Consider the following 142,716-nt stretch of genomic DNA (forward strand, 5'->3'; position numbering starts at 1 on the left):
GACAATTTTTCTAGGGGAACCACCTTAATATTTTCATAGAAATTGTCGATTCTATACAAATTTACAACTTTAAAATTTGTAATTTTTGTGACTATGTCCCGAAAGCTAAATAAAAGGATAATGTGTTGTTGTTGTTTTTTTGTGAATACGATAGTTGGTTTAGAATTGGTTTAAAAATTAAAAAGTCTTCGTTTATAATAAAAATTGACATAGTAAACAACAGCATCAAAAGCCTTTATAATGTTTTAGTTCAAAATTAGTCCAAAACTTGAAAATGCTTTTTTTATATAAATTTTAACACACTGAACAAATAAAGCATGCTGAACACGATGATGACAATAAATAAATTTTATTTTTGTTATTTATAGAATTTCTATGCTGAAACTACTCAAAAAGGCTTTGTTTTCGACTATGGCACAACATCACCCCTTTTCACTTTCTCGCGCCATCCATAAAAAACAGGGCCCTAGGGGGGCGAAATCAAACAGGAATGTAAAAAATTAAAATTAAAATTTTGATCCACAGTCCAAAAAAAGGTGGTGAACAAGACGGCTGTATTATAAACTGCTTCATATTGAAAAAAATTGACATAAACAATATAAAGAATGCTGATAATTATAATCAAGATGTCGATTTTGTGTCACCTAAGAAAAAAAAACTTTATCAGACCGAATAAATGTTTTATATTTTTTAGGCTAAAGTACACTATTTCCTCCTTTAAACTAGGCCATGTCCCCAGGGGTTCTTTACTTTTGACATCAAGATCGGCGGCGAAGGCAACCTCGTCCCAAGGGTCTTGTGCCCCCTAAACGGAGGGGACAACTATCAACTTCATCAACAATGCAAAATGCCCTGGGAACAAAGTTGCGGCGAAGGGTCTTGTTAGCCGCGTAAGCGCTAGCGGCTTATAAATCCAGGCAACAATCCCTGGAGAGGCGTGAATGCCTCCAAATCTTATTTTTATAAGTAAGAATAATAAAAAACAGTTTACTATTATAAATATTCCTAAATCTTATCAATTTTTTTCGCTGAAATTATTCTTCGAGTATTCTTTATATATGTGTATTGTATTAAAGAAGACGACACGTTTTTCAAGCCTCGTCTCCAGCAGTTCTCCTTTTCACTATTTGATACCGGAACCCCAATATCAAAAATTAAAATAAGAGCCTTGGGGGACGAGGTTGTTTTTTTTTTTGTTTTGTTTTTTATGTTTAGCTACGCAGAAAACAACAGAAGTGTGATCATAATAATGAGTCATTTTGTTCTCCCTTCTGTGGAAAATAAGTCTGAGGGTTATTCCTAGTTCTTAAGTACATTCTACAGCGCAAAATTAAACCTTACGTTCCACACCGGCTCATATATATTCCGTTTGATCAACAAAGTCCAAGTTCTCGGACCGATATAGCCGATGCGCGAAGATTTCATTTGAATTGGAGTGGTCCGAATTAAGGTGCATACTAATTTTAAAATGGCCAATGTCTGACCCCTGAAGACAAACTTGGTTTGGTGCTCTACTTTTTAGTGGTGAAAAATTATGAGTAAATTTAAATATTATTATAATAATAACATTATGGTAGCATTACATGCGTTGAAACTAGCTAGCTAGCTATAATTTGAAGGCTAAAGTAACTTGAGCGGTTGGAAGACATGTTGCTACTACTAGATCTAGTAGCAACCATGTGCTATCAATAGCCTGTCTATAGACAGGCTATTGATAGCACTCTAGCTATTATTCTTAAATCCGGGGTTAACATGCTTAAAATTTTCTGAACCTTTCAACAAAAATACCAACATATTTTAGTTAAGCACTAAAATTTATGGAAACATACAAATTTTTAAGTTTATACATTAACTTAGTATAGTACAACTGCCTCTATTAGCCAAACTTTTGTGTATACTTTTGTTTATGAAGAAATGACCACACAAATCAACTACAGTGGAAATGTTTCACTGCAGGTTAATATTATAGTTAAACTCTAAGAAAATTTGAAAACTCTAAATTATAATAAATCCTGTCTAATAATCGTATGGTATCTTATATAATTTTTGCTGGTAATCCAAAAATGCTATATACGCTGTTTTTGTTTTATTTTTCAAAATTTGTTTTGCTTTATTAACATATTGCCTATACTCTAATTGCCTCAAGAAATAGCCATTGACCATTTCTTTCTCAACTTACCCACCCAGTCTCTCGCAATGACCACTTATGGCAATAAAACTAAAGCTAAGGGCCTTATGGAGATGTTTGGTTGTTTCAAAGGTTCATTGATAAAAGATGTTCCTTGCCCAGATATTGTTGTTTTCTGGCTAGATTGCTTTTTCGCCTTCGTTCTCTTTCTCTAAAAATGTGAATATCTCCACAAAGCTGTTGTCAGGTGATATTGTTTCATGCTCATATTTAATGGGGTAAATTGCCTTTTTACGATCAAACCTTAAATTGGAATTGGAATTTTGAATATTTATGCCACAAAAGAAACGACTAACGAAAAAAACCACATACAAACGGCCAATGGTTGTTTGACTTGTCAAGTTGAGTATGAACATCACCCCTAATGTCAGGTCTTAAAATTAGAATTTTTTACATCGAATGCAATTATTTTGTAGTCACAATAAGTAGGAGTAGCTCAAACAAAACCAAAAAGTTGTTATTTAAAAATTTCACAACAAAATTACGTTGGTAATTTTTTTGCCGATGCAACTACAGTATCTTCGTATTTTATACGTCAGCAATTGCGTTGGCAGTGCCGAATGCCAACGGCAATTTTAAGGGCTGAATGTTAAGGTTGCTGACAAATTTTAAAAGTAATGAGCTAGTTAATCTAAGTAGTTATTCAAATTGGTCTCAGTATACCTGAATAATGTTACTGTACTAGTAATTTTGTGAGTAAAAAATTATATTTCTTGAGTAGCAATTTTCCTGTTTTATTTTAGATACTCATCTGTATTCAATTTTACAATTTTAACACTATTAAGCAGATGCTAATACAGGCTGGGTAACAAAAAATTAAAATATTTAACTAATCTTTAATTTTTTTTTTTCTTTTTAAAAAACAAGAAAATAACTGTTAGATTTTTATTTTTTTATTATCTTGTTGCTATTGTGGTAATTGCAAGTAAAGTTCTCTGTACAAGGATTAATAAATGTAGAGTGCAAGTGTGGGTATATTAAACAAAAGTATATATATATTTGTTTAAATTAAAAATATTTTATAAATAAAATTTGGTATTTTTGTGCCCAACTGCTTTTATAAGAAAGCAATGTTTCAGATTATTATATACTTTCAACAGCTATAAGTTGCAAAGTAAAATATTAAAAAAAGTGAATTGATGGGTCTGTCTAAAAAAATTTAAGGTATAAAACACCATCTATATTTTTTCAGAACATCTCTTTTAAAGTTAGGAAACCTGTTGTTTTTTTTTTTGAAAACAAGAAGTGTTGGTAAATATATAATATTGCTAAAATCTCCTAGTGTGCTCTGTACCTTTCCTTCAAGAGGTTTTAAAAAGAGAAGGAGATTATATTATTATATTACAACTCAGCTGTTCCTAATAAAATCATCTGTTGACAACAGGTTGCTGTATTGTTTTCAGATTGAATTTTAAAAACAAAAAAGTAACTGTTGCTTTCTGTTAGATTTGTTAGATAAATTTTACCACAACAGTACCTTCTGGTGATATATATGCAAGAAATAAGTAAAATCAACTGAATGCTAGGGGTATTTGAAATACAGTAAAAGAAAATAAAAATGCAGAAAAACATAAACTGTACACATTCCCTCATGGATCTCTTGTGCTGCCTTGCTCGGCTGTTATAGTATGAAGTAATATCATTTCTTTGAGAGGAGGTATATTACCGTGATTATATAGGTTATAATAACAAGTTATATCACATGCAAGGGCTCTAAAAACGAGCTGATTCCTTTTGTAAATGGGAAAAGAAACTTCACTAGCATTAAATTCTGGAGCTTAACAAAGCCACCTGTTTTACTTGTCTTCAACATTAGTTTTTAATATGTTTTCCGAAAGTTCTGTTTTGTTGTTAAAGCGCTTGTCTCATTGTTGGTATGTTAAAATACAGCAAAAGCAGGAGGACAGATGGTTTTGAAATATCTTCTGTTAAGACAACATGACAAACATTTTGACAAACATGACAAGATTGAGCGTACACAAAATATATTTTCTGTTTCTGGAACCAATGACCATCTAACAGCACTTTCTAATTTTTAAAACACCAATTTTTTTCTGCCTAGAATTATCAAGTCTTTAGTATTTTAGTATCTTTAGTATTTTTATTATGGTTTGATATTGATGTAGGAAAAATTTAAAAAAATAATTTTAGTGCTGGTTGGGGAATTAAGAACCAAAAATGAACACAGGAAAAATAGTAGAAGTGTTGTGTCCAAATGGAAGACGTCAAAAAGTTAAAGTAAATCCATCAATGACAATTTTGCAAGTAATATGATACATCTTTTTATTTTTTAGGAAAATTATCAGTTGCCACACCTACCTAAAACCTTTCAATTTACCTCAATTTTAAAAAGTTTCCTCTAAACTAAAAAGGATCATTATGTTTATAATCTTAAATTTGATTGGTCCTAAATGTTTTTCAAAAAAAATTACATTGGGGGAGAAGTATTGAGTTTTCAATTGTATTTGTTATACTTAATTAAGAAAAGCATCGTTTTTTCTTCTCCAAGTTTAGATAAGATACGAAACGTCTTCTCAAATAAAAATCCCCTAAAAAGTATTCAATCCCTCTGAATTTGTAGCAACCATATTGTATTTGAAGGTATAATTTTCTAAAGAATAACCTTATTTCTTTGTTTAGGTTCTGCAAACAGTGTGTGAGAAACAAGGCTATGATCATGCTGAGTATGACTTAAAGTAGGTATTTCCGCAATTTTTGCTAAGTATATATTGTTCTTTAATCCATTTTGAAAAGAAATTAGAATAAGTTAAAGCCTACATTTATAGTGTTTATCTTTAGACATTTGCAAAAAGTACTGAATGTAACATCAATGATGAGGTTTTTGAATCTTGCTAACAATGCCAAGCTTGAGATGATCAAATGTATCAAAACAAGGCCAGGTGTGTAACAAATTAAGTAATATCAGTGAGAATATTGTGCACATTCTAAACACAGTAACATTAATATTCCGAAGTCTGTTTGATTCGATTAAGTAGACGAACTAATAAAGCTTATACATAAGCTGGAATATTTTTAACATGGCTTTTTTGTTTTCCCTAGGGTGTTAGTGATATAACTCTGCTTTTTATATAACTATTTTCTGTTTCGACTATATTTAGCTTCTAGTGTAACTGTAGCTTTGCAGTTAGAAGATGGTTCTCGTCTTCAACATCAATTTAATCCAAATACTACTCTATGGAATCTCTTAAATCACTTTCAACAAAAAAGGTAGGAAATTTAAAGAAATGTAGCAATATGCAGTAAATATGTAATTGTTAACAATTATTAACGTTCAACAAATCAATTAATTCAACCACAGGTAGATAAAAACATCATTTAAATGAATGCAGCTTTTTTAAAAAAATAATTTAAACACAAGTGGTTTAAACTTATTTTGATAATGCAATTGAATTCAGAATGTGCAATAAATTGCCTGCCTGGACTACTATTGCAGTGCAGACTGCTAATGTGTGGGCATGTGTCTGTGCAATCACACATATCTCATCGAATTCCCTGCATAAACAACTTGGATAATTCAACAATTTCCTGTTGTTTTCTTTTTTAGCAAGAATGATACCACCAAAGAAGAAGCAGTGTGTGTATATATGGGAAATGAGGTAATCAATGTTTACTACTAAAAGGAGTTTTGTATTTTACCTTATTCCAACTTCTATGAAAATTCCATCTCTCTAGTAATCCCTGCTTTTAGGCAAAGATTGAAAATCTATTTTTCCCTGTCTATCATCCTACATGCTTAATTGCTATCTATTTCTGTCACGTTTTGCCTACATAAAATACCCCCAATCACATAAAGTCACCAGACTTGGAGTCATAGAAGTTTTGGAATTATCTAGAAGGAATTTACATCTTGGGTTGGCTTTTTCAGCTATTTCTCAGCTCTATAAGAAACAAAAATTTCAGCAGAATCAGAAAAGCAAGTTAAAAACATGACATAGTAAAATATGTTTTACGAATGATATGACTATTCGTGTATCCATCAATGTTTGTCACTGTTATCTAAAAAATAATAATTTGATCTTCTTTTTAATGCCAGTCCTTTTTAAAACATTTCAGCATAATTTAATTTAGCAGCACTGGTGCAACAAGTTTCATAATTAATGTTTCATAATTCGTATAATTCAAATTGGTGTTTTGCAAAAAAAATGTATTAATAATTTAACATTATATATTTAGAATGTTATTATAATTTTATTTAAATAAAAAATTTATCTACGGACATTTCAATTATATATCTTAAAATCAATTTATTTAATAAGAAACTGAAGTGGTTTAATGCTAAGTAAGTCTCATACAATATAATATGACAGTATCAGCATAATTCATCCTAACCTCGTTTTGCCAGGGCCTTGTTTAACAACTTCATATTTCAAAGTTATTCCATCAGTCTTTTGCGAAACAGTGTCTTTATACTCACAAAAATTTCTTATAGTCATTAAATGTCCCCGAAAGTCAATTTCTGTGACTAGCTGGATTAGTAAAAAGGCATAGTACTCACAAGGAACGTAAAATCTTTTGAAATACAGAGCACCCTTCAAACACTTTGGCAAGTTTCTTTTCACCATCAGTCATCTCACAGCATTCTTTGCATCTGCCCTCAACTTTCGAAGATTTTCACTACACATACCCTTATAAAAAAACTCTTTTTTCCGTCTGTCATCCATAAATCATACTATGTAACTACTTGTCAAAATCATCATTAGACATAAGTTCATGCGACGACAACTTTATTAACAAATGCTCTACCCAAATTGTAATTATGAAATTTAAAGACAGCCTTGACGTACCAGGAACAACAACATCATTACATCATTACTAGATATTTTGTCAAAAGCTCATTGTAAGCAATCGTGCTTTGATTATAAGTAACCAAAATATATCGATTTAAACCTTTAATTCCATGTTGTAATAACTTATTCCCATACATCTTCTATTCTCCAGATTTGTTCTCAAATGTAAAACAACAAATTTTATTTCTATCTGTCAACAATACTAACATTCAAAAATAAATACACTACCACATATATAACACCTTCACCTTACGCCATCAACCAAATTTTTCACAACTATTCAACTTTTTTATTTTAAAAGTTAATGACCTAAAACCTTTAAAAGTATCTAACCACCAATCATTATCGTAATCACACCACCACCTCTAAATTCAACAGCAATAACCTCAGCTGGCGTGGTGGCGTTTGCGGCATTGAGATATTTTTTGAATTTGAGAAAGTGGTTGATGTCCTGCGCCAGGCAAATAATGGTACAAATTCCTCTTCTCAGAAGGGACCTGAGACCAGTAAAAATAAATTTTGTCAGTTTATAAAGTTTAACAGAAACCCTTTTGTACCGCTTTTGTTTTATCGCACTTAAAATTTTAATTATTTTACTTACCAGCATGTCAAAGTTGCTATAGTTTTCCCTTTATTTTTGAAATGTATTCCTGGTTTGGTTGATTTGTTAAATTTAAGCTCAGTAATAAAATGTCAAAACTCGGATGGCCTTTTTAAAGCTCCTGTAGATATGCATTCAATTTTATTTGTCAACTTCTAATTTTACTCCTAATATTTGTTTTATAGTACAAAGGCGCTCAAACAATGGAATCTACTACTTTAAAATCTATGGGTATCTCTGGTGGTAGGGCAGCTATCAGGTATATAATTATTTTATCAGTATGAAACCGAACCTATATAAAAAGATAAAAGTATACCATATTCCCATATTTAGAAAGTCTGCTTTTTGAGTTTGCAGTGAAAATGCTCTATACATCAGCAGTAGGAATAATTAGTTATATGAATATAACGAAAACCATGTTTCAAATGCACTTTAAGTGAGGAGTATACGTTCTGTGTGAATGTTGATTTTTTTGTGCCTTTGTTGTGGTTTTGTTTTGCAGAGTTCTTATTTCTCTGCAGACTTTTTTACCGTAAAATTGAAGAGACAGAAGTAAATTTATCCGTAAAAGCAAAACAGACAAGCAGTTCGCTAACGGATGATATAAAATTCACTTCTGACATAGCAGGTAATCCAATATTTTTAATTTAAACAAACGCCTTGTTTTAGCACCTTTCATAGAAGCACATGAAGTGGGTGTTCTATGTAAACTAAAGACCTCTTACAAAGTTTATGTGTTTATTATTATAGATACAGGCGTATACTAAGAATGTTTTAATTGAAATTTTGTTGGGGTTTGACCTGTACTTAAATTTCAGAACCTAATGAAAAAAAGATCAAACTGGAAGTCGTTTCTAGTGTTAAATCGGATGAGAGGGAGTTATCAAGTTCATCTACATTGCAACAAGCAGCATTGGGTCCTCCACCACGGAGTATATTTCCTGAAAATGAGACAGTGCCTGACAGATCAAGTATATTTCCAGCAAATACAGCTGAACCAGTTGAACCTAAGAGTGCAGCAGTTAAAAACGAGTTTGCTGACTTTCAGGTATACATAAGTTCTAAGCTGATAGCATTTTGTGAATTGATTTCAATGTATTCAAATTAACATTGGAATTGGTTTCAATGTATCCACTTTAAATCCAAAAGTTACTACTGCTGGTGAAATTTTGGAACACTCGTGAAATGTGTCGTTGAAGATTTATTAAAAGTTCGTCCAGTTACATTTTTTTTGACATAACTGACTACGTCACTGGCAGGTTAGCTTTCTTATTGCAAGATAGTTTGAATCCATAAATAAATAAACTTGACTATTAAAATATTAAGGATTATTTTATTATTTTATTTTTTAGTTTCCAGAAACCTCCAACGGTAACATGGAGGAAGAAGATCCAGCAATTGATCCAAAATTAATGTTTGTGTTTTTCTATCTGTTTCTTGTTTTCATACCTATCTAGATTCTCAGTGCTAAATTTATTTTTTTCACTATTAATAACATAGTTGTGACTTATGTCTCATCCTAAAATCAATGTTATAAAATAAAATCGTTAGAACAAGCAAGTGAAACTTTTACATGCACTAGTAAGGCATCAAATCAGCTGCAAGCGATTGTATGTTAGGAGCTGTAATTTGTACTATGCCTTCTTTATAAACTTTGTTAAATTCATCAAACGAGCTGAGATAGGATAGAAGATAAATTTATTCTTTTAGGCGAACAGAAGTAAAACTTTCAATGCCGTGTGAAAGGAGAGCTATCTTGTACAGTATAAATTCATCTGATTTGACAACAAGTTCAACAGAAGGTACGTTTCCTCACTCTTCTCTCTATTCATTTACGTAAGACCTTTTGTGTACAATCACTTTATAAAATATGAGTTGTCTTGCACATTGTGTTAACCAAAGCTACCTGTTGTCTGAGGTACCTAAAAATTTAGTTCGTTATCTCGAAAATTTTGCTATCTGAAACTTCTTTTCTGGAAACCATTGCTACAGCGCGCCCTCCCTACCTGCCTATACTGCAACAACCACACCCCTTTGCAAAGCTCTTTTTTTTGCCTTGGAGGGTAGCAGGTCAGATATATTGACCCTCTCCTGAGGAAACCAGCCTAAATGAGGGTAGGGTCATATCTATTTCTATATTTACACATATTTCTGTCTAAATATCTCCCTTCAACTAACCTTTTTTCATTAAAGCATCACGAAAATAAAGTCTGCAAACCTCTAACAAGGTTGGTTGTCATCTCGCCATCTTGTCATCTTAGATTTCTGATCGATAATAATTATACCTTTAGAACTAGACGACAATTTTTTTGAGGTGACGATAGATGACTTAAGAAAACGTTTAACTGATTTAAAATCTGACAAGTAAGTGAACTAATTACATTTTGCTTTGTTTGTTTGTTGTTTTATTTTGTTGTTTGTTTGTTTGTTTGTTTGTTCCCTATTTTGTTTGTTATATTTTTTCTCATTGCCTTACTTAAATAAGCACGCAAACTTTGATTTTTGTGTTGGATTTATCAAAACATCAAATGCACATGTTTTTTGTAAGCAACAAGTTGCTGCGGACTGAGGTTAAGAATCCGGCGGAAACTTTAGCAACGGCTGGCCAGACTGGAATGAAAGGTCTTTAAAACAATAACATTAAAATTAAAAAATAGCAAGTGTAAATTGACCTCTTAAAAAAACTTATACTATACGAATACCTACCAACTTCTTTGCAACTATGAGATTGGAATAAAAAAATTACCCTTAGCAACCGAGACTGAAATGAAAAATGGGGTATCTTATAAAAAATGTGGAACGTTTGCTTAGAGTCACTATCTCTAAATGGCACCTTAATCCACCTACAAATGAGGAACTAATTAGAAAAGAAGAGACCAAGCAAAGAATATGCGTGTGGATAGAGGTTTAATAATTGACTGAAGGAAAAGGATATTTAAGTCATAAAAATGTTTATTTTTTCTTATTGATTTATTTATTTATATACAAACAAGTAAAGCGAAGGAGGAAGCTATGTTGTTAACAAAGACAAGTCGACAACGTCTAGAATTAGAAAAACTCGCCAACTTTCAAAAGGTATAACTTGATTTTATCTTACAACGGGTTTTTAGGAGTACCTCACCTTACTTTGCTTTTAAAAAAATGCTCGACATATACTGGCGACTGGTCTCTCTCCATCTGTTAAACACGTAATCTGCATATGAAGCTTCTTTTTAGCTGTTACAAAACCTTGGCCTTCCCCATTTAAGTGATAGCTCCTAATTACTTTGACATAGTGTTCTGTCAAATTTTTATTAAGACTTTTTGAGAAGTACAGGAAAGAACTGTTACCAATCCTAATATTTGATATTCTCTCGCTCTTTTATCTTTTTCATTTGCATATACTTATTTTTAGATTCCAATCCGATTTCAGTTTCCGGATAAAACGGTGTTGCAAGCATTTTTTCGTCCGTTGGAAACAGGTATTACTCGTGATTGCGTACTGTTGTACTATGCGCTTCTTTACAACACTGGTAGAGAATTTGAATTTGCACACCCTTTCAAAACCTTTCCATCTTTTTTTCTATTTTAGTTAAAAGCGTAGATGAATTCCTTTTGGAATATTTATCGGATGAAATTAGAGTTTATGAAATATGTAAGATGTAATTTGCTGTTATTTATTTGTTTTTCTTTATTTGTTTTTTACTTAAAGCTCGTTTCCATTTGACTTTTTTTTCCGCTAAAGCGCAAAAAGCTCATTCGTGCGCACTTTGATTTTGTCCAAGTGCGCATGTGCTCACAAGAAAAGCTCGTGAGCAAGTAGCAGTAGTGAAAAGCAGTAGCAGTAGTGAATTGGAAACGAGACTGTCAATCATTTTTTTTTTTATTGTTTGTGTTAGAAGTTTATATTTCTTTCATTCTTTTCAGTCACTACCCCTCCAAAATTCATTCTAAACGATCGCCAGCAGACTTTACATAAGGTATCTACAGAATTATGTTAACAATAAAGTACTATTTCATGTTCTTTTATTTTTGAAATTTCGGATAGGAGTCAATTCTATCCGTGAAAGCATGTAAAAGAAGGCAAAAATCTAAGTGGCATTGATAGCTATAGAAAAATATGATTCGGATATAAAAATCTTGCTTCGCCAAAAATTTACGACGATGTTTTGCGTGTATTCTCGGCCGTTGTATTCATCCCGCGAGTTTTCCGCGAACATAAAAATGAAACTTAAACTTATTAAAGAAATATTGTTTCATCAAACCCATTTTTTGTATAAAAAGCTATTTTATTATACCTATCGTTGTTGCGCCCTAAACCGTATCAATCTAAAACAGGATTCGAAATTGCACTTCATGTTACGTAATGGAATTCGCCGAACCGTTACCAAGGCATTTTCCAATCTGAACCGTGTCAGATAATATGACGTCATGAAGGGAAACCAGTATAAAATAAATTTAACGTCATAAAAAATCAGTCTTCGCAAGATTTATGTCGCGCGCAAGACTTTCAAAGTGAATTCTAACTTTGATAAATTTTAAGTGAAACTTGAAGATATTATAAAATATAAAGTATGGATGATTTAGAAGTAGATGACGTTCGTTATCTGTTATACACCAAAGGATTTGTGGTGAAAGAACCGCAAGAAACAAAGCAGTTGAAAGCACGGTTATTTGAAATGGAAGAAGAGTGTGCAGAAAATGAAAACGAGAAAGAAAAACAGGTACTTGCATGCGCTAAAGAGAGAGACGAAATTCAAGATTATTTAGAGAAAGAATGCATCGAGGTAGCCCGATCATACCGTTTGGAATGCCTGAAATTTGAACGATTAGAGAACCAGTTACGACTTCGTAATGCATGCAATAGAGGCTTCATGACAGCCCTAAAAGCAAGAGAGAAGAGACTTATCGCATTGGATCAAAAGTTCAACGAGACAAAGCGAGCAACTGAGTTGTATAAGAAAGAAGTTTCTAGATTACGCAAAAGTATTAAGAAGCTGCAGGATGGTACCAAAGGTGGTCGAAAGGAGGTGGTGAGTAAAAGAAGTGATGCAAAGAAAATTGGTACAACTCCAAAAGCAGTTAAGACTCAGAGTCCATTTAACAATGCTCATCCCATCCTGCCGCCTATCAAATCAAAACAAAACACAAGTTATTTTATCCCTAACTCACCACCGCCCACTAAAGATACCCTTCCACCGCCCACCAAAGACGCCCTCCCATTACTTCCTACCCCTCCAACATCAAGTAAGCCAGAAGCTCGATATGTGCGAAAATTTCGAACACCATCGAGCAAGAAACCGCTACCACCAATTGGACAACAGAAAGAAGTTCTACTCCCTCTGAGAAAACGCTTGCCGTAAGCAGTAGACAAGCGTTAACTAGATAGAGAAGGCTGGAGGTGTGCTAGCCTATGGACCACGGAACAAATTCTTTCGCCTGCGGTTAAACGATTGGAATAAACATTGGAAGAATAAGTATAGCGGCAGATAGCTGTAAAAGGTATGCTAGCCCATGGATGACGGAATAAAGTCCTGTTGTCTTGGGTAAAACGATTGGAATAAACATTGGAAGAATAAGTAGCTTCAGAAGATATATCTTCTGAAGCTACTTATTCATATATGGTAGCCCATGGATGACGAAAGGCCACCCTGGCTCGTCTAAAAAACGATCGCTATAAGCAGTTGAGGAGCGGTTAGTAACAAGAGATGGGCGAGAAATGGAAATCCTGCCGCCTCCGAATAAATGATTACGACAAACAGCGGAAAAACATTGATAGCAAGAGATGGTTACAGAAAATCTGTTTTGGAACCACTTCATTTTAATATTCTTGTTTGCTATTGTATAGTAACTTCATTTTACCAGGGTGGGAAACCGTGGAATTTATTTGCTAAAAAATCATCATAGCTACTTGCAACAATGTACAACTGTTACTATTAAGTTCGAGAAAGCTAGCTGAGTGGCTGACATCCATATGTAGACAACCAGAAGTTCAAGTACACTTGAATTGACCAAGTACTGTCGCCCTAGCCCATATTTGAACTAGGCGTAGCGGAGTTTCTACTGGTACACACAAGACTGAAACAGCATTAAGAAGCTTGATAAACCATGTACATATTTGTCTCTCTGATTTTAGGCCAAACTTTTCCCGGCTGCACTAATACATGTATCAACAAAAAATAAATTCAGTAAGTATGAATTAACTTTTTCTTGAAAATCTTATACGAGTTCGGGTTTTTACGGAATATCTTTTAGTGTTTTGTCAAATTTCTCAAGGAGTAATTTCAAATGGTGGGTGGTTAAAATCTGGAGTATTGGTTAAAATGGGTTTTGTTTTAACTTGTTAATATATCAATTACGAAGAGGTACACTATGTCGCTAAATTGTAGTGTCAAAATTATTAATAATTTGTCTTATGCTAATTTTGCGCAACGAACAATTTCGCGCGCATCTCATGTTTTTCCATGTTTGATTTTTATTTACAGATATAAAGGAGGTAATTTTAGGGTGTGTTTTGTGAAAAGTTTTTCTGTATGTTGACTTAAACTTTCGCCCCTTAGAAAAATACGTTAAAGACAAATATATGGACGACTTAAAAACATACGAGGAAGCAGAGGCTATTTTAAAACATGATCTTGAAAGGTATGATATGAAATGAAAATTGTGCTTGATGATAGTGTTGTCAAAAATAATAATCGCTCCATTTTAGAAGTCACGGTACACAAAAGAAAACCAACCATGTAAACAACATAGCAACGACCACCCCCGCTACAACTGCTAGTGCCGTAACATCAAAAACCTCCGGTGCCAAAAAAAGGAATGTGCCCAAATGGTTTAAAACAGGAAGGTAAGGCTTAGAGTCTGTAAAACTGTAAAATTTCGAGAAGATCGAAAGTAGTTAATCACAGAGAAAATCAATTCCCTTAAAATGTACTCCAAAAATTTGGGTATTGTGGATTTTTTTTACTCATTTTTTCACTCATATCCACTGTACCAAAATTTGTTTGCACATTACCTTTTTTTACCGTATAGCCACTTCTTCCATATAAACTCCCAGCGCAAAACTTAAATTTTCTTAAGCTCAGGACCACACATTTTCTTAGAAGACCAGCTGGAAGTGACATGGAAGTGAGCAAATGGACATGTTTGCGTAAAACGTCAATACAATACATTAACAAGATCAACGTTTAAAATTTAACGCCCCCCCCCCACCCCACTTAACTTCCCCTCCCTCTCTCCCCCCCCGTAACTTCAACGATAAAATGTGTCGTCTTTCTGAGTTTTACCGTACACTTTTTGATTTGTGAGTTACCACCTGAAGATATAACTTTTTGCATGCTTATATTTCACAAATGTGTATTTAGTGCCCTTTCAGCAAATAAACAACTTTTCTTTTCGTCAGGAACATTAGTCACATCACATCGTGCAAAATGAAAGTAAAATTGCGCTTTTTAACATGGACAGATGATCTTTATGGCAATTACAACTTGGGAGCCACCTTTAGATAAGATATTTTGTGTATTTTGCAGACCGGAACAGGGCTTTTTTTTAAAAGCATACTTTGTTTGACGCTGGAATGGTTAAAAATGGAAAAAGAATACTTGGGTTTTAAATTACATAAAGAAAGATAAAAGATTTCGAGATCTTAGGTGGTTTTACATAACAAAGTTTTGTCAATTTTAATAATCGAAATATTGACGTCACTTGGGACAACTTCACTATTTTTTTTCTTTTTTAGGTAGCATGATGATCGTGATATGTTGTTCAATGTTACTAAGAATATTGGTTCATCAAAGCAGATTCAAGAACGCACTCCTTCAAAGACCTAAAGAAGTTGAATACAGGATTTCGTTGCGCCTTCAAAGTGTGCTCGGTTGATTGAAAATAAAGTTTCTTGAATTTCCTATTCGGACGATGCGGGATCTTTTGGATAATTAAAATTATGAAGATCAGTTTAAAAAACTTCACTTTCCCAATACATTTGTTATTTATCTTGTGGTTAACTTTTTGCTCTGGAAACTCGGATATTGAATTTACGGATCGGATAAATTTTCTTCTAAAAATTTTTATATATTATATTTATTTAATAGTGTATCTTCAAATGTTGTTCCTAAATTTCCTTTCCCCTAAAAGTTAATTTGTTGTTCCTAAAATTCTTTTCCAATTAAAGTTTTAATTTTAAATTATTTGACGTAACTGAATCATTTTCTGTGCTGGTAAACCGCTGACTTATTGACATGCTACATTAACAACGGGTTAGCAATAGCCCTAGCTTTAGAACACTTCGCATGAAACGCCCAGTTGCAGGTGTGATGGGACGTCGGCCTTTACTTAAAAATTAGTGGGACTAACTTTCTACAAACAAATTAAATAACTAAGACTCCAATATGTAAAGACAAAATGTACATACTCGCGTTTTTATAAGCAATATGTAAGTAAAATTCTTTAAAAAAAACAAAGCAACTGACCAGCAGCAACCAGCCAGCCAGGAGTGAGTAACGAGAAGAAGAAAAAGAAAATATAACAGGGATTATAAAAACAAATATAGTTTCTAACAGAATCCTTATTAAAATTGTAAATTACATATGAGCAAGAAACGCGAAATTTTGGTCTTCAAATAGCTTTTTGCCTGATTCGCGAAAATTACAGGAAAGGCGTGTTCGCGAGAATATATTTCCGCGAAATATCTGAATTTAATCGACTCGCGTAAATGAAGTGGCGATTTTACAACATCTCGCGAATAGTGTGGTTTGCGATAAAAAGAGCGTATAAAAATCAATTCGATGGTTGTATAAATCCCGCATTTCGTTTCGTTTTGCTAACTTGCTGTGTGGCTTTTGCTTCCACTATCGTTATCCTAAACAAAACTATTTTTAGTGCGTTCATTTTAAAATTAATGGCGTTTTTAAATCGAAAGTTGGAGAAAGTTTATCATAACGCACAAGCATAATGCTGCTTCACAACCAAATAGCATGCTAATTTAGATATTGTGTATGTTAACCCCTTTGCAACTTCTTCCTGCCTTTAAAACATTTATTTTCCAAAGAAACATTCAAAAGTTTGATCTGATAAAGAACAAGACAATTTCACAATCCAATTTTTTTATATCCAAAAAAATCCTAATTTACAAAATAATACACCTGACAAGACCTACATATGTTGTGCAAAAATGTACTACTAATACGAGAACATTCGCTTATTTTGATACATTATGATACTGCTCTTCGTCATCATCAAAAGACTGCTCAACATCTCCGTCATCTTCACCGTCGTCGTCACCGTCGTCGTCTTCCAACTCGTCGACGTCATTTACGCCTTCTTCATCGTCAACGTCATCATTTTCCGTCTCTCCTTCTGGTTCCGCCTCTTCTTCATCATCGCTATCAATAATGTCGTTATCAATACCGTCATCATTACCGCCATCAGTCATTTCTTCATCGTTATCGTCGCCATTGGGAGCTACTTCGTCGCTGTCGTCGACACTGTCCATTTCTTCTTCACCATCTTCATCGTCATTAACATCTTCTGTCAACTCTTCATCGCTATCGTGAACGTTTTTTATTGGCTCGATTAAGTCTTCGTCACTGTCATCCAACTCGTCTTCGTCATTAGCTTCAACGGCGTCGGATTTATCTAGAATGAAAGTTCTTATGAAACAACTATTTTCAATAAAGAAGAATATTGTCTAAAATCTTGGAACAATAAACTCCTCAAGAGAACAGAATAAAACTTTGAAACCTCAAACATCACTTAACTCTAGAACAAAATTTAGAGCGAAAGTACAGCGATTAGTTCAACCAACCTCGTCCCCAGGGCATCTTGTATCTAATGGCTGTCCCAGTGACAAAATGATACAACATGTCCAGGGGCGAGGTTGAGTTACCATCTACTAACAAAAGCTTAAGAAATACACTTCCTAACTTGAAAGACATTTCCTGAAAAATTATAGCTTTCTAACCCTTTTTTAAGCCTAAGAAATTTTGACGACATTAATTTTTGAGTTTAATGCACATACCTAAAGATGTCACGTTTACACGAATCAATGTTTTGTTGTTCGTCCGAGGAAGAACAGCATAACTAAAGAAGTTGTTTAGTTTAAGTGGTGAGACTGACGATTCTTTGATATCTAACGCAGAAAAAGTAATCGCCTTTGCAACTCCAGTGTTTAACTCTTCATAATAAAATTGTCTCGATTGCCCAGCCGGAATTTCGAGTTCACTGGCGTCTGATTTTGACGGAACGATTGTGGCGTTAGTTTCTGCAAAATTTTGAAACATAACATTAACAAATCGGAGTTCCTCTTTAACGGGGACTGTCGGTTTTCCACCGCCACCGCCAGTTTGTCCTCCGCCACCGCCAGTTTCGCCTCCACCACCGCCAGTTTGTCCTCCGCCACCGCCAGTTTCGCCACCGCCTCCGCCAGTTTCACCTCCAGTACCTCCACCTATTCCACCTTCAACAAGATAAATAGAATAAAACATTAAATTTTAATCTCAACCTAGTTCCTAGGAAATTTTGCCTTCTGTGAAAACGAATTAAGGGGGAAAGGCCCTGGGAAAAATGATGTTCCCTTTCCATTGCATGTTGTCTATAACTGAAAGTAAATAACAAATAAATACAAAATGCTTATCGAATAATGGAAAATGATGCTTCATAACTTTTTTCAGGGAAATAAAGAAGTCCTTGAAATCTCTTGTAACCAGCCTTGTTTCTAAGGTCTAACGGAGACAACTGACACATTGGGTACTAGGTTCTCTGGTAACAAGATGTATGGACATGACGTATATGTGAGCAGACAGTTATTTTAATAATGTTTGAGTTAATTGCATGCTGGAATAATAACAGGGAGTTCATCTAACATTTGAGCATATATTTAAACTTTGTAACGCCCAGTTGCCCCTCTGCCCCTCTTCCCCAACTCATTTTGTTTTGTAAAAAAATAACTTACCTTTCAATAACTCCCCTAATACTTTACCGATCACCCGTCCGTCTAAAAATAAAAGTGAAGTGCGTAGTAATTGAATCGACTGCACAGTTTTTTCAAGTGCCGTAAATTATAATGTATAAATATATATATACTATAATCTTTACTTTATTTTAACTTTTATGTTCAGGAGGAGAAACATTTGTACAAATAATAGGACTCAATTTTATGATTAATAATAATAATAATAATAATAATAATAATAATAATAATAATAATAATAATAATAATAATAATAATAATAATAATAATAATAATAATAATAATAATAATAATAATAATAATAATAATAATAATAATAATAATAATAATAATAATAATAATAATAATAATAATAATAATAATAATAATAATAATAATAATAATAATAATAATAATAATAATAATAATAATAATAATAATAATAATAATAAATTAGTATAATATTTTATAATGAAGACGAAACCTTAGTAGAGCCAAAATATCGAACAAAATTAAATGTTGAAAAAAAATTGTTTTTTTTTTTAAAAAAAAATTCTTGCTAATTTTTTGCACCACCAAAAGAAGTTGGCTAGCACTACCGCGCAAATTGATTGGCGTGCCAGAGTTCGACGTTGCCGTAATCTAGCCGTAATACGTTTGACGTCATTTTTTGAAATATTTATTAAAGGCAATCACAATTGTGCACTTACATTTTTTTAACCAACTTTTTTTGCTCGTTGTCGGTTTTTTCTTTAACCAAAACCCTTTTCGTTCCCCTCCTCTCTTTCTCTTCAGCCATTGTCTAAAACTTTTTCTTCTTATTCTTTTAAGAAAACTTCTTGTTTTACGAGTAATTTGCCTAAATTTGCGACCTATTCTTTTTCCGATCCGTCGTAAACGCGATCCAATTCTTCGAACCAATCGACGTATCGGTTTTCTTTTGATATATCGCCTAACCCGTCTAATCGCTCTTCGAATCGGTTTTCTTTTGATATATCGCCTAACCCGTCTAATCGCCCTTCGAATCGGTTTTCTTTTGATGTATCGCCTGACCCGTCGAAACGCCCTTCGAATCGGTTTTCTTTTGATGTATCGCCTGACCCGTCGAAACGCCCTTCGAATCGGTTTTCTTTTGATGTATCGCCTGACCCGTCTAATTGCTCTTCGAATCGGTTTTCTTTTGATGTATCGCCTGACCCGTCGAAACGCCCTTCGAATCGGTTTTCTTTTGATGTATCGCCTGACACGTCGAAACGCCCTTCGGACTGGTTTTCTTCTGATGTATCGCCTAACCCGTCGAAACGCCCTTCGGATCGGTTTTCTTCTGATGTATCGCCTAACCCGTCGAAATGCCCTTCGGATCGGTCTTCTTATAATGTATCGCCTAACCCCTCGGCGGAATCGTCTAAAACTACGCCTGATACCACGTCGAAAACTTCGAAAGCTACGCCGAAATCCACCTCGAAAGCCCCCTCGGCGTCCTCCAACTGAATAAATGCATACACAATTTATAAATTTAATATAGAAACTTGCAGCGAATTAGAAGCCTAACAAGTCCTAAAAACGAGGTTGGTAGCGAACAAGAACAGCCTTGCACTACTGCTTTTTTGTGGAAGGTAAAAAAAAGAAAATAAAAATTGCGTGCTAAAGAATGCTCTTACACCACGGATCTGATTTTTCTGGTAACGCTTCCTCAATATCGCTGTTTTCTTCTTCATCTAAACAGATAATAAAACTTTAGAAGAAGAACGCACTTCTTATCTTACAATTTGTTTTTTTAAAGAACTCTTTTTAGAACTCTTAAAAGTGCGCTGACAGTTACTATTTTACAGCATTTATATTATCGAATTTTAAGTAATCTTGTTCCCAGAGCTTCTTTTTCGCTTTCTGGATATAGTACTTCTTTCGCGCAGCCACATTTTAGAAAGAGAAAAAAAGCCTTGGAAACGAGATTATTTTTTAGGTAAAAATTCACTTCAACAGAAAACTTACCTAGCAAAGGAACGAATTCCAAGGCATTCTCTTTTTCGCCAATTCTGTCTTTTAGATCTTCTATCTCCGCCAATGAATTTTCTACATCCTACATTAAAATGAAGTTAAACTTATTTTCACGATAACCTCGTTCCCACGATCCCACCTTTTCCACATTGGGACGAAAACGCGTATTTCGCAATGAAAAAAAGGCAAGGGGATCCTGGAAATGAGGTTGTAAAAGTTTTCCACAGCAAGACAAATAACTCAAGATTATTCGTAGTGTCGGTTTGTGATGAAATTTACCAAAAAAAATTAAATGAACGTGCACGCTGAATGTCATATTGATGTTTAGATTTTTACCCATGCTCTGACCGAATATTTAAACACCAAAGGAACTTCTATTTTAATTTATCATTTAATTCATTTTTTAGTTACTGCTAAAATGGTTCAAAGTATAAACTTTCACCTATGTTTTTGTTGTTTCGCAAAAACGTTTCACAACAAAAAACTTCTAAGCCTATAACATACTATTTACACTGTAACACTGAACATTAATTCAACTATAAGTTGCTTGTGCAAAAAAAAGGTATATGTGGCAGAATATTTAATAAAACAAAATTATAGATGGAGTTGGAACACAAAAAAATTACTCACCGAATTGTCGTTAAATGGTGCAGCTTCGATCATAAATATGAGAAGGGCGAAGAACGCAATCCTTCGCAACATGTCTGCGCTTGTTTCGTGAAACAAGCAAGACTGAAATGTTTTATTTTTGTTGGAGATTTTTATTTACAAAATCCTAATGACTTTTATTTATTTTCTCGAGATCTCCATGCTCTCGAACTCGGGGGTTATTAACCGCATGTAATTGTGTATTTAATGTTGTCTTTTATAGCTGCGATGGAGACTGTGATGTTTGTCACATGATATTTAGCTATGACTTCCCAGAAAATCTAATTAGAAAAAAAAGGAATTATGTTGTGGGGGGGGGGGGGGGGTAGGGTGACTTTAGTTAGGTGTCTCAAATCCATGGTTTGCCCGAGGGAAGATATTAAAAAATAAGAACTTCTAGATTGCCAAAACAAATTGAAATCTAAATTTTTTTTCAACTTTTTAGATTTCTTTTACCAAAATTAGTGCTAAGTAAAAAAAAAGCAGCTAGAGATTGTTTCGGTAAATCTTTTAGAATTGATGGTACGTCCAAGTCAAAGGATAAGGACGACACAGCCAAATCGAAACGAATCAGCTAAAAGCGAAACAAAGACCATTTTATTTCACTTTGATTTTTGTTAAGAATACAAAATATATCTTGAAAGTTGAAAGTAAAATGTGGTTTTGCTGATACGAACTGAAACTTTCACATGAAGCTAATTTAGAGAAAAAAATAATCCATTACAACCGCCAAAAGTTATTTGTTATATCAAGAATGGATTAAAACTTCTAAGTCTATAACATACTATTTACACTGTAACACTGAACATTAATTCAACTATAAGTTGCTTGTGCAAAAAAATACAGTCCCGCAATCTCGTTCCCAGCACTTGTTGTTTCTTTACTATAACCGGGACTGTGAGACGAACATGGGCCTCCATTGCACAGTTTTTTGGGTGTAATATTTAATGAGATCGCATCATCGCATGTTAACTTCAATTAATACATCTCTATTATGAGTAATGTTATTTTGTCTCTTCGTGATAAAAAGTCGTGCCATGGACACAGGACATAGCAAATACGACATGTTTTTAACAACGTTGTTGCGACTGTCGAATTCGAATGGATTCTATTATCTGGGAACGGCTAGTCATTTATTAATAGACAATATACAGTTTTTTTATTTATAATATTTTGTAAGTTGTTTGAAACGTTCCTCAATAACATTTTAAGCAATGAGTTTATTGAAAGCAATAAGTCTATTTAATACTTTAATGTTCTTATGTATAATCCATCTCTCATCACAACAGTTTTGCATTATTTATCTTTTCGTGTATATAAGTTGATGAATGTCCCTTTGTTGTTGATAAAAGTATTTTTGTCATATATCATATTTTCAAATCATATTTTTGATTGAATATGCATCTTATGGAAGCTCATCAAAATTATAAATCTTGCAATATGACCTCAGAATTTAAGAAACATTTACTATGACGGCTTGCTTCGTTCTTTATAAAATATAAAACATGTGCTATAAGAATAATATTTCAACATTTGATGCTCTGAACAAAACAAAGGGAATTATGAGACGAGAAGATTTGGCGGACGGTCAATCAGATGGCAAAACGTTCGTTAACTCAAACGAACGGGGCCTTTGACTTGCCAGAAGTTTTGAAATACGTGTTATCTTCTCAACCAGTTGTCCTTTCGAATATAGATGGTTCGATGAGCGAGACTCAAGTCGAAACGCTTTTCTTTCACTTTAAGTCCAATGTAAAGCTCAGCAAATTGCAGGATACAAATAATAAATTAGTTTTTTCATACAAGGTTGGCTAAAGAGTAAAAAATCTACTGCAAATTTCCTCCAACACTCTATGTGAGATCTTGTACTGATGGTTGAAAGTATAACGGTGATGGCGTTCTTGCGAATTGCATTTTTGTAATTAAGAAGAGAAAATACTGACACAATTGTCTGTGTTTGTGAATTATTTGTTGCAGATTAGAAGTACAATTTGTTACAATTGAGTCATGATATTTGAAATTAGTAATGACCTACAAATTTCTTTCGCAAAATACATTTGTTTTTTTGAAATATAATTTCAAATTTCAAAATACTGGTCACCATCGATTTTTTGCCAAAACATCTAATCTTCAAGAGAAAACACACATAAGAACAGTTAAGGATGAAGACTAAATCTTGACGTGGAAAAACACGTGCATTCAACATATAAACTATCAGCTGGAGACTGGTGACACTAACGTATCCTTACGTAGGACTCACAGTTTTAAAGCTTTATTAGAAAGAGATGCATAATATTTCAAAATATCGTTTTTGTGTGATGTATTACGCTAACTTCTAGAATTCTAACAGAACGACAATTTTCTGCTAACATCAACATACTTTCCAACTATGGGGGAAATAACCATGTTTTTTTTTGATACAGCATTGTGTGGAGTTCTACAATATTAATCTTGTAATTCTCACTATCGGCGTCAAAAGCTTTTTTATTTTAAGACCCCAAGTCCCTGCAGTTTTGAGAGAGACCATCCCACCCATCATTGATATCTGCACCATTCCAATACATGTGAAAAGAAACAATACTTTAATTGGATTATGTTCTGCCTGGGTTAAATTTCGCAGTTTTCGCGGTAATTGAAATATTCGCGAAATTATTTCCACGCGAAAATATTTAAAGTAAGGGCTGTCTGGGAATCCGCGTGAAATATTAAGATATTGATCCTCCACATAAATAAATTAACGAGAAATATCATTATATCAAGAGCCCGCTAAATTTAATAAACATTGTGAATCAACCTCGTTTATATGGTTTTCTGTCAACCTCGTCCTAGAGGTCTTATTTCACTTTCTTGATATTCTTGAACGCCATCCCAATACCAAAAAAGAGCCCTGGAGACGAGGTTGGCTTTTTATCCCTTATTTTCATTGGGTTGGCGAATCGAAAAGATGATAAAAACAAGGTCGATTGGAATGCTACCTATATTTTTTTTTAGACAAGATTTTTACCTTCTTACTCGACTACCCGAGCAGAAAACTATATAATATGCAAGATCTGTACGTCTGATGAAGCCCTTGTTTCTTTCATTATTTCCATTCACCCAACATTCTTTCTCTATATACGAATCCTTCAAAGAAGGGACGGCTAGCCCCGACATTGTCCCCAGGGTCCCCTGAGCTGTTGCAAACGAGATCGAGGTTGACCCAACCCGAGAACATATTTAAAGAAAAAAAAACTAGAGGGCACCCACATTCTTTAAATTTTGAAAGGAAAATCATATTCTTGTTGTTCAAGTACTCCACAATTTAAAGCACGTTTTTAGGCGCTCAGCTGTGGACTTCTACGCGAAGAACTTATGAAAGACTTGGTATACATCAAAAATACGGGAGGGACTTTATGCTGGTAAAGAGTTCGACGTGTTGTAAAGGCACAGTTCCACTTCGGTGCTTCGACACAGTTGGCATTGGGCGTATTTGTTGTTACTAGTCGTTAGCCCGTGGAAAAATCCACAGGTTCGCCCGACCTTTTTATACCGCATTGCGTGCGTCTCGCTACTTACGTAGCTAAGCTACCATTTTGTGAGACAGACAGACAGACGTATACGGGTATTATAATATAGATACCACCAATTTTTCCCCTTTCCCTGATCTTACAGACACCAAGCTGGGTGTCTAGCTTCCACATCATCCCATGCATAGTTTTTCTTATGAGCAAAATGTTAAAAAAAAAACTTAAATTGTTTATATATAATCTTACGAAAAAAGTACAAATTTTTCTATTTCTGACAAATCATAATATTTTTGGTATAAACGCCCTCTCGACATTATTTTTTTTTGAGTAGATAGTTGGACTTCGGTTACTTCCCACCACTTTATATGGCGTTTTTTATCCAATCAAAAATGTCGTGGAGGCGTTCATTAACAAACCAACTCGTTAAAAACTTCTTAAAAATTACTTCAAAAATTTCGAGAACTGAACAAATTAACAATGAAAACAAAACTAAACAACAACATACAAACAAAAATCACACAAATTAAGAACAAATAAAAAATGACAGGACAAAAATTGCAAAGGTAATTAAAGTTTCTGGTCTGTAAAATGTTTACGCAAACTTCAATAATTTAAAACGAAACAAAAGATTACAGAATCGCATGAAAAAATTTTGAAAAATATACGTTTTCTATGTTATGAGAATGATTTAGTGAAATCAAATTTTACTCGGCGGCGGCATCATCGTCATCATCGTCATCATCCTTAGCACGACGTCGACTTGTTGTGGTTCGTGCTCCGACTCCACCTCTGAAAAGAAAGAAATATGGAATATTAAAGCGAATTTGTCAGACTTGACGTGAAGAAATTTTCGTGACAAAAGATTATCCAATTTTATTTTTTTTAACAAATCTTACTTCATTCTTTGACGAAGTTGATTAACTTCACGTTGACTTGATTCCAGAGTTTCAATATTTTCGTCCAAATCTCTTTGTAGTTTTCTTTTGGCGCTGTTCAAACGAGTGACTTCTTCTTCCGATTCATCCAACTGTCGTTTCATATTCTTTACACGGGCATTCATTTTATCGACCTGAAAAAGAAATAGATTCAGTATCATAACAAGCTTTGAGATGCTGCACATACAGATGACGTCAGGTAGACCCTACCTGTTGTTTGTACGACTCAGTATGAGCTCGTTCTTCTTCGATCTGCATTTGAAAGTCTTTGTTTCGTTTCTCGCTCTTTCGGAGTGCTTTGTTGAGTTGTTGACGCTCTTTGGCTTCCTGGTCAAGTTGAATTTCGAGGTTGTTGATTTTGCTTTCGAGTGTCGCCACAGTGGTTTTGTTGCGTGATCTCAAGCTTGATTCCAAGTCGGCGAGTTTTCCTTGTAAATCTTTATTTTGTCGTTCAAGTGTCAAACGAGAGTTATCGAGCTGTTGAGCAGCAGCCCTTTCAGAGTTTAATTCAGCTTGAAGTTGCTCCAGTTGAAGATTGCTTCGTTTTACCTAATACAGAAAAAACGTCTTAAATACTGGTTTTAATTTGGACGCTTTTTAAAATCATTCTTTCTCCTCGTACCTCAGTAATTGGTTTGATCGATTGCATTAGTAGTATTGCAAGTTCGGTTTGACAAAAATAAATTTCAATGAGAAAAAAATTGTTTCCTTAAGCTAACCACTAAAAATTAGACCTAAACAAAAAACAAAGATTTCCATAAGTTTTTCAAATTTTTTAACTTTCTTTCCATTTTTCTGGTTTTTCTTTGTGTACTTTTCATTTCCAGGAGTATAATAAGCTGTAATTACCTTGTCTTGCATAAGTTCTGTCTGTGTTTTTTCTTCTTCTAATTCTTCTTCAAGTGCAGCCAATTGTGCCTCGTATCTCTTCCGTTCTTCTGCTACAGCGTTCTTTGCAGCAGTGTTGTTATTCAATTCTTCTAACAACTCATCTCTTTCAGTCTCAATAGCACGTCGCGCTCGTTCTGCTGCACCGAGATCTTCTTGCATTTGCAAGAAGTCAGCTTCCAAGGCCTTAAGTTTCTTTTCATTCTCCTTGACTTGAGCAGCAAGATCATCGCGTGACTGTCTAGCATCATCCAAGTCACGTTGGACGTCTTTCAGTTGGTTCTGGTACTTCTTCAACTGTTTCAAGCCATCCTCCTTGATGCGATTGGCTTGTTCCAATTGGTTCTCCATTTCTTTAAGCTCACCTTCAAGCTTTCTTTTCGCAGCTGCGGCTGCTTGTCGTGCTTTACGCTCTTCTTCGAGCTCTTGCTCTAGTTCACGCAACTAAAAATAAATAAACACTACAACAATAAAAAAACAAACAATCCGAATCCGAATTAAACAATACAAAAGGGGCTAATGTAGCAGAATATTTCGCTTGTAACTTACTTGTTTGACTATACCACGTCGGCCTTCTTCGATGGCGTCATCCTTAGCAGCAATATCTCTTTCGAACTGTGATTTTTGCGCTTGCATGTTTACTTCCAATCTTAACTTGGCGTCCTCAGTTGCTTGCAACTCATCTTCCAACTCTTCAAGAGATGTTTTTAGTTCGGTGAGTTGTTGTTCCAGCATTCGTTTACCTTTTTCAAGGTCGTGTACGTTTTTGCCAACATCGTCTTTGCTTTCGACCAAGTCTTGTAATTCTGCTTGTAACGATTTTCTTTGTCTCTCAGACTATAAGTAAAATAACAATACACAGGTTTATTAAGTTAAAAGGAAACATTAAGTTAAAAGCAAGACCAATGTCAAACTTACTTCTGCTAATCTGTCTTCCAGTTCTTCGTTGGCATTTTGCAACGACAATGCTTTGGTTTCGTTTTGTCGAGCAAGTCTTTCGGCGTTGTCTCGCTCGTTGGACATGGCTTGAAGGTTTGCCTTCTCTTCAGCCAACTGTTGATCGAATTTTTTCTGTTTTTGACCCATCGAGACAGCGTTGTTTCGTTCCCGTTCCATTGAAACGGTGACGTCATCAAGCTCACCCTGCAACTTCTTCTTATTTTTGTCCAATCGTGATACATCGGCTTGAAGTTTCTCGACCTCGGCACGAAGTTCTTCGTTTTCACGTTTCTGTTTTTGCTTTGCTGATTCAGCTTCTTCAAGTTGTCCTTTAGTAATTTCAATTTCTTTCTTCGCAGCGTCTACCTGTATCTGGCACTGCGACAGTACTTTCTGGACAGCTTTTTTCTCGTCCTCTTCTTCTTCAAGTTGTTCTTGCAATCGATTAGCCTCTTCGTTGGCTTCTCGTAATTTCGTTTGAAAGGAGAGCTTTTGACGAGTTTCTTCTTGTAATTGATCTTGGACGTCATCAATTTGTGCATCGGCTTGTTGTTTGGCACGCTACGGAAAAGTAGTGTATTTTCGTTACTGTAGATAAAAACCAACAATAACAATGAAACAGCGATACTTATGGACCTACCTGAATTTGAAAATCATAAAAAAGCCATATTTTTGAACCGCCGTGAATTATTTTGCCCAATAATTCGCCATTATTAGGCCAGTAAAAAAATATTCGCACAAAACTGACTTCATCAATATCAAAAACTAAAGACCCAATTCTTAGAAAAAATAGTAGACAGACGAACGAAGACAGGTGATTTTATAGGACCTCATCTGTATCAGATTTATTTTTTTCCTGATAACCCATCAAAAAAGGAAATTTTTTTTAAAAAAGAAGAAAAAACAAACCTCAAGATTTGCAGCTTTAGTTTCGATATCTTCTAATTGGGAGTTTAATGTATCGCATTCACGTTGCAACTTAGTGCACGTTCCTTCCATCTTGGCAATACTTTCTTCTTGACTATGACGGACAGCGTTTGCTTCGCTCAATTGGGTTTCGAAGTTCTTGGCTTTGCGTTCAACTTCGGCTTTCAATTGGCTGACACGTTGCAAGTCAGCAGCTATCTCAGCATTTTCATTCTCCAATGCAGCTTTATTTTTCTCTGGATAGGATAAGTTGAAATAGTTTCAGTTGCAATTATACAAAATGCAAATCAACAGCAAATAAAACTACCAAATGCTGCTAAACAACACGTATTTCAAGGTTGACCTACCAAGTGAAGACTTGTTGCGTTTAAATTGATCTAATTGATTGTTCAGTTCTTCAGCAAGTTGATTGTGTTTAGCTCGCAGGCTTCCCATCTGTGCTTCATGCTCGCGTGCCTCATCTTCGACCTGTTTCTTCAATTCTGACAAGTCTTCGTCACGCTTTCGCTGGAGCTCCTTCTGCACAACTGTTGCATCAGTTGTCACTTCAAGCTCAGATCTTAACTCTTCCAAATCCTACAGAAACAAACATGTGGAATAATACAAGGATAGGCTATGGGGTCACAATTCACTGAAGTTAACATGATTTAAGTGCATACACGCTCAAGTTCACGTTTAGCTTTTTCGGTTTTATCTTTAGTAGCTTTCTCAGATTCTAAATCTTCTTTAAGTTCATCTAGCTGCTGTTGTAACTCGCGTCTTTGTTTTTCAGACTGGGCAAGTTTGGCTGCTTCTTCGTCGCCCCGCTGAGTTGCTGCAACAAGTTCCTTCTCACGTCGAGCCAAATCATCTTCCAACTCTGCAATGCGCTGTCTTGCTTCCTCCAGTTGATTCTTCAGATCACTTAACTCTTGATCGACCTTACGTTTTTCTTTTTGAAGTTCATGAGAACTCTTGTCACCTTTAGAAATTTCTTCTTCTAATTCTGCAATGAAGGCTTCTTGTTTGGCCTTAGCTTTGGCAAGTTGTTTTGCCTTTTCTTCTTCTTGGGTTAATTTCGTTGTAAACTCTTGTACACGTTCTTCTAATTGTTTTTTCTCGAAGGTCAACTTGGAAGCTGAATCTTCAACTAGTGCTTTCTCGTCTTCAAGTTGTTTCAGCTTAGCATCAACTTGCACCTTTTCTAACTGCAACTTTTGTCGTTGTGCTTCTTCTTCTTCAAGGCTAAAAGCAATTTTTAGTTGAAAGCAAGCATATTTTATAGCCTTTATACATTACAGCCCCGAAGCTGACCAAATTTCAAATTGTGACTATTTGGTTCGTCATTTCGCGAGGATTAGTTTACACGAAAACTAATTTTTGTAAACTTAGTCCCAACATTTCGCGAAAAGAAAAAAATTAAATTTTGAAAATTAATTCCTTTAAAGTCGATTCATTAAGATGCAGCTTTTAAGAATAGTTTTTATTTTTTTTTAAATGGTGATAAGCTTACCTTTCCTCAAGATCCTGTATTCCTTGTTGTAATTTCTTTTTCTCCTCAACATATTTTGCATTTTTTACTTCTTCATCTCCCAGCTTCGTTTCAAAGTCTTGAATAATGTCTTCTAGCTCCTGTTTACGTGTAAGAAGTCTGTTTCTCGCCTCTTCCGCTTCTTGACACAGCTCTATTTCAGCTTGCAACTGCTCTGCTAACGTGTTCTTCTCTTCCGTGAGTTTTTCATGAGATTTTGCAAGTTCTGTATGAGCAGCTTCTATCTTGTCAAATTTATCAACTAGCTAAAGTGAAAGGGTGTTTTTCATAGGTTAAACAATCTTGTTATATTATCAGATTCGAAAAATCGAAATATTTGTCTGTACATATTCGAGTCAAAAATCAATTGCATCAAAAAACATACCTTCTTATGGTCTTCTTCTTTGCTTCGAAGCTCATCCTCCTGTCTTGTGACATTCAACAATGGTTTGACTTTTGTAAACAATCGCCACCATTGCCAATTTCTCAATTTCAACCAGCTGCGACCATTTCTTTGGATGACCCGAATTGCAGACAATTGTTGGATTCTCCTTTTATAATTGCGGCGGGCAATGTTTCCTCTGCAGAATGCTTGAAATTGCACAATAATTTCTGTTAATTTCACATCCCGCTCTTCTTCCAAGTGAGCCAACACACCAGCCCTGAAGAAGATCTTAGACTGACCAATTCTATACAAGTTAGGGTCCATTTCCAAGCAATCAATCTAAAAAAATTCAAACAATAATAAAAACTATTACCAATAAATAGTTAACTAATATACTAGAAGTTTGTGTTTTATTACTACAGAACAGAAACACCAACCATTTGTTTTGCGGCTTTTCTTCCATCCATGAAACCTTTTGGCACAACACCAGGGCATAATATTTCATAGCGCTGACGGAACTCCTGGAACAGGATTCTGTTGGGGAAACCTTGACGACAAATCCTAATACCCTCCAGTACACCATTGCAACGCAGTTGATCAAGAACTAAATGGTTGTTTATCTTGCCAGCTTTCTTCTCATAGTTAGGAATGATACATCTAACAAAGTTTGGTTTTGTGCTATTTAATGTTGTCATCAGGCCAGAAAGTTGTTCCTAAAATAAGTTAGACTTTAGTTACAATTATTGTTAATCAGTCTAAATTAAAATAATAAAATGGTTTTACTTTGAATTTAAAACAGCAAAGCAAAGTAAATAGTTTACCTTGTACAATTGTGACACAGTTCTAAACATTCCCTTTCTTGTCCTTGAGGCACCAAATGTTGTGTCCATTCCTTCAGTAACACTCATACTAACAATGTTTTCTGAAGAAACAAAGTGTAATTGAAATTTTCTTGCAGTTTTTTTATTTTCAAAACAAACAAACAAACAGACTCTTTGCCCTCAAGTTCTAAAATTATTTTTGATGAATTGAGAGTTCACAACTTGTATAAATTGAAACAACTCTTGTCTTTTTATAAAGAAAAAGAATTACACAGGAACAAACCAACTTTTAAAAAACTATGCTTACCCACATCCTTCCACAAAGTGGAAATGAAACCTTCACTTGAGCTGGACATCAAACCAATAATATTATCATTTAATGGATCCATGTTCTTTGTCAGCCACTGTGCTGCAGAATAATCAACACGGCCAGCATAATGGATAACACAAAAGTCAGAGTTGGATCTGAAATCTGGTTTTAAATATTTAGGGTGTTTGGTCTGTTGTTTGTGCAACTTTTCAACAAAACTTTTGTCCGTGGCTTTTGGGAACCAACATTCTTCATCAAGAAGAGCAAGGACACCCATTGGTTTTTCAATAAGATCTATAGTGGGTTGAAGATCAAGACCAAAATCAATGAATTTCCAGTCAATTCCTTCCTTTTGATATTCTTCTTGCTCAAGCACAAACATGGTGTGGTTGAAGAGTTGTTGCAGCTTTTCATTGGTGTAATTAATACACAGTTGCTCAAAGGAATTCAACTGAAAGATCTCAAAACCAGCAATGTCCAAGATACCAATGAAAGAATTACCATCACGTTTACCTTTGTTTAAACTTTTGTTGATGCGTCCTACCAACCATTTAAACATGCGTTCGTATAATGTCTTGGCAAGTGCTTCAATAGCAAATTCTACTTGAGCTTTTGTCTGTGCCTTCTGAGTATATTCTCTTCCTACTTTGACTCTTGGTTTCAACAATGCCTTGGTAAAATCAGTGACAGGCATACCAAGTAAATGACATACCTTTTGAGCAATGGTATTGTCTGGAAGAGTAGCTTGATCTGATTTACGTTCCTGCTTGAACTCCATATTACCAAAAAGCAAAACAGCAGAGATGACCTTAAAAATTGGGTCCAACTCCTCTTGGGAAATACCCATATCTCGCATAGCTTCAAGAGTTGCTTTGAATTCAACACGGTCATCCATATTTGGCAATGTAATATGTCCATTTGAAATGAAGTTATAGCCCTTGGCGTCAAGGAGTAAGAATTGTTCTAAAACACAAAAAATACATCTGTAATTTGCCCTGTCACATGTCACTTGCTTAGAAATTTAAGTTTGGAAAGTTGGCAATAGCGAATAGCATATGTCAGCAGCATATTCTTGGGAAACGCAAGAATTATTTAAAACCACTTTATAGCAATTACTACATAGTTTACCACGCTGCACATTCCAAACATCTATACTGTTCTTGGCAACAGCTATAAATTTAGACTAGAAAATAGAATTTAAAAAAATAGAAAAATCCGAAAGTTCATTTTGCAAAAAGTAAGGTAAATCCTGAACTTGCAAAAGTTATTTCCTGCAAAGTGTGCCAATTCGTAAAATTTTTGTAGAACTGCAAAAAATCTAATTTGGTAGAACTGTACCATGTAAAAAATAGTGTTTCATTTTCTGTGACTAATGCTTAAACTACTGAGTTACTTACTTTTAACTTCTGGGCTCGCACCAAGCAATAACTGATAGAAAACATGGAAGATGCGCTCATCAGGGGCTTGTCTAACAATACGAGCCTTTTCCAACAGGTATGATTCAATGTTAGCACCACAGATAAAACCAGAATTGTCAAAGTTGATGCGAATAAATTTACCCTTAAAAAGATTTGTAAAAAATTAAGTATTGCCTTGTAGTTATATCGATGACATTTTGCACTACGAATATTATAATATTAAATTTGCAGTGTTCCCTTCCTTGTGATTATACAGACTAGTTTAAAACACATGACCAAATTTCAGCTTGGTACTATTTTTTCTTAATAAGGCTACTTTTTTATTTCACTCATACCAAGTGTGGTAACTACAAATTTTATGGTGATGGGATACTTCCACACTGCTGGGATGTTTTTTAAAAATAAATAGTTTAGAAACAAAATATATAGCATTGTCAAAGTTCTGCATAAATTGTAATTTAATTGTTTACACTTAATGATTTAGAATTAAGCACAGCTTTGTGTAAAAACATGCTTATGTAGCACATGGAAAACAATATCTTTTTATTGAAAGTGTTTAAATATTCTAGGAATATTTAAGGATGGAATTTAATCAATGTAGTAAAATTGAATTCTTATATATATTTTATTGATAAGTCAGTTAAGTAAGCAAATAGTATAACTTACAAATCGTGAGGAGTTGTCATTTTTCACTGTTTTTGCATTACCAAATGCTTCTAATATAGGATTAGCTTGCAGCAATTGAACTTCAAGTTTTCCCTAGGAAATGAGCATGTGATTATTAAAGATCAACTTCCTAACTAATAAAGTAATAGGTTGTTATGATGAACTATTAACGACAGCAATTATCTTGTTAAAAGCTGATTAATGAAAGAACAAGAAATGTTATTATTAACAAACTGAATTGCTGTTACTATAACTGGAACTATATAAATTGGACAGTATTTTAAAACTGAATTTACTGCAAAGACAATAGAAAAGAGGTTGAGAATGTAAAAAACATAAAAACAACCATATATATATACAGAAGTTTCTTAAAAGTGGATTTTATTGTATAAGATTGGGTACCTACAAATTAAAAAACCCAAGTTTCAAAACTGTTTACTATTTTAGATAAAGAAAACTAAAAAATAAACATAAAGGCCTTCCAAAAAACCCGAGCTAAGTATCACATGCATATTTGACCTGGTAAGTAATTAAAGAAAATGTGCATTAGAAGGAAATTTGAATTTCGAACAGGAAATATGTGATCATAGGAAATTATAGTATAGAAAATTACTTCCTTCAACATTTCCATTCATTTTCTAAAGAAGCAACAGTGTATTACACATACCTGTGTTTTTTCATCTGCCTTTTGATGACGACCAGCAACAGCTGTCAAGTACTGAATAACTTTTTTTGTGTTTTCTGTCTTTCCTGCACCAGATTCACCACTAAGTTGAAAACAAAAATAGTAAGTAAATTAATTTAAAACAGACTAAATAATGAGTAAAATAGTTATTAAATTTAAGAATTAATGCTTACGTGCAAAGAATAGATTGATTATCACGGTCTAAAAGAATAAAATAGATTTTATGCAAAAAAATATACATCATATAATTTATCTTGATAAAACAAAATTAAGATATTTCTTTACCTTGCAACATGCTTCGGAAGGCAGTATCTGCAATCGAATAAACATGAGGTGGAACTTCATGTCTTTTCTTCCCCTTATACAAGGCCACAACTTTTTCAGTGTAGATAGGTAAGCGCTTGTATGGATTTACAACAACACAAAACAATCCTGAATATGTCTAAAAATATATAACAATTTCACCACATTTTCTTTAAAATTAAATAGTTTCTAAATACAGTGAAATTCATGGTGATTACTAGGGTGCTGATAAGCCACAAAAGTTTGCTTGCAAATTATGAGTGCAAATACAAAAATATTTCTAATGAAATCCATGTCATGATGAGCTGGAAAAAAGTGTGAGCGTTTTCGGGCAAGTTTAGGGTTTTGAAAAAAATTTTACGGTAAGTATTCACCAGAAAAAAACCCTGCACAGACCCAAACAATGCCCGAATAAGCCCTTCCTTCCATGGGTGGTCCACATGGTATGTTACAAGGAATTGCATTTTGGAAATGCTCCAGGCAAGTTCGGTCAAAGTCGGGAATGTGCGGGCGGTTTGAGAAGACAACCGCCAAATTTATTCGAAAAGTCGCCTGAAGTTGCCCTTATATATGCAAGTGTTTTCAGCTTATCGGCACCCACTTGCTCAGAATTTTTCATATAGTGTAGATGAGCCTTTATCTTAATTAAACGCTCAAAAGATGCATACATTAAAAGAAGTAACCAGCTAAATACATGAAGAATCATAGAAACTTACATAAATCAAATCAGAAAAATAACGATCTTTTAGGTTATGTAAAACACTGGCTTCGTTTAAACAAGTTAAATCTGCCATATCTTCAACTTTGTCAAATTTTGGAGGATTCATTCTTTGTATGTCATCTTTATGGAATGTGACCTTTTTGCCACCATCAATTTCGGCAATAATTTTATCCCCCTTTTCTTCTTTAACACTAGCTGATACAAATCCATGTTCCTCGCTTGGTACCCATACCAACTTTTTAGATGCCCATGATGCATGAGCGACTGGATCAGAAACTTGTCTTCGATCCACCATAAGAAACTTTAGGTCTGCATCATCCGCCATGATTTTTACTATATCTTTTTGCTATTAAGTAAGCTATATATGCATATAACAACCCTTCCTTAATCGATAAAAAGTGTACAATAACAAAAAAGCAACGTGAAGTGATAAACTCTTCTCAGCTCCACAGACCGCAGTGGCTATAGATGAAGCTGTGCTCCGAACGCCTTCCAAAATAGCCCAGCCCTTCTCAGCTTTTAATTGGTGGAATAGGCTAAATCACGTGACAAAACAAGAGCGTGGTCATACACAAGATAAAATCATTAAATTGCCCATGTGAATTATGTGCTAGCAACAGCGCTATTTCTCGTATAAGTGCATCTTCTTACAAAAAAAATTAATTCCATTTTGTAAAAAATAAGTCAGAATTTTTCCCATTATTTAGGCCCTTCACTAGCTATAATAATGAAATATAACACAATGTAAACAAAATAATTTTAACTTAGTATATGTGGTCTCGGGGTATTGCTGATATTGCAAACAGGGCGGAGCAGCTACGAGTTGCGACAATTGCTTAAAATTGTCCACACAAAGGCTTTAAATAATTTCTACCTTTTGTATTTGTTTTGAAATTTGTCTGCAGTTTTGATCGAGATTGTTAACATTCCATTTTATGTTATTAAGTGAGTTTGTCCATGTTTCAAATTAAAGCAACTACATTTTCGGTCAAACCGGAATAGCCGTGCCTATTATAATAATATTACCATCATTTTACCATATAAGGTCTATAGTGATGTTGTTTACATTTTTGATCGGTATTGACATTTTGACAATGAACTTTGTTTCGCGACGGAAATATAAACACCAGCTTAAATAACGTTTGCAAAGTTGTCAAGACAAGACAAAACTTCTATTTATTATTAAAGACATGACGTGTTGCCATAAAAATTATTTTTTTTAACGTGTTGATTATTCTTAATTTCGAAAACATAAACTTGTTTTTCGTTTTTCAAACAATTTGTACATGTGTTACGACACAAAAAAAACAAAATGGCTGCAATAATTTCTTGCTTTTCAGCATTTTTTCTATGACATCACCGAAAGCTTGAAAGTTCCAAATACCATTATCTGCTAAAAATTCAATTACTTTTGTTCTAGAGCGAATTTTAAAATTCCTTTTGAAGTTTTTTTCGAAAGCCAAATAAATTTATTTAACATATCTTACAGTTTTTACATAGTTTGTAATAAAAGTTGCCTAAAATTTTGCCCGAATTTATTTGTCTAAAAAGAAATTTATTAATTGGGAAATCGGATTAATCACGTGTGGGAAACAAGCAGAAGGATTCTACTTGATGAAACAAAGTTGTGTTGTAAGTTTCAAGTTCTAAGGATAATCTTAACAAGAATTGTATTTTCCCGATTAAAAGGATTTCACACCCTCGTCCCAGTTTTTTTTGTCTATTTGCTATGATTTTTCGTCGTCTTCTCTCATATAAAAAAAAGAAAAAAAAACCCTGGGGACGAGGTTGAAGGATAACATAGAGATTTTTAGGAGTAGTTTCAACTAATAGCCAATATAAAAAGCCTTCGAGAGGTAGGTATTGTCTATTAGATGAATATTGAAACTCAGTCAGTAATGTTAATAATGCCTGATGTTAATAATCCCAACCAGGAGACACAGCGTAATTTTTTTACCATTAAAAAATCTGAATAGTAAGGTGGGAAAAAAAACTCGTTATAATATTCTCGATAAAAGCTGAGTTAACTAGGCTCATAATCCCCATATTTTTGTCTTTGTGCGCTTTGTGTTTATGGACACGCAAAATATTGATACACGAATAAGCATATAAATATAAGCTTTAGAACAATAGAGGAACCAGCCTTGTTAGAATTTTTTATATTTTTATCAAAAAGCGTGTATATAAAGACGGGCGAACAGTATGGTATAACAACAACACGGCCCGCCAAATAAAGTAAAACGACGCACCTGAATAAACAACATTAAATACACAAACAATAATTTTACGGTTTTCTTCTCCTTCGTATCATATACAAAAAGGTTTAGTCCACACATAAAAAACAAATATTTAAGGAGAAAAATCCGGATACCCAGCGAGGCTTTTTTGAAAAAAAAAAAAACAACGAAAAAAACGTAACTATGAACAAGGCATATATCACACACAGGACTGCGGATTAAACAGCCCTAGTGACAAACATACATGAGAAAATTTCATTAAAACACCCTTAAATATGGTACTACATTGGACCACTTTATGCCGGCTCTTGGGCGTCACGTTGCCTGCGCAGCATAAAAAAATGTTGGTGTTATTTTCGGCCGTCGCAAAATGTTCTAATAAGCTTTCTGGTAATTTGGAAACCATAAAAATATGATTATAAAATAAAGAAATGCAGAAGTTGGAACACACATGCACAAAAATTATTCATTATACAAAATTAAAAAAAAAGAAAGAAAGAAAGAAGGGAATTTATAATTTTACATTCAAATAATAATTGAACATAATCCATTCTCAATCGCTTTAAGAAAAATCACTTTACCAAGACAGTGCTGAATTAAAATTTTAAAAAAAATCCTTTTAACTAGAGAATCAAAGAAAATATATACATCAGAATTCAATTTTAAAAAATTTGAGCATTCTTAAGTGTATACTGCCATTATTATTCCGATAACTGTATAAAAAGACTAGGGATGTTTAATCTATTCGAAGAAAATAATACGGCTATACGACCTTTTTAAATGAGGTAAAACGGGAGAGATAGCATTAAAAAATTATTTTCTACATCGTTTGATATAGTCACACATTTCCCTTATCCATGTGTTCTAAAATTGGTGTAAAGAATTCTGATATTTCAGATAACGGTGTATTCTCGTATTCCAGCACGAATTTATTGGTCTAAAAAGAAATTCAATAATTAACAGAACGGATGAAGCTGAAAACATCACCAAATTCCTATGTCTATAATGGCACAGCATTTGAGAAAAACTAGTCCGTGTGGCCGTGGATAAACCCACGGGTTTGCCCTTCCTTATATATCGCGTTTTGTGTGTCGCGCTACTGTGGTTACTATTTTACGTGACAGACAGACGTATAGGGGTATTATAACATGTAATTATTTTCGACTAAATACTTGCGCTTCAAAAGTTTCGGTCGAATTTTGAAAGACTCTCAAACCTAGTTGCTATGATGCTGAGATAACGAGCAAACAAAAGAACGAAGTGACTGACTGGAAAAACGCGATGGATATAAATGGAAGGCTAGTAGCACATAGCAGTTAGCGGGATTCGATCCGCGGTCCCAAAAACTGCAGAGCTGCAGACGAACCCATTACACTACGTGCATCAAATGTTAGCAAGGTAAACAGATAACTATATGGATAGCGTATATACGAAAATAAAGACTTATCAAGGCACATTCGTGTGTCCATTCTCTACTGAAAATAGTTTATTCAATCGGATTTACGATCATGACGGGTGAGTATAATCGATATATTCAATTTGAAGTAGAGCTACTTACTAAAAGAACATTATATTTTGGACGTCTCTCGCAATCTTTATTTAAACTAAGAATAAAACGTATAGTATAATAAGCAAGCACACACAAAAACAGAGCGTAAAAAATGTAACAACAAGACGCGTACCATAGAGCAACAAACTTATGAAAATCTTCAGAATATCCGACGTTATTAGGAATCGTTGGTGACGGTTCGTTAACAACAGCTTTTAGTTGATCGAAAGGTGTCGTCCATTTACTATAGGGAAACTGCAAACACGTTAACTCCACCTAAAACACAAGCAACAGGTGTGAAACAACATAGTAACACAATAGGATTTTCGCCCCAGTAATAAAAAGTGGGCTGTTTTTAACCTTATTTGCGGTGGCATGGCATTAGAAAGTGTCATTGTTAAAAAAACAAGAACGGTTATGCTCGGTCCGAATTTTTTAAAATGGAACTGCAAATCCTCAAATATTTCCAGACATCAGCTTTTTTTTCGACGCAACAGCCATATTACGCTGGTCAGTGATTACGTCGGCAGTTTGTTTTTACGGGCCGTAGTACATTAATAAAAAATGTCACTATGCAAAAACAAAAACCTTTCACGCAAAGAATTATTACATTTAGTGTATTAATAATTCTCACAAGAAATAATTTAGGCCAAATGCGCAAAAAATAAGTTCCCCCAAAATTAGTCATTCGCAAACATTTTAACGTCAATAATAATAATAGTAAAATATTGAAATACAAACTCACCATAGTAATTCCCAGACTCCATACATCAGACCTGATGTCATAGCCTTGGTGGCCACTGGGAGGATTTATACGTTCTGGCTGAAAACAACACAAAAGTTTTTGAATAACTTATTCAAAACACGGTGTTTTGTTATTAAAAAATTTTAAATTCTCAAAGGTCTCGACAGAGATAAAAATTAAAATTACAGGAATCACTTAATTAAAAAGACAGCACAACTTAGAGTATAGTACAAGACAAACAATGAAACAAAAAATGAAACAAACAAACAAACAACAAAACAATTAGACACAAATTAACAAACAAACTACTTACAGCCATATACGGTTTACACCCTGCACTAAGTGTTTTCGCTAAAGAGTCAACCAATTGACCACTGATGCCAAAATCACACAACTTGATTTGGCCATCGCTATTTATTAGTATATTCGAAGGTTTTACATCTAGTAGGAGAGAGAGAAAATGTCAGTTTAGTAGTGTTATTTGAAGAAGGTTTATGGCATCAATGTCACAGATTACACTGTTTATAACTACATTGCAATAGCAGTCAGAAAATTTCCATGGTGATCATACAGAATTTTGTAGAAATATGTATGATCACTGAGTCCTGTAAAATGTTTTTGAAGATAAGAAATTCAATTGCAAAGGTATCAAAGAAATAAGCATTGAAATAATCGAAGCAACTCGACTTGACGATAGTGTAGTGTATGCAATGTAAATATGAAATCATCAAAATATGAGAAAGTATGATAGGCATTTAAGGCTTACAAGGTCTGCCAGTCTGATTTCAAGGTTTTCCAGGTCCAACAGATACACTGTGTTTTCACCACCAATCATTCATTCGTTTCTTTGTTTAAAGTATTGGTACATTGTTTTTTTGTAAAGTCAAAAGTACAGTTATTTACTTTTGACTGATTTTTTGTTTACAGTAAGTAACACAAAGTTGTAAAGTCGTGAAGTTTATTTTCGTAAAGACAAAAAAATTTTCAGAAAAAAACAATAAATTACATATATGATTTTAGAAGTTGGTAATAAGTACATCTAATCAATGCTTTTCTGGTTTAGAAGACTTAAGTGAGAAAACAAATTTTGTCCAAATCTAATTAACACAGTTTTGTCTCACATACTAATACATGTATTTCGTTGCTTACTGAATCGCTACTTTGTGCTAAGGATATGTACAAAATGGCGTAGAGATACGTAGTATTGGCGAAAATCTAAGTAACAGAATATGTGTGACATGGATTTTTTCACTAACAACTAACAACCTTTTTTTAAATGTCTTTAAAAAGAATCCACAAAAACGTTTTTTCGAATCTATACCAGGAGGAACGCCTTTGTATTTGTTGATATATTGTTATTAATCTTCACCGCACTGTATAACTATTTTTTCCTGGGACTTTTGAGTCCCTCTCACAGAAAATGTTGACCAACAATGAAATTTACTTTCATGATCTCACCTCTTCTACATAATTTCAAGTTGATAATTAGCCAACAAACAACTTTTACTAACCTCTGTGTATCACATTTAACTTTGTATGTAAATATTCTAATGCTGATACAACCTAAATGTATTCGAAGGTTACTAGATTTATTAAGTTACCACAGATAGGGAAAATTTAAAAAAAAAATTAACAACAAAAACATCTGCACTTACAGCAAATGTTATTTTTCCTAAAACCTTTTCAGGTATAATCTGGTGTAACTCAGAAACAGCTTTATAAAATTTATCAAGTGACGTTTTCATCAGTTCCATACAAATCCATACATCACCCTAAAAAACATAATGGCATCATATTAAACAGCAAAAATTAGATACAACAATATACACGCTGACTGAAACTGAATGTATATAAAAAATTTAAGCCAAATTTGAAATCATTTGCGTGATATTTTTTACTACTTCTTTGTTTATTGCTTTTTTGTTGATTTTTCAGATATTTACAAATCAATTGACAAGTAATTAATTTTTAACAACTTTGTTATGCAGGGCAAGAGAAGACTTTTAACTAATTTTTTTCTTCTTCTTTTTTTTCCCAAATAAAAGAAGTTATTAAAAATAATGCCAATATTGGGTTGAGAGTTAAAATTACCTTCCCCCTGATATTCTTTTGTCATGGGATCATAGATTCAGATAAGTAATGTTTAGAAATTTTATTTGATACTTGCTGCTAGCAATATGAATTCCATTGCTGTGTAAGAGACAGAGATATAGAAAGAAAAACAAAATACCTCTTTATATAGAGCTCCATAAAAGTGAACGGTATATGGATAATCACTAAGGCGCATAGAAACATCAAGATCCATAAGCAAACGATGCTGTTCCTGTGTGTTGAATGTGTATCTGATGCGCTATAAATATAAATGGAGTATTAATTTTAAAATATTATTATATTACTATAAAGTTTACTGTTTAGGTTGGAAACCGGATAACTAACAATAAAAATAAAAAATTGAATTCTGTAATTTAGTTCAATACTATCCAATTTGTTAAAGCATATATTAAAAATAAATGACTGGTTAGTTGATTTCTTTGGCATCAATAGTGGACTTTGGTGCAGTATTTTGGACCAATTTATCAGTCTTTGTTTTTCTGTTCCATGTAGAACATTTTTTTATGGAGGAAATTGCCCCTATTGTATTGTATATCTATCCAACAAACATTTTTTAAAACAATTCATTTGAAGGTAGTGTCTGTTAAAAACTGAAAGATATTATAAATAAAGAATACTACTATTATTAACGGTTTTCAGGTTAAAAATAAATTTGAAGTATATGCCAGTTCAATGTTGTTTTTCAAAGTTTCAGAGCTTCCTTCATTGTGTGGCTACTATCGTTCTCCATTTTGTACACACAACGCACACAAAAATGAGGCTTATCTAATATGCTTCTGCCTGCGTCAATGGCAAGGTTCAAAGTCATAACCAAAAAACACAGAGACTGTATAAAGAAGAAATTTAATTTGTAACTCTGTACATCTAAAAATTAGCCCCCGGCTATGAGAGAAACACTTCCAAATAAATAATCTATTGCTGCTGTAAGTATTTTTGGATTGTGTACCTGAAATACTATTCCAACATTAAAAAAAAAAATCACAAACAATGTAAAATTTAGTTAAAAAAAAATTTTTAAAGCATTTTTGTTGGCCTGGATTCTGATCTAGGCAAAACAATGACTATCATGATGGTGGAAACTGAGTCTTAAAGCAAAAAAAAAGTACAGTTCAATTGCAAAGTACGATGTAAAACTGATTTTGACTTTTGAAACGAACAGTGCAGGCAAAAGCGCTCTTAACTATTGTGCAATGTTGAGCACTTTGATGTGTGCACCTTAAACAGACGTGCCAAAAGAGTAAAGTGCACTTTTGGCTTTAAGCATTAACTTACTACCTATCCTGTTTATTATAAGCAAAGCTTGGTGCTTAGCATACAGCATATTAATTTACCCTGGTCGTTTATTCCAGGATTTGTATTAGAGAAAGTTTAAATGTCTTTGAGGATAAACCATGATTTCGCCCAAGGAACATTGATCCTTCTTCGATTTTTAGAGAATGCATTGACATTCAATAAAATTTGTAAAGAACTAGTCTCTATTTAATACCTGCCTTAATAAACACCCCATTTAACTAATGACTAATTATTAACACAGTTATAGAGTTGCATACTGTAAAATATTCTTGCTGTTGTTAGAATGTGTATTAGAAAAAAGAATGTATCTCAAAAAGTATGTGTACCTTAAAAATTTTTTAACACTGACGCTATGGCTAATAACAAAAAAACCCAAATATCTGAAGCGACAACTTTATAGTGATACTACAGCGTATTGAAACGCCAGTGGCTGGGATCATAAAATATGTTATATTAATCTCACGACAGTAAAACACGATATTGCGATTACAAGGTGATGTGATTTTAAATTAAGATGGTTAGTCGTTGCAATGTTATCACAGAAAATCGTCTGATAATGAAGAATTAAGACAACCGAAACAAAATCGTGAAACAAAATGCTCTGAACAGTTCAGCCGTTATTTTAAATTATGAGTATAGATACTCATAATTTTAGTGAAATTAAAGTTTAAAATTCACACATGTATTTGTTTTGAGGTGGGCTGTCATGTTTTTGTATGTATTCTCCTTAGAATCAACCATCCACTGATGTCAAATGCATAATTACACATAATAATTTTTTATCAGCCTTTTTCTGTGGCTAACTAAGTTTTATTTACTTTTACCTTATTTGTGTATTATTATTAGTTAATATAAAAGCTTTCATTTTGTAGCAGACACTACTTTTAAAGCCCTAAATTTATCATGGTAACATACCTTTACTGCCATTTCAATATTTGTCGGTTTGTGGCACATTCTATCAACAACACCGTAAGCTCCACGACCAAGCTCCGAAAGTTGATCCAAATCATTTGTGTTGCAATGATAATCCTAATATAAGTAAAGACCATGGTCAGCTCAAAGATTGCATAAGCATATATTAAGATTGCAATTTCAAAGCAACTGGAAACTTGATTTTTGATTTTTACCAAAATAAAAATGACAATTGTAGTGGGTATGAAAATATGAAAAAAACAAGTCACAATAATTTGAGACATGATTCTTTGTCTATTTTTAAAATTTACATTGCAAACAGAGTGTTCCTCAAAGTATATGACATCCTATGCTCATTGGCCTATCGTTAAATACAAAACAGTTTCTAGGGAAACCTCTGGTTAAAAAATAGAAATGTCAAAAAGGTAAAATACGCATTGTTTATCAGTAAAGTGCTATAAGATACATATGAATTTAGTGATGTAAAGGCAGATATGTAAATATGACTACAAACCTGCCCATTTACAGTGAGGGTGGCATTATCAGACAATCCCTTGGGAGCATTTCTGAAAAAAAAAAAAACAAAACTATTACATGTCATTTAAGTATACACATTTCACTGACGAATATTCAAAAATTTTCTAAGAAATGGTCTATTTCCAAATTTTTTGAAAGTCAATGAATTTTCTTCAAGATGTGAGAACTACTAAAACAAAATAACTTTTCAAATAAAAGCAAACTTACGGAGCAGTTTCCTTTTCTTTCCCAATAACTACAGGAGGAAGTTTTGGACGCTTCTTTTTTTCATTTCCCATATTTCCTAAAATGTTTATATTCATTGAAAAATAAAAATGCAATTTTAAAGAATGGTGCATAAGAAATTGAACAGTTATATTCAAATGTCACCAAAATGTATCATTTTGGTGCCATTTGAATTGGTAATCAAATCATATTTAAGAAAAACTAACTATGGATACACCGCAAAAAAAAGATCAATTTTTTAAGCTGCCTTTATTGCCCCATCAGTTAAATACAATATTTCAGCAAAAACCTCCCATTTAAAAAAACGTGAAAAACTAACAAAGAAACAAATTCCAATTGCAAATTTTGTGATTTTGTTCAACCTTTAGATAACAGAAAAAAACAAAACCTATCTGACTAACCCTGTAAAGTAAAAATTTTAGGCTTTGGATGCTTGTACAAATGATTTGCAATTCTTGATACATTTTGTTTGCTTTGAATGTTACAAAAAGTTGAAGATTATACTTTCCACTTATATTCAGAATATGACTAGAAGGCTGGAAAGACTCGCCCAAAATAGGTTTAGATTTCAAGCTCTGTATTAATATAACAACAAAAGAAAGAATTTGTGTTTTCTAGAATGCAGTTGCCCTGTTTAGGAACGCTTGAAGCAATTAACCATTAAAAGCTTTAAGCAAGACATCGATATTTTTGAGCTTCAACTACATTATTAAAAACAGTTTATAACCACTTATTGTCAAATTAAATTATCATGGAAAACCCAAAAACTTATTTAATGAAATGCAACATTTCTGCACCAAACACTAATATCTACACATTTTTGTTATTGCATATATTTTAATAATTATTTTTTTAAGACTATAATATATGCTATACACTCCTATCAATAAGAAAATAACACAAGAGCTATAAATCGCTCCCCCAAGGGTACAATAATTTAAACTGGGCCAGCAATTTGAATAAATAGAATAAGATTATAAACGCATATTTTATGACAAAGTCTTTTTATTATGTTATGTTATCTTTTTTATGTATTTTGGTTCTATTTTACTGTAAATAATAAGAAAGATAACATTGATTTCCATGTGAGATAATTTAATGTTGCTCAGCAAGAAAACTTTTTTTGGAATTGGGGGAGCAATTAATGGCTCAGCTAGTTTCTCATTGGGGGAGCAATTGCTCCACTCTTTTTGATAGACCTGCTATATATATAGACTATATTATACTGTTTGCCTGTCTGCCTGCCTACCAGTCTGTCTATAACCTGCAAGGTGACTTCAGTTATTTCCCCCCCCCTGCAGAATTCACTTAAAATTATTTGCACATGTTTAGACTTGTACACATGCGATCAATTTGTCTCTTAACTGGCCAAACCTCTTTTTTGATATACAAATGTATACCTGAGGAAACAAAACGCAAAAGATGGATGTGGAATCATTTCTCTACTGCCAATACTATTTTATCGTATTTTGGTTACAGTTGAATGTCCTAAGGAATAATGAAGACTTTTGTAATAGGCTGCTTAATTTTATTTGGGTGACTGGTGCTAAACTTAAACAAAAGAATGTAGAAAATAAATATCATATTCTGCTGGTATAGAGACATTTTCACGAGGTTAGAATCTTGTTAACAGGGAGGAGGAGGGGTTACCTCATCTCTGCTGAAAAAATTTAGCTAAGGGGTGGGCGACGGGGGTCAAATGTTAAGTTAACAGACAAAATCTGCCTCCCTCAGCCGAAAGTGGAACCACATGACATTCCAATTAGAAGATTACACGCAGTTTTGTTCCTACAGTATTGTATTGGTGTTGAGAGAACTTAATATCATAGGTTTCTGTTAGGGCTATAGGAATGGAATCGGTCAGAACCTTTTTAATAAAGAGAATGTTAAAGATTTGTGCAATATCAGGAATATCAGGAATTTAAAAAGACCAAGTTGATAGAGATGGGATCTGTTGTAGCAGTAGATTGAGAAAAAGGCAGCAGTCGGACAACCTTTTTTTACAACACGGGGATGGGTTTAATAAGTTTAAAAACAGGTTGACCCTGATCTTGACAACAAAAAGGTTTGGATAAAAAAGGAAATAGTAGAACTTGGTTACTCTCAGTGGCATATTTTCTCAGCATGGCAATAGCACAATTAGCAGACCTTAGTTTCTTTGCGGTATCATTAATTTAAAGTTTACAGGTTAAGGAAACAAGACAAAGACCAAAATATTTGACATAAGTGGTTTTGGAAATACAGTACTGAAATCAAGACACCACACAACGTGAGTGCATATCATGTGACACAAGAACGATCTGTAATCCAATTGTGACCATTGCAATAGAAAAAATGTTAGAGAACTTTGAGATAGTCGCAACGCATAAAAAATAACTATGCTATCGCGATCATTACCACCGATTGTGATTGTCACGATGGATCGTGAATAACATTAAAAATATTAAAAAATAAATGCGTATAATCTTTTTTCTATGTTTTTTTTAGATTCAAAAATTTTTTTGCATATAATGCATGTTATGTTTTTATTGGAAATTAGATTTTAGAAATAAGTCAACTCCAACTTAATTAGTTGTTCTATGGGTGAAGTCGATAGTAGGTTATGGTTGGTCGGTCAGTGAATTAAAATTATCAAGAATTTATGGTTGAAACAACGAAAAAATCAATTACAAGTAGCCTTACCAATGGTGGTCCTAAAGCAAAATTATTGATTCACCTTGTTTAGTATAATTGTAGATTTATATTTAACCAACAAACAATAACATCATTGATTATCTTTTATGCTCATTATATTTTCATGAGATGGGATAAGAAAATGTTTGTTTGTTTTTCATTTTTTGCTTGATATTATTAGTTTTTTGTTTTCCTGAAAATTAGGGTCAGTCAGGCATATGAAACAACTAATTAAGTTGGAGTCTTCTAAACAAAAAAGAATTTTACGACAAAAAAAAAAATATTTGTGATTTAAAAAAAAAAAAAAATAATATGTATACTTAATAGCGTTATTCTCTCATGACACTAATTAAGTGACCATTATAATGTTTAAAGATGTATCATGATGGTCGCGATGTGGATTGTGAAAATCACAATGCATTATGAAAGTCAACCCCACAATGGATCGCCACTTTCACAATGCTTAAAAATTTTACTATCCTGATAGCATCGCGAGTCGTTGGCCAACGTGCCCCATACGCGGTTCATGAAATTAGATGTCCTGATTCCAGTACTACATCACTCCTTCCATTAACTTTAAATATTTAGAACGTGTGACCCACTTTGATAACAGTGAATTGGCTATATCCTGCATAATACTATATCTGTTTCATGGCCAGGTCAACAGACCTAAAAACGTTTTTGCAGATCAAGAATAATGTTGGTGAACTGGGACGGTTTTTAAAACTTGCCCTTATATATACAGGCATTGTGGCCTAATAGTACCCACACATTCCGATTTGATGATGAAACAAAGGTTGGCAAATGCTAAAAAATGAAAAAAAAGTTAGTTATAGTATTTAGGGTCTAGGAATAAAGGCGGGAGGAGGGGATACTTATTTGTGACAAAAATCTGTTCTTAAGAAATTCATCCTTCTGCCATATTTTGTTTAGAAAAAATACAAGTTGCAGAAAAACAACCAAGGCGTATTTTAATTAAAAAGTGAAAATGGGCTTCCTTAGAGTTCCATAAAACAAACATTTACAAAATTACTGTGTATTTCAGTTAAAATGATTGGTTTGCAGCATTTTAAGAGTTCTTTAAATGTACAATGGTGTCTTTTACACATGAAAGTAATGGGTGAGAAAAAAAATTAGCTAAGGGGGTGGGTGACAGGGGTCAAATGTTAAGTTAACAAACAAATCCACAAGCGTGATAAACCTCTTGTTGCCAGCTCATAGGTAGCAAGCTTGCTAGCTAGTTAGCTATATTCATAAAATCTAGTCTGTCTAGCTAAAAATAAATATAGCTAGACAGAGATAACTAACTATACTACCATGAAATTCTAATTGTTGTGCATAGTTAGCTGGCGAGCTAGCTATTATATCTATAGCTAGCTAACGAACGGCCTTGATGCTTTTAGCCTGCGTGCATCGTAGCCAATTACTAAAAGGCCAGCTAATCATACTGCATACGTTTTATAAATAAGCATGAATTATTATTGCAAGGTTTTAATAGCTTACCTGTTGCAGGCATTATAACGTTTTGGAATTGTCATTGCACAGCTAGGTCGTACATTTTGGTCTTTCCGAATTTTCCTTCCAAAATCAGGGGAATTTTCATAATGGCTCCCCTAAACAATGTTTTGATTGGATATTCAATTTGTGACGTAACGAATTTTGTCTTGTTTTGCTTGAATAGGATTTTTGCATTTATTTTGCTGACCAGATACCGGTGTAGTGATTTTTTAGATTTTTTATTTAAATTCTTAAACCAAAAACATGGAAGACGGAAAGAAGCAATTATGTACCTTTTTGTAATTTTTTCTATAAATAATTTCCTTCAACGTGCATGCCATTTGCACTTGCTAAAAATCGAATTTCACTTGCTAAAAAGCGAATTATTAAAAAGTGAAAAGGAGCCCTGAGGCGAAGTTGCCTAGGGACTTGTAAATTACTATAAAAATTTTCGCCTGCAAACATAGGGGACCTCTTCCCGCTCCGCAACCCTTTATATATTGATTAAAGTTAAGTATTTGAACTATTTACTCTTGGCGCTCATTTGGACTGAACTTGGACTAAATGAAATTATTTGACCACCAAAGCGCTTATTAAAAAGTTTGCAGAATAAGCATTTTAGTACCCAGAGCTATTTGCGATAAACTTTGAAAAAACACTTTTTATGATAAACAATAACAGCCAACATCAAGAACACAATGTGCACATTAACCGCAATGCAGCGTCTTCGGATTTGATAAACATTCGAAACATAACGGATAAGCATCGTTTTGAGTTGACTTCTTTATGTTTTTATTAGATAACGCTAACAACATTAAACTAACCCTGCGTCCGTTGACTTTTGAAAGTTATTAATCAATACAGTAAAAATGGCTTCTATTCTTTTGTTTGCTAAACTAAGCTGAATTCCAAAAAAAAAAGAGTGCAAGAAAAGGGAGTTTGAAACATATTCTTTACTGGCAAGCATATTTAAAGTTCTTTACATTATTTGTTAAAGAATATTTTTATACTAAATCTATCTATTACTATCGCCATCGTTTTGTAGGTACTGGTTGAGTAATATAAAATATAAAAAGACATGGTTTTATTGTAGTGTAAGGAGAAATAAAAGCAGGTTCGGAAGTTTGTTGGAAAAATTCGTTAGCTAGCTAATGATAAATTAAAAGAGAATAGTTTCTTTAGCTAAGAAAGTTAAAGTAATATTGTTACATACAAACCTGAGTTCATTTCTTCTTTTTTCCTCTTTAAAGCACCACCACCAAGGAGCCATTATAAAACACACAAAAAATGATAAACTTTATTAATATTCTTTCATTTCCCTCTGCTAACATGACAAAACTACAGCAGCAGTTTTTAATGTTTGCGTTTTCTTCCACATTTCTTATTTTTGAACATCGTTTGCATGCACTGGATGTTTTTTTTTCATTCGTCTTTGCAATCTAATTTAATCTTTGCTGAAATTAACGGGTTCCTGCTTGTGAATAAATACGATTTTTGAGGGTTCGACACTTGTACCAGGAAGCCATTGAATTGCACACCAGGAAATCGAAGAATTGCGGTTTTGTTTAAGAAGAAGCGAGAACTTGTTTAAAGATTTAAAAGGATTTAATAAAAAGTTTACACACCCAATACACCTTTCCCGAGACTTATTCTTTCGATGTGCCGCAACTTTTTCTGTTGAATTTTATGAAAAACGGCAACAGATTTGAATTTATCAAAAATGTCATAAACAAAGAAAATTTCGAAACAATGCAGCAAGTAAACAACCTGCTATTCTAATTTAATGATTTGTGGCATGTCCAACCTCTTTTTGAAAACGAGGCGGGACATGGTAACTTGAGCATTAAGAAGACTTTAACTGTGATGTATATCTCCTCAAAATAGCACTTTCTGTCGGCGTATCAAGTTAAACTTTTACACATAAATTAAACAAACTATGCTGAATTCAAATATGGTATTTATATTTTACGAGTTTAAAAAAAGTATGACTCGTGGTCTCGGGAAAAGTGTATTGAGAAGCCCCAATTTATTGTGGCGTTGAAAAGTCGATTTATTTGCATGATATAAAGCGTGCTGTATGTTAAATGCAGCGCGGAATTTGATGCCTGATCAGTTGTTTATGTACCCTTAGCCAACTAGACACGCCTTTCTCAGAGTTCAATTAATTGAGTCGCTTTTGTTCGTGATCTATTTGTTGTTTCAACTTTTCGAGAACTGTGTTGCTTCTTCCCTTCTTCTATTTCTTTGTTCTTTGTTTCGTTCTTTATTTTTCTCGCATCGATTTTTCTATGAATCTAACCTAATTATCCGGTTCGGCAAGCTCTGCTTTGATTGTGGGTATCGTTCGCATTGTGTAATCTAATTCACTTTCAAAGACTAACATGAAGCATGTATACACCTGTGGTTCTCGCATCACGATTTTTGTAAACACTTTGATCTCTTTTCCCCTATGTTTTTTTACCTAACATAAGTTCTTTTAAACAACATATCGCCAATCACTGCACCTAGATGTCGCTGAATCACCAAACGCTTTCTATTTTTCGCTGTTTTCCAGAAAACACAACTTTAAACTCGTTTTTTGCCGTTTAACTTCGAAAAGCAGGAGAATAAAGATTTCTCAAGACCAAATTACCCATACTTTACAATTTCCTTTGTCGCTGCAGGTATTAGTACAGCCTAGCGGTGGTATCTCCCGCTTCCCAAATTGAACTTTTGCCCTTCAGTTATTCTGCCGAGAAATTGCCGGTTTCGCCCTGTTAGCCTTTTTGAAGATGTTTGTCCTTTGGAAACGAGTCAAGCTCCAGAATTGTCGTTGCTACCATCCATACACGTGACCCTTAAGAAACATACGCGACCAAAAAGGCGCTTGTAGTAGTGCTCGTTATTCGGTTATTTCGTTTACCGCTGAGCGTCGAAATGTAATATTTTGCTTAGCAACGAGTAACCATAGCAACTAATCGATTAAATTTTTTACTTAATTTTGGTTTACTATAGGTATCCCTATTAAATAACTTTAGAATGGACAGTCCTTTGGAATTTAAGCAACTTTCAAGACAAAAAAAGTTTAAAATGAATAATGCTTATAAAAAACAACTTTTAGCCCTTTTTATTGCTATTGTGGAAGTCATTTTTAATTTTTGAAAATTTTACGAAAGTATACTATGCAAGAGGTGTTATTCTCTATAAAAATAGAAAAGAACAAATCGGAAACTTGTTATTTATTACTAAAATATAACTTGTTAACAAAACATTTTTCTTGATCCCCTTTTGTGTTCTAAGTAAAAGTTAAGAACATTTCAACTTTTATTGCGAATCGAAGGGAAAAAATCATAATCAAATTATTATCAATTAGCAACATAGTCAGTCAAGCAAATTAAAATGTTGTTCTTGTTCAACTGTGAAGAATTTATATAGCAGCAAGTTGTGTAGATTTCCTGGGCGTGTTTGCGTTTTAAATGAAAATCAATTAGATTTTTGTAAATTTATCTGATAATAGTTTTTCTGATTGGCGTCCAAATTTAGCAAAAAATGTACGAAAAATCCCAGGGTAGCTTGTATCTTCTTCACACGGGCTCCTTATAGCTGTCTTGGATATCAGAAAGATACAAGATGCCCTGGGAAAAAGAGGTTGGGAAAATCTATTTTATATGTCCTTCAGGATTCTTTCGTCTTGCCCCCTTCCCCACCCGTGATTCTAACAATTTACTTCCGGTCTGGTGTTTTAACGCAGGAATACTGTCTCGCTTATCTTTTGATAAACAGATAGTAACGCAAAAACAATATGGGAGATTTGTAGTGATAGGTGTTAGAGGAGTAAGTGCAAAACAGAAGAAACCTACTTATTAGTTCCGTATTTAGGGTTTTTTATATTTTCATTAATACCAGGTATATTATTTTATCAAAATCTATTTTACAAAGAAAAAATAATCAAGTATAAATTAACGGTAAAGCTTCTTTTAAAGAGAGATGTGCATATTTTCATGGTGGCTAGCCTCACACAAACTCTGTCTATTATTTTCAGGAGGGGCCATGGCTTAGATGGGGAGTCCTAGAGTATTTAATGCTCATTTTGAGCTATGCAGACCCAATTAGGGTCCAGGCTATACCAGAAAACTTCCTGTGCAACATCCAAAGGGCTAGCGTATACTGTTGCAATTACGTGATTATCTAAACAAACAAACATCTCTAAGCTAGCAACGATCTAGCAACTCTGTTGCCACATAAATTTATGGCTTTGATTATAAGACATCTCCTGAAACAACTTTACAAAAGTGCTAGTTAACAATACATGAGGACTTGTCTTAGATGTAGCTAGTAGTTGCTTCAAACATCCACCTTGTACCTTTACCTGTTCCTCTCAAGAAACCTATGCAACATTAGGAAAACTTGGTGAAGCAAATTTCCAAAAAAAATCTGTTTAGGAAAGCACACATGATGATGAAACGTTTTCTTAAAAATATTCTTCAGCCTGTCTAGTTTCATAATAATAAAAGTTTGATATCCCGAATAGATCAAAATGTTATACTCTCACTGCACAAACATTTTCTCATCTGTGAAATACCCCAGTGATTTTTAGGTTGACTTAATTCCTTAAATTAGGATTCTTTTGCTGGACCCTCAAAAGAAATATTTATGCACTATTAACAGGATATCGCTGTTAAGTGTCAGCCCTTCCTCTGTAATAATGGATCCCCGAAAAAAGAATTTATGCAAGCCTTTTTTTATGCTTATTTTTCTAGAAGAAGCTCTTTGTGTTCAGACCTTTTCGAAATTAAAACAAAAAGAAAATCTAAAACTTGTGGGATACCACAAATGTAGGATGCCATTTTTTAAATACATGTTTTTTCCCCTGAGTATGGTATAGTATCCCTTGTTTGCCAGATATATAGGCTTGACAGAGTGGGAGTGGGAAACAAGCAATTATTTTGCTAGTAAAAGAAACGCATAGGAATTACTCCTACTTCTTATTGCAACATGAATCTTGTGAAATATCGTGTGTTTTTTTCTGAATTTACATAATTACGAAAAGAATAGCAATTGCTTGTACTCCTGATCACCTCCTTAAATTTAGATTATCGTTTTGTGAGTATAACCATATATATAACCTGTTGAACAATTTATTTGATTTTAATTTGGTACCATAGGTGTAATATAATGTATCTTGTTTCAGTTCTTGTTCCAGACATAGATATAGAATACATAATAAGAAGGATTTGACTGGAACAGCTCAACCAAGATGGTAGTCACTTGTTTTGTTTCATCAAATCTTTACACAGAATTCTTGTTATTTTTATTATTTAAAATGAATTCTCTTTTAGATGCTTCAAAGGCAGAAACCTGCCCTTGGTCCTAATTCAGGAAGCCAACAAAAGGACACAAAGAAGAAAAAACGCTTGCCAAAGCTTGAAGATTTTTTACAGGCGCGAGATTATACAGGAGCAATAACACTATTAGAGGTTAATTTCTTTGCTCATACCTTTTACTCAAAGATAAGATTATCTAGTATAAACAGTCTTTATTTTATACTATTATAGTTTACAAGACAGGCCGGCAAAAACAGTGAAGACATTGCTTTGTGGGTTGCATACTGTGCATTTCATTTAGGTGATTACAAAAAGGCTTTTGAGGTAAATTTAGATTCATATTTAGTAAATTCTTTGTCTTTGTGTATCATTATAAAAGCTGTCAAGGTTAGCAAAGCTATTGTGAGTACTTTTATTGATTTGTTCTTGACTTGGAGATAATTATGTGTTGCATGTGTTTTGTATATGAACTTTATTATATATAGTTAGCATCCGTTCCAATTGCTATAGGTAATAGTTTCATAACTGTAGAATTCTTAAACCTGATTTCCATTGGTGATATAGACTAACATGCACATGTGCAGTACATGAATACAGGAAGTGACATGACATTTGGTACCATATGGAGAGAAGACCTAGAAGAAACTCAAGAGAAATATTTAAAAAAAATCACAAACTTTATGAGCTATGATTAGATAATCCCAAATTTTATTTCCAAGAAACTTTTATGGATTTACATGGACGTCTTCACAATCATTTAACTAATTGTTAAATGTGTTTGAATGTTATGCTACAAAAATTATGCTGCATGTCATCACTAGTGATTTTTTATGTTTATGTAGACAATGTTATATAGATAGATGTGCATATTTTACATGGCTAGCCTCACAAATATCGAGGGATATACCCTGTTTATTATTTCCATGAGGCCATGGCTTAGATGGAGAGTCCTGGAGTACTTAATGCTCATTTTGAGCTACGCAAACCCAATTAGGGCCCGCACTCTACTAGACAACTCCCGGCAACATCCAACGGCCCACACAATGTGCCATCTCCCCAGTTTCCCTATTACGGCTTGGGTTAACCCGGGGGCTATGGTAACATTCACTTGCCCATGTTGAATTGTCGTCAGGAGGAATTGAACCCGCACAGAGTACGAAAGCTATAACCACTAATCTACGGCGCCATTGTTCACGCTGGAATTTCTTATGCTTATGTCACAAGGTGTCAGCTGTAGTCTACAATTCAAAGCGATTAGGATTTTTAGAAATATTTTTTAGCTAAATTGACTATCAGCTACTCAATACTCTGATGACATAAAGCGATAAATGTGAAAAAGTAAAAAATTGAAACTAAAAAGTTCCGCATAAATGCTATCTAAAATTAAAGTAGCTTAGACAGTTTAGAATGAACTTTAAAATTTGCACTGATGTCATAATTTTTTAAATAACATATAATTTTAAGGGAAATCACATATTTAGCTGTGTCCATAGTTTCACTTTCTCCTGAACTTATGAAGCAGGAAAATATTTTTTTGTTACTATTAGGAATACCAAGTACTATTGAAACAAGAGAAATGCCATCCTGATGTTCATCCTAATGTCGCTTGCTGTTATTTCATGATGGGAATGTACACTGAATCCCAAAGTATTCTTGATAATGGTATGATATATAGCTATGACAGGCCTTATCATGAGAGGTGTGTGATAGCACGCGTACACGTCCACACACACCTGAAATGATTCAGGCATGCTGTCGATAGCACGCTTAAAATCCTATATTCTATGAGAAATTGACCAGAATAGCACGCCTAAAGCACACGCAAATGCATTTTGGGCCTGTTATTCATCACACACCCACTCAAAATCTCCTGAAAAGGCCTGCTATGAAGTAAATGTTAAAAGTAACTTACACTTTTAACAAAAGAAAGAAGGAGAAATATAAATTGTGTTTTTGACTAAAAAGTCTTAGCACCCTCTCCCAAAAAATACCAAACTATTAATAATTTGTGAGAAACAGCTTTAAATTTGATAAGGTGACTTGATAAGGTTGGTCAATGAAATAAAAATAATCTTATCAAGAATGTATGGTTGAAACAACAACAAAAAAAAATACACATTACATTATTTATTCACCTTGTTTAGTATAATTATTGTGGATTGAAATTTAACCAACCAAAATTGGTTGGTTAACCAAAGCTGTTTCTCACAAAAGTTTTAGGTTTTTTTCTTTTAAACTTTTGCTCGATATTATTTTTTTGTTTTTGTGAAAATTATGGGTGGTTGGGCCCATAGAACTTCTTGATAAAATTATTTTATTTCATTGACCGACCGACCATAACCTACTTTCGTCTTTGCCCATAGAACAACTAATTAAGTTGGAGTATGTATGTGATTATTCTTAGGAACAAATTCAAAGCTTGCAAACAGATTAGCATTTCATCTCTCACATAAGGTATTTCTTAATTTGTGACTTCAGGTATATGTTTTAAAGTTTGTATGACTTTTTTTAATGTCATTATTATACACCTCAATTCAAGTAAACCCTGTGATTTGTAGTTCTGTTCTTATATGTAAGTTTTTTAACTATTTTTTAACAAAACATGATGTTGGGCTGCCTAAGGAAGCTTCTTAACGCTTTTGCAATGAAAAAATATAGTGATGTTTAGGCTGTGTTTTTTAACTATATCGCAACAAAATGTTATAAATAAAGTCCTAGTTTTTTTGTTGTCGTTCTACCTTTAAGAGAAAAAATTTCTTTTAAATTCGCAGATCACTTTTATTGTTTAATAACATGTTTAGTTTAATGATGAACAGAAGTTGATGGGTTTTCACTCAAAGTTGCAAGATGTAGTTGAGGACCAGGTAATTCTTCATCAAACTTTACATTAAATTTATCTCTTATAATTTACAGAAGCAATTGTAATGGTATAGTATGAAGTAGTGTAGTCATTGTACTACAGTTAAACACATTGATATGGAAACAATGTTTTTTATAAAATAACATCACATGTTAGAACATAATTTGATATAAGTAAAATATACATCATCACAGAATACTCTTTTTACCTTCTATCATTGTGAAGTAAAAGCAGAACAGCTGTTCCTTAAAATATGCATGTTTCAAGTTTAGGTAACTGCTTAACAAGAAATCTAACAACTGAATTAAAAGGAGAGAACCAGATTATAACAGTTTACGACTCTAATATTTTACAAGAAGCACAAAATAACTGTGTTCAAAAAGGTTTTAAAAATAAGGACTGGTGGCTTATGCAATGATTTTTTATTATTTTTTGAGTATGACTTTTGAGTTTGAGTTTTCAAGATTATTTAGAAGTGTACTCTAAGTTGATATCATATGTGACTCAACTGCAGGTATTGTACTTCATTTTTCCAGCTAAGTCTTGCATCTATTCATTACCTCCGAAGTCATTTCCAAGAAGCCATAGATATTTACAAAAGAATACTGCTGGATAATAGGTATTTTCATTTCCTTATATTCTGTGATTCTTTTTGTGACTTATGGAGAGCAATATTAAAAGCACTATTAAAAGCAAGGTTATACAGAACAGTTGATTGAATCGAAGTAAAACTTGTCAGAAACTAATTTTATATTTTACACAAAACATTAGATATTGTGAAACTTGGAAACATTGTTGTGTTTGAAAAGATTTTTTTGTGAAAAGCAATTTATTATATGGCAATTTTTTTCCTGACAATTTGCAGGTTGGGTTATGTACCCTGCAATTATTCTTGTCCTGTTGTCGCGTGTAACTTTAGAGGTATTTTCAAACCATCATTGTTCCTCAGGTTGTAGGAACATCACTCTAAAAGTTGCATGACTGGCCAGGCTTTTACAGGGAAAGGGAATACTTTTTTGTTCTTCTTAAGAGTTGATCTAGTTTTCTCAATGTACCCATTCGTTTCTGTACAATTTATTTTATATTTTCATTCACAGGGATTTTTTAGCATTAAATACTTATGTGGCACTGTGTTACTACAAATTGGATTATTTCGATGTGTCGCAAGTAGGTTTTTTTTGGTTTTTTTTGTAACTTTTTCCTAAACTGTTCCAATGTAAACATTGTATTGTTGAGATGGCAAGTTATAATATATTCTACGGCATTGAAACAACTTAAATCCCATAATTCAATTGTAGTTAAATTGTAGGTTTTTATGCCTTTAGTTGTCACTTCTAAACGTTTTACTTCATGTCTATTTCTTAGGAAGTCTTGTCAGTATATCTGCAACATTATCCTGACAGGTACCATAGCTTATTGTTTCTTTGTTTTCTGTGTATATTTTTTTTCCATATGTGAACACACTCCTCCAATCTGGGTTCGATTTAAAATTGTTAAAAATTGTTTTCAGTGCGATCGCAATTAATCTGAAAGCATGCAATCATTTTAAATTGTATAATGGAAAAGCTGCTGAAGTAGGTCTTTTTATATAATTTGTTAGTGTATTTTTAGTTTGCTTTTTCTATATTTTAGACATATTTTGCACCACATTTTCCAACATTATAGACGGTGACTATGTTACAATATTATTATTTTAGGCAGAGCTCAAGTCCTTGCAAGAAATGACAAGTCCTTCATTTAATTATGCCAAAGATTTAATTAAGCACAATTTAGTGAGTGTTTTTATTATTGTATAATCAAGAGTTTTTAGCATATTCACAATCGTTTTCTTGTGGTTCTGACTATTTATTTGGGCACATGTTGATTCAAAAAGTCATTTCAATGCACATTGTATCATACAAAGCAGTTTTAGTGTGTTAAATGCTTAAACCTGCTGAAAAAGATAGGTCATCAAAAATTATCTTCTTATGCATTCAATAATTAAAGTTTTTTTTAAGTTTTTAACTGAGTGAATGTTTGCTCAAATGTTGACTTGTTAGCAAAGCACGAATTTAATTTAATAATTCTTCACCCACAATAAAAATGAAAATGCTTTGTGTCCTTCAAAACGGTACGTTGTTAAAGAATGCTATGTTTTAGGTTGTGTTTCGAAACGGAGAAAGTGCCTTACAAATATTGCCACCACTTCTGGATGCTCTTCCCGAAGCAAGACTAAATTTGGTAAGCATGCTACTTAAAAAATGCTTGTTTGACACTCATAATTTTAAAAAGGCTAAAAATGGAACCCTAATGTTAGGTCATAATATCTTACTTAATGTCTTACTTACCATTTCTGATAATTTTTTTTTTGCAAATTTAAGTTGAATGTGATCTATTAACAGGTAGTTTGCAGTATTAAAAATTTTTAAAATAGAAGAGTTTTTGTTGCTCAAACCCCATGCAATTTTTATGAAACACTCCAATATCCCCAAAAACTCAAGATAAACTTTGGTCACCCTATCTGCCAACAAATCAAAGTTGATGTTAAGAAAACAAAGAAATGCCCAAGTAGTATGAAGATCTTAATTCACTCACTTCACAGTAATTTTAAGGTGAGCACTTATTAAAAAAAAGTTTTTGAAATATCTGGTGCTAACAGTTTTTTTCTCTTTAAAGAGACCCTTGTTCAAAAAAAAAAGATGCATCACGTTATAATTCTTTTTTTTGCAACACGCATATCTTCTTTTCTCTTCACGTTTAAACAAAACAAGTAAAATACCAATTTGAAAAGAAAGTGCACACGAATCATGGACTTTCCATGATAAACATTAGACTTGTGTAGAATTTTGCACCTTTGGATTTTAGATGTTAATATAACTGTCTATGAGAGACTCTACGAAGGAAAGCATGCTATTACTAAAAGTCATAGCTTTTGCCATAAAAATTGAACAAGAAAACCTGAAAACATTCAAAAAGTGTTGTAAGGAAAACCTGGGATAAAAGTTTTTTGTAAGTTGTTTTAAAGCACGGCTGCAGAAGTCTGTGCAAAAAATATTTATATCAATTGCTTTTTGCCATTCACTGAAAATTCTTTCAATAGAATCAGCTACAGAATATTGCCTTGTGTTTTTTTTTTGTTGCAGTGTGTGTTGTTATGTACCCATTTCCAAAAACAAATAGATTTTTCTCAAGCCTCAGACTTAACCTAAACTCAGCAAAAACCAGGGCATTTATTTTTTCATTATCATCCTAAATCCTGGTGAAAGTAATGAAGACCTGATTGTTTTTTACTCTTAATGTGAGTTTTTTTTTGTTTTTTTTGTTTAGGTAGTGTACTATCTACGTCAAGGTGGGTTTTCTTCTGTGTTATGATATACTGACATGCGCACATACCAGCTACTAAACTAAATTCTACAAAGCAAATATCAGCAAATTGTCATCGAGTTGTGTCATTTTTTTATTGACTAATGACTTGTAATAAATTCCACAAGTTCGTTTTCATCATTTACGATTCTTATAATTCTAGATGACATTGAAGAAGCGTATAATTTGATCAAAGATGTGGAACCAACATCACCAAATGAGTACATTCTAAAAGGTGTGGTCAATGCAACGTTGGGACAAGAAAAAGGATCTGTATGTGATGTTTTTAATATTTCGTCATGTAGGTGTAATGAGAGTCACTTGTAAGACTTTGATAACAGGTGTCTCACAAATTGAAACGACTCAATAATTCTCTTCCTTTTTTTCAAAAATCAATTTATCATGGTTTAAGCCGCCACCTGGTGGTCAATGTTTTAATTTTAAAGGGGCAATTCTATCTCACTTCTTAGTAGTGATTTCACTTCCTATGTTTTATAAAGCTGCTGTTGCCAGAAATATGTCATTTAATTCCATTACTTTTTTCCGATAATTTTTTTTAATGCTGGATAAATGTTGGAATTGTATAAGATTTTCCAGAACTGTGAGAAATTTTATTCAGAATTATGTTAGCAACCTATTTTTATGATGCTGGATTTCTAATTTTTAATTTAACGAGGATTGCCGAATTCTATGACTGTCGATTATTCTATCGTTTTAGAGAGAACATCTGAAGGTTGCACAGCAATATTTTCAACTAGTTGGTGGATCAGCCAGCGAATGTGGTATGTTGTTTCATTTATTATTTTACCAGGAAAAATAAATAAATAAATAGTTGTAAGTTTTGTCATTCATTTTCCATGTTGAAATCTTTTAACTGATAATTGTGCACCTTGATCGAACCTTTGACCATCGTGGACGAGTGTAATTGGGATATGCCATGAAATTGTAAGAGCAGTGTACATCGTTAAAAGGTTGCTTGCATAAGACAGAAGCGAAATCAAAGCGAAATGAAATCCACAATGAAAACTTGCATCAATTTGAAATTTCACTTCGCTTAATCTGGCAAAAGTAGAAATGTCACCCAAATTAAGATTTACTTCACGCGAAGTGAAAGAACTCGTGTAAACAGTTCTAGAAAACAGTAACTCAAACTGGTTTGAGTTCACTTTACGTCCCGATGACTATGAAACAAAGTATGATAAATTGTGCAACATGTGACAAAGTCCATAAAACACGTGGATGTTGATTTTTGTAAACAGAACGCTTAGAATATGTCACGCTTAAGAAATATTACAAGATTTTTATGTCCCGTAAAGAGACGCTTAGTTGTTATGCGTCCGACTCAGCAGCTCGAACTATTATTACTTTCGATTCAATTTCTATTTTAGACACGATACATGGGCGTCAATGCATGGCGTCGTGTTTCTTTTTGTTGAAACAATTCGAAGACGTGCTCATTTACTTTAACTCCATCAAAAGTTATTTCTACAATGATGACTCTTTCAACTTCAACTACGGCCAAGCCAAAGCGTCTGCTGGAAACTATAAAGAAGCAGAAGAGGTAAGGTGTGGTTTTCATCAACGTGCATTATTTTTGACTGATCGTATAATCATTGCTGCTTAACCTATTTGTGAAAACCAGACACACTCACTACATTCGCTTTTTGTTATTTATTTTTATTATCTAGAACTTTTTCGTTCTCTTTACACTTTGAGAACATAACTCCCTTGATGACAGCAGTGCATTTTAAGCAAGTAATATGACTTTATAAGATGGCGATAAATCGATGAGGTTATCAAATATCTAGTGTACATTTCAAACCCCTAATTCTAGTTAAACTTTTCGACTTGATAGTCTTGATAATTTTTGTAGGTTTTCTTGCTTATCCAAAGTGAAAAGATCAAAAACGAATACATTTATATTAGTTGGTTAGCACGATGCTGTAAGTAGTTTATTTTTATTGAGTTACTTTACTTTGTCGAGTTACTTTACTTTGTCGAGTTACATTATTTTGTCGAGTTACATTTTTCGAGTTACATTACTATGCCGAGTTACTTTACTTTGTACTGACAGAAGAACTTTAATGTAAGTCTCATCATAATTTCATATAGACATCATGAATCGAAAGGCTCGTCTCGCGTGGGAATTTTATTTAAAAATGGAGACGTCGTCGGAATCGTTCAGTTTACTTCAACTTATCGCAAACGATTGTTATAAGGTAAACTTCATTACAACAACATCTGCTTCTTATAATTCGCAGTGGGCACATAATTTTATTGAAACTTTCTTAGAGCTTGTCGTATGTACTTTCCTGCGCCGTTAAGAAGTATTTACTTTTAAACGGCCTGAAATTTCTTTGGATGTTTTGAAAATATTTTTGACAACAGGTGCATCAAAATCTTTTTCTTTTTTCAGATGGGACAGTTTTACTACGCTGCAAAAGCATTCGATGTATTGGAGAGGTTAGATCCAAACCCCGAGTATTGGGAAGGAAAGCGTGGTGCGTGTGTGGGCGTTTTTCAAATGATCATAGCTGGTCATGAACCAAGGTTTGTTGTTTTTGTCTCGATTGCATAGTGTGGGATCATTTTTGATAAAAATGAGCTAATAATTTTTAATGACATTTGTTTTTTTTGTATAGTAGCTTTTTGTTATTACGTTTTGTTGTAACATAAAAAGACCATATGTTCATTTTGCACAGGACTGATGAATTTTATTTAAATATGTACTGCAACTTGAAATGAACAGCCTCCTTTCTGGCATTTAAACAAAAAAGACTTGATTGTTGGTGACTTTTCATTTCCTTCAAATTTTTTGACAAAATTGTATTGTTAGACGTTTTTTAGTATTTTCTCTTATAATATGATTCCGAAACCTCCTCAATTTTTTTAAATTTACGAAACTTTATTTTATTTAGCCACCCTGCCCCCTATACAAGGTAAATTCTCAAAATAAATATAGTATTACTGAGTAACCTTTTGTCCTTAGGCTGCCATGCTCATCGTTGTTTATATTTTGTTTTCGTTTTTTTTTTGGTTTGTTTGTTTGTTTTTTTAGTTCTAATTTTTACAAACCTTTCTATGACTTTGACTTGCTTTAAAATATTTTAGGGACACACTTCGCGATGTGTTACAGCTTTTAAGAAACTCTGCCAACCCGCAAGTGGAGTACATCATTCGAACAATGAAAAAATGGGCGAAAGAAAATCGAGTTCCCGTTGTATAAAAAAAAACATCGGCAAAAATATTTAATATTTATTAATAGTATAGAGAGCTTTTCCGACGTATCTTTTTACTTTTCATGGGTGGAATATCCTGAGGAACACAAGCCTTAACAAACTAAAAATATTTTGCCAACATTTTTTGAAATTTGCCTCGTTTGATGCTGAACGCCAGTTTTTTTGTGATCTTTTAATGGTTAACTGAGGTGACTTTCTATAATTCAATACTTTTCATACATTTAAAATAAACTGTCTATATCGTTGTTACTTTAAATTTTTTATGATAAAAATGTTATGCGTGCAAAAATTTCGACGTGACGTGAAAATGGAGCATCGGCCAAGCAAGTTATCGAACTTTAAATTGTGATTTTTTAATACACGTTTTTTTATACAACACACATTCAGGTTAATAAACATAGCCTGAATGTTTGTTAACCTTTCAAGAGATTTTCTCGAAAATTCTACTTTTTTTAAAAAAGGACCTAAAAACGGCTAGGTTTTTAAGAGAAAAAATCAGTCGAAATGAAATGAACAAAATTACAGAACGTTCGTTCAAAATAAAATATTTGATTTTCCGTAAATGTTGAATTCTTTGGTAATCTCTGCGATGAAGAGTGTTTTTTTCCGTAAGAGAACGTAATTAAAAAGTAAAAGCTTAATAATATTTTATTTTGAATTTCCTTTTAAATATTTAGGACGCTTTGTTTTGCTTTTCATGTTCACGGAGAAAATTTTTTTAGATTGTATATAGAAGTCTGTGTATAGTATGTAAGTATAATATATCATGTTGCTCTTGAAACAATTTTCTTCTTTCATTTAAAGTTCTTTTACAATATTTTTGCTGTGTTTATCCAGGCTATTGGCGTAGTATTTTACCGCAATCAGTTACAAGAAACATATTTACCATGGGAGATATTTTTGCGATTATATTTCTTGTGTCTCAAAATAATTATTCTCCCAATATTTTATACGTTTTCTTGCACTCAAATATCTTCAATATCTGGAGAGTCAAATTAACTTATCTTTGAGAAGGACAGTGAACCTGTCACTAACTCTCCAACGCGCAGTATTTCTGTCTGCCTTGCTTTAAGTTGTCTGACAGAACTTCTCCCCAAGACTTCTTGCGCTAAAAGTTTTAAATGAACTAGAACCGTTAAATGTATAAAGATTCCAATTATTCGTTCGTTAGCATGAAACCAAATTGTGGAACAGGAGGTACAAAGTTGAACGGTGTTGAATGGTGAGTTGTTAGGACAGGATCAATTAAAACTTTTTAAAAACTAACAGGAACTTTCTGTTTTATATATTTTATTGGGATGTCCATGAACTAATAAATTAAAATCGGCAAGTTTTATACTAAATTAAAATCACAAAAATGTTGATAAAAAATACAAGTTTGATTTTTTGTATTTCCTGTTATTTAGTCAGGACATGGATTGTTCTTTTTGAATGCTGGATTGAAGAAAAAAACAACTGGATCGTATGAAAAATTGACGGTTGTCAATTTTCAAGACTATATTTTATTTACCCTGTTGTATTTATCTTACTACCCCTTTCCTCACTTACCATCTTACAAGTTTGGCCAATATCTTTAGCCTCGTTCCCCTTTTTTAGCTTTTCAACGTTGTTAGCCTTTAGCAACCTCGTCCTTAGCGCTTTTTGTCTCTCTTTCGCACTGCGCTTATTAATAGGTCTGACGAAAAAGAAGTTTGTCTTGCCGTCCAATATGCAAAAAGAGACAGGTCCTGGAATAGAGGTGGAGCCTTCATGTAAGCGACAGCGGCTGTGACACAAGACGCCAACTCCTCGGGCCGAGGATACATTTTTTAAGGGCGTTCTAAGTACCATTCATATTTATTGACTGTACTGACGTCGTGATGGAACAGTTTAGATCAGCCTCTTTCCCAGATGAGATATCGCTTTCAACAACCTTGTTGCCTAACTCTTTTCGACAGTAAATTTTGAGAATGGTACCATTAGACTAACACAATAGATTTATTCATGCATGTTAAACTTTACTTTGCATAAAATATTTACAATGTTAATTTATGAAATTATTTAATCATCTCCCCCGCAGTGCTTAAATCTAGATTTTACGCAGAGTTTTTAATTTTCGCTGCAACACAAAATGTAAGATCGATGCATATAAAAGATTGTCTTGTTGGAAAATGCGTATTCTTTCATTGAGGTGATGACTTTTATTGAGTTTAAAGTTTGTTGTTGAGAATGGTTTAAAATGAAGTAAATAGGTGACGTCAAAGATTCATAAAGACGCCGTGTTTTTGACGTTTAATGTCACAACATAGAATGTAATGAGCTGAAGAGAAAGAGAGAGAATTCAGGATGCTGTTTTTTATGTAACAAAAGTTTAGGACCTGGGATCAAGATTGACAAAAAATAAGTAAGTCTCAAAAAGCTGTTAGCCTTTCTTTTATATAATTGCCCCTTTTAACAATGGGTTTGTTAACCGCTCATAGGCTCACGTTGATAAGAGGGCTTTTTAGCGCCTTTTGAATAAAAGTATGTTTAATAAATCGTTAATTCGGATTCAGTAATGAAACCGGTCCCTTATAATAATTCAAAAAGGAAGAAAATAATATTCTCATTAAGCTTACTTCTTTAAAAGCTTCTCTCCAGTAACACCCCTTGAAGTTTAATCGCAATGTGGGTAGCATACCACACCTAGTTGGCAATCACCCCTTACATTAACTTTTGCATAATGCACATTATGTAACCTCGATATTCCGCCAATCAAAAGAGGAAAAAAGGAACAGACACTTTGGGACGAGAGGTTGTTTTCTCAATTTTAAACAGTTTAAAAACAAGAATATCTTGCTAAAGTAAGGAGAGCATTTTCTTTGTTTTACTAACAGCAGCATGCTTAATTGACAGTAAATAAAAAAAATCCATAAAGAGTCCTAGAAAAGAGGTTGGATTTGTTAAACATGTTGGTGAAACTTTTGAAAACAGCCCTGTGGACGAGTTTGAATTGAATTTCCTGAATATTGTGCTATTTTGTTTTAAAATAAGAATTTTTAAAACCGAAGTAATATAACATATGTATTATGAATAACAAACATCTGCTAATAAAGACTTTTTAAACAGAAGGCTCTTGAATATTCTAAAATTCAGAGTAATAGTTATGCTCTCCATGTTAAAAATATCCTCACCCTCCTTCGTTTTATTATAAATAAATTAAAAATTACAACCCCGAAAGAAAAGATAAACAACATTTTGTTATTAGCAACCTGGCTTGATATTTAAGTTGTTAATGATATTTTTGTTTAGGGTAAACGAGCTTAAAATTGGTAGCAATTATGCTGAACACAAGCAAAGTTTAGAAGTGTAAGCGATCAAGACAAATAAAAATATGTCAAGATATTTGGTGAGGCGATTTATACAGTTCCAACCGAAAATACCGCTTATCTGCAATGGTAGAATGGGACCTAAATATAGAACCTATCACCTTGGAAATCATATCTTGTATCTAAAAAAAAATCCGAAGAAGCACTATCGCGAAAATCCGTTTACGCTTGTAAAAAACAGATCGATCCTTAATACAACCAGCATCCAGCCGTATAGTAACGTTACAACCAATTCGCATTCACCCAGTGATGGTGCAATATCAAAGATTCCGTTAGATGAATCAAAGCAAAAAGAATACAGACCTCCTGGAACACATTTAGAAAATGGTGCGATAAAAGACAGACCAGAAATTAATAGACTCGGACGATTGCAGGCTTTCGTGCTCGTTGTTGCGTTTATATATGTTGGCGGTCTGTTGTCTAGTTTAGGCGCACGCGCGTTGCATGAGTACGAAATTTTCACGCTACCAGATGATGACGGTGAATTCTAGTCAATTTTGTTTTATTTATTTATTAGCATGAATTATGTAAACTTCAAATTATATATATGTTAAATCTTTGAAAAATATTCCAATGTTCCGTTATGCATCTCTTTTGATTAACTCTTTTGGTTTAGCCTCCCATTCATTGCGATCTGATTCTTATGCTTTCTGTGATTCATAGGAACACCTATATAGAGTTTGTCATTTAGTTTTTCTAAAGCGAAAAGGTATATTCAAAAAATTTCTTGTCATTTTCGTATTCGCATTGCATTTTATGAACTTTTCCCGCAAATTTTTAAGTTGGAGCCTACATTGGTCGCTGCTATTCAGCACGTGATAAAGAATGTATAATAAGCTCTAGAAACAAGGTTGGAAATCCTTTCAGTTTGTCATAAGTGTTATATCCAGATCTGCTTGAGACAGCATGAAAAAGCGAAATTGTATCAGGAAAAGTTGAAAGTTAAAATTTCTACTATTTTTCTCAGTTTTTTGGGGAATAGAAGATTTACTTGGGAACACATATGTATCACAACTTCGAAATAAGAACAGAAAAAAGGGCATGACCACTAACTTGTTGAAACTACATTGTTTAAAAGTTTTTTTCACAAAGCTCTGATCGCTACCATCAATTAACCAAGTTCGTTCTCAACTCCTTTCTTGATCTTACTATGCGAAGCATGAGAACAACATAATATATAACACGTGTTCAATATTAATTCGATTTAATGCGAAAACATTACAATATATAAAAATTTTTACAAAAACCTAAACTTTAAAATTCTACTAAATCGAAAAAACAAAAGCAGCCCGGAGCTCTTTGAGAGGAACCTCAAAGGTTTTATCTCAAAAAGCTCTGGGGACGAGAGTGAGAAGCAGGAGCAATAAAGTTGTTTATATTATCGAGAATTTACGTTTCTACGAAACAATAGTACCTAGTTTACACTACTTGTTTAACTTTTGTATCTAACACTTGATAAGTTAACCAGAACATAACAAGCACTAATGTAAACTAGGCTTTAAATATAATATCACATGTGCTTTTTTATCACACACTGTGAGGTGGTTTCCTCACAGTGTGTGACTTTCTTTCTCATATTGGTTTCTTAGCTAACATATTTAAACGTGCATTTAAATTTTCGTATAAAATTACATAATTCTGAGGTAATATATAAAGCCACATTTCCACTATGTAAGAATAAAGTAGCCATATTGTTCTATTTGATTGACAAGAACTCCATTAGTCTGTGCTTATATCAGTCCGCTTGAAATATGGTGAATATATTATTTTTTTTATAAGAATGATTTTATAAGAACAAAGCTAGATATGAATGAGAAATAGCAAAAATAAGTCTTCCACTAAAAAATAACATGAGGAAATATGATTTAAGGCGAAATTCAATTGGTCGATTGTTGGAAATTCTCGAAACTTACACCTGGTCGCAAAAAATTGTATTTGAAATAGAAGGAAAAATCTAGAGTGAATGACGAGACACCGTCGATATATGTTATGTTACTATAATTAATCTAATTAAAGCGGATTAAAGATTTTATGGAAAAAATTGTAAAAATTAAGAATTAGTGTCACCGCTCAATTATCGTAATTATCAATTTTTCCTTTCGTTTTAAGTATGAAAAACAAATTTCTTCTTAATTGAGTTTAGACATGATATAGTTAGAAGAACATCCAAGCAATTAGATGAAAATGAGTCAATGATGTATTCAATAAACAAAAAAAAAAATGAGTTTTAACGGATTTTCCTTCTAATCGTTACACAAAATTCTCGATTAAGAACCAAAGGGTTTTGTTTCGCAAAAATAATTTCGAGTGGGCTTATTGGCTTATTGGAAGGGGGTTTGACGTTAATCGAGTTGTAAAAATAGAGCAAATTCTGAGTGCAGTAAATTTTTTTTATATAATTCTGCCTAATTATTAGTGCAGGTGAATATAAGTGCTGATTACCGTGCACTATAATCAGTGGTACTTTCAATTTGCAGCAAAACCAAGCCTTCACTTTAATAACAATTATCCAATCAGTTTCTCGCGTTCATCGTTTTTGACCAATCACTTAGGAGATAGAAATCAGTAATCTCATAACACAATCGTTTAAGAGTCTGCTTCCCGATTTGATCCATACTTCCGTTATTTGAGGCGCCATTTTGAAATGGAGGAGAATATCGTGCTTCTGCAGAACAGTGGTTGCACACACTACTTGATTACCTACAAAAAACAGGAGAAGTACTACACAAAGGCTTATGCAGAGTTGGGCCATTATCCACTCTAGTGAGAATCGCACTGAAGGTTGCCCCAAAAATAAAAATTTGAAAATGTATAAGAAAAAATTAAATTAGCTTGTCAACGTGGTTAGTTTTACCGTCTCCAAAAGTTGACCTTCGGTGAACAGCGTTTCATGATATATTTTTTAGAGCTAGGTTTTGTTTTCAAGTCAAAAAATGAATTTCTTATATTCCCGATTTCGTCCATAATTGAGGACACATTTACTATTGACAATCTGACTTGATTTTCATGTCAATCGGTCTCTTTTGATTCATTGCTTAGCGATTTTGAATCTTCTCACCACAAACATAACAGCTTGGTTGGTTTTCAATTTCAAGTCTTATCTGGCTGTACGTCAACATACCCAACACACTTCGGAAAGGTTAAATTTGATTAAAAAAAATTTAAAAAAAGACCCATCCCCCCAAAAAAACAACGCTGGAATAAATAAATAAATCACTAGAATTTACATTACCTCTATGTTGAATAGGATGAATGTTCACACTCTCTAAGAATAAATTCATTGAATCTACATCAAATGTTCTGTTAAGTTTTTCCTTCTTCTCGTACAATGCGCGATCCCGCCATTTATCTTCAAATTCACTGATCTCCAGTGGATTAGGACGTAACAAATTACTCATCGGTAACACGTGACTGATAAATAATCTTTTTTCAGTATTTGTCGTGTCTCTATACGACACGTGTCCACTCAACACCATATGAAGCGCAGGAGATTGGTAAATAACTTTTAACGTGTGACGGCAAAAACCCAAACCATCCAGGGTACTTTCATCAAATTTTAATTCATCAGTTTTTCCTCTTAAATTTGAGGGTAATTTAATATCCATGCGTATATTACTCAATGGTTTAACAGACTGATTTAAAATGTACAGTATTATAGCCAACTCAGTAGGCAGATACACATACAGGCACATCATACGTAAATTTACATCTTTGCATATCTCTGTCGGGTTTAAAGATACAGGAAATCCAGCAAAAACGTCTGGGATGGCCAATATCTTTGTGTCAGTTTGACTCGATAATAAAGCAGTTTCTGTTGAAATATTACTCGAGAGTGTTTGTGTAGATAAGTCGTCATCATCCAACAAATTAACGAAACTTGACTAAAAATAAACATAGAAATAAATGCCTGACAAAATTTCGGGCAGAATTTCCCTAATTTTTTTGTACTTTTTTTCCCCTGATGCTTTTTTCACATTTCATATTCCATTTTTTAAGTTTGATGACACGTCTGTGTTATAGAACTTGAAATTGGTGAAATTGGTAATATTAGTTTTGTAAGCTTTTATCTAATTTTCCAGATTTTAAGCTCCTAAAATTTCCTTGATTTTCCTGATCTGAAAATAGTTCTAAATTACTTACATTGTTTTGAAGTTGATTAACTCCACTATCGCATACCATAGCTTGTTCAGGTGCTATTTGTTGTTCCATGGTAGACATATTTTGCGTGAGGGATGTAAGCTGCTGCAAGACAGCCGGAAGTTGCGTGTCAGGTTGCTGTGTCACAAACGGGAGTTGTTGCGTCTCTGAAGAAGTGATATTTAAATCGCTAAACAAGTCGCGTTCTGCAGACAATTCTGTTTCACTAGCTTGTTCATTTCTTTGTGGAGGGTTAAATTTCTCCTCCGCAGTTGATACCAACACCATGTCATCAGTTACTCGACCTGTCAAAATGTTTGAATCACTCTGTGGAAGTGCGTCAGTTGTCGAATCATCTCCATCAGTTATATCTAACAAATCTTTTTCTTTTACTTCTTTTTTAAAATTCCTTTTCCGCAACTTATCTCTTTTGTCTCGATTCGCCAAGCTATTTTTGTTACTTTTTTGCGGTGTGTTCATGCCAAACAGTTCTTCCGCCATTCGTTTCTTACGCTCTTCGTCTGGATCTAACATTTTTGTTTGTTTTTTCTCTGTAATCTGGAACGAAAATAATATCAATTAACGAACGAACGAACAAAACGTGCATCATTAATGCCCACTCAGTGAAAATAACTCGTCCTAGTGTATAACAACGTGTTAATAAAAAGATTTTCCTTTTTAGTTCAATCTTAATCATCAAAAATGCATAAATACCTCAGGCGTGGACTCCATTTCCTGACCACTACCGCTTCTTTCTTCCACTTTTACAGAACCACTTAGACTAGATACCGGTGTAGATTTTTCAGAATCAGATGAATCTGAAACTTGACTTTTCTTTAAACCCTCTCTTGTCCACATTGGATTTTTAGATCTTCCTGAAGTTGGTCTGGAACTAGAGAGAAAGCAAAAAATATTACCTGTCTTCACAAAAACCAAGCCTTTGAGTCGAGGCGGGTGTTATAAATAACTGGGACTGATAACGCAGGGGCCACACGAACCTGGACCAAAGGAACTGTTTCTACTTTCTAGCGGTGAAATATTTCGCTTTAAACTTTTAACCTATCAGAACACAATATTCAATGTTTTTTATACGGAAAAACTCATTACTGGAAAGAATTCAAAATAACTGTCTGGTTTTGCTTACATTCAGTATTTTAAATTCGCCACATGTTTTTCGTTTCACTTGTAAATCAAAAAACATTTCGCAGCTAATAGACCTTTCCCGAATTTCCTAATTATGCCAAACTAAATTAAAGAGGTCAATACTAAAAATGATTCTTATTCCTAAGTTCCCTAGCAAAGGGTAGAACAAATTACTTAATTTCGTAAATATTTCTGTTCATTAAGTGTCTCAATTTCGAGTTAAAAGTTACGGTCAAACCCTTCATATAGCCGAGCTTCCTAAGAATAGCCTCATTTTTAAAATAATTATTTTCTTTAAATCTAAATAAAATCCAACCAGAATATTATATTGCTCTGAAAACTTCATTTTTGTCATTATAATTTAATATTCTATCTGAATATTCTTACTTGAAGAGCACAGAACCATTATAAAATTTGGGATGACGTTATAATTATTATAATTTATGAAAATCGGGAAAGGTGTATTCGCTGCCGAATTCGCCATTCACAATTCGCTTCATGAAAATCCTCTTTGTAGATAGACGTGACCCTTAGGATTATACGTATTTCTTGTACGCAACTTGACTTTCGAATTGATACTTGATCCGCTAAAAAACTTGTTCAAATTGGTAAAAATGTTTCTTAACCTTGTGATAGATGAAACAACTGCGACGATTGTGAAAAAGTCGTCACCAGTGTTGACTTCCTACTACTTGAATTACACGTCTTAAAAATACAAAAGGTAAACAGTTGCCACTCACCTGCTGCTACTGCTAGTACTTGATGTAGATGCATGTGTGTCTACGCTTTCTTGTTTCGTTGGTGGAGTGTCTTGGTTGAATTGTCTATACACAGCGGGTTTAGGATATGCATTATATACCAAGGAAGGCTGGTGCTCGTGATCTAAAAAAAAATGTAAAGTATGCGGTTTGTTTCCTAACATGGTTCGTAATAGAAGCATGTTGTTTCAGTGATATCAACAGAATTTGTAACATACAATCAGATTACCAAGTATACTTTTTACGCAAAACAACGCAGAAAGACGAAATAACAATTTACCACGATAAGTTCAACTACTGGACTAAGACTGCACTATTTTTCACTAGATCAACACATCGAAAACATTTCGTAAAAAATATCAGAAAACGAGCATTTTCAAAGTCTAATATCTTAGCTGTAAGATTTACACCGTCCCCTCTTTTAAAATAAAACTTTGAGGAAATATGTTACGCTTTTCGTGATTTAGGTGAACCTTAGCAGATAAAATTAAGGTTTAAGGAGACAAAGCAATCTTATAGGTTTGCTTTTAGTTGGGGATTCTTTTGCTTAGTAAAATTAGTGGATAAAGCAGTTCCAAGGAGGAGTGGAAACCCTTCTATTTAGTAGCCACCTGTTAAAAAAAACACTCTACCATTTTCAGTAGCAACATGTTCGAGATATTGTTTATTCTCCACGGAATATGGTGACGCCCCTCTCTGTAACGCTTCGTTGACAAAGGCGTCCAGAAAAGACAGGGAGGTATCGATTTCAATGTCTTCACAACTTGCATCAAACGGAAGTATGCTGTCCAAATCTTTACAAGTTCTCAACATAGTTTTCATTTCTGTGTATCTCTGGCGTGCATCGTTTGACAACATCGTTTCGTCAATTTCTCGAAAATGTTTTCTCGGTTCTTTTGTTGCAACCAACACTTTCATGATGGCAGTAACCACCCAGGATTGGGTCGTGGCATCTGTAACACATCACAAAGAACAGTTATGATAGCTTTTTGCTTTCACAGGGTATTCGAATGAAGGTTTGAATTAATTAAGGTTAGAGACATCGTTTGATTTTAGGTTTAGGAAATTATGAGGCAGATTTAGGAATGCGTTTAAACTCCTATATTATCAAAATCAATAGCGTTGATCCATAGCTGTGGCTAACCCATTAGAAAGTGCTATTACACTACAACTGTTTATTATACATATCTCTTGCACTGACTATGGTTGAACTGCCACTGAAACTAATTTAAAAAGTAAGTATTCACCTGCGAATCGCCAAGTTAACATCTGATAAAACTTCTCCAATACATCTTCCACATCGTAATCTTGCAACAAGTCGATATATTCACCAACAACCCAACAAATCAATTGAATAAGAATATCTGGTAATGACTGTTTACCCATCAAATCCACATAAGCAATTACAGCATTTCTTCGCAAGTCCTCCGTGGCATCATCTTCCTCATCCTCCTCATCATCAATACCTAAAAGAATATGAGATTATGTGTTATTCCAGTCAGTGGATATTATTACGTTAAGGTAGGCACAAATAATTATGCTCGCATATAACACATAAAAACTTTGAATTCACCTCTCGTGAAAACTCATTTTCGCGAACTAGTAAATCCTTATATTTTGTGAGAAGACAGACGGCCAAATCATTCTAAGATTAGTTACACATACCTTCGCCAATCATTCTCATCATATTGTATGCAACCTCAACTTGAACGAGATCTCCGCCTAGTTCAAAAACTTCATTCATAGTGTTGATGTACCACTCATTATCTGGAGAGAATCTAAACAATACATGATATAATAATAACTATACTGATTTTAGAGTTTCTAAGGATTACGAATTTGAGTAACGATATACTTACTTCTCAGCAAGTGTGGTAATTCTAGTCACTAGATCAGATTTGATGTATTCATCCACAGTTGATCGCAGATAACTTATCAAGCGCTCACAAATGACTTTGACATTAGAGGTATTTGTCATACGATACAATAACTCCAAGGTCTAAAACATAAATAGAGGAAGTATTAAAAGAGGAGTGGCAGTAATATATGATAAAAAACACTGTGTTTACATCTAAAGATCTCCGAAAAGAAATTATTAGCCTAGATTGGGTATTGGCAGTGATAAGATGTTTAAACGATCAAATTAAAATATAGCAATTTCGTTATGTTGGATATATAAGTCAAAAGGTCTGAGCATGCTGTGTTCTGGAGAACAGTTGCGTACTGCGGTGTAGTTATCTCTGCTTTATGCAGGAAAGTTTACGTAGTAAAAAAATCATCAATGATTTTGTTTTTAACAAGAATCTCTTTAAGGTTGACACTTTGTAGTATCTAATACTATAGTATAGTAGTAGTATAGTACTGGAAGCTGAAATACCACTTAGATCGCCATAAAAATTGCGATCAAGAAGGTCACGTGACTTGAAAAATCCATGATAAAATGCAGAACATTACATTTAACAGAACCGGTAAAGGATTTATTTAAATAAAAAAATGGTGCAACATGTCAAATATAAAACAAAAACAAAAAAGTGTAATTAGAAATTTTGTTATTATTAATTTTTCAATTAAAGCATTTAAAAGTTTGAGAACGAATTAATTTTTTTTAATGTTACCCTTCGTTTTAATGATTCGTCTTGATCATTCAAACAATCAATCACAATCATTTGATGTCTTGTTCCATACGAGATATCGATGTGAATGAGATTACTAAGCGTTGTGATACCTATGACGATTTAAGATAAGAATAAAATGATTGACATATTGGAAAATACAATCCTATCAATTGACTATAATATGAATATGAAAAAATTCACTCTTAAAAAACTCCTCTGAACTTTAAAACATTGAAATCTGTAAAACAATTTGATACCTAGATATTTTAAATTATTGTTTGATGCCACTAAATACAAGCCAGCCTTGTTGGCAGCTGCTTCGACCAAAGCTCGATTGGGATAAATGGTTGCAATTGTTTTCATACATTCATAAACAACGGCTAAAGAGAATATACTGCACCATGAAAAAACGAAGGCAAATAAAACACAATAACAACATCATTCAATAAATTGTTTTCTACGTGTTTGTGACTGTGAGACCAAATAGTCAACATTTTGACAATAAATAACAACGCATGACACCCATCTTTTTTACACAGCTACCTTAAGTGACAATAGACATTACAATTGAGGTTGAAAGGAACTGAATTCTACCTACCACAACCAATTGTTTCTTCAGTATCTGTTACGTCAAGACACTGTCGAAGGATCTCATACATCTTCTTACTCTCACTATGAAAACACAAAAGTATGTATAAACAGGGTATCAATGTTTCAAACAGGATAAGGGAATTGAAAACTTGTCAAAAATGTGGAATACAAATCTGAAGTGAAAGCAGGCCTTAAAAAACACATTTTAACGGTTCTATGACTCAACTCTTAGTGTATCAGTAAAAACCTAATGTTCTGTAAATAAAAGAATGATTTCCTAAAAAGGTATCCATGTTTACCTAGCAGCTAGCTGTAAAGTTAAAATTATAAAACCAGTTTTAAAAATTCATGTTTTTATACAAAATCTAAGCATCCTTACTTCATATCGTCGCAGCCAAGCAATGCAAGAATTTGAAGTATCTTAATTTGCATCCATGGGGATGGAACGCTTCGGTAGTTAAAATCTTCAGGAAGTTTACGGTTTAATATTTGTGTCCAAATAGTAACAAAAGAAGTTGTCAATTGCTTATAAAAAGACGGAGAGTCCTAAAACAAATTAAACATACATAAACAATTGCAGAACTGGTACAAGATTTATATGCTTTTAAGTAAAAACTTCCCACTGTATATTCTGTGTATTCTAAATGGTGGCACACTGCTTCATTTTGGACCCTCTCGCAAAGTAATTTAATAGAATATGTGAAAGGTGGGATAATATTTTCACGAGCTAACAAAAACTTTGCTCAGGCCTTAAGATGTCAAGGGAAAGAGAACTTAGACTCTCCAGCTGATAAATGTTTTCGCTGATTTCACACTAAACACAAAATTCTCTGAAAAAAGCTAGTGCTGTATAGACACTGACAAATGTTGCTTCTAAAAATACACTTACCACAGCTAACTGGGTAGGTAGCTAAGTAAAGAAAGAAGTACCTAGCGGTGGATGTAACAGCTAAATATTGTTAAGCAGATTTGCTTAATTTTTAGTAACTGTTTTTCAGTTTGTACAGAAATATTATCCACAGTAATCAATATAGAAAAACAGGACTTACAGTAACAAGTTTGTGATAGGCATTTAACGATGCAGCCATTACTGCAGGGTCCTTATCACAAAGTGCATTGTGAAACAGATCTACATAACCAGATGAACGCATACTTTCTGGATCCACAGTGTAAAACTTGAACATTGCCATAACAGCTTTCTTTCGAACTACCTCTCTAAATAATTTAAGATAATATGTGATGATATATATCGATAATGGTTTCAGCATGCTGATGTTAGCATCAGGGACTCCTCAGACATTGGACGTGTGATCTGATAGTGAGATTCCAAATTCAAAAAAGCAGTAAAAAGTAGTAAGAATATAATCGAAACAAAGCTTAATTTAATCAGCAATAACACAAATACAGGGATGCATCACATTTCTGTAACATAACTTTGTGTAGAGAATGTGTATATATGTTACTGTAATGATAAATGAACTATAGACATTGGACAGCTCTATACATATACATCTATATATATATAGCTCTATACATGTTTATTGTTTAGGTTTAATTTTTCTTGTAAATAGAGTCAGCAAACAGTGAGGTTAGATAATTGTTTTTTTTGTTGTTGTTGAAATAAATTTTTATGGGGTAATGCAAATTGTCAAGTTGTCTGATGCTATCAATTTATTTTATAAACAAGTATTAAGTACTAACAAAGTATTTTACACCTGGAGGAAACATCATACTTTTTAGAGAAAGGACAACTCATAGCGATCACCTTGCAATGCCTATTCTTTAAGTTACAATTAATAAAACTATAAAAGTGATCGAATTATCTGCTAAGCAAGTTTAGATTGCTGATGATGCAAGTGCTGCTGGATATTCAGGACTCACAGTCCACGAATATATTTTTGAAAATCACAGTAAGTGGTAAATAACATTTAGGGGCTTGCATTGGTTCTGATGACAAAATACACGCGTACTGTCAGAACTTGGTAAAGAGTGAAAAGGTCAATTACATAACCCAATCGAGATAGCTGATACATAACCACAAGCTGTGTACACAATTTACACAAAAGCATTTACCCCTGATATTTGAGAACTATGGAAAGCTTTGATAACTTATTCAACCAAGTGACTAATTAGTGAGTGAGTTTAATGGACAATGTGACAAGGCTGCAAGTTTCTGGCTTAAAACTATTTCCTCAAAAGAATAAAACTTAGATCTAGATAATCAAGAATTTAGAGACGCTTTACAATAAGGCTGTTAGCTGCTCCACAGCCTACCCACGTTTTGCCCTTGTGGTAAAACATTTGACGAAATGCAGCACACAATGAATTGTAGGAAGGGAGGATTCGTAAAGATCTGAAACAACAATATTAGAGACAAGCTGCAAAATGTTAACAACTACAGGTGAAAAATTCAAATTGAAATTAACAACACCCGTAATGAAGCCAGATTAGACATTAAAGTGAAAGGTTTCTGTAAGAAAGAAGAAACAGCATTCTTTGACAAAGGGGTTATGCACGTTAATTCCAAGTCCTTCAAGAACATCGACAGAAAAGTCACATTCTGTAAATACAAAGACACCAAAAAACATAAATATCTAGAGTGCATCATATTCGAAGAAGAGCATGGCAGCTTCACACCATTGTTATTTAGAACAAATGGTGGCATAGGAGATGAGTGAAGCAAACTTTGTACAAAAAATAATGACACATATTGAACAGTCATCACCAAGTTGAGAACACAGTTGTCAAAGGAATTAATACCAGCTTCCTTGCTATGCTGAAGAGGTTCCCAAACTTCCTCTAGAAACTACACAAATGACGATGAGCAAATAATACTTGGAGCAACTCGAAATCATATTTTTCAGGAAATATAATCTCACTTTTCCACAGTTTTGTATTATGTGTTCTAAGTAGGGTTTTTTGACTACCAAGCTTGTTACAGCCAAACAGGTCATCTTTTTTAGTTCCCTTGTTCTTTATCTGTTCTAATTTCTCAATCTCCTGACTGATCAACATCACTTAATTTGTTTTTTAATATATTTTGCTATCTATTTATGTTCTTACAAATGGATAAATTCGTTTTATTAATTTTTAAAGTAAAAGATGTTGTTGCACCTCCTAAGTCATTTGTTGGTAACCCTATCACAAAGCAAAGGGATTTTTGTTTTTAAACTTGTACATTGGTCATATTGGTTATAATATCATGCATTTCGTCAGCTCACACAGCAGGAAATTTCATGTGTGTGAATTTTTACGTGGCAGAAAAACAAATATATAATTGGCACGTTTCATACATAAAAGCAAGTTATATGATATCTGGGTTAGAATGTAATCAATGTACCTTTTGTGTTTCATTAGTTCAGCTATAGTTGGTAAGACAGCAGGTAGCATATCCTTGTAAACTAATCTTGATGAAGCAATCAGGCCAAAACAAACTTGCATAATGTTAGTGCTTTTTAAATCCTAAAAATATTAATATTTTCCCAAGTGTAAAAATAAAATAGAAATAATGACACAAAGGTCAGCAGGGATTTCCGTATCTTTTTAAAAATATTGACTTTTATCACACACAAAAGTAGCACACATGAAAGCACACCGAAAACACTTGACTTATGGTCTTAGCATGCCAAAATTTTCCACAAAAAAATCCTGGGTAATTTTGAACAAATAATTTTGGATAAAACACCCTAAGCGTTTATTAAATTATCTAGAAAGGCATTTGTTTAGTATGAAAGATTCTGAATCTGATATTGAAACCTGTTGACTGTGACCTTAAACAAGTCACAACAAAATGATATCTCATAAAAGAATAGGTACTAATTAAATAATTTGCTTGATAAAGATACACATAGGCATACTCTCTGAATTGAACTCATGTTCATCATGCGCTCAATTTCATTTTTCTCATCCAAAAATTGACCGAGAGCAACATAAGCTAAAATGAAAAAATGCAAATAATTAACCCTACTTGCTTTGTATTAGGTTGTAAGTCATTAAATTTAGTACACATGATATCAGCAATATTTTTTTTAGATGTCAGCATTTTTTGTTTAAATTCCTGTTTATCTCTATAATAATACGAAGCTTCTGTCTGTTTGTGACTTTTGCAAGGAAGATATTTTTTACCACCTGAATGTGTGAGTTTTTCGAGGTTTTTTGTCAATATCCTTTAATGTCACTATCTTATATGAAATTAATGAAGCCATTACAGTGCACTTAAAACTTTGAGGCTAAGTAACTTGGAAACAAGGTGGTGAAGTCAATGATTTTTCACCGCGGTAACTAGGGACCACCTAGGACCAATTTGGGTAACTTTCCCAAACCTGTGTCCCTGAATCCGTTTCGGAATGGACAGGTTGATGACGTCATCAAAAATCCCTTAAACCCTAATATCTCTGCAACCGTTTGTCAAAAGTACATGATCCTATACATTTTCTTGATCAGCGTTTCAAGATCTATACAATGAAGGCAAAGTGTAGACAAATTTCTAAAAAAATAAATTTTGAGTTTTGACGGACCATTGCTGACGACAGCAAAATTTTTAAACTCTTATATTTCATTACTGGTCATCAAAATGATCATATACATTTTCTTGAGCCTTGGTAGCCTTTATTGACTAGTCAGAGATAATAATTTTGCCAATTTGCTTAAAAATAGTCCAATTAATTGTTAGTTTGATACTTAGAATAATACTCTAACTTTTTATCCATTATCGATTAGCTAATTCAAGCGTCAATTGACCAAAAAGTTAGTTGACTTTAGAAGTTTTACACAACTCATTTTTGTTACTGTTTTTCTTTTTGAAATTTAATTGGCTGAGATAAAACGTAATACACTTACCAACTCGTTTTTCAAGCAAATTCTGTTGCTGAGCAAATTTGACAGCTTCCATGTAGCTAAATGAAGCATCATGACCAAGCATTTCACAATGCAGTAAACGAATAATGCATTCTTTCCGAATTTTCTACATAAAAAATTGATATTTAAACTTGATTTTACTGTTAAAGTTGCTATAAAAAAAAGCATCATGACCATGTATTTTTGATCAATAAATGGCAAAAAGTATTATTATTTTACAATTCTTCTCCTGAGATTTTCTTTATATTTGTTCTGATGTAGAACATAAAAAAAATTGGTGAAAATTTTTTTAGCATACTAGCACAACGCATAATTTAGAATAACTTACCGATGTAATTCCAGGCTTTGTAATGGTTTCCTTGAGGTATCCAATCTCCCTTGATATAATACGATCTTCTTCCTGGTTGAAATATATAAACACAAAGTCAGATGCATATATAAAAATTATGTTATCTTTTTTCCAATCAACTCAAGAATTGCTTATTTAATTAGTTGTTTGGTGGTCAAGCATTGAAAGCTACTCCACAGATTTTCATAATTTGAAGAAAAAAAGAAGTTCATATAGAGGCTTGTAAGTCCATAGATCCTCAGAAAACCTGTCATTAAATGCCAGATTTCAAGAAGATTTAAGGGTAAAATTAAATTCAAGGTAAGGCAATGAGATTTAGCGATGTTAGTCTGTGAATGTGTTAACTGCACAACAATTTTTCTCACAACTTTGGAACAATTTGTCCTTCTTGTGCAAAAAAAATCTCTAGATATTTGTAGACAATGATTGGATTATATTATTATACAACATAACTTTAACTTCTATTTATAACATGCAAAGTTCTTTTTTAACACAAGGAAAAACCTAAATTTATGCCTACTTTGTTAAAAAATGTTATTCAAATTATCTCAGGGTATATATGGAGGCAGTGTTAAAACATCTTTGCTGCATTTTTGTAGGCAATTTTTCTTTTTTTTCAAGGAAATTATAAATGCACATTATTTTCTTAATAAATGACTACTCAAAGACAAGAAATACTGCTAATTAGAATTGACATAAGATCTATTGCTTTTGGTCTGGTATGTGGTACTACAGATGAAACATACCTAGTCATACAACTTTAGCAAAATATTAAGGGAAGGGTCTGTAATTTGCCTTTTAATATTTGGAGAAAGCTCTAGTAGAGTGCCATGTAAGGTCATATCACAGGCTATGAGAGAATTAAGTGTTGAGAGGCTGGTTAAGATGGTACAATGTCTATAGTCTATAATAGAATTTATGTTAGGATTAATAATCCACTAAGTAAAGAAATTAGCATATACAGGTTGTTGTACATCACGCTACGTTGTTCCTTTGTTATTTATTTTAATTTTGCAAGTGGGTGAATGGAGTTCAGAAAAGGTTTTCAAAAAAGTTATTGCACACATAAATACAGATGACTTGGTTGTAATAGCAGAGTTGATGAAAAAAATTAAGAGTGACAGAAAGCACTAAAAGAGGGTTATAAAATGATTTTGACGTTTTCAGAAAGATATAACTTGATTTTCTGGCAGACTTGTCAGCATTGAGTACATTGTGGTGTTGGAAGGAGTGTTGTTTGGAAAACAAGTTATGCTTGCAAAAAGTTCAAAGGGCTACTTCCAGAATTTTTTCAATTCAGGTTAAATGTTGGCCGCATAATGCCTGCTAAACTGGCTATGACTCACTTTTATATAACATAACAGGTAAAGGTGAGTTATGGCCAGTGTAGCAAGAGCTTGATTGTTTGGAAAAGGATGATATGAAAATATTTTAGTGGAGGACAATTGCGTAAGAAATTGTGGTGTTGTTTAAAGCAAAGCCCAGACCGGGTATAGACCGAGAAAGACTAAGTAGGAGAAAATAAGGATAGATTTGCTACAGAGAAATCTAAGTTTAAATCAAACAGAGCCTAGTTGATTAGGTGGAGTGTATTAATGGCAGGCCATTAATACACTCCACCTAACTCATTCTTTCACAGAAAACAGTATGTCAAGAATAATGAATGATAAATGATGATTTCATCAATTTTAGAGGTTTTGTATTGTTTAAATATTTTTAAATATTTTGTATTGTTTATTGTTCAATTTTAAAAAGTTTTTCAGAATATATATACATACTGTGTGTCAATCTGTAACTTTATGCATTCCTTTAACCTTCTCTCACATATTTAAATCATCTGTATGAGGTTGAGTGTACTACTACCCACTAAAAAAGCTTACCTTAAAATTTATTTACCAACATTTGTGTCTATGCTGTCATATTTAAATGTTATTTCTTTTCTAAACATTCTGTGCATATGCATCTGTTTCAAGATGAAAAGAAGAAGAAATAGTCCAGGCAAATCCCAAATCAATTGCCAGTGTGAGATCCTAACGTACATTAGTATTTATGAACTTAAGAATAAATGTGTTTTTCAGGCTAAATTAGTTGCCTTGTGGTATTTTGCAGATCAGAATTTATAAAAAGAAACCTTTAAAAGTGAAAAATTCAAAGCCACCCTATGAAAAAACTGCTTGAAAAATAATGGTATATTGTCAAATTTACTTGTGCTACAGTGTCATGGTCTGTTAAATCCTGGAAAACTGCCTAAATTTGACATTTATGTTGATGCTAGCACTTCTATGTTAATTTTTTTAAATAATAAACAAAATCATTTGGAAACTGGTAGAGTTTTCAGTTTAATGACTTTCTTTTGTAGCTTGACATTTGTAGCTTGAAGGGTATGACACATTTAAAAAAGAACGCATTTTTCAATATGTTAAACAAATATCACTATTTCAGACAATATACCAGAAACAGAAAAAACTTCTGAAAGTGCAAGAAAATAACAAAACATTCTTCACCAATAACGTGAGAAATGTATGCAGGGCTGAAAATACACAAACTTGCAGGACTGCATGCTTCACTAGTCCACGTGCATGCTCACTACTAAGTACAATACAGTACCACAATTATTAGAAATAAACAGAATAAAAGGCTACGGAGCGGCTGTTGGTTTTCGACTTTAGTGACTTACACGAAAGTCGAGCTGATGGCAGTGAAAAACAAACTGGCTATTTTTCCGGTATGTGTGTAATTTACAGTCTCAAACATATAGATATATCTGGAATTTTATCTTCTCCAGCCTTGGTCATGTTTTCATCCAGAAGAATGAGTCTCGTTTAAATATTTCTTTGTAATATACTTTTAAAAAAAAAATTGAACCACTGAGCAAAGTGCGTTGGTCTGTTCATTGCATAAAACGCGTTTGCCGGATTTTTAATATGTGCGCGGGATATACGGAATGTGAGTATTTTAACCAGTTCATAGCCCCTTTAAAATAAATGAACACGATCAAAGTGCCAACAGTTATACCAAAAATTCTGTGTGTGATGTTCTTTATTAACAGAATTAGCAAAAGCCACATTTTCATGTACACAACAACAAAGTACAACTTACGCAGACAAAATTCCAAACAATGTGCTTTGGTGCTAGATTTATGTACAGTATTGGTCAGGATAATCAACATAATGAGCAGCATGTATCATGTGCATGTTATATGTTTTTTGTAATGGTAAAAAATCTTGCAATAGCATTGTGATCATCAATTTATTAAGATTAGGATGATTTTTACCATATGTTCAATAATCTATTGTAGGGTGTTTAGAACAGTTAAAAATATTGATGCAACAATCATGATAGATTGTGATGATTATGATGCTAAAAAATTTTGTTATCTGCATCATGGATCGTGCCTGTTGGGCATAAGACATGGTGCACAATGTTAAATGATTCCAATACTATTGTATGTGGACAGCTTTGTTACTTTACCACTTGTATCATTAATCTTTTATTGATTGATTAATTGATTTGATAATTAACCAATGATTTAAAAAAAATTATTTGCAAGCATATCAATAACGAAGAAACACCAGCATGATAACTCGTGCTCTCCATACTTTAATAATTTTGCTTAAATTAGCGATTTAAAAATATAAAAACTATGCATGCCGAATCGGCACATCAGGTACCAATTGTGTGTATGTGCAAAATACTTTTAAGTAGAGTTTTTGATGACCAACTGCCAGTCTTAAGGTCTTGAGGACCCAAATGACTCTACAATAGATTTTTGTAATAATTTGGAAAGTTCTTTATATTAATATGTGACACCAAATATATTCGCTAAAATATCTGCACATAACAGATTATGAGGGTGCCAATAAGCTGCAAACGCCCACATATATAAGGGCGACTTTTCGAATTAAATTGACGGTTGTCCGCTGAAACCGCCCACACTTTTCAGAGCACGCTCGAACTCGCTCAGAACATTCCCGAAATGCAACACCTTGTAACATAAACATGGCGGACGACAGTTGAAAGAATGCGCGTGAAGAGAAAGGAGGTAATAAAGTTTATATATAAGTTATTTATCAAGTAAATCAAGTAACAGTTCTTTATAGAAGTTAGCTACCATATAGTTAGTTCATTTTAATTTTTATACTTTTTTAAATAATTTTTCGAGATTCATTTATTGTGAATCTTTTTTTTTCGGGCATTGTTCGGGACTATGCGGGTTTTTTTGGGCAAATACCGAAATTTTTCTTGAAACGCCGAACTCACCCGAAAACACCCGCACTTTTTACGGCGTATGCAGCTTATCAGCATCCTCGTAACAGATTAGCCTCTAAACCACATCTCTTCTCTAAAACAGACAAAGTTCTTGCAGGTCATAGGGCCAGCATTTTTTCATGAGAAGGTAAAAATTTATTACAAAGTTTAGCTGAAAATAGATTAATTAGGCTCTTGCACTGACTGATATATATCAAACTCACAGATTTTGACTTTGCATCTCCAAGGTCTTTAATAAACATTTGAAATGATTGTGAAAACTTCGAAGTTATTCCCGTGTATGGATTTGATGATAAAATATCCATTTTATAAGCAATTTGCAAGCCTGAACCTTGAAACAGTTAGATTATAAAAACAACACTTTACATTATGATTCAGTTCAGTTTCCACATATATCCAGTATCTCGTGTCCCTAAAAAATGAATGTCTTCTAGCCGGCTTGCTTAAACGCTTCGCTTGCGATTCTTACAAAAAATACTTTCGTTTTCCATGTTGACCTGGTCTCGATTATTCATGCTGGACGAGCGCAAGTCACCTTCGCATTTATTTAGATTTTTTTCTTTTAGATTTTTTATTGCTGGGAAAAAAAATGCTTGCATCCAATTAAAAACATTTATTTTCAACCTTTTTTTTAAGTTTTTTTTTCTTTGTAATTGCGTTAACCTGAATATTTTTTTTATGCGATATCCCATCTCGACAATTTGAGCACAGAATTTTCTCTTTCATGCTGGCTCATCATACGTAATATAGTTTCTTGAATTTTTTTTAAGCAAACTATTTATAGTATAGTTTGCACCCGGCTGTGGAATTCAAGTACAAAAGCTTGCGTTTGTCAACAAGAATGCGCGAAGATTTGTGGAGGCGTCAGGTCTGTTGTTTTGACTCTTTAGGCCGAACTAATGAGTAATGATACAACAAAAATATAAACAAATGTTATAAGTTAAAACTAGTTATATTCCCTATGTCAATGTCATTATGACCATTTTTTATGTCCTTGTATAATGGACAATCCCTCTCCTGATTTCAACGACTTGGTGATTGACGTTGATAATTTTACATTACATCAACAACAACAGTCAGGAGACAATAACATGGGTATCGCAAGATTTGACCGAAGACAGCGCCCCTCGCCATCACTGGACAACTTATTTAGCAACAGAGACGGTAGGTGTAGCTAGCTAGTTTAAGGGAATTTATTAGCAAACGCAAATTGATAATTTAACCAAATACCCAATTTTAAAATAGGACAGTCAGGGAAATCTTCTTAATTAACCTGTATAGCTTAATTTAGAGATTTCCTAAATAAGCTGTATCATACAGCTTAATTAGGTGACATACATCTAAATTAAAAGGTTGAAAATTTTCCCCCTGATTTCTCGAAAAATGTAAATTTTAGCAGAATCACCGCTGCAGCTCTTTCTTCGTCAGTTTGACCAATGTATTATAAAAGAAGAACGGTATTTCCAGCACCCTAGGTTCAAAATATATGGGCTATAAACAATGGTTCATTGTTTGCAATTGTCTATTTAAGCTGTACTGCATCCTAGTTAGGATGTCACGTCACATGATACATCCTATTTAAGCGGATATTTTTAAAACGTCAAATTCCTTCCTTATATACCTTCCTTAATTTTTTATTGTTCTAAACTAACACAAGTGGGACTTTGAAACCCGCTGTTCTTGGTTGCAAAGCATGCAAAAAGTTCTAAAAAGAAAAGGCTATTCCGCATTTTTTTGTTTGCATATGGGCACTAAGAATTCAAAATATGATGCTGACAAATCAGCATAAGAAAAAAACTTTCTAAGAGAGCTGTAACTCTCTTAAAAGACCCTCTACATTTTAGTATTTTTTATAGGCTTTGCTACCAAAAACAGAGGGTACAAAATTAAAGATTGTATATATTCTAATTTGCGTATTGAACAACAGGCAGTAGCTGTTAACTTAGCGTGCAGATAAGTTGTGGCATAATGTAATGTTTTAATTTTGTATTAAGAACAATGGACATGCACACACATGCACAAGCATAATATATAAACAGACTGCAATACTTAACACTAAAATTAATAAAATCTATTTTGAAATAAAGAAATAATACACCTTTACAATAATTAGGTGAAACTAACACTCCATCGCAGCTTATATTGCAATTTTATAAGAGTTTATTGGAGAAAACAGGTTTTCTTGTCGCTTTTTGTTTTTAATGAAAAGTGCACATTAGTTGTATCTTATTATTATTAACGTTTCCTGAAAATTTTGAAAGAAATTGATATAAAGGAAGTTAAAAAAACGGGAGAAACACTCTTTCGTCTCTAACAAACTCTTATAAAACATGCCTTTTACCTCCTTTCTTTCAATATTGTAAATGATGGAGAGACGTGGGAACGCATGTGCAATTGAATTATCGTAAAGGTGTATGGATTAAAATATGTTAACTATGTGTTTAAAAATGGAAAGGGAGAACCACTTAATTGATCCAGTCATTTTTAAATGCTTGACGACAAACACAGCATGCTTATGACATGCTTTCCAGTTGCAATGGAATTTTATTTCTTTGCATGCTTTTGCGAATGTATGTGCATGGTTTTGTTATCAAGAAAAAATCAAAATAATCTTTGCTAAGGTACGAACCTATTTTTGTTTTTGCACACAAGATAATTTTTCCAATTCTCGTTCCTGGTTGTTAAATACAAGACAAAATATAATTTTACTTAGTGCTGCTGTTAATTAAAAAAAAAAACACTGCAACCTATAGACCTTTTGAATGTTTACATTTTCCGCAGTAAGCCCTTTCACTTTAACAATTGCATGGCAGGCAAAAAGATGCAGCTGCTAGGTGAAATGTGGTCCTTTTTAGTCTGTTTCTTCGCATAAAGGTATCATAACGACTTTATATGAATTTATGTCAATCAGAGATTATCCATCTACACTTAAAATAGTTTAAAGTCTCAAAAATGTTTCCGTAGAAAGAAATGGGCTGAAAAAGACATTTCTTCATCATGCTTCTGTATCTTTCTGCCTGACACACAGGTTTTAGAACCAGAAGGACTCAGTGTGAAAATTTAAACACTATGTATATGAAAGTTGAGTATTAAAGGTCATGTATTTCATGGCATAAAATAAAAAGACCAATGGAACTATAATTAATTCAGTTTGTTTGTATGTGCTACATATTAAGAAATAAACAGTACTGATGATAAACTTAAATGTTCAAAAAGCTTATGATCAATAATTGTTTAAATATATGTTCTTTTAAAATAATTTACTATATATATACACATTGTTATTGTTGTTTTTAGTTTTGGCAAGAAGATTAAAAAACAGACCGGACAAGAATGATTTGGTTGATCGAAATATTATTCCAGGTTTGATTCATTGATATATAAAATATGATGTTATGTTGTATACCTAATAAATCGATTTTTTATGTTGTTACATTTGATAAATTTTCTACTGTCAATAAGGCACCTTACTTAATGCTCTAGAACATATTTTACATGAAAGGAAATTTTAACAATAGAAAATATTTGGAAGTGAGATAAAAAGTTTTTACATGTAGAATGTTAAGAGTGCCAAATTGACTGCCAGCCAAGACATTTTTTTCCAACATATTTTTTCTCCAAATCTTCAAATCACTGTTTTTGTTTTCTCAATAAAGTTATCCACTAAGTAAAATTTTCCTATCTTTACCTTTATGATAAACTGTGTGTTAATATTAAAAGCACAACATTTAAATTAGATATATTATTTATATTATTAAGATAAGATGTTATCTCCCCTTAAAATTAAAGCTTTGAGTAAAATTATATAAATATATAAGTTATTTATTCTTTATTTATTTGTTTACTTCTTCATTATTTTAAAGTCATAGTTTTTGTTTCAATTTCATTTTGCTGTTTTAATTTCTTCGAATGTTTCCGTTTTGTTTTTACTTGGTTTTCTATTTGTTTTTGATTCTCCTTGAGTGTTGCAAAAGTGACATCATGTCCATATTAAAGTCTGATATTCTTTATCATGGTCAGTTGGGTAGATTGTGAGTCAATTATTTATGTTGTGGTGATTTTAAGAATATCTAAAGGGATCTTCCTCTAATCTAATTTGCAACTTAAATGGTTTTTTAATTTATGATGTTCTTAATGACTATAATGAAATCTACTGTTTGATGTTGGTTCAATTTTAATTGGGCAAGATTAAATTTAATGTATTTGAAATGATAAGTTTTTCAAAAGGGAATTTGTTAAACAAAGTCTGTTGTAGCCTCTACATCCTGTCAAAATTGAGTTTTTTAAAAAAACTATTAGGCAGGATTAGTACATCATTTTGTACAGCGAAAAGAGTATTTATCAATTTCTTTATTTATTGTGGTGCAATAAAAACTTAGTCACATGCAAACAAAGAGTTTAGGTTTACCATTAATTTTACATGAAGGTAGCATTGTGTTGGCCAGGGTTTTTTATTCTGATAAACCTGCATAGAAAATACAAATCTTGACTTTATTTTCACCTTTTTCACTCTGAAAACATCCTAATTTTTTTTAAAAAGATCATACTCTAATTTTAATCATTCTAATTTTACAATTTTATTTAATAAATGTTTATGTTTAGTACAATCCTTGAAAGATGTTGAGTAATAGTATTACTTAAATTCCTTTTTTTCAGAAAAATATTCTGTCCGGACTATTAAACATAACATAGCACATGGGAGAATAAAAATATAGGGTTTTTTAAAATAAATATGGCAAAAAATGTGATAAAAAAACAAACTTCTGTAGAAACAATTCCCTAAATGTTCTGAGACCAGATAATAACTATCTTAGTATGATTTACAGCATCAAAAAGTATATATATGATAAAATTTGGATAGTGCAGTATGAGCTTTGTATTTGCTACAAGGGTAGCCATAAAACCAGTTGGAAATTTAAAACACTTGAGATGGTTGTTGTATTATAATAATAGGTGTATTCTGACAATAGGTTATACAACAACCTCTAGAGTCAGCTCTAAATAATTACAATAATGTCAATATGGTGAATATTAAAAAAGTATATAAATTAAATAAAACTTATAGTATAATACTAATCAATGACATCCCATTTATATTTTTGGTTGTTCCAATTAATTTTTAAGTATTTAAAAGCTACACTTATCAGGAGCAGACCCTGGCAATTATTTTAGGTGCATGTATGAGTGTTTGTTTAAAATAATTTATGTCCTTTATAGATGAAATTCCTAAAAATATTCTAAGCAAACCTATTTTAGACTCCCAGATAAGATGTCCCTAAAATGGAAAATCAATGTCCATATTTTTTTTTGGGATCACCCTCTGCTGGGTTTTTTTCTGAAAAATAACACTTGATCAACAGATTATTGAATATTTCTTTGCAACAAAAAAATATTTTTTTTTAAAAAGATTATATAGATTGTGATAAAAATTTTTATAGTTGTTTGAAATACTCCACTGCAGTAAAATGTCCGTATTTTTTGGATCACCCTCTGCTGGGTTTTTTCTGAAAAAAAACACTTGATCCACAGATTAATCAACATTACTTTACGTCAAAAAATTATATAGATTGTGATAAAAGTTTTTATAGTTGTTTTGAAATACTCCACTGCAGTAAGCAATGCATTTTTTCTCAAAAAATAATCATAAGATTGACACTGCACTTTACATATGCGAGTATTCTAAACTATTCTGCTAAGGGTTGGTTTTAAGAATTTCTTTTAATCGTGCTCTAATTACAATACTTTTTCAATTTCTTTTTTTAAGTGTTTTGCAGAAAAAGTTTAAACCAGTGGTAATTTTTTCTGTGTTTGCTTTCAAAACATTTTGCAGTCCTAGTTATGCCTAGAGTGGATTGAAGTTTGTTATAAGTATTTAATTCAAGCACACATGAACTTTAAATAGGATTTGTTTACTCTGCAGATAAATATTAGAAAAGCAAAGCTTACATATAAACGTCAAAAAGTTTATTTTGTTTGTTTTATTGTCATTGTGTTTGTATACTTCTAAAATGATATTTTGTTTATGACCAGAGATTTTATAAATTGAGATTGTGTTGATTAGTCTCTTTTTTGACTCTAAAGTTTAGGTGCTATCGTATGTACTATACTTGACTAAAAAGACTATGGTGTGTTTTAAGATAATTATTTGTGTAAAGTTGGAATTAAAGCTGTTTTTTATTGTTTTTTTAAGTTATATTAAATTGTAGATATCATTGTTTATGTTTATTTTTTAAGTACTTGCAGTGGTAAAACCACCAGGGTACGATATAGCACTGATGCCAAAAAACATGACGAAACCTATTAAAAGTTCGCCTTGTGGAATCTATGCTTGATAATTTCTTTTTAAGTTTTTCTTTAACCATAAATTTACCACCTTAATGCCCTTTTTTGTATGGATGTTACTAAGAAAAAGCAATACTAAACAACTATGGTGTATCAGTACCTTGTTTATGATTGTGGCCTTTTTTTTCTTCGCAATTTTACACAAGCTTGTCAGCTGTTGTTGAACAAACAGATTCTATTGTCAAACAGTATATTTTCTTATCTCTGTCAGTCTTTGCATATCGCGGTACTTTCTATATTTGCCACTTAAGTGCCTATCTTGTATGTGCACACACAACCTTTACTGCTTGTGTACGCACAGAAAACATAGGGATTGGTTGTTGTTGTTGTTACAGTTACAGGTTGTTTATTTTTGTGTTGGATTGCTGTGTAATGAAAAAATATTTTTTTAAGTTTCATGCTTTCTTTAACGACAAGGTTACCATAGCTGCCTTGAAAACGCTGAATAATATAAGAGATAAAAACAGGACTTCTGTAGATTTGGGTAATTCCTGATTAATAATTTTTAGTTAGTTGTGTATACTTTGTATTCCTTGTATAATTTATTTTCTTCATTCTTTTTTCAAAATTTGATTTGATAACGATTTTGAATGTAATAATTTGAAAAAAAAACCTTAAAATTTTTGCTTGATTTTTACGAAAACCTAGTAATGAAATTGAATTTTAAAATAGAAATTAAATGAGGATCCTGTATCTTATCAACAAGTTATAAACAGATCAACCTAATGGAACAAAAAAATTACTTTGAATTCTGAATATAATCTTTTTAAGAACTTTGTTTTTGGTTTAAATATTTAAAGGAGTTAGGAGTGTTTAACGGCTACTTAGCCATCTGTTTAGGCTAAACATAATAACCTGTGTCTAACTTCTAAGCCATTGTAATGTTTACATTTTCCTGCTTTTCTTCCTCAAAATCCGTCAAAATACTTTATTAGCTTTGTTGACACCTTAAATATAATCCTAGGCTAGGCTTGTATTTGTTTTCATAATCTTCCCCAGCGTTGAACTTGTCAAAATTAAAAACTTACAATTTAACTCTGTTATCTTCTACATTCTTATTTTGTTGAGTTGTTTGATCTTTAACTTCGAAACAGTTAAATTACACTTTTTTTGTTTTGTTTATGTTCTTCTGTTGTTTGTGCACCTCTTCCTGTTTTCGTTTGTTTTCAAAGTTGTTTGCTTATCTTTCCCATATGTTTTATTATTCATTTGTGTTACAACACACAAATTTCCCTGTTATAACATTGTCTATGTCTTCTAACAAATTAGACTTTAAAATAAATTTCAATTGGATTTAACAATTTATCTTTTGCCCAAAAGTTAGCAGAAAATGCTCGAAGTGCTACTTCCCCAAAAAGGTAAGATTTAATGTGTTTTTTGTTTGATTGTTTGTTTGTTTGTTTGTTTGTTTCTTGAGAGTGTCAAGCATGGGACTTTTTAATTGTTTATGGTTATCATTACAAACATAGGATCTTTTAATGTAATATATTGTAAAGATTTTATTATCTTTCTTTTCTGCAGCTGTATAAAACCGTTTTTCTAATACATGCCTGATCCTACAAATTAATAAGCTTATCCTCTGTAAAAGCAGAGATCAAAATAAAAATGTTTCTTCTCTATTGTGATTTATAGTTTTTACAAGGATGGCCTTTCTAATGCTAACATAATATGAATAGGTTTTTATCAGACAGTCCATATAAAATGTCAAACCTACAGTTATTTTCAAAGAGCTTGTATATATCACTTTTATACTGGACTAAGTAATATGATCACAATTTTTTTGTTACCATGCAGTAGCAATACGATATTACTTAGCGGCTAAATCAAGTGATATTTCAAAGGGAAAGAGACTGAGTAATGTAAAAAATGCTAATTATGAAGCAATTGTTCTTGTACTCACTGTGCTAACTCTTACTTAAGTACTTGTCTGAACAGTACTGAAAAAAGTATGATTTTTGTGTGCATATTTATTGCCCACATTTTTTATGTATTTCCAACTGTAAATGTATTTTTTTTCTCAAAATGTATTTTAACTGTTGATCTGTTTGATGATAATTGCACTTTAAGAATAATTTCAGTCAGTAAGAATAAAACCACCACTGTACTGTAGTGCTAAAACTTATTTTGTGGTTTTTGACGACAATAAAATTCTGAATATGTTATTGATAGTATTATTATATTTTTTATAATAACCACTACCAAGGTTTTAGCTAGCCTTTATTTTGTCTGTTGGAGAGACAAATCCCAATTAAAACACTACTTCACTTTTCCAATCAAGTATCAATTTTTGTAATAATTAACTATTTTTTTTCATATTATCCAGGTAATACATTGTTCTTGAAGCCTATCTGACAAGTCAACCAAAACATTATCTGTTACATAACATGTTTATTCTGTATTCATCAGTACTGTATTCTTAGTACTAGCCATGCTAGAGTTTTGTTTCATAACTGCACTATGCTTTGTTTCTAGTTCTTAAGATAATTTGAAATAGTTATGCGTGTTTGTTTTTACTTTTATTTGGCATTAGCCAATCAGGCATGTTTGTGCACAAGGATTAAAAACTAGTAGTAGGCGGGTTAAAGAACTAAAAATGTGGCAGACTAGATAGAAAACACAGAAATCTTTGATGATGTATCAAGGCAACTGAGACCATAAAATTTTAAAGGACTCTGACTCTCATGGAAATTGGTAATTAAGGCCTAACAGCCAAAACTGTCAGTTTGCAGCTAACACTCTCAAAACACATGCTAGTTTTAATCTTATATAAAGAAATCTGCTATTTCATTTTTTTTTAATCTTTGTTGATGATAGAAATTTTCTTGATCCTCTCAACCTATATATTTTTTTCATTGTGCAGGAAATGCTTTTGCAAATGTCCGGGTTTTTTTTACCATAAGGTTGCTATAAATTGGGAATTTTGAATTGTTTTCTTTGCAAAGCTTAAATCTAAGGAAAATATGTGTAATCTCTGATTAAAAATCTTTGGTTTGTTGTATATACTTTTTATTCTTTGTTGTATTTACTACATAGTGGAATTATTAAATTAAACTAAAACAGAATTTATTATCTTTTTGTGTTGCTGCCTTCTCCTCAAATAAAAAGAAGAAGTTTTGTGTATTTTTTAGTGAATGGTATATCCTGAAATTTTTTTATTGCACAAGCTTGAAAAGTATACATCTTCTGTTCAAAACAAATTTTTGAAGACTACCTTGTAAAACTATAATAATTTGTTGTAATATAGTTTTATTTTTATTATGGTTTCACCTTGGTGGACAGTTACATGTTGCTTTAAGGAAACAGTGTGTTTATTAAGAAAGCATATTCTTTAATTGACGTCATGTTCATGTTGTTGTCAAACATTGTATTACTAATGTTTCTTTCTCGATATCTTATTGTGAAATTCTCTGCCCACGTATAGTTATACACAGCCTTCCAAAATAGGGAGTTGTTTAGTTACTACTTTGGCTATGTTTGTTTTAAAACATTCTTTTTTATGCTGCACTTGTCTACTGAAAAAAATTCCCCAGACAATCTCTATACCAATTTTAAAAATACTTCAGATACTTCTAGCCTAATGTCTATATTTGTCACACTATAAGGCATAAGAAAGCAAAAACTTTAGGTTTAAATTCCTTTAGCCATATAGTTAAAATACTTTTCCTGTAAAATACTTTTCCTGATTCTTGAAACAGAAACATTGAAATGCACACTAAGCGACTCTTAAACTTGTTGATGTCATGTCTGCTGAATATTGCTTTATTGAATAAAAATATGTTTCTGTGGCATTCAGTTCATACTTTAACTGATCTGAAATTAATTTTGTAAGAAGACTAAATATATCAATACTAATTCTTAATACTGAATAGCCACAACTTGTATTCTATTTCTAGAAATTTTTCCATACAAGTAGGTTTTTTGTCTGCATAAAACACTTCACTTGACAAAATGTGCCTTATAGTAGAACGTCTAGAATTGTCACAAATTCTAAAAGCAACCTTCTGTGGCCACCTTGTGATGTGTTTAGCAAGTTTAATGCATGAATTGATCTACCACTCTGGTCTCAGTTTATTGCTTGTATTTTGAAATTATCCTCTATCATATGATCTATATGTAAATACCTAATTATACATACTTGATATAAAGGAAATTATTTTTTAGCTCATGTCTCCAATCCTAATATTTACGATAAAATCGCACAACTTGAGCGTAAAAAGGTAAAATTATATTCTTTAGAAAATTTTGTATATATATTTAGATTTTGTATATTTTTTAGACGTTCTGTATACAATCTTTTCTTGTGTATAAATATTTCACCATGTTTGTTTATAGACTGGTGACTTTCTGCAAAGAAAAATTAGAGCACGGCCAAACCGTCAGCAACTTATTCAAAGACATATTTTATCAGGTAAATGCTACTGTTTACCTTTCTCTTTTCTGCATAATATTAATAACATTAATTAATAACAGACACAGACATTTTTTATTAAAATATTTGTTTTTAAAATGAGAAGGCTAAACTGACATCATTGCAATCTTTTAATCACTTTTCAATGTTTTTTAATAAGAAACTAAGGTTTGGTGTCACCCAACACATCTTTATGTCATTTGTAGTCATGACCTTTTTTGATTTACTTATTACTTAATCTGCTAGTCATAAACAAATTGAAAACATGACAGGATGAATAGATTTGTTTGCCATACCAGAAGAAACTTTGTTAATTTATAGTTTCTTTAGAGTGAATCATAACATAAAGGTTAATTACCCTATGTTACTTTCACTTACTTTGCTTCACGTCATAAGGTTACATAGAAAGTATGCAAAGTCAAAAAAACATTACCACAATACTTCCTTTAAACTATGACTCTCAAAAAAATTAATTTAGTTGTTTTTCTTATTTACCCCCTTAATGTTTTGACATATAAGTAAGTTTTAAGAACATGCAGTTTCATAGTTAAGTTTTTAAGGAACATTAGCCAGAGGTAATTATGTCTCCACTGACCATCGATACTTAAAATGAATTACCCACTTTATGAATTAACAATGACGTTTTCTGTCATTGTTACTATGGATGTTTTGCAGCAATCAAACTATCTTTATCCCGAAGTTTCTAAGGAAAATAATTTCCTGTTAATTTATCAGTCATTTACCTTTCATTAACACAGATCATAACAAATTATAACAGATGTAATCTAAGCAATTTTTACAACAATCGTTCTCCCTTAAGTTCCTGCTATTTTTAATTATCTTTTTCAGTGGACTTCATTGACTTTTTAAACTAACATAAGTGCAATGGCTGTAGGTAGTGTAATAAACTACAACACAAGATACCACCAATGTAAGATTGTATTAGAATATACCTAGAAGTGTGATTACAAAACAATTTAGTTATGTGTCCTTCTTTTCTCTTTATTGTTAAAGATTTGTGTGAGAACACTTCTATATTTTGACTTTCTCTGAAAACTCTTTTGTTTAGATCATCGTGTAGATCCATCTTTATTTGACAGTCTTGGTCGATTGGAGCGTCAGAAGATTGCTGATCAGTTAAGTGAAAGACTGTTATCGAGGCCAGGTCCTATAGAGTTAATACAAGATCATATATTACCTGTTGAATCACCAATACAAAATGCAATCGAGCAGGGACAAGTGGCGTTTGAAAGCACTGTTTCCCCAACATCATCAAACGCTGATTCGCCATTAGTTAACGGAATAGGTACTGGTGTTACTACGTTTCACTGTGGGTCTCCATCCCCACCACCATCCACTGAGTCATTTGCTGAGTCATTTAAAAATCATTTGAACTATATTTCTAAGGATAATGGTAGTACTACAAGAAGTTTTATTAAGAAAACACCTAGTGAGCCAAATATTGGTAATTTAACTATATCAATTTCTCAAAAAGAAAATGAGAAATTGGTTCGTGCAGTAAATAAAAAATCACGCCCAACCAAGCCGAGAGTTAAGAAATTAAAATTTCATGAATGTCGTCCACCTGATATGCCATCTGATTCACCATCAGTTGATGAAGTAGATGAACGTTACCAAAGATTGCTAGAGCAACAAACTTTGTATTTGCGTTTGCAAGTTATGCAACAAAATGCTATGATGAATGCACTGCAAGGAAATACCAACTCGATGGAAGAAGTTACAGAAGAAATTGAAAACGTCATAAACCAAGATGCAACTAAGTCTGCTGGAGAAGTGCAAAAATCTCTTGAAGGAAAAAAACTTGACGACCTTCGTGTAAGAGATTTAAGAGCACAATTAAAACAGCGTGGTTTGTTAGTTTCAGGTTCAAAAGCAAGATTAATTGAACGTTTGATTGCTTATGAAGAAGGAAATAGTAATCCAGCTGATTTTAGTTATGGTGGTGTAAATTCTGTGGCTGAAACCATGCAAAACATAACATCTCCAAAAACGTCTTCCAGCATCTCACACTCCACACCAGCAACAACTGTCATGCAGGTCACAACATATACTACTGACGCTACAGGTAAAACATACCAGGTTATACAAGCTGTCCCACAATCGCTGCACAATGTGATGCAGTATCAAGTTCTACCTGCAAACTATGTTTCAAATGCTGAAAGGTCTTTGTCTCCACTGCAAATGAAACATGTGAATATTCAACCAGTTGTTGCAGTAACTCAACCACATGTCATGACACTACAGGAATCTGTGTCAGGCCTAAAAACAATGGAAAGTCAAGCATCACCATCACAAATACAATTTCATCTGGCACCTCCACCACAACAACCATCACCAACTATTGTGTTACATCAAGGCCCTCCTGTTCAGAGAGCTGCCTTGCTTCAACACGAGAAGCATAAAGTACAAGTACAACACATGCCTGGCTTAAACCAAAATTTCTTCATGGCCAACCAAAGTCAAACAGCATTCACGCAGCTGTCGCAATCATTACCAGCTACCCATTTTAATGATAACTACTTTGTACAAAATCATTTAACAAATAAAAAAACTGAACATCAAAAAATCACTACTAAAGCCAGTTTGGATACGCAACTAAGAATACGCACAGTATCCGAACCAGCACAAAATTATAAACGGTCACAGAGCCATGGTGACTACAAGGGACTTATAAAGGGTTTAGACAAAAATGCAAACTATCCCCAACCATTGGTTTCTACATCTTCCTTAGAATCAATAAGTATCAGTGGAACGCAACCATCAACTGGAATGATTTCATTCGAGCAAAACCAGGGTTCAGGAATTAAGGTATTTTTTTAATGATTTCATTTTGAGTTTTGCTTTTTATTCATAGTAGCTACTAAGCTATTATAGTGATAAATTATTCGAACCTAAGCATTTCTAAATTTTATAATCACTCAAATCCTTTAATTCTAAAGAGAATCAAATTTTGTCAATGAACTAAGTGAAGAATATTTAAAAAAAGAAAGCATTGAACACCAGCTATACATTTTTTTCTTCTAAATAAAAATTTTTAGTCTAATTTGTTGCCAAATTTAATTTATTTGTCATCATATTTATTTTGAATACACTAACCTGAATCATAACAAATGCCCCATGGCACATCTCTTAGGTTTACTTCAGGATTGTTATTATCCAATTTATTTAGTAGTCAGTTAAAACGAATAATTTCATGGTGATTAAATAACTTTCCTAGAAGACAGCTAAAACCGATAATTTTAGTTTCTGTTAAATTTAATGACAGTACAAAGCCATTTTATAACATAATATATCCATACAACACAAAGTTTGGTTTGGTGGTATTGTAGAAAATCTAATCATGTTTGTGACCATTTTTTTATGCCTGAAATATAAGTAGCTAGTCACGAAAAAAATGTTTTAGGAAAATGGCCTAAATTTTTAATGTGCTACCAAATATTTAGTTTTTTTGTTCTTTTTGTTTTTACTAGACTGAAACCAAAAATGACTATGATGATATTATGGATATTATTGGAGGTAAATATTACTTAATAAAGCCACACCGACTCTGTTAAGAAATGCCCTTTCATTCGCTAATCAATTCTACAGTAATTTCAATTTTTACGTTTCAGCTGACTAAGTTGATAGGGATCATTTTTTTTTTAATTTTGTTTTAGAATTATCAACACCTTCACCCATCTATATGGCTTCCCCAATACCTTCATCAGCAGGTTATGTAAAAACAGACGTTACACCACAGTATAATTCTTGTTTATACGATACCACAGAATTAAAAAAGCAAGTAACAAATAATTTCTTAAATATCGGACAACAAAGAAATAAACAATTTTCATCTGTACCTGAAAATATCAATACTATAAGTAACAGTTCTAGCCAAGCATATTTATCATCTCCGTATGGTAGTCTGGGTACTCATAACAACCTCAGTGGAAGTATGACGGATCTTCAATCACCACAATCTGGTAGTTATGGCAACTTAAATCTATCTTCCAGTACAGGGAATCTTTTATCAGATAACTTTCAGAACTCATTAAGTTCCCCATTTCAAACCACACAGACACATAATTACTTAAAAATGAGTGATAATCCTATGTCTCCCATGAGCACGGAAGATGAAGGTCTTGCAATGGAACTGGAAGGCTTTCCTGCATCGAACAACCAAAATAATGATTTAAATTGGTCCGATTTGAGTAGGCCGGATTCTCCAGCAAACATGCAGTTCCAAGGAATGCCTCTAAAAGACAATAGCAGTGCTTACTCCAGTTTAGCAGGCTCTTCGGAAATATTAGACATTAATACAAATAATATGCTTCAACAGCACACTCTTTTTGGTCATAATGAAAGAACTCAGACATCTATTTATAGTAGCAGTCCCCGTCCACAGGATGGGTATGTTTCATTGTTTGACTTGCAGGGAGGGGATTATTAAAACGAAATCAAATCACACTTCTGTTTGTAGTATTTCCATGCAACATACAGTTTTTAAAACGTGAGATATAGTACTAGTCTTTATTAGCTGAAAAATGTAAAATATTGCTTTTACTTAGATTTTTATAACTTAGGTTTTATGTAGAAGTATTTCACCAGCCACCATTAACTTTTGTAATTGGACATACTACATTTTCTATTCCTCTCAAGTTAATCTAAATGTTTCATTTGTTGTTATCCTCTTGTAAATCTCTTGTTCAGTTTTACTCGTTTTATGAGTTGATAATCCCCACCATATTGGTTGTCACATCTAATGTTTATTCTTCCAGCTGATATCTTCTGGATGCAATATTGTTCTGTTATCTGTTGAAATTTTAAATTAATGTCAAAGTTTGTGCTGGTATCACAAAGCTTTACTTCTAGTTTTTGTAAACAAGTTTGGAATGTTAAAATATGTCTTTTATCTGTTCTCAGGTATTGTCCACTAGTCGTGTTACTTTTTACTTGTATAATTTTTAGGAGGAACAAGAGTGTGATTTTGAAAATGTGATTATAAAGTTGAAGTAACTTCTCATTTCTCTGTGAGATTTTGTATATTTTCATTTGCACTCTTCTGAGAATTGTTTATAAAAAATAAAAAATTAAAGACCAAATTCTTGTTATTGCTGTGTTTTACCCTTTTCTTGCATAAACGAAGCAGCCTGATGTTAATGTACTTAACACTTAAATATTCTTTTTTACAGGAACTTTAATGTAAAAGTTTGCAGGCCACCGGACCTTATCAAGTCCGATATAAGTAATGTTTTGAACTGGAATAACTTTGATTCATTCCTTGTCAAAGTATGAACTTTTAGTTATGTAGAGAAAAAAATTACTTTAAGGATAAAAATAAAAAAATACAAGAAATCTTGTTAATTGTCAGTCTTAAACGAAAAAAAAAGGAAAATATTTGTCTTGAAAATGTTTTAGTTGCATTGAACTGACTCTGAGGTAAGTATGCTCTATAGATGAGCTTTTGAAGAAAAATTAAGTTTCCTGTTTTTTTCATTGCAAGCATAGCATGACAAAGTTGCATTATTTTGAACCATCTTTAGAATTACAAAATAAAAAAGCTACTTCCTGATTTACCTTAGTTTCATATGTTTTAGTATTTATAACTGTAGATCTAAAATTTCTATGGGGAAAGGTGGTAAAGGAAAAGAGAGAAGGTATGCCAGTGGTAACAAGAAATCGAATCACAAAAATAAGTATGAAGAAGATTGCTTTGAAAATGGATCTATGCCAACAGAATCTGATTTACATGAAGGTATGAACATATGACGTTCCTGTGTTTCACATCTTGCTAAATGTAAAAAGAAAAAATGTAAAAAGCATACACTATTTACTTTAGCAAGGAACTTTTGAGGTAAACTACTTTATATATCGAAAATACAATATCTGTTTTATCTATTTATACCAAGAAATATTACTAGAGGTCAAAAGTACAGACCGAGCTTTTGAGTTCGATATGCTGACTGAGAGTTTATATTGTATTTATTAACTGATAGCTATTTTGTTTGGATTTCTAGAAACCAGGATTATCTATATTATAATACTCGTATACGTCTGTGCGTCTGTCACGCAAAATGGCACCAAAAGTAGGAAGACGCACGCTACGCGGGTTAAAAAGAACGGGCAAACCCGTGGATTTCCCACGGGCCTTCGACTAGTTTTCTTAAGTTTCTTTTGTGACAAGGTTGTAAAAACCAGGCTTTGGAAAAAGAAAACGTTCGATTTGATTTTTATTGTTTCAATTTTTCAAAACAAAAAATTCGAATAATTATGTACAGATTAAAAGTGTTTTGAACCAAAGTTTATTCTTCATTAGAAGAAGAGTCTATGTCACAAATTTGACGCCGTTTTGCTTGTTGCTTTTAAATGTGCTGATAAATGTTGATATAAAAACTCAGTGGATTTAAAATTATCAACATTTGTTGTTTTTCTGGCGGAGTGATGCAAGGTTTCGGATTTATTCTAACTTGTTTCTTAAGTTTTTAGCTAGCTTTGTAGCTAACGATTCTGGTACAAAGGTTTGTGACTAAGGAAAGCTACAAGTTTTGTTTGAACAGTATTTTTTATATGCGATTGTTGTTTTGAACCAAGTTTTTTCTCATAGAAGACAAAAGTGGCATTCCGATAACATTGGCCATGTGGGTGGGTAGTGTTTTTGTTTTAAACTTATCTTTCACTATTTTTCATGTTATTGAGATATTTTTAATAATAATAGTTTCATTGTTTGTGATTTTTATTACAGACCGTTTTTAATATCTACCAAACATAATAAAAAGTTCTTAATAGTAATGACCAATACAAGTAATTTTTCAAGTAAAAAATTGCAAGTCATCTGCAATTTTATGAAAAAAGCAAATTTAAAAATGAAAAAATAAATAAAATTTAAAGATTTCTGTCCCTTTTCAATAAAATATGTTAATAATGAAAACATCTGTTTGAGAATAGAATATTGCTGAAGTTTGGATTTCTGTTTGGGAGTCCTTCGTGTCGCTACACAATGGATGGCAATACACGCTCTCTTTGCTTTATACCATTCTTTTTCTTCATCTTCCTATTAAATTTGGTGGAATGTTACATCATACTTAGAAAGAATGTCAAAGTGAAACTGGAGTTTTATTTGCTTAGTTTGTCACTAGCTGATTTTCTATTTGGTATAAACTGGATCGTCACAATAATTGCTAATTATTACGGGGCTATCGAGTTAAATTACATATGTGGCAATATAACAACGTATTTTTTAAACATGTCCATCTTTCTCGTCGTGGGAATTGCATTTGAAAGATATTCTGCTGTAACAAAACCATTCACACATAATTTTCGCCGATTTAAAAGTGTATATCTGACAATTGGTGCCACGTGGGGGCTTGGTTTGGTTCATGTTGCGATTTTAATGCTACTAAAAGCGTACAGTGGAATAAACAGCCGTGTTTTTGTTAATGCCAGCACCACAGCTGCGGCTACCATGATTTTAATCATATGCTATACTTTGATGTTTCTGTCCTATCGAAAGCATTGCAGAAAAATGAAGAAAACACAAGTTAAGCTGTACTCACAACGAAATCTGAAAATGTTTAGAATGAGTTTGATGATGATTTTGGTTGTCATAGTAACATACTGGCCGCTTATAATATGTTCATTCTTTTATTCATTCTTTTATTCAGAAATATTTTCTCGTTTAAGTGCAACCGAAGAACTAGTGGTTTTAAATGTTGCAAATGCAATGGCTTTTTCAGCACCTCTAATAAACCCAATCATATATTTCTTTCATAAGGAATCTTTTTTGAAAACATTTAAATTCGTAAAGCTAAACGTGTGCTGTAGAGTCAAAAAAATTTCCTGTTAGAAGCATCTGCAAGGATTAAATTCATGGAATTTTTTCAAAGATGAAATTTTGAAAAACATTATAAGTGGAAACAATACGTGTGGAAAAATATTATATTACATGAGAATTTTTTTCGGAAAAGAAATGCTACTGTTTTAAAACACCGGCGTAGAAAAACAACGCCCTTGATTTCACCATGGATAACTTTAAGGACTTAATGGAAAACGGAATAGGAGAGTTTGTTATATAATTTAAGATTTCTATGTAACTTTTGTTAGGTATTTTTTCTTTCATTTAACTATTTTTTTTATGTGTACATGGAAAACTTCGGACGAGAAGATATGAGGTCACACATGACAGAGTGGAATAAAATACGCCGTGAATAAATGTCCTTATTGTGAAAGACAAACGTATACTGAGGCTAATGAACCTTTATATGACGTCATAGCTGTCAAAAGAGACTTTAAGTTAAAAAAAAATATTCAAATTTTTTATCAGTCTTTTGTTAATTACGCTTTATATTTTTTCATTCCTGATAAACTTTTATTTTAAGAAATATGTCACCTTTAGTTACGTTAATTGCTGTGATCTGATTAGTTGATTTCGCGATCTTCTAATTTTCTTCACAACTATTAAATAGCAAAAGATGATTACGATCATTTCTCGTTAATGACAGATGTAGCTGTCGAAACGTAGCCTAAACTAAACTCGCTCGTTTATGACATAATATCTATATTATTCAATTACAATGACTGAACAGTCAAGTGGTAATATTTTGACTAATAATTAGTAATACTGTCTACAACCCTGGACATTTTGTTGAAATGCTGTGTTTTGGCTATTTCTTGAAATGACCAACAGTATCTCTCGGCATCTGTAGATAATACGCTGCAAAAGTTTACTGCAACAGTGGTGTAGGCCAAGTAAACAACATCGAAAATATGCTAGCTACACTTTCCACAATGACCTCATTATGGAGCAATCCGATCCAGGTGTAAAAAACTGTGAATTGCGGGAGGGGTGACGTCAGCAAAAGAGTACTGTTTAAGACTTATATAAAATCGGCTTTTTTAACTTCTTGTCGTTACGAAATTCGTATTTTCGTGCGATTTTTCACTTATTTACGAGGTTTTTGCTTCTTGGCAAAGTTTTGCGCCGTGGCTACCAATTGCAGCTTTTCTAACAGATTTTTAAAACGGACAAGCAACACGTGGCAAGTTTAAGATGTGTTCACGAATACTGAAATAGCGGAAACCGTTTGCTTCAAGGAAGACTTTCGACCAGGATTGTAGCCACCCCTATTCACGTAAATAATATTTGTTCATCAATACAGAGTTAAACCGAACCAAATTGAATTTAGTCAAGTAATCATATTTCAACAATGGGTACCTATATGGGGGGATCAACTCATTCTGGTGAATGGCCAGTTTAAAACTTTTTACAAAACCGCGCAAATTATTGGTTGCCACATTTAAGATGCTTGAATTTCTCTATAACAGGACAGGTGTGATGCCTTACATAAAGTACTATTTGCAGGATTTAGGACACTGTGATCCAAAGAAATGCTCTGGTCGCAAGTTGCAACGTCATGGTGTGGTAAAGCCTTTACGTCTGAATCATCGTTTCAATGGAGTCGTCCTGAGTCCCGTTGGTAAAAAATATGTTTCGAAAGCAGACCGTGATATAATTATCGAGCAAGGAAGTGCAGTGATTGATTGCTCATGGGCGAAACTTGACTCAACGCCATTCAGTAAGATGAAATGTGGAAACCCAAGGTTGTTGCCACATCTATTGGCAGCAAATCCAGTGAATTATGGGAAACCTTTTAAACTTTCTTGTGTAGAGGCGTTCGCAGCTACGCTGTTTATAGTAGGTAGGTAGTTGAAATATCATCGTATACTTTTTTTGTAAGTTTTTTTTTATTTAAGGCTCGTTTTCGGAAAGTGAATGGATTTTTTAAGAATAATGCCAAGCCTCGAACATCAGGAATCGATTTTTTAGCGACATTCGAATAACATTATTTATTGTTACAAAATGTCACGCAAAGAAATTGACAGCATAGAATTAATGTGTTACTTATCGCGGAGATTTGTCATCAAAAAAAAACGTTGCGGGGTATATTTTAATCTTAAATTTTTGGAATGGTGTTTACTTTCAAGAGGGTGTGTGAATTAAGAAAAAAAGCATAAGTATGGTTAACGTAATTTAATAATAAAAAAAACAAAAACAGATGATAGATGATAGGTGATGTTGTATACAAGTTATTGATTGTAACATTTAAGTTTTGTGCCACAGAAAATTGCAATTTTATATCTCCTGTATTACTTCCTTTACCGTTATGAAGCTTTGTGAGTGTTTATATTTTGAATAAGTGAGTTCTTTTTCAGTTTTATCCTGCCTCAGTGGATTTTTCCACGGGCTTTATCGACAAGTCTTTACAAAATAAAATACCACATTGTTTCACAGTTCACCGCTTGAATCTTGATATTTCATCTTTAGGTTTTAAAGAATATGGAGAGCTACTGTTGGAAAGATTTAAATGGGGACCAAATTTCTATCTGCTGAATCAGTAATCATATTAAAGTTTCCGTATTACTATCTTATAAACTTAATTGTATGAAAAGAATAAAAGTTTACACTCACACTTTCATAAAAAAGAGAGCGTGAGAAGTTGTCTAGGAATGTTTTTGAAAAATCTTGATCGGCTTTTAAGATTTTGGGCTTACAAAATTCCACTAATTATGCATGACATCATTAGGTTGCCCCGAGTATGGTGTTGTATTTAACAGTTTTACTAAGGCATATCTGTTTATAAATGTTTTTAGCCATTTAATTTGGTGTTTTAAACATCTTACACAAATTTTTATGTTTAGTAATTAAAGTTATGATAACAGTGGTTAGTTATTTTAGAGCTACTTGAGGATGTCATAATTTCGCATAATTAGCCAATCTTTTTAGCCCTTTGCTTTTTTGCTCTTCTTTGAAGTTAAAATCTGCTTGCAAAAGCTCCTTAGCGTTAATAGATTCACCGATATTGTGACAAGATTTGATTGATTAGGTGTAGTCTTTCACACTACGTTAAAAAACTTTATGATAGTAAGGTCTCTGGTGTTAATCAGAAGTCTTACTATCGTTTTTGTATGTGATTGTGATGATCTTTTCTCTTAGTAGTGGAAATGATAAATATAAAGCTTGTTTTTCTCTTTCGAGATATCCATTGATTCTAGCGTTAATTGAATTTTTTTCGCTCAGAACTTTAAATAATGCCATGTTACTTGTGGTATAACAGGCCAACTTTTTAGGTCCTAGTGAAGAAATTTTATAACGTTGACAAAATTAGAGCTGATGAAAGATTAAGGCCTCTAAAGTTATGACAAATAAGTTAGACCAGTTTAAACGTTTTACAAAATTTATAAAGACCTTTAAAAAAAATTGACCAATCATTTTTTTGCGAATAAAGAAAAATCATGTTCCAGAAATGATTTCTTGGAAAAAAATTAGAGATATAAGAGCTCTCATTGTTATTGTTCTTAAAGGGAGCTGCTTGAGTTGTACAGCTCGTGTGATACAGAGAAAGAAGTGCGTACAGTTGAAAAACAATGGTTGGATAAATGTGAGGCTGAATACCAGGTTGTACAATCCACAGGTTTGATTTTATTTTGATACGAATTTAAAAAAACGGTTATGGGAAATGGGGATGAATGATGGTGGGTGGATGGGGTACGATAGAATTAATACAGTTGACTCTTAGCTTATTATATATTCCGAAACTCAAATTTCTTGGTAGGTTTAACATATTTGTCAATCCCATTAAACCTACCGACTCTATTCAGGACAAAACCCATTTACCTATATACTTCAAAACTGGAAGATATACGTGGATAGAACAAATTTTTCATAGGACGAACTTTGTTTCACTTTTTCCGCAAAAGTTTGAGTTATCGAGAAGCAGTCCTCTGAATGCATGACTGCATTCGTCTTTTGCTGTCGTTAATGCCATAGACGACGCCAAAATTTTTTACGAACACACATCATGAGTATGACTGTGGATGTGTATGGTGGTAAAAGGGGAAGTTAAGGATTATAAAAAAAAATAATATAAAATATTTAGTTTTTGCCATCGTAAAAATCTTGGTGGCAAAGCTTTTCTGTCGTGATTTTTGTTTTGCTTTTAAAGCTGACCTTACGGCTGCAGAATGTTGCTGTACTAATTCATACATTTAAAGGTAAAGTTATGTTTAAAGCATTGTGCTACCATTGTAATTGATTGATGCATTCGTTTACCTCAACCCTTTGTATTCCACCATTTATTTATTGTCTGCAAAAATTTAGAATGCGTTTTGCTTGCTTAACGTCGACAAACTGGTATTTCACGTCAGTGTTCATTTGTTTTTGCAATTACACGCTCCCATACGGGACAACACTTTTGTAAGTTCCCGACGTAGCTGGAGAGAATTATCATATCGGCAGTCGTCGAGGGCCGACGGGAATTTGAACGGCTGAACTCTCAGCACTCATATATTTGCCTTTAAATAGGAAAATGCTCTGAAAACCTAAGGACTCGCTTTCCTTTCAAATGATCCTAAAAAAAGTTTATTTCACAAAAATCACGAAATTTAATTTTTGTACAAAACTATCAAGAAATTAGAACTTTGACATTAGATCCGAAAACTACATTAAAAAAGTAAGGTTGTCAGATATATTAGTATAAGTAAATGTTTACATTAGCTTCCAATGTGCTACAAAGATGATGGATTGCCAGTCGATCTATCATTTTTGCAGCATTTGAAAAGGTAATGTACAGGTTTATTTAAACCAATATATCTGAAATATGCACTGTTGTTCCCATAGTTGTACGATGTGTCTCTCAATCTATTAACGTGTATTCTTAGATATGACCAACATTGATATGACTTTAGAAGAGGGATTCAATCCTAACAGAGCTTCAAATCTGCTTTTAAGTAAAAGGTAAAATGATGTAACCCTTCAACGCGAAATGTATACCTTATTATACGAAAATAACTAATCAACTAATTAACGCGAATTTGAAAATTTCGCCTTAATTGAAACCATGGTTATTTCATACCTACATAGATTTCTCCTCCGTTAATTAATGATTCGCGTTAGAAAAAAAACATCTGTATATTTCATGGAAGCTCTCCAAAGCGACCCTGATCGAGATGTCATTACCATTCAAGTTGACCTCGGTTGTCAACTTTGAAGCCGCGCTATGCAAAAGTCATGAAGGAGATCTATGAACATTTCAAATCAGAAAAAGGAAATAGCATCATCCAGGCGTTGGACGGGATAGAAGGCAGCGGCTATCACAGACACTCCAAACGAGACCCTCTAACAAAACCACAATTTCATTAGTTTAAACCCCTTTACTGTATATGTTATATCAGAAAAATAAAGATTCTGTATGGATAACCAATTGCTGTTTCTTTAAATTCATCTAATTTTGAGAAAAGGAATTTTTTAATGGCTGAAAATTCTCGTTATATAATGCTGTTTAAATATTTGCTTTTTTAAATTCGCGTTAATGGTAGTTAACACTTAAAATCCGAAATTTATAAATTTGTGTTAAATTCATGTATCATAATTAATCCTGTTTTTTAAGTTGACTACTTCTTTTCGTGTAATAAGGTATATTTGATAAAGTATTATCGTTTATACGAGCCTAAATACGCTGTACTTCTCTCTAACTCGAATACCGTGTCTTACTCAAATCAAATATTTGTAACTTAAGGTGGCAATTTTTTACATAAATAATTACGAAAGGTTATTTTCAGACTATATATCCATATTTTTTCTGTTCTACAACACACTTTTCATGGCTAAAATACTATTATCTTTCACCAAAGATATTCAGCCTCAACAATTCCTCTTTAAAATGAAATTCATGAATAATTAATTACTTCTGCCGAATATAATTTAAGTCTACGTGCTTGCGAAATTTGTACAGAAAGAAATGACGTAATTATTGAAGAGAAACGTTAATAACAAAGATGGTGCATTATGTAGAAATTTGAGACGATGTGCATTATGCTACACTGCACAAGCTTTAACTTTCGATAGCATTTTCGTTTTACTTTAAAATTTCCAGACAGGCTTGGTGAACCATACAGCCATGATACGGTGTGCGGAAATCTTTTTATTCGGAATATTTTTCTTTTAAAAGCATTCGATGTAACAGGGGATGCTAACAAAGAATCTTTTGAAAAAAACAAAAGGCTATTGTTAAAAAAATAAGAATGAACAAAAAAAATCCGCACACCGTTTTAACAGGGTTAACCCAAGGTTCATTTAAAAACAGAAGCTGCCGAAAAATAACAAGATTTTAAAAAGTTGGAGCTCGTAAAAGCCGACTTTTTTCTTGTTTATGATACATTTTTAAATAGAAATTTCTGCTAACTCAGCAATTTTAGTGTTAAGTTAAGTTTTATTATGTATTAAGGCCTATATTTTTAGGAAATAGTGAAAAAAATGGTATAAATAAAACACTGAGTAAATAATTCAGCTATTTGGACAGCTAAAAAGGGTTACTGCCACCTTCATTTGATATTTGTAACTCCTTAAATCAACTGTTAAATTGCGTTACCTTTCTTTAGCTTACTTCACATTTCGTCTGTTTAGAAGTTTAAGAAGAAATTTTGAGGATGGCGAAGATGATGAAAGTGACAATGAGGAGGAGGAGGAGGATGACAGCGGGTGTAGTGACAGTAATGTTGACACTTCTGCAGAAGGTATATTGACTGAAGACGAAGTATCAGAAGACGACGAAGAGGAAGAACTAGATAAATTCGGAAATACCATCCCTAAGTCAAAAAACAGGACCAGAAAGAACCCGGATAAACTTGAAAACACAGATTTTGACAAATTGACAGTGGAAGAAAAACCGTTTGACGTAACGTAATCGTAAATTTTTGAAAGTAGAAAAGTATTTATATTTCATGTAAAAACGTCAAAATTTTGAACTTGATTTGTTTTTCAATCAGATAAAGTGGTATACAGACACAAATGACCAAAATGATCAAAGAACAAAAAAGTTAAAACAAAGAATTCAGAAAGAAGCAAATAAAAGACGTTATTTTAACATTTAAATTGAAAAACATTTTTGCTTGGTGGAAGTAAATATTCCAAAACAATGGCGCTTTACGCAGAATACACGAAACAGACTTTTCTCTTTGTTCCACATTCCTCTTGTAAGTATCCAAAGTCGTGAATAAATCCACTGGAATTGCTTGTCAAAAAACACAGAAATTCCCCCGTTGTTATTCGCAGCTAGCATCTTCAGTTTATGGTAATTAAAATAAATCGAATTTGCTATTTCGCGTGTTCGAAGTGCTACCTTTTTCTCGCGAGCAGGAAAACAGAATAGGTATTATGTAAACAGTGTAAATATCCACAATTTTTCCAATATTTCGTATTTTTACACGAAAGTTGACCATAAAAAGGGGAAAAACAAGGAATTAGTATTATAAATAGTTTTTAAGACATCTCTTTGTTCTTATGCTATTCAAACCATCTCTATAATAATAGCCGTCGTCTGTCTGTCTCTGCGCGGCCCCCCCGCTCAGTTAGAAAATGATGTTACAGAAACACGAATATCAAATGCGATATATTTTTGTCCACTTTGTTGCCACCGGTAAGTTTAAAGGACGGGCGAACCCGTGGATTTTTCCACAGGCAACGCCTATCTCTTTAATAATGGCCGTCGTCTGTCTGTGTGCCGGCGAAAGCTGCTTCCCGTAACGGAAACACGAAATTTTTAAAATGCGCACTAATACCTAATGTGATATATTTCTATTCACTGTTGCAACGGGTTAATTTAAAGGACAGGCGATCCCGTGGATTTTTCCACGGGCTAACGACTAGTCTATATTATAATACCCGTATACGTCTGTCCGTCTGTCACGCAAAATGGTAGCTTAGCTTCGCAAGTATAAAAAGGACGAGCGAACCCGTGGATTTTTCCACAGGCTAAAGACTAATTATAGTTTAATAACAGTTGTGAGATGTAGGCCTGGTGAGCAAGTCGGATCAAAAACCCGGTTGGCTTGACGTCTAAAATTTGTCAGCAAAAAGGAAGTGTAAAAAAAACTACAAATTTTTCAGATAAATTTATACTATTTATCGATAAAGAGCTGGACAAAAGTTAAACCAAGAATACAGCAGGAGTAAAACGTTGTCCCAGATAGAAGCATTTAAGAAATGTAAAAAGAACTACTTCAAAGGCTGTTTTCCACTGCAAGAACGGAAGAGTTTCAATAAATTTCGCGAGAATTTGTTTTCGCGAATAGCTAATTTTTGTTACATAATTTCCATGCATAGTGTTTTTCCACACAGTTTTTAATGCGAATACCAAATTCATAATCATACTGTTCATTATTCTTATTTCTTCATTGATCTAAACAATGTCTTACCTGCAAAGCCCAACCTTATAAAGCATATCTTTATAAAGAAAAAGTAAGTTTACGACTATCAAATTTTGTCCCAATTAGATTTATCAGAAGAAAGTAAGATAGTATGACGTCACCAACTAATGAATCTTCACTTTTTATAACTAGTACAGTTTCAGCGAAAGAAAAAATTATGATATCTATATTATGATATTTGCTGGAGCTAATTTAAAAACTTTATTAGCGATGCTAGAAAGATGGTTGCCAGGTGATGCTTCATATCTAGGCTAACGATTGGTTAATATAACAAACCTGCAAAATCAAAATTTAGTGAATTTACACAGTGATTTTATTATCCCCAAATTTTGCTAAAACTAGGTTCTAAAAAAATTAGTTTCGAGAATGTCTGAATTGACAAAAAATTCTCGCCAAAATTAAAATTCTTCGCCGTCCGCCATTAGTAAGAAAAAAATGATGTTGCCCTGATTAAAAAAAGCAACAAATTTTTATGTTTCTTCTTTAAAACAAGTTTTCGTCACCCGCAAAATAAGTTTCTGCTAAAGTTATTTTTGGTCTCTGCTAACTTTAGTATTTTTTGTCATTCACGAAATTAAATTCTGCCAAATTTACTTTCCACCAAGTTTTCTTCCTGCAGAAATCTTTTTCCTTCAGTTATTTTATTTTGGCCTTGTTAATGAAATGAGGTAGCTATCAAGCTAAATAGCACCTAGTAAAAGCTAGTACTTAAGCATAACTTTATACGCCTGTTTCCTGCCTTGTCTATTTTAATTAAATTAAATCCAGCAAAAGTTCAACGCAGCAAGTGAGTTCACGTTAAACGGCCGAGTTTAATGTTTTTAAAAACATGTCTAATTCAATTCTTCATTCTTTCGCTTTTAACATTCCCGTCGTAATGAACGAAAATTTGAGAAACAAATGTGGTAAAATTTTGTTTCTACAGTATTTTAAGCGTAAAAGAAAAAGTCATAAATTGCGACTAAAGTCTTACGATATCTGGAAGTACAGTTGAGAAACCAACAGCATCAAATTATGATTTTTCAGGCTCTCGTCAAACATTGCATAAATAGTTATCATAAACTGATAAATAGCGAAACAAGAACACGTATACGTTCTTGCAGGAAATTTATACGGAATGAAGGTTGGTGGAACGCGGTAAATATTTCATATAACGATGAAAGGTTCAAACAAACATTCAGAGTTTCCAGACAATCATTTAACTATATACTGGAGAAAATCCGGCCGGCAGTAACCAAGCAAGACACTGAGACGGGCTTGATTTCAGCTGAAGAACGGTTGGCTATAACATTGTATAAACTCGGAAGAGGCGACTAAAACAATACCGTAGGGGAAATGACTGGATATGCAGAATCGACCATCAGTTGCATAACTAAAGAAGTATGCCAGGAAATCGTTGAAGTTTTGTGGCAAGATAATGTCACAGCCATGTTTCTGAAAAACAAAGGGGAATTTCGGCAAGCATTAATTGACATGGAAGCGAAATGGCAGTTTCAATTTGCGTTTTCTGCGATAGATAGGTCACATTTACCCATAAAATGCCCTCCGGGTGGTCTAGAAGCCATGAAACAGTATCATAATTTCAAGAACTTTTACTCAGTTATCTTAATGGCATTGGTTGATGCCAAATATCGTTTAATATGGGCTGCATTAGGCGCACCAGGAAACACTCATGACTCCACTTAATTCCAATCAACCCGTTTGGGAGAAGACATAACTGGAGTAAAAGTATTACCAGACAAATTTCAAATAGTAGGTGATGTTCCCTCCGATGATGCTTGGCAATGGGGCATTCCCATTGAGATCTTGGATGTGCAAGCCATATGGTGACGCTGTGTTAGCAGAGAAAAAGCGTTACTTTAATTACCGTCTTAGCCGAGCACGAATGTTGTCTGAAGGTGCCTTTGGTAAGTTGAAAAGTAGATTCAGAATTTTACACAGAAAATGCGAAAGTTCGAAGAATTCCGTAAAGGCCATTGGATTAGATGCTGTTGTACTACATAATATCTGCATTAACAGAGGAGATATTCTCCCGCGTGGCATGGATTTAACAGTCGATCCAGCAACGAACAAAAGTAGCGAAGGGAAGGTTTTACGGCTAATGAATTCCACTTGACATTTTCTCTTGGTGTTATGTTGTACAAAAACTTTACCATATCTCATATAAAAGCGATCCTAAAACGCGATAGGTGCAAAGTTATCCCTAAGAATTTTTTCATCCTCTTCATCAAGCTCTGTCCAGTAGTACAAACTCCTTTTTAACAGTAACTTTTGGATACTTCTGTACATAAGAGAGAGTACATGAAGTGATTTTTACTTACTCCCATGCGATTTATCCTTTATAGGTAATTAACTCTTCAAAACCATTAAAGAGTTTTTATCTTTAAAGGTGACCTAATACCTTCTTTTATGACTTGACTATAACAGGAACTGTGTTAAGTATTCTGGGTTTAAAAAAATCTTTATTCCGTTATGGTCTAAAAATACATATTACTCGTGTTGTATTAATAAATAAATTTTACATCTTTCAAGTTGGGTTACCACACGAGGATAAGGAATTGATTATTTCATAATTACTTATAAACTGACCGAATTTGGTTCGATGTGGCGCAGTTGCCATGGAAATACGTTCATTCACATGCTTGCACAATGAATAAAATTGTTGACTCATCTTATTAAGTAATCTTACTATAAAATTGGTGGAACGCCCTGGCAACAAGGTTGGCCTCCAGTCAACACACTATTGATATCTCAGCGTATCGAGTCACTATCAAATGGGTAAGATAACGGATATCTCATATCTTTGATGATACAAATACGTAGTTGCAACGCCCTATTTTTGCCTTGCTTCACCATGTAAATTAGCTGTGGCGACAAGACACTCCCAGATTTGTCATTAAGTCAACAATTCCTAAATGTAACTAAGTATGGTTAACCATAAGTTTGGATTTAACTTAAATAAATAAAACCATTTACTGTTCATAAAAATTTTATTTCATAAATTATATTGACATATAAATAGTTATGTATAAAAATAAATAAATATTATAAATAATTACGAATAAAAGAATTATTTTTTTAAACGAAAGAACTAGTGAAGAACTTTGCTGAAAAGCAAAATGATTTTCTTTTACATGTGGAAACGAAAATGTGAAACTTTGGATTTATAGATAATTTATTAGAACCAACATCGTACGAATCCAACAGAGAACATCCCTTCGAACGAGATCATAAAATTTTAGTGAAATTGAGAAATTACCCGTGTTTTTATCAGCAAAACAAATTCCGTATTCTATAAAATATTTAAATAAATATATAAGGAGGGATATATATTTGTATGTAGTAACACATTTCTCAGCCAGCTGAACACACATTTTCTTAAAGAAGCAATCGAGTTGCTGATAGCTTAAGATTCGTGTAAAACCGAATCAATTTCTAAGCGATCGGCCAACACTGAGCAACTGAACATGCGGAATAATTGACATAACAATTTTTGAAAAATTGAAAATTCTATTTTCTAGATAATAACCTAATGATGCAGAGAAGCAAAAAAGTATTTAGAAAAAGATATCTTTTATTGTTACGTATCGAAACGAAATTATGACGAACGAGCATTGAACGAATCAAGAAATCACGTCATCACTTCAAACGAGATTATTTCATTTCGTTGCAATTGAGTAAAATACTAATGTTCTACAACATTTAAATATATACATGTAGATATACATTTATGTTTATAATTAGAAACTTCCCATTTGCGCTTTTCTAGATTCTAGATATTTCTAGTTTAATGATTCTAAATTATCCACTTTTTAAATTTGTATTTCTTTCACTAAACAACCAGCATGATCTGTCAACAGTTACAAGGAAAACCTATTTTCGTTTTTCTTATCTAAATCCACTTGTTGTTTATGTTCTTGATTCAAGGGAAATTCACCATCTCTGACGACATTACCACTTCCGTAGAACGATAAAGGTATATGTATATTTGGTGGTGAATAAGTTCTTGGTGGTGAATACGGACGGGGTGGCGAATAATGGCGTGGTGGTACATAATGGCCGGGTGGTGATTGCGGACGTGATTGCGAGTGAGCGATGATGTCCTAAAAAAATCGCAATATTATGAGTTAGTTAATTTAAGCAAAGTTTCTTCACAGCAAGAAAAATCCAGTATAGTTATACTGCTGATTAAACCAGAAGAATCAAGCATATTTTACCTCGCTTCTAAGAGTATCTATTGATTCTTGACTCGACGAATGTCTTGCAGTAAGCGGGGAGGCCGGAGAGAAGGGTAAGGTGGAAGTTGATAATCGACGAAGTTCTTTTATGATGTGTTCTTTCTCCGAGCTGACTCGACGATAATTTTCTTTCATTGTGTTATTTTTCACAGTCAAGCTATCGATAATACCGTAGGCTTTCTGAAGTTCAAGTTTCAATTTGTTTTGCTCTTCAGTTAACTTCTTCTTATCTTCTTTTTCAGCCGTATAATCTTCTTTGTATATGATCAACTAAAAGCAATACATTTAAATAATGTTACGCAAGATGACATACGTGTGTAAACTTTGACGTTAACAAGTGCTGATTCAGCATTCTTACCTGTTGCTTTAATGCCTCGATGTCATCGAATGTGTATGTACTATTTTCCGTTGAGAAAGCCATTCTTGCGTCGGGCTGTTGTTCTTCCACTTTTTGTATATTCCGAATAAGCTCTTCGTTTTCTTGTCTGGTCAACCTAAGCTGGCTTTCAGCTTTCCACAGTCGGGCTTTTACTTTGTTAAACTCTTGTGAAAGTCGAGTGTAATCTTTTTGCCAGACGTGATTTACCTTTATAACCTGTTAATAATAATAGAAAATCTAACTAATTGTCGCTATATAGCTACAATAAAAACAAAACTTTGGTTTCGCACAAAAAAAATAGAAAAGGAAAGTCATTAAATGGTACAGTATGACACCATAAAAGGAAATTTCTGAGAAAGTTTTAACAACAAACGCATTAAAGCGTCTGAAGCTAAAAAATAAAATTTCCAAGAATATTTCTTCTGCACGCACCTCTGTTAAAGTAGTGGCAGCTTCACAGTTACATTTTGATTTCCCTTCGTCCATACTTTCCCGCGTGGATGAATTTGACTTAATTTCTCGAAATACTTCTTCTTTCTCTTCGAGTGTTTGCTCCTGAATAAGAAAAAAATCAGTAATTTACAAAACAAAAATGTTTCTTCATTGAATCCCCGTTCTCTTGAATGAACGACATGCCAAATGATGTTTAATATATAATGATCTTAAATCTATACGTCACAACTATATCATTTTTTTATAAGTAATGCTGCTAGTCAATATTTATGGGTTAGCCATATTTGTTGACATTAGCGAAACGTACTCCTCCCCTGTTTTAATTATTCGTTCTCCATCTTCGGAGATAATATTGCACCTTACATTGTGCTTTGTTTATGCGAAAAAATCTTTATATTTAGAAACGAAATATTCATGATAACGAAGTTGGAGGCGTATAAATAAAAGTTTTAAAAAGCCTACTTTGTTTAAAATATGTTATTGTGAAATCGATCCAGCAAGGAAATACAATTTAAAAACACAACGGTATGAACTTTTGCATAATTTATCGAGAGAAACTCGATAGCCTGCAGCGCGGAATAAAATCGAAACCGTTAAGTCAAACAGAAAGTTCCTCTTCATTTTTTTATTATTCAAAATTTATAAATAATTGATAGGAGAAAGTAAAAAAGCACGTGCTTGCGATTATATGGCATTCATTCTCTTGTGTGATTAAAAGTCTCAAAAGTAAACTTTTGTATTGAATAAGAAAGAATCGCAAATATTGGTTAATTAGAGTACATTCTAACTCGTGGTGTGTACATTGAAAAGAAAAATATACTCTTTTGCTTGTTTTTGTTTATAGTCCCTTGACATTCAAAGGTTAATCAAGTGCAGCGGTATATATTACACATTTTTATTTACTGTAAGCAAAATTTTTAATGGCCACATTGGCCACATTTTATATGTAGGAGACTTTAGGAGGTTTGAGGTCAAAATCTAGGGGAAAAAACTAGAAAATGTAGGAGATTTTGATCAAATGAAAGTTATGGATTTAATCAAGCCTCTCCAAACATACATACTAGATAATTTATTTTTTAAAATATGAAAATTAAAATTTGGGGGAAAAATGAACTACAATGATGTTTTAGGATAATATTGTTGGACTAAATTTTAGGCCATTTTTAAGATTATAGGAGGGTCCTATTTTTTTAGGCTATTCAGGAGATTTTATGAAGTATGGCTACTCTGATAAATTTAATCCTTATTCGTCAGTACAAACAAATTTTTTTTGCATTTACAATATTACTTAACACCAATTTGTACACTAGAACCCATTACACATTTTTTTTTTGTAAATAGGGTGAATGGACGATTTTTAGAGGGAACTAATTTATAAATATGTTGCACATAATTTATTGTACTAAAAAAAATTATTTTCCAAATTGGACAAAGCATCGATTTTCTATATTATATTCTTAATGAGATAAGCTAAATTTTTGTTAGATGTTTTATATATATTACTCAAGGAAATTTTTAGAGTGTATTAATAAGCTAAACATCAGGTTGATGTCTGTAGAAGGGGGTTTGTAACGTGACGCGAAGCCTTTATAAGGTGATGTGCTTGTTTGGTATATACATTTCAAACTGAGCTACTAATGGTATTACTTAATATTGAATCAATCATCATTATATTTCACTCTTAAATTTTTATCTAATGTTTAGGCCTAATGTTCCAATTTGAAACAACCCCTTAATAAGTTTAAAAATCTAAAAAATATTTAAAACATTGCCTATGACTTAAGTGTCTTTGTTGTAGATTTTGCCATATGCTCAGAGCTAGTATGTATTGAATATTTGTCAATATAATACAATTTTAGCTGAATAAATGAAAATAAGAATATATACCTCAACAGACTTTTTTGATGTATTACTTAGTTGACGAACAAGTTCCTTAATCGTGTTATTTGCCAACTCCTCAGCATTATTTCTTGAGCTAGATTCCAGTGCCTTAACACGATTTTGTAACTGTGCCATGTCTTTTTTTCTCTGCTCAAGTTCAGCCTAAAAAGAAAATTAGAGATTTACATATTCATAGATTGAAGACTATTAAAAGGACTTAAAAATTGGAATTAGTGATCATTGGCTAAGCCAGTGCTCACTTTGTGTCAGAAAAGTTCCAGGACAGATCACCACGTAACCATATTGTCTAGTTTGCATAAATTTCATAGCAGGTGTCTGTAACTCGAACAGGAGCTTTCAACACTTTATGACTACACTTGTAGAACAATTGTAGTCCCTCCAGGAAAAACTAATAGCGTCTTCCCTAGAAATTAACAATCCTTACAGCTTATCCCAGAAACAAATTGTTCAATTAAAACTAGCTAATGTTTGACCAAAACATGCATCCGGTCAAAGATAGTGATAGTTAAAATATTGTGTCAGTTATCATCAGCAACACCAACAGCTTCAAACATCTGATGACTACAAATAAATAATAAATGGTACTAGTTACCTCTACTTTGCAAGCTTCTTGTGAACGAAGAAGAAGATGTCTTTTATCCTCCAGCAGCTTTATATTTGCCTGTCGATACTCTTTCAACTTTCTGACTAGCTCCTCTTTACTCAGGTCATCAGTACTTGTTAGGCGACTACTTGAACTTGAAACTGTTCCGTACAGACTTTCTGGGTCTTCTGAGAAATTGATTAAGTTACTTGCCATAGTAAACTTGTTGTAGCTAAAATAGAAATACAGCTATCTTGAGTGTTCTCTTCTCAAGTTACCCGTTCTACTGTTTTTGTTTAATAAGATTACATATCTGCCATTTTATAATGTTCAGAACATATAAATAAATTATAAGCAACGTCATAGCTTAGTTGCGCAAATCAATGGTTTCTAATGGCAACCAAGCATAAATAACGAAAATTCCAGATTCGTCCAAAATTATCTAGCGAGTTCGGCCGATTGCAACGACAAATTTAATATATGATAAAAGGAATTTTATGTGACGTGGGTAGTTGTATTGCGAAACGAATAGATTGTAAAACCGTGTCAGAAGTATTGCAAGATCTTCAGCAAATTCAATAATAAAACTTTGACCGAGAAGTTTAAACAGTTATTTAGAGAGAAACCGAATTCCTAGGATGAAAAGAGCCTATCAACATCGTCCCCAGGGTTCCCACGTTGTATTTATTTGGTTTAGCCTTACTATTATCACGATTTCAAAGCTACTCTATTTAACATCAACGTTAACCTTAGTCTCCAGAAGGGGTTCATGCCTTTTTGACATGACGACGGAGGCGAAGAAAGCGCAAGCGGCTTTGACGTCAGGTCACACACCTGATATAATAAAAATAAATAAATAAGTAAATTTGTGATTAATACATAAATTAGAAATAAATGTAACCTCATAAATATAGAGGATTGAGAGAATGAAGATAGTAGTAATTTAAGAAAACTATGCAGTAGAATTCTTAAATATTTATTTCAGTTTTTAACGAACTGCAGGGGAGATTCTTAATCAACAACAGCAACAACAACAGTAAACAATAACAACAGCGATCACAACAACAACAACAACAACAACAACAACAACAAAAGCAAAACTAATAATATGACCACCTTGTTATTTTCTGTTTTGTTGGGTTTTTTATTGAGAGAAAGTAAACACTCGGGGAAAAAGAACCAGTGACATACAAATTTGCGCTGATTATAAAAATGGAAATTTTTTATTTAGATACGACTGATTAAAAATAAGCTGTTCCTATTTTCAAGATGAGGTTGCCATGTTCTTTTTTTCGTTTTTTTCGTTTTTTTCGTTTTTTGTTTATTTTGTTTTTTCTTATTTTTCAGGAAATTGTTCAAAGTTTTCTTTTCCTAACCCTTTCTGTGATATGGTTTTTTGTAGATCTTTGGTATATCTCAACACTGATATTGTTAACGAATCGCCTGTTTAAACGAAATTTAAAAGCAAGCACAAACAACTCTACTATTGCGCAAATGCTGGTAAAGTCCAATGCCGCTATCATCGCGAACTTTCATTTGTCTAATACCCAGGCTTTACAAATTCCAAAATGTTTCCCACTTATAAGATTAGCATATATAATAGCTAAAAATGTTAATTATGTTTTGTCATAATTTATGTCAACATCGCAATTAGAAATGTTCGTGCTGGTCCAATGTACACATTTCAGCATGGGAATTTCAGAGCGAGTTGTGCAAGTTTTCACATACTTCAATGTTAAGTATCGCTACGCTAAAACTGATTATTGTGTACCACATGAATATGGGTAGTATAGGAGAATTAGGAGAAGCTCCGAAAGATTTTTATCCTAAAACTCGTCCTTAGGCTCTTCTTCCTAGGTTGCCTTTTATTTTCTTCAACCATAATTGTCACACGGAGAGTTGCTGATCAAGCGTGCAGACAGGTCAGTAAGTGATCCCTAAATTGACTCAAACACAAGTGGAATCTATCCGTGATATCGTGGTTTCGTTTTTGTGTTATAAGTTGTTCCTATTTATGTTACGTGGTAGGAAAAAATAAAGTAATAGACGCTTACATTTTCGTTCCCAGGGTTTCTTGACCCTTGAGTTGTTATTTCATCAAAAAGAAAAATGCCCTGAAAACGAGGAGTATGTCCGAAATGCATAAAATGTACTAGGTGAGACGTTTAATTAATTGCTTTCTACTCTTTTCTTTATTAATCAATAAAAAAAATTATAAAATAAAGTGAAACAGGTAATTTTATGGTTGCTTATTAGAAATATTTTATTATATTTTCAGAGCATGTCATTATCGCAACCATGACAACGAGCATAATGGCTGCTTGTGTATAAACAAAACACGTTTATTTATATTTTACTCTCATGGAGCTTGTCACCTAGCAATAAGACATGCCCATGAACAGTTCCATAAATAAACCTTTCACTATCGAAGTCATTAATACTCTTTGAGTAATAGGTTTCAGCACTATAAGACTGCACATTTTGATACCAGCAATTAGAGAATCACATGCAAACCTTATTAACAACATGCTAACACACATGCGTACAAAGTCTTAAAATCGGACTTTTAAATCTCGAAATGCGATATATGCGTTACTTAAGCAGAATTATGTCAACTGACAATCCTATAAACCTTTCAATCCCTTAAAGAACAATAGATATACGAAAGGAAATATATGAAAAGAAGTCCACATAAAAATTTCACTTAAGAATTATGTAGGCCTAAAAAGTCAGCCAGTCAGAGTATTGCCACAAACTGTATGTTCTACTAAGGCGAAGTCTCTACTTGAATCTCACCAGAGCTCAATTCTCTTATACATTCTCTTTGGGGATATAATTTCTCAGCAGCTTAATAAATTTTTTTTTGTACTACAAAATGGTATATTCTAACAAAATTTGCCCGCACTCGCAACAGTGTTAGAACAATAAGATCCCACACGACAAAAGTAAACAAAGTCATTGCACGTTATTTTCATAAAGTATATTATTATTATGCAATCGTTTACACAGTTCAGATGATACGACCAGATTGAAATTCAGATACATTTGTTTCGAAGCGCACGACGATCTAATACTTCTGAGGGCAGTGTCATTATTGTTGTTGTTTATAATTACAAAATTTGTAAACATGATGACCTGTATAGCTAAGATAGGTATAACGTCAGAAGTTCGATTTATAGAAAGAGGGAATTTTGTCGTAAACATCTTAAAAAAAGGTCGTAAGTACGACACAACACGTCATCTTATTGAATGACATTGACTTCATTTTGACGTCATGTTATTACTTTTGTTTCACTATGGGAGACATGGTGATAACAAATGAGATAAACAGACTTTCTGGATGATACTAAATAATGTTATAAATAATCTGTTGACAAGAATAAATTTCTTGCAATTTATTTAAGAGTCCAGTTACGCGTTAGAGAATTTCATCTCAGCCATGTTTATTATATCCAAAATGACAAAAAATATATTTGAACCTGTTTTTTCTTATGCAATATCTTGTGGGTTTTAGAGAAAATGATTTGTAGAAATGGTTAGTCTATATAATAATACTCGCTGCGGGTCTGCTAATCAATTTAAACAAGACGTATCATATACGCAAACAACCTCACGAATAAATTTTACAAAAAGCTGTCTATCAAATTGTGATTTCTGTTACGCAAATTGATTTGTGAGATCTTCTTGAACGGAAAATTCCTCGAAATTTCAATTTTCGTTGAGTCAGTCTGAAGTAAACTGACTGGCAGGAAGAAGAAAGACCACAAGCCGCACCTAAATTTGCAAAATTCAGTTATTCAGTACCCCCCAAATAATTTCTTAAAATATGTTCAAAGTACAGTAGACTCCCGGTTATTCGAACCTGCACTTATTCGAATAATTCGGTTATTCGAAGTGAGATGGCGTTCCCCTTGGATCTGCTTACCCAACTCAGGCAAAAACACTCTCGGTTATTCGAACTTCAGTTATTCGAATAATTCGGTTATTCGAAGTGATTTTTATTCCCCTTGAGGCCAATTATAGGCTAAGTCACAATCAGTTATTCGAAAAGATGGTCTTTGTTTGACGAGAATGGTCTTGAAATCCGAAAGCAGTTAAACATGATAACACGTACATGTCAAAAACACTACATCGATAGTAAAAAACAATGTAGCATTAAAGATTTTTTTAAGAGTAGAACTCCTTGTATTTACTAGATACATTTTCTTTACAACTTTCATATTTTAAAACCTGTTAACAATTTGTTCAAATTTATTCTTTCTTCAAAAAGTAAAAATTCTTTGTGTTTACACGCTCAACTGAACCACAATGCCTCAATTACTTAAGAAAAGTCCATCCCATTAAGGTTAAGTTGAAAATCTGGCGGGAAAACGAATTTTTCAGTTATTAGAACTGAATGGCTTCGAATAACCTGGAGTCTACTGTATGTTTAAAATATGGTTATAATCTATATTATAATGCCCGTATACGTCTGTCCGTCCGTCCGTCCGTCTGTCTGTCACGCAAAATGGTAGCTTAGCTGCGCAATAGCGAGAAGCACGCAATGCGGTATAAAAAGGACGGGCGAACCCGTGGATTTTCCACGGGCTAACGACTATCTATATTATAATGCCCGTATACGTCTGTCCGTCCGTCCGTCCGTCTGTCACGCAAAATGGTAGCTTAGCTGCGACGGTGGTGGCTTTGATTTTGATACTATTCGCGCCCCTTTCAACTTTTCGTTACCACCATGACAGACCGCAGCCCATACTAAATCACACATTTCTACGAATGTGTGAAATTATAAGTATATTGAAGAAAAATTATTATAAAATTATTACTGTACTATAGAATACTAGTCGTTAACCCGTGGAAAATCCACGGGTTCGCCCGTCCTTTTTATACCGCATTGCGTGTTTCTCGCTATTGCGCAGCTAAGCTACCATTTTGCGTGACAGACAGACAGACAGACGTATACGGGCATTATAATATAAATATTTAATGATATTATATAAGTGTATCCTGGCCTTAAAGCTACATTCAGCAGAACTAATTAATTATTCATTAATTTCAATTTAAAGAGGAATTGTTGAGGCTGAATATTTTTGGTGGAAGATAATGTAATTATAGCTATAAAATCGTGTTATAAAAGAATATGTAGTCTGAAAATAACCTTTCGTAACTGATTATGTAAAAAAAAATTGCTGCCACCTTTAAAGATATTTTCCAAGTTGTTTTTCAGAGAAAGAAGAAAGTAAATTAATTTTCAGCCTTACCGTTGTTCTTATTTTGTTTTTATTGTTCATCGATTTTCAGGTTTATTATTTTTCTTTTAAAATTGTTCTTATAGAGAAAAGAAGTTTATGTAAGTTAAGTTAGCTATGATTTACAGTTACAATAATAATAATCAAAAATTGAACTTTAAAATTTTAGAATATTCGATGATTTTTTCCCCCACATTACTCAGTCCTCTTCAAAGTTCAGTACTTTTTCAGATTATTGCTAATGGCGGAAATCCTTAAGCCGCAGGGCTTCTTGTTGTGTATTCGCTTCTTGCTACTGTTCTATCGTAAAATGCCGTAATCAAGCGCAACACTTATTAGCGGTGATATTAAGATTTCAGTGCGCTTATCTAAAGGCGCGCTTATCCACGGGTGCACTTATAATCGAGTATAAAAAAGTTCAAGGGAAAACGTAAGAATAATTGAATATTTCTTTAATGATATGTATTGCCCTGTAAAGTTGATATAAAGTCTGTTTGCTCTAAAATGCCTCTCCTCCTTAATCTTCGTCATCTTCAAACGCGTTAATCTAAGGGTGCGCTCAAAAACGGGAGATTTTTGTAGGGATTTGGTGCGCTCAAATACGGGTACGCTTATAACCGAGTGCGCTAGATTACGGTATTATACGGTATTATATGTATCGCAGATGTGTAGGTGGTTATGGCAAATTTTAAATTTTATAAAAGAGCGCTTATTCATTAGAGTGTAAAATTGTCTGCATTAAGTTATTTCTTTGCTTTCTCAGAAAACCATTCGAAAAAAGGAGTTGTTTATTGCAATTTTTAAATTTATGAAGGGCTGTGTATATGAGGAAATACACGTTTTCCGAATTGCATGTCTTTTATAATATTATAATTTTGATATTTCATTTTAAGATCATGTTCAGAATCATTGAATTAATACGTGCATAAATTTTTAACTTAACTTGACGTGGTATTTGTGATACGGTCAAAATTAAAAAACCTATTTTAACAGGTTTGGTAAAGAATTCAATTCTTATCAAGTTTGAAAGTTGAAAACAACAGCGGTACTTTCAAAAAAACTTATTTGGGAAAAATATTCAAACAAAACATTTCAGTGTATATATTGGGACAACATCCCTGAAAAACATTCTCTTAACTCGGATTATTTCAATAAAGCATTTATTCTGGCTGAACTTTGGAATACTAGATCAATTGTTTATTGTAACAACAAAAACTGGAACAGTCATAACAAAACAACGAGTAGCGAACAACAAACAATCGATAACGAATAGCGTACAAAGAACAACGAACAATCGATAACGAATAGCGTACAAAGAACAACGAACAATAGCGAGTAGCGTGCAACGAAGAACGAACAATCGATAACGAATAGCATACAGAGAACAACGAACAATCGATAACGAATAGCGTACAAAGAACAACGAACAATAGCGAGTAGCGTGCAACGAAGAACGAACAATCGATAACGAATAGCGTACAAAGAACAACGAACAATAGCGAGTAGCGTGCAACGAAGAACGAACAATCGATAACGAGTAGCATACAGAGAACAACGAACAATCGATAACGAGAGGATATAATGAACAACGAACAACGAACAGCGAACAAGCAAAAATAAAAAATGCAGAACTAACCACAAACTACAAAGAACGAGTCTTGTTTCTTGTTGTATTATCGAATATTGCTCCCACTATTAACACAGCTTTTATTTCTCGCATTAACCCACTGAAAGCCTAATATTTAATACTGCTTAACAAGCCAGTTAAAAACCTTCTCACAGACTCAAAATATATAAAAAAAATTACAGCCTCCCCCAAAGCAATTAAGAAACAACTTACTGTTCCCTTTTTTAACTACCCAATCTTATAAACTTCTTTACAACCTCACTACATAAATTATGTTTCTCCGCAATCTGTGCATGTTAAATACTTAATGATTGTTCAGTGAAAAACCCACGAATTGCTGACACTTTTAATTGAACTTTCGATACAAAAATTCCCTTCTCACAATCGCTTCTCATTAAACCGCGAAGGAAAACAAAAAGTGTGATCATGAGGAGTTTAAACGTTTAATATCACTATATTCTTTCTGGTTTCGGTGAAACCCTGTTATGAAATCCAGACCATAAAAACTTGCATATTCATATCTAAACCCTATTGCTGGTAAATTTCAAATGCAAAAAGGTTGCGACATAAAGCTAGAAATTATCTATATTCGTAAAGTAAGGTGATCGAATAAGCTCTAGCTACTTAGTCATAACGCCTTGTCTAAAACCTCTAAAATTAGATAAGCGCCGTGTGCTTAATGGGCGTAGACTAATTTTATGTGCTAAATGAGGTTAATTTTCGCAATATAGAACCTGAATAGGCATTTTATTTGGCATAAATATTGACTGTGATTACGTGTTGGAAAAATGTGGAATAACGTTAAAAACGCCTCCAATTGTTATCGTAAGGAAGCAAACACACATTATTTTGAGGTAACAGAGATAACACACAGTGTTTATTTTATGAAGACAATTGTAAAAGAAACTGAAGTTTTGTGGTCAAACTTTTTAAAATTTAAAGGCTTTTGGAGTCACGACAAAACCTGGATACAAATTGAGTTGGAAAAACTATGTTGGGATGTTGTGTAGCATCTCAGCTTGATTCGTATTGTTAGTTCACTAAGTAAGTAGGTTTTGAGCTGACGTTAGCTCATGTAAAAATACTTTGGGGAGTTGGGGAAATACATTTTATTTACATGGGAGTTATAAAGTTTCTGTCAGTCAATGAAGATCGAGTCACTTCCTAAACCTCCTAAGAATAGCCACAATCTTGACCTCACGAGGTGACGTCAGCTTATATCAATTAAGTCTGTTTCAATTAAAACATATAATTAACTACGTGATTTTATGCGAAGAATGTCAATTCAATAATCTTCCAACTGACGAAATTAAACTTTTTCAGGAATCAAGCTTTATATGCCAAACTTAGTTTTCGGAATTCGCTATTTTACACAGCACCAACTTTTTTTTTTTTTTTGGTTTTATTTATTTTCACAATTTTTGTTTAACCCAGCGTTTTGTAAAAAGTATTTTCGCATGGTCGGTTATTATTCATACACAATACACTTTGGGAGTATCGTAAATGTCTTCTTTCCAGATCTTAAGAACGGAAAGTCTTGTAAGAAACAAAAACTTTAATGTCCTTGGGAATTTTATGCTAACCCTTGGCTCTATCTTTTGCGACTGTGTTACATTAACTGTAGAGATAATAGTGTGCTAGCACCTTACTTAAAGCGCGCTTCTATGCCGAGTGAGCTACTTCTATACCATCTTGGCTAATGTTTCTTATGAAACATAACATTTAATTTTAATGATATTTTAATTATTTTTGAATTAATTTGGAATTATAGTGTCAAAAAGGTGATTCTGGAAAATTTTCCTGCATTTTACAGGAAGCTGACCTTAGACAAGCAATGTTAACAACAATGTTTGAATTCTCTTCTAAATGCGAAAATTTGTTTTATGGGGGGATAATGGGATTTTTCGCCTGTTGGAAATGTTTGGTATTAAGTAAAGTAGTTAATATTAGGGTTAAATAATTAAAAAAATTGTAAAATAATTTGTCTCTAGAAAAAAGAAAAAACAGGTATACAAAAATTAGAACGCTTTAAAAACATACACAACTGACATAAAAATATGGCGCGTGGTTATGGAGTTTGTCTCGTAATCATAAGGTCCATGGTTCGGTTCACAGCGCGACATGTTTGGCAAGTCTTTGTCAAAGCTACGGGTCAATCCATGCCATGTCAGAGAAATTGGGTAGGCAATGCCGGTGTATACTTAATGTATACATTCAGAATACAGGACCCACATTGATAACAGTGTTTGTGGCTATATCCTGTATAAATATTCAGAATAAAGTTTACTGGCAACAGTATTTTCCTAGTTAGAGTGTTAATAATACTGGCTGTATAACGTAGCCACAAAACACTATAGCTACATTGTCAGCTTATCGTATCTAAAGAATTTATTGTTTGATCATAAAAATAATTGTAATTAATATGCTGACGTTGCAAAAATATAACAAAAGCAATAATTTAAATGTAATTAAAGAAAATGGTGCTTCAATGATCCGAAACTGTGGAAGTAACTGTTCTTTTTCCTTCTTAAAAGTTTCCAAACGTCAATTATCAAGCTACGCAAATTAGCTAGATTACTAATAATCAAGATTGTAAAAAATGATGTAAACTGTATTAAGGAGTTTCCATACGACTTCATTTTTCAGGACCTTTTTTTCTCGAGTTTAAACTTGATGGTAATCAATTTCCCGGTTCAGAGAAAAAGATGTTCAGAATAAAATCGATGGTGTAAACAGAAGGAACCTTTCGCTACGAAATTTAAAAATATTGACACCAACTAAAAAAGATAAGAAAACTTTTTCAGTAAAGAGGGAACTGTTACTGTTAGTTTATGAATTTAACTACCAATGCCCCCTAAACAAGTAGTTGATTTTTGTGTTTGTTAGGAAGATTTGAAAATAATTTGACTTTAACTTTTGTTCCTAAATTCAACGCTAACAGGTCTCTCCTACTTAACACAAAACACGCATTGTAAAAAAGTGTTGAAATTTTGTGAAAAAGGAAGTGGAGAAGAAAACCTCGTTTTTTCCAATATTTTGTTGACAGTGTCAAGGATTTTATCAAAAGGTACGGATTGTGCAATTGTTCACATTTCCTTTTATTTCATTGGTTAAAAGCTCAAGAGAAAAAATACGAGCTGAAAAAGTCGACTGAGTTCGACTTTTTGAGAGAAGTTCAGGAACATCTTTTTACGTTGAGTCAGCATTCATTCTACTTTAATGCGCATGTTTATGGGAAAAGTATGGAAATCTACCTTCAGTCTGATCTTGTAGGAAAAAAAACCAGTGTTTTTCTTACTCCAAGGCGTAATATGTAGCATGACGTTGTAAAAATAACAACATTTGTTTTACGACCATTTATCAAGGATAGGTTCTTTGTTTTTCGCTGGTAATGTTCAAAAGCAATATTAGCAAAAGTGTCCTACTTATTATTTTAGTGGTGTGAGAAGAAAGCTACTCAACTGAACGATGATCTTTATTTTATTTGCTTATGGAAGGAATTATTTTCTGCTAATTAAGCATTTAAATGTTGCTAGAAAAGCATTTGTGACGGTATGTTGACATTTGTTAAATAAATGGAAAAGACATCAATATACGAATATGCTTCTACACGCGTAGATTCAACCTTTCATCTTGTCCCTGTGGTATTACCCATATAGTAGTAGAATTGAGACTTTGTGCTAACGATACACGAAATAGAGATCTCAGATTTATGCAGGATGGGCGATATATAATATATTATGGACTAGTCGTTAGCCTGTGAAAAATCCACGTGTTCACCCAACATTTAAATTCACCGTCGAAACAAAGTAGATAGAAATATATCGCATTTGATATTCGTGCTTCCTTAGCCCGTCTTTGTAACTCTGTGGGGGGTCCGCGCAGAGACAGACAAAATACGGCTAATACAAACAATGGTCAAAATATAATTTCATCTGACTTATCGGACAAACTCTTGTGTTAGACAAATTTTTTCGAAGGTCTTAAATTTTTTACTATTTGTTTTAAGCGCAGTTTAAATGCAGTTATGTTAGTCCATTTAGTGTCATCTCCTGACCGCGAACCGGCTTGTTGAGCAGGTAAACAAGATAGAACAATGCTTGACGCATCTCTGGCGGTAACGTTGCATAGTCACAGTCGAAGGGAAGGAAGAGCCAGCCGTTAGGTTGGAATCCCCGAGGGATTTGCAATTTTTGAAATGGCAAAACAGCATCGCATGACAAATGCTCCGCAGCCTAAATGGCTGTAAAATTTCGTCGGGCGGCAAAGGTTTCTGCGACATCCCGCGAAGATCCAAGAAATCAAAAAAATAGGCCATGCTGACGTCAGCAAGAATTGAAGTATAGATAAGTGAACTTTAAGTTCAAAGTGTATGAGTCTAAAATGAAAAGGTCCTAAATGCATTTTTGTGGGTACATCTTTAAAATCAAGCTTTTGTTCCAATAACTTTTTGAGCAGCCATAAATCTGATCAATTATTTTTTTTAAAATCAAATATTTAAACTAAATAAAAACTAAACTCGACAACGCGTGTTAACGTCATTTTGATGTTCAATAAACAAAATACGATATTGGGAAAAACATTTATCTTGTCAAAGCAAGTGCTTTTGGAGTGGCAAAAATGTTGTAGGGACGAATTTTTTTGTGATGTGCTTATGCTTCACAATGTGAAAAATCTGTAAAATTTTCGATAAGTTTATAAATCCTATAGGTGGAATTTTATTAATTCCATTGCCTGAAAGTAATAAAACTGGCATCATTATTATTTGAAAATTATATCAGAACTCTGCTGATGTAAAAACGGGGACTATTGACCCTAGATGTAGGGAGCTTTACTTATTTATAAAATTAGCGAATCAGATCACAGCAATTGAAGTAATTAATTTAATCTGCATTTTTTCTATATCTTCGCTTTCCGAAGTGCGAGTAACCATATTTCTGGTAGTTAATAGGAAATACTATTGATATGAGTATACCTCCATGATATGAGTATTTCTGTCTACACCATTTAGAGTTTCTTTCACCTTTCTTGCTGTCTAAAAAATAGACTCTCGGTCTAAGATAGTTTTATTATCCCTGTCTAGAATATGATCATTTTTCCAGTTATGGTCCGCAATCTTATATTTATCTGTATCAGTTCCAATTTTTCTATCGTCTAGGGAATTGGTCTTTGTTTCAAGCGTATAAGTTTCTAGCAAAATCTTAGGAAATATATAATTGAATTTTGAACGCAAAAGGTTTAACGTAGCTATTAAATTCTTACCTGTTACTTCGCTCTTGACGCTTGTTGAAGTTCTCGTGTCAGAAAAAGCTTTTCTTTTATAATTCTCTGACATCAGAAAACACATGTTTACTCACGTAATAAATGCGCCATTAGACAAGTAGTGCACGTTTTTACATAAGGAAAAAAACAAGCAAATAACAAAAATGACGTCATTAAATTATTTGATAACTTCCTCTTTTATTTAGCATTAAAAAAGATAAAAGAAAAACAATTTAGGTTGGTCAGAAATATTTGTAGAAAGAAAAAATATTAAAATGATTTACCAATTTTATTTCCTAAACATGGGGAAACACCCCTCGTTTCATTCATAAAGGGGCTGCAAAACAAGATGTTGATTTTTAATTTTATGACTTACACAAAAGTCGAGCCTTGACAATGAGCAAATGAGGAACACAACTTAAACGACGGATAGTACTTTACAAATATTCAATATCCCTACTTTAATTACTTACCTTGATTGAAATAAATGTTTTTGGCAAAAGAAGCTAAACTTTTTTGATCTAGCTAGCTATATTCTTCTAAATTCTTCACAGAAAAAAATTATTGCATATATAAAGCCAGTCGAAGCAACAGCGAAAACATTAAAATCGTTTCAGAGGTATTATATAGCTTCTTAAGACTTTTTAATATAACATTTTTAACGAATACAGTCTACATACAACTTTCGATTTTATTGTTATGCATTATATTTTAAAGACTTTAATCTTATTTTACCGCCAAAAGAAAATATTAAAGGAAAATGTATCTATTTTTTGGAAAATAACATTAAAAAACATTAAAAAGTAGGTATTTCTTTTTACCTGAACCTAGGTTTACTGGGCTTCTAGGTGATCTGGTTATTTAGAAACGAAAGAATAGAATCTTAAATCATAAAAATCATAATCATAAAAAACTAATTATTTATCAACGGCCGTCTACCTTATCGGTAAAAAAAAGTCGGTGTAAAAAAAAGTCGGCAAAAAATTTAGTCGGCAAAAAAGTTAGTCACTTAGCAAAAATTAGTCACTTTTTACCGGTTAATTTTTTTAATATTGGTCACTTATTGCCGACTTTTTTGACACCGCTGAATTAAAAGAGAACAAAGATTTTACAACAATCTAATCTATTTCAATAACATCTTTATTAATGATTTTATCAATAATATTTTGGACATCTCCCGGCTCCTTCGCATTATCTTCTTCTTCATTTTCATCATTTTTCTCTTCTTCAACACTCCCTTCTGCCTTATCATTGTTAAAAACAATATCAATTTCGTCGTCGTCACTCTCGCCGTCGTCATCACTTCCGTCGTTTTTTTTGTCTTCCTTCTCGCCAGTGTAATCATAGTCGTATAGGTTGTTGATAAAGTCTTTCATTAGAAAAAAAATTCTGTCTTCTTTCACTGTAAAAGTAAGTAGAAGCGGTACTTCAAGTCCTCCTGCAGGGATCGGGGACACTTTGTAGTTGGTGGAGAGCAATTGACCAGAAATACTTCCACCTTCTTTGATGAAATAAAAACAGTGGCGTGAAATTTCCCTTGGAATGTGCCCAACAGTCATCCAGTTGTCAAAGAAATTATTCTTTATTTTAATGACACATGCATAAGGATCACATTCTTTGGACGATTTGTTAGTCTCAATTTGTACTTGGACTTTTTGACCTGCTTCAGCATTTTTCCACGTTGTGTTCTTGTAAACATGATAACCTCTGGCTGCAATCTTTCTGTCGAATGAAGGCATATTTCTACGAACATGAATCAACGAACTTGCCTTGTGAAAAAAATGAGTGCAAAAAAAACACGTTCGAACATTCGAATGCTTTCGAAATCTATCGTGACATAATAAGTTGCTCTCCACTTTTGTTGTTACGTTATACAAGGAGCGAAGGAGGGACTTAAATCAAATTATGTAACTTTTCTGTTTCATCACTTTATCAATCAAAACATTTATAAAAAAGAATAGCAACAATGGCTAAAGTACGAGATTTGAGAGATTTTTATAAATCTTCATCGAGAAGCTGTAATGGGAAATCTCCTGAGAAAGTACCAACGTTTTTAACTTCTGCATCTGGCACTGTTAATGGAGCGGAAATCAACGCGATTAATAAAGAGATGAAAGCGTTTGTTCAACCAAAAACCAAAAAGAAATACTCATCAGTTCCAAGCAACATAAAGAATGAAGTTGGAGAATACGCTCTTTTGAATGGCACCAAATCAGCACTGGAGAAATTCAAGAAAAAGTATCCAAAATATACTTTCTTCCGAACGTCAGTGAATAATTGGAAAAAAAAGATTCAGAAGAACAAAAATCACTCTGTTTCATCTACTGTACACGAGAAGAAAGGTAGGCCAAACCTCTTACCAGACGAACTTATGCTTAAAGTGAGAGATGTGATAACTGGAGTACGTCTGGCTGGAGGTGCTATTTCAAGAAAAATGGTCATAGCAATTGGTAATGGAGTCGTCAAGGCAAACTGTCCATCAAAACTTAAAGAATTCGGTGGTCATATTGTACTTACAGAAGGCTGGGCTAAAAATGTATTGAAATCAATGGCATGGTCTAAACGAAAAGGAACGACCGGCAAAATCGAGCCAAGTGAACAATTTTTACTTGAAGAAGAGCTCACATTTCAACGACAAATTTCCGCTGTTGTCAGCGACGATGATATTCCTAAGGATCTTATATTAAATTTGGACCAAACTCCTTTATCTTATGTGTCTCCTGGAAAATACACTTTCAATCCAAAAGGAGCAAAAACTGTTCCAATTAAAGGCATCGATGATAAGAGACAAATAACAGCTACTTTTGTTATCAGCATGACTGGTAAGTTTCTCCCGATTCAACTTATCTATGAAGGCAAAACAAAAAGATGCCTCCCAAAGTTTGATTTTCCAACTGGCTTTAATGTTACATTTTCCAGCAATCATTGGTCAAATACTGAAAAATCAATGGAGCTATTTGAAGATATTATTTTTCCGTACCTGGATAAAGTCAAAGTAAATCTGAATTATCCAAAGGAGCAACTATCGTTAATAATCATGGATACATTCAAGGGGCAGGATAACGAAGCTGTTCTTCAACTTTGCCGAAAGAATTCTTGCAGAGTTATAATAGTGCCCCACAACCTAACAAATAAGTTTCAACCACTGGATATAACCTTGAACAAGCCAGCAAAATCGTTTATTTCCAATTGTTACAATGAATGGTTTTCTCATCAAGTTTCCCAGCAGTTGGAGAAAGGCATAAGACCTGCAGATATTAAAGTGTCGCTTAATCTAACCGAATTAAAGGTGATGCATGCTAAATGGATTTCAAAACTTTATGAATTCTTATGTGCTCAAGATAAAATGATATTAAATGGCTTCAAAGCTGCTGGTATAACAGAAGCAGTGGAATCTGCTAATGCTGTCTTGGAAAGAATTGAAAACCCTTTTCGTTGTTAAAATATTTACTTATTTTTCTCTGCTATTTGTATGAACAGTTTGTTGTTGTTGATTATGTTGTTTTTGATGTTTATATTACAAAGATACCATTGTTAGCATTAAATTAAACAGTAGGAATTCAAAAGAACTTCTTTAATTTTCTTTCTCCTTTACCAGGTTTGGTTTTACAGGATCATTATACACTAACTCTGTGAAAAAGCTCTCCACCAAATATGGTCATAAATAATTGAACCAATCATTAACCGAGAAATTATTTGCTTTTATCATCTCACGTGGGTTTAAGAGAAAGCTATTGGTTCAATTGGTTCAAACTTAGTGTATACAAAGACATAATATAGCGGAGCTCCGCTATTTGGTGTATACTCCGTATAATATTGCGGATGAGGCTTCATAAAACGACAAAGTCTAAATTTGATTAGAATCCCTGGAATCACTCTGGAAAGTCAAAAAACTAAAAAATTGGAGGTTAAAAAGTAATTCAAAAAATCGGCAAATATTACTAGTCGGTAAAAAAAAGTCGGTAAAAATTTTCGGTCGGCAAAAAAAAATGTCGGTAAAAAAATTGGTCGGTAAAAAATTTAGTCACCTAGCCAAAATTTGGTCACTTTTTGCCGACTTTTTTTTTACCGATAAGGTATGTCATGACAATGAAGTGAGTACAATTTCTTGTAGCTCGACCTTCTGAATTTAAAAGGAAGGAGCCCTGCTAGCCCCTTACGGCGCCAGTCTGTTTGCCGAGATCTCCCCTAAATGCTCTTTTTTCAATAGAATTTAAAATTTCGTTTATATGCAAAGGCAGGCTGGCCTGCTTGCTGAGATCTCGGGTGATCTCGGCTATTTTACCCGAGATCTCGGTAAGCGGGTTAAATAAAACGCCATATATACAGTGACAGATGGCTGACTCCATTCTCGTCCCCAGAGCTCTTTGTGAGATTAAAACCTCGACTTTCGAGTTTATCTCAAAGAGCTCTGGAGTCGAGAATGGACTGACTCGGTAAACGGGCTGGCTTCGTTTTTGGTACGCATGGGTAGTAAAGTTTTCACAAACTCTGTATTTCGGCCCCTAATGAAGATCTTTCTTGAGTCGTTTTGTAGCCCTGTTTCCACAATACAGTAAACTCTCAATATACGAACCCCCAAGGGAAATGGAAAATATGTAGAATTAACTGAGGTTAAATTACACGAAATTGGAATAAAATATGTTCGTGTTCGCTTACAAAATGCAATGCAAAAACTTCTATTTTAAAATTATTTGGTTGTTTGTTGGGTAGACACGCGTTTCAACTTTTTCCAAAAATGCCTCTTAAATTGATTTACCAAACTGTTTTGCAGGAAGAATTGCTTATTTTTGTGACAGTCGAAGACATGGACGCCGAAATTGGGTGAAAACTTGAAAGTCCAATGCGAGCCTCAAAATCCAGTGGACAGATATGCTGTTTGTGTCAAAACGGAAGATAATAAATTAGTTGGACATTTGAAAAAGGGAAGATCTGGACGTTTTGCCAAGACTATATTTTACTTAATATTTTTCATTTTCATTCACTTTCTGTTTTAATTTGCCTTCTTTACCTTAAAATTTTGAATAGTTTTTTGCGTTTTGTTTACAATTAGTGTTTAGATTTAAACGTCGTCGTCGAATGTTATGGTTCGAATCACTCAATTTGGATAACATCGCATTGTGTTTTCTTTTTTCTGTACGTAAAGTGCTATCTACGTGGTGTAAAAATATTGAAAACATTGCGCGTGTTTTGGTTTTGTTTGTCGTATTTTGTGGCATTTGATACTTTGAGTTCGTTGGTTGAGGTTTTATTGGTTCAGGGGACGAAAAATTTGGTTCGCTAAATCGAGGGTCCGTTGTATCGGGGGTTCGTTATATAGAGGGAATTTATAAGAGTTTCTTTAGGCAGAATCCAAGGGGAACAAACTTTGGTTCGTTAACTTGAGGTGTTTGTTATACCGGGGGTCATTTCTGTAGTTATTTTTCACTAAGGAAGAGACCATTTGTGTAAATCTTTAAAATAGATGGCGTTTTTTGTATTCATAAAGGAGGCTGCTATTTCTCAATTAATATATAATTTTTGACTAATTTCTAAAATAAGAAATCTTCAGATTCATACAGTAAACAAACAACCTGTTACAACAGGTTTTGTAATTTGTGCCATTTTAGCTCTGCTTGAAACCAAGGCTTATTAGTGCAAGTCGAAAATGAAGAAGACTTTAGACTTTTACCACTATAACAACATTTTCATATGACGGATTAAAAAAAAAAATTGTACACACTCATTCAATGATGCTAAATAAATTTTGTAAAAATATGTAATTCGGAAAACGGGCATTCTCACGTTTACCGTCTGCTTAGAACAGATTAACATTTTCTAGCACAATAAGAAAAAAATATTTGTGAAATTACTTTTAGTCACAGAAATCCTTTTTAAACATTTGAATATAAATCCTTGAATATACTATGAAATCTAAAAAAAGGTTTAAATATGGCTACTGTTAATATTTTATATGAGTTCATTGTTGTAGCAACTTCATGCCAAAACTGCAAAACGATGTATTATGCAATACTCATGGGTCAGGTTTTCAAACTTTCTCTTCATTTTTTAAAGTCCCAAAGCATATGAATCATACTCATTTTTTTCTCTCAATCAACATTCGGTCTCAAACTATGATAACCAGATGCACAGTGGATTATAATTTTAGTATCATTTGATGTCTTCAATTCTTCTTATTTTTCTTTTGAATTTTGTAGATTTATGTTGTTGGTTAGTTTGTCTTTCTGATAGCTTAAACTTGTCATGCAGCTTTGTCTTCGTTCAAAAAATGAGTGTCTTTCTGTTAATTGTTGACATCTTTCAATGTCAGTGGAATGACAAGGTAAACTGAGAAAAATCACGTGATACAGTTCATTACAATGTGATATATTATTTTCAATCGAACAACTTGCCAGTGATCATTCAATTTTTTGCAAGAAATAATTAAAAATCCGCAACAAGTAAAAATCCTGTTTCTAGGGGAATTGTTTCTAAAAAAGTTACTGTTCATATGAATATTTGATTACTTAAAAAAATATGCACTGCAATGGATGACAAAAAAAAGACTGAGGAAGAAATTGTGAGGAACGAATGCAGAACAAACATCTATCATTATCTATTAGACAGATAAGATAGTTTTAACATTAAAAGCTAGATTGTATATTACACATATTGTTATTTCAACGTGTTGAACTGTGGTTGATTAATTTTTGAGTCTCTGTTAGCCAAATATGGTTAGTCTTCTTCTTCTCTACAGTATTAATTGCTTTGTGTCACATACAATAATAATCTTTAATACCTCATAAGTGAAGAATCCGTCGGTTAAAAAGAAATACCTTTTTTCTAGATGACGGAATTCTTTCACCGACAAACTTAATGACTGGGGGAATTTTTTAACGATAAGGTAGCTACCGTCCCTTTTAACTGCTTTTCACGAAAATATTCTCTAAAACCAGTACGAAACAAAGGGTATATGGAAATTTAATCCTTGCAAATAAAGCTGGACAATAATGACACCTATTCAACTTTTAATACAAGCAAGTTAAGTAGTTACGCTAGCACCACCTGATACATAGCTCTAACTTGTGTCGCTAAATCTTTGCTAATGATGACATAATGGAATTTATATTATAAAAATTACTATAAATAACAGCTTCAAGGTTTTTTAGGTGTTCCGATAATCTTCTCGATACAATAACACGTCTCTGTTGTTGTCAAATTAACCTTTGTATTAGTCAAACTCGCCTATTGTTTGTCATTGAGGTCATAATTACTGACGCAATTAAGACTGATGCGGTGCAAACGTCATTCATTGTCACAGAGATAAGTGCATGTTATTACAAATTGGTTATACTTAACCAATACACTAAAATAAAGAATACTGTCCTATTTTTATCTTTTATGGTAGTGATATCCGTCAAGCGACTCCACTTTTTCTTGTCACCATTTTAGTTGTGCACATCAGTGGCTTTTAGTTAAACGTACAGTCGTTGTTGTCATTGCAAGTTAAGAAAACATTTCCTCAAATCAATATCGATGTATCAATTTGGTAGAATAACGGAAGCATCTTTATGCTTTATTATATAGACAAATCCTATTCTTTGCACAAAGTCACAGCTCTATTTTTTTCTATATTCTATTATTTTAACAATTTTAAATGGCTGTGATAACATTACCCTCCAAGATTTTTTCTTGAGTCAAAAAATCACAGATGTTACTAATTACGGTTCATTTGAATATGGGCGTAATTTTACAGCTGTTTAGAAAAGAGCTCAAGGTAATAGAAATAAAGGGAAATAACGGACATCTGTATGTCAAATTTTTAGCTCCCATACTTCTCAGAGCCTTAGATTTTGGTCATTACTCGAAACTGCCACTTTAATTTCTATGACATCCTTATAATCGAGAAAAAAATCGTATAAATTATCTTTGAAATTAAAACTCACAACACTACTTCATTTCATCTGCAAAATTTGGGCACATGATTAATTCGATTTCCCGACTTTTTAGATTTTACCCAAAACTCGAAAAAATTTTTGGCTTCTTTTTATGTAAATTATGATAGACTGGAAAATATGTTCAATAGCTTTTATATGGCTCTCAAAAACGTGTTAAAGGAATGCTTTATTTTCTATAAAGCTTTTAAAATCCACGGAAATTTTGTTAACTGTTCTTTTTTTTCTTCTTTTTTTTCTTTTGTTTATGTTTTAGCCTGTCGTAGGAAGAAATGGCGGTCTGTCACGTGACCGATGTAAGCCAATAAAAATGTCAGACATAGAAGACATCACACTGATAGCAAGAAAACAAGTCATGTGCTACTACAAATGCACTGGCTACGAAAATGAAGGTAAATATTCTTCCTGGCTGTAGTTAAAACCAATCTTTACCACTGTCTTTCCTCTAGATGTATATAGGGCAGATAAAAATAAGTTCTGCAATCAAGCGTTGAAGGTCAGCGTACCTCCATTTGAAAACAAAATAACATTAAAGTCATATATCGTATCGTGGGAATGCGATAATATGCATAAAAAATTTATTGTGTAATTACACATAGAACTAGTTATGTACAAAATAAATAAATAAATATTATAAATAATTACGAATAAAAAAATTAATGTTTTAAGCGAAAGAACTAATGATGCCGAGAAGCAAAAAAGTATTTAGAAAAATATATCTTTTATTGTTACGTATCGAAACGAAATTATAACGAACGAGCATTGAACGAATCAAGAAATCACGTCATCCATTCAAACGAGATTTTTTCAATTCGTTGCAATTGAGTAAAATACTAATGTTCTACAACATTTATATATATACATGTAGATATACATTTATATTTATAATTAGAAACTTCCCATTTGCGCTTTTCTAGATTCTAGATTTTTCTAGTTTAATGATTCTAAATTATGTACTTTAAATTTCTTCCCCCAAACAACCAGCATGATCTGTCAACAGTTACAAGGAAAAACCATTTTCGTTTTTCTTATCTAAATCCACTTGTTGTTTATGTTCTTGATTCAAAGGAAATTCACCATCTCTGACGACATTACCGCGCCCGTAGAACGATAAAGGTATATGTATATTTGGTGGTGAATAAGTTCTTGGTGGTGAGCACGGACGGGGTGGCGAATAATGGCGTGGTGGTACATAATGGCCGGGTGGTGATTGCGGACGTGATTGCGAGTGAGCGATGAAGTCCTAAAAAAAAAACCATGCAAAATTGTGTTGCTTCATGCATTTATTTTTGCCACACATACTAAAAAGCTTTCAGTTACTATTATTTTTAAAAACCAAAAGCCAAACGAACGTTCCTTTAGTAAATGTTCCTTCCTTTCTGCTGACAAAATGAATTGATAAAATATTTTTTTTTAGCTCAAAAATAGTCTAAAAAATCAATCAGTAAAAAAAAAATGTTTACCTCGCTTCTAAGAGTATCTATTGATTCTTGACTCGACGAATGTCTTGCAGTAAGCGGGGAGACCGGAGAAAAAGGCAAGGTGGAAGTTGATAATCGACGAAGTTCTTTTATGATGTGTTCTTTCTCCGAGCTGACTCGACGATAATTTTCTTTCATTGTGTTATTTTTCACAGTCAAACTATCGATAATACCGTAAGCTTTCTGAAGTTCAAGTTTCAATTTGTTTTGCTCTTCAGTTAACTTCTTCTTATCTTCTTTTTCAGCCGTATAATCTTCTTTGTATATGATCAACTAAAAGCAATACATTTAAATAATGTTACGCAAGATGACATACGTGTGTAAACTTTGACGTTAACAAGTGCTGATTCAGCATTCTTACCTGTTGTTTTAATGCCTCGATGTCATCCAATGTGTATGTATTATTTTCCGTTGAGAAAGCCATTCTTGCGTCGGGCTGTTGTTCTTCCACTTTTTGTATATTCCGAATAAGCTCTTCGTTTTCTTGTCTGGTCAACCTAAGCTGGCTTTCAGCTTTCCACAGTCGTGCTTTTACTTTGTTAAACTCTTGTGAAAGTCGAGTATAATCTTTTTGCCAGACGTGATTTACCTTTATAACCTGTTAATAATAATAAAAACATCCTATTGAAAGCATTTATATATTTATATATATCGGATAGAAAATCATAGGGGGAAAACTTTGGTCACCAAAAAAACACTTTTTTCTTGCGAAATGTTTTTCCCGGTGGCATGCAAGATCTTAGTGTTTGTTTATTTTTAATATTTTTATTTCTCGACTCTCACTTTTAATTCCTTCAATCGAATCTTCTGTAATAACGTAAAAATAGGCTCGT

At 33.0% G+C, this 142,716-nt stretch overlaps 12 protein-coding genes across 17 annotated transcripts in view; 6 read left to right on the plus strand and 6 right to left on the minus strand.

Annotated features, from left to right (window-relative positions):
• Positions 1 to 1,377: 1,377 nt before the first annotated feature.
• Positions 1,378 to 15,670, plus strand: LOC130648844 (tether containing UBX domain for GLUT4-like). 3 transcript variants are annotated; one of them, XM_057454950.1, is made up of 19 exons: positions 1,378 to 1,450; positions 4,829 to 4,884; positions 4,988 to 5,088; positions 5,308 to 5,416; positions 5,754 to 5,805; positions 7,783 to 7,856; positions 8,119 to 8,225; positions 8,416 to 8,645; positions 8,950 to 9,011; positions 9,308 to 9,399; positions 9,889 to 9,961; positions 10,591 to 10,672; positions 10,992 to 11,058; positions 11,169 to 11,231; positions 11,504 to 11,556; positions 13,713 to 13,764; positions 14,137 to 14,218; positions 14,286 to 14,423; positions 15,315 to 15,670. In XM_057454950.1, the coding sequence occupies exons 3-19, from the start codon at positions 5,019 to 5,021 to the stop codon at positions 15,316 to 15,318; spliced, it is 1,410 nt and encodes a 469-aa protein (XP_057310933.1). In that variant the 5' UTR covers positions 1,378 to 1,450; positions 4,829 to 4,884; positions 4,988 to 5,018; the 3' UTR covers positions 15,319 to 15,670. The 3 variants fall into 3 exon arrangements, with proteins under 3 accessions (XP_057310933.1, XP_057310934.1, XP_057310932.1); XM_057454949.1 differs by lacking the exon at positions 1,378 to 1,450 and adding an exon at positions 4,288 to 4,453; XM_057454951.1 differs by lacking the exons at positions 1,378 to 1,450; positions 13,713 to 13,764; positions 14,137 to 14,218; positions 14,286 to 14,423; positions 15,315 to 15,670 and adding exons at positions 4,283 to 4,453; positions 12,200 to 12,351.
• Positions 15,671 to 16,660: 990 nt separating this feature from the next.
• Positions 16,661 to 21,308, minus strand: LOC130648842 (uncharacterized). The gene is made up of 7 exons (XM_057454947.1): positions 21,150 to 21,308; positions 20,514 to 20,601; positions 20,183 to 20,239; positions 19,232 to 20,008; positions 18,525 to 18,566; positions 17,592 to 18,029; positions 16,661 to 17,209 (listed from the first exon to the last, which is right to left on the minus strand). The coding sequence occupies exons 1-7, from the start codon at positions 21,219 to 21,221 to the stop codon at positions 16,773 to 16,775; spliced, it is 1,911 nt and encodes a 636-aa protein (XP_057310930.1). The 5' UTR covers positions 21,222 to 21,308; the 3' UTR covers positions 16,661 to 16,772.
• A 3,586-nt stretch (positions 21,309 to 24,894) lies between these two features.
• On the minus strand, positions 24,895 to 35,675 carry LOC130648838 (myosin-10-like). The gene is made up of 20 exons (XM_057454940.1): positions 35,177 to 35,675; positions 34,443 to 34,599; positions 34,331 to 34,358; positions 34,140 to 34,239; positions 33,473 to 33,565; positions 32,786 to 32,948; positions 31,386 to 32,351; positions 31,079 to 31,179; positions 30,695 to 30,970; positions 30,258 to 30,596; positions 29,855 to 30,138; positions 29,022 to 29,586; positions 28,710 to 28,938; positions 28,345 to 28,598; positions 27,415 to 27,996; positions 27,046 to 27,333; positions 26,458 to 26,940; positions 25,819 to 26,157; positions 25,570 to 25,742; positions 24,895 to 25,462 (listed from the first exon to the last, which is right to left on the minus strand). Exons 1-20 carry the CDS (start codon positions 35,504 to 35,506, stop codon positions 25,378 to 25,380), a joined length of 5,835 nt encoding a protein of 1,944 aa, XP_057310923.1. The 5' UTR covers positions 35,507 to 35,675; the 3' UTR covers positions 24,895 to 25,377.
• A 1,785-nt stretch (positions 35,676 to 37,460) lies between these two features.
• LOC130648848 (dual specificity mitogen-activated protein kinase kinase 6-like) lies at positions 37,461 to 49,113 on the minus strand. Its single transcript, XM_057454956.1, has 12 exons — positions 48,968 to 49,113; positions 44,774 to 44,849; positions 44,544 to 44,595; positions 44,033 to 44,146; positions 41,943 to 42,062; positions 41,368 to 41,484; positions 41,224 to 41,275; positions 40,026 to 40,153; positions 39,713 to 39,790; positions 39,101 to 39,243; positions 38,977 to 39,022; positions 37,461 to 38,355 (listed from the first exon to the last, which is right to left on the minus strand). Exons 1-12 carry the CDS (start codon positions 48,978 to 48,980, stop codon positions 38,257 to 38,259), a joined length of 1,038 nt encoding a protein of 345 aa, XP_057310939.1. The 5' UTR covers positions 48,981 to 49,113; the 3' UTR covers positions 37,461 to 38,256.
• Positions 49,114 to 54,079: 4,966 nt separating this feature from the next.
• Positions 54,080 to 67,636, plus strand: LOC130648843 (intraflagellar transport protein 56-like). Its single transcript, XM_057454948.1, has 21 exons — positions 54,080 to 54,200; positions 54,280 to 54,417; positions 54,496 to 54,588; positions 55,812 to 55,926; positions 56,669 to 56,718; positions 57,066 to 57,128; positions 57,661 to 57,743; positions 58,222 to 58,291; positions 58,490 to 58,527; positions 58,635 to 58,698; positions 58,822 to 58,896; positions 59,264 to 59,344; positions 60,431 to 60,452; positions 60,630 to 60,739; positions 61,185 to 61,248; positions 61,855 to 62,027; positions 62,340 to 62,409; positions 62,579 to 62,685; positions 62,883 to 63,016; positions 63,578 to 64,455; positions 66,976 to 67,636. The coding sequence occupies exons 1-20, from the start codon at positions 54,198 to 54,200 to the stop codon at positions 63,690 to 63,692; spliced, it is 1,668 nt and encodes a 555-aa protein (XP_057310931.1). The 5' UTR covers positions 54,080 to 54,197; the 3' UTR covers positions 63,693 to 64,455; positions 66,976 to 67,636.
• Positions 67,637 to 68,239: 603 nt separating this feature from the next.
• LOC130648839 (uncharacterized) lies at positions 68,240 to 86,465 on the minus strand. 3 transcript variants are annotated; one of them, XM_057454942.1, is made up of 19 exons: positions 85,975 to 86,465; positions 81,482 to 81,553; positions 81,136 to 81,259; positions 80,154 to 80,230; positions 79,637 to 79,758; positions 77,346 to 77,511; positions 76,676 to 76,842; positions 76,304 to 76,377; positions 75,963 to 76,085; positions 75,706 to 75,815; positions 74,950 to 75,089; positions 74,756 to 74,868; positions 74,338 to 74,556; positions 73,723 to 74,043; positions 73,073 to 73,214; positions 71,904 to 72,081; positions 71,193 to 71,747; positions 70,285 to 70,933; positions 68,240 to 69,752 (listed from the first exon to the last, which is right to left on the minus strand). In XM_057454942.1, exons 1-19 carry the CDS (start codon positions 86,074 to 86,076, stop codon positions 69,601 to 69,603), a joined length of 3,606 nt encoding a protein of 1,201 aa, XP_057310925.1. In that variant the 5' UTR covers positions 86,077 to 86,465; the 3' UTR covers positions 68,240 to 69,600. The 3 variants fall into 3 exon arrangements, with proteins under 3 accessions (XP_057310925.1, XP_057310926.1, XP_057310927.1); XM_057454943.1 differs by lacking the exon at positions 85,975 to 86,465 and adding an exon at positions 85,763 to 85,822; XM_057454944.1 differs by lacking the exon at positions 80,154 to 80,230 and having other exon boundaries at positions 85,975 to 86,464.
• Positions 86,466 to 86,597: 132 nt separating this feature from the next.
• Positions 86,598 to 101,623, plus strand: LOC130648840 (uncharacterized). Its single transcript, XM_057454945.1, has 7 exons — positions 86,598 to 86,935; positions 89,069 to 89,134; positions 96,275 to 96,330; positions 96,446 to 96,521; positions 97,591 to 99,350; positions 100,013 to 100,058; positions 100,199 to 101,623. Exons 1-7 carry the CDS (start codon positions 86,773 to 86,775, stop codon positions 100,969 to 100,971), a joined length of 2,940 nt encoding a protein of 979 aa, XP_057310928.1. The 5' UTR covers positions 86,598 to 86,772; the 3' UTR covers positions 100,972 to 101,623.
• A 320-nt stretch (positions 101,624 to 101,943) lies between these two features.
• LOC130648847 (18S rRNA aminocarboxypropyltransferase-like) lies at positions 101,944 to 111,320 on the plus strand. Of its 2 annotated transcripts, XM_057454954.1 has the most exons (8): positions 101,944 to 101,960; positions 102,134 to 102,276; positions 103,126 to 103,163; positions 105,880 to 106,216; positions 106,843 to 106,912; positions 107,880 to 107,989; positions 109,236 to 109,311; positions 110,980 to 111,320. In XM_057454954.1, the coding sequence occupies exons 2-8, from the start codon at positions 102,147 to 102,149 to the stop codon at positions 111,257 to 111,259; spliced, it is 1,041 nt and encodes a 346-aa protein (XP_057310937.1). In that variant the 5' UTR covers positions 101,944 to 101,960; positions 102,134 to 102,146; the 3' UTR covers positions 111,260 to 111,320. The 2 variants fall into 2 exon arrangements, with proteins under 2 accessions (XP_057310937.1, XP_057310938.1); XM_057454955.1 differs by lacking the exons at positions 101,944 to 101,960; positions 103,126 to 103,163 and having other exon boundaries at positions 102,166 to 102,276.
• LOC130648851 (sphingosine 1-phosphate receptor 2-like) lies at positions 103,181 to 105,873 on the plus strand. Its single transcript, XM_057454959.1, has one exon. It carries the CDS (start codon positions 103,519 to 103,521, stop codon positions 104,362 to 104,364), a length of 846 nt encoding a protein of 281 aa, XP_057310942.1. The 5' UTR covers positions 103,181 to 103,518; the 3' UTR covers positions 104,365 to 105,873.
• A 2,796-nt stretch (positions 111,321 to 114,116) lies between the features above and the next one.
• Positions 114,117 to 114,467, plus strand: LOC130648493 (uncharacterized). The gene has a single exon (XM_057454545.1). The coding sequence runs from the start codon at positions 114,117 to 114,119 to the stop codon at positions 114,465 to 114,467; it is 351 nt and encodes a 116-aa protein (XP_057310528.1).
• Positions 114,468 to 116,424: 1,957 nt separating this feature from the next.
• Positions 116,425 to 120,644, minus strand: LOC130648845 (coiled-coil domain-containing protein 39-like). The gene is made up of 6 exons (XM_057454952.1): positions 120,346 to 120,644; positions 119,739 to 119,894; positions 117,831 to 117,953; positions 117,378 to 117,614; positions 116,999 to 117,289; positions 116,425 to 116,884 (listed from the first exon to the last, which is right to left on the minus strand). The coding sequence occupies exons 1-6, from the start codon at positions 120,550 to 120,552 to the stop codon at positions 116,642 to 116,644; spliced, it is 1,257 nt and encodes a 418-aa protein (XP_057310935.1). The 5' UTR covers positions 120,553 to 120,644; the 3' UTR covers positions 116,425 to 116,641.
• A 20,545-nt stretch (positions 120,645 to 141,189) lies between these two features.
• The window catches only part of LOC130648846 (polyamine-modulated factor 1-binding protein 1-like), a 3,753-nt gene continuing 2,226 nt past the window's right edge, over positions 141,190 to 142,716 (minus strand). The window contains exons 4-6 of the mRNA XM_057454953.1: positions 142,245 to 142,481; positions 141,866 to 142,156; positions 141,190 to 141,645 (exon numbers count right to left, since the gene is read on the minus strand). Coding sequence (XP_057310936.1) covers positions 141,403 to 141,645; positions 141,866 to 142,156; positions 142,245 to 142,481 — 771 coding nt within the window. The 3' untranslated portion in view covers positions 141,190 to 141,402. The remainder of the gene's footprint in view (positions 141,646 to 141,865; positions 142,157 to 142,244; positions 142,482 to 142,716) is intronic.

Source organism: Hydractinia symbiolongicarpus, chromosome 7 (genome assembly GCF_029227915.1).
Source record: "Hydractinia symbiolongicarpus strain clone_291-10 chromosome 7, HSymV2.1, whole genome shotgun sequence".
NCBI lineage: Eukaryota > Metazoa > Cnidaria > Hydrozoa > Anthoathecata > Hydractiniidae > Hydractinia > Hydractinia symbiolongicarpus.

Bases quoted from the DNA above. Each gene is read 5' to 3' on its own strand.
- LOC130648844 (XM_057454949.1), top strand. From the start codon at position 4,367: ATGAACACAGGAAAAATAGTAGAAGTGTTGTGTCCAAATGGAAGACGT. The intron at 11,557-13,712 runs GTATCTACAGAA...CTCTGATTTTAG, and splicing joins GCCAGCAGACTTTACATAAG to GCCAAACTTTTCCCGGCTGC. The intron at 13,765-14,136 runs GTAAGTATGAAT...TTCGCCCCTTAG, and splicing joins ATCAACAAAAAATAAATTCA to AAAAATACGTTAAAGACAAA.
- LOC130648845 (XM_057454952.1), bottom strand. From the start codon at position 120,552: ATGGCAAGTAACTTAATCAATTTCTCAGAAGACCCAGAAAGTCTGTAC. The intron at 119,895-120,345 runs GTAACTAGTACC...TTTTCTTTTTAG, and splicing joins AAGAAGCTTGCAAAGTAGAG to GCTGAACTTGAGCAGAGAAA. The intron at 117,290-117,377 runs GTAAGAATGCTG...TATTGCTTTTAG, and splicing joins TCGAGGCATTAAAGCAACAG to TTGATCATATACAAAGAAGA.
- LOC130648839 (XM_057454942.1), bottom strand. From the start codon at position 86,076: ATGGATATTTTATCATCAAATCCATACACGGGAATAACTTCGAAGTTT. The intron at 72,082-73,072 runs GTGAGTGGCAAC...CTTTCTCTCTAG, and splicing joins AGTACTAGCAGTAGCAGCAG to TTCCAGACCAACTTCAGGAA. The intron at 71,748-71,903 runs GTATTTATGCAT...TTTTCGTTCCAG, and splicing joins AAATGGAGTCCACGCCTGAG to ATTACAGAGAAAAAACAAAC.
- LOC130648493 (XM_057454545.1), top strand. From the start codon at position 114,117: ATGACTGGATATGCAGAATCGACCATCAGTTGCATAACTAAAGAAGTA.
- LOC130648838 (XM_057454940.1), bottom strand. From the start codon at position 35,506: ATGGCGGATGATGCAGACCTAAAGTTTCTTATGGTGGATCGAAGACAA. The intron at 30,971-31,078 runs GTAAACTATTTA...AACTTATTTTAG, and splicing joins CTGTGTCACAATTGTACAAG to GAACAACTTTCTGGCCTGAT. The intron at 28,939-29,021 runs GTATGCACTTAA...TTGTTTCTGTAG, and splicing joins CTAAACGTGAACTTGAGCGT to GATTTGGAAGAGTTAAGATC.
- LOC130648842 (XM_057454947.1), bottom strand. From the start codon at position 21,221: ATGTTGCGAAGGATTGCGTTCTTCGCCCTTCTCATATTTATGATCGAA. The intron at 20,240-20,513 runs GTAAGTTTTCTG...TTATCTGTTTAG, and splicing joins GGAATTCGTTCCTTTGCTAG to ATGAAGAAGAAAACAGCGAT. The intron at 18,567-19,231 runs GTAAGTGCACAA...TTTTATTTTTAG, and splicing joins AAAAAGTTGGTTAAAAAAAT to ACGGACGGGTGATCGGTAAA.
- LOC130648851 (XM_057454959.1), top strand. From the start codon at position 103,519: ATGGATGGCAATACACGCTCTCTTTGCTTTATACCATTCTTTTTCTTC.
- LOC130648843 (XM_057454948.1), top strand. The intron at 58,292-58,489 runs GTAGGTTTTTTT...TCTATTTCTTAG, and splicing joins ATTATTTCGATGTGTCGCAA to GAAGTCTTGTCAGTATATCT. The intron at 59,345-60,430 runs GTAAGCATGCTA...TTTTTTGTTTAG, and splicing joins CCGAAGCAAGACTAAATTTG to GTAGTGTACTATCTACGTCA.
- LOC130648848 (XM_057454956.1), bottom strand. The intron at 44,596-44,773 runs GTAAGTTTGCTT...TTTTTTTTTCAG, and splicing joins AAAGAAAAGGAAACTGCTCC to AAATGCTCCCAAGGGATTGT. The intron at 39,791-40,025 runs GTAAGTAGTTTG...TGTTGTTTTCAG, and splicing joins GGTGTAAACCGTATATGGCT to CCAGAACGTATAAATCCTCC.
- LOC130648847 (XM_057454954.1), top strand. From the start codon at position 102,147: ATGGGGAAAGGTGGTAAAGGAAAAGAGAGAAGGTATGCCAGTGGTAAC. The intron at 106,217-106,842 runs GTAGGTAGTTGA...TTTCATCTTTAG, and splicing joins AGCTACGCTGTTTATAGTAG to GTTTTAAAGAATATGGAGAG. The intron at 107,990-109,235 runs GTTTGATTTTAT...GTGTATTCTTAG, and splicing joins CCAGGTTGTACAATCCACAG to ATATGACCAACATTGATATG.
- LOC130648840 (XM_057454945.1), top strand. From the start codon at position 86,773: ATGGACAATCCCTCTCCTGATTTCAACGACTTGGTGATTGACGTTGAT. The intron at 86,936-89,068 runs GTAGGTGTAGCT...TGTTGTTTTTAG, and splicing joins CTTATTTAGCAACAGAGACG to TTTTGGCAAGAAGATTAAAA. The intron at 89,135-96,274 runs GTTTGATTCATT...ATTATTTTTTAG, and splicing joins TGATCGAAATATTATTCCAG to CTCATGTCTCCAATCCTAAT.